The 130,609-nt window shown below is 46.8% G+C and overlaps 37 protein-coding genes across 37 annotated transcripts in view; 15 read left to right on the forward strand and 22 right to left on the reverse strand.

Annotated features, from left to right (window-relative positions):
* Positions 1-112: 112 nt before the first annotated feature.
* GGS22DRAFT_171507 (uncharacterized protein) lies at positions 113-2,676 on the reverse strand. The gene is made up of 7 exons (XM_047962614.1): positions 2,638-2,676; positions 2,515-2,573; positions 1,768-2,448; positions 1,505-1,674; positions 865-1,454; positions 465-798; positions 113-402 (listed from the first exon to the last, which is right to left on the reverse strand). The coding sequence occupies exons 2-7, from the start codon at positions 2,540-2,542 to the stop codon at positions 298-300; spliced, it is 1,908 nt and encodes a 635-aa protein (XP_047815475.1). The 5' UTR covers positions 2,543-2,573; positions 2,638-2,676; the 3' UTR covers positions 113-297.
* Positions 2,677-3,249: 573 nt separating this feature from the next.
* Positions 3,250-6,674, reverse strand: GGS22DRAFT_171512 (plus-3-domain-containing protein). The gene is made up of 4 exons (XM_047962615.1): positions 6,210-6,674; positions 5,026-5,798; positions 4,815-4,954; positions 3,250-4,765 (listed from the first exon to the last, which is right to left on the reverse strand). Exons 1-4 carry the CDS (start codon positions 6,398-6,400, stop codon positions 3,995-3,997), a joined length of 1,875 nt encoding a protein of 624 aa, XP_047815476.1. The 5' UTR covers positions 6,401-6,674; the 3' UTR covers positions 3,250-3,994.
* A 203-nt stretch (positions 6,675-6,877) lies between these two features.
* On the forward strand, positions 6,878-8,457 carry GGS22DRAFT_171515 (COQ7-domain-containing protein). Its single transcript, XM_047962616.1, has 2 exons — positions 6,878-7,203; positions 7,264-8,457. Exons 1-2 carry the CDS (start codon positions 6,967-6,969, stop codon positions 7,795-7,797), a joined length of 771 nt encoding a protein of 256 aa, XP_047815477.1. The 5' UTR covers positions 6,878-6,966; the 3' UTR covers positions 7,798-8,457.
* A 42-nt stretch (positions 8,458-8,499) lies between these two features.
* On the forward strand, positions 8,500-9,855 carry GGS22DRAFT_171516 (acyl-CoA N-acyltransferase). Its single transcript, XM_047962617.1, has 2 exons — positions 8,500-9,177; positions 9,236-9,855. Exons 1-2 carry the CDS (start codon positions 8,721-8,723, stop codon positions 9,490-9,492), a joined length of 714 nt encoding a protein of 237 aa, XP_047815478.1. The 5' UTR covers positions 8,500-8,720; the 3' UTR covers positions 9,493-9,855.
* A 2,498-nt stretch (positions 9,856-12,353) lies between these two features.
* On the forward strand, positions 12,354-13,758 carry GGS22DRAFT_54564 (carbohydrate esterase family 3 protein). Its single transcript, XM_047967378.1, has 2 exons — positions 12,354-12,662; positions 12,712-13,758. The coding sequence occupies exons 1-2, from the start codon at positions 12,602-12,604 to the stop codon at positions 13,464-13,466; spliced, it is 816 nt and encodes a 271-aa protein (XP_047815479.1). The 5' UTR covers positions 12,354-12,601; the 3' UTR covers positions 13,467-13,758.
* Positions 13,758-16,528, reverse strand: GGS22DRAFT_54560 (uncharacterized protein). Its single transcript, XM_047967377.1, has 2 exons — positions 15,844-16,528; positions 13,758-15,755 (listed from the first exon to the last, which is right to left on the reverse strand). The coding sequence occupies exons 1-2, from the start codon at positions 16,289-16,291 to the stop codon at positions 14,050-14,052; spliced, it is 2,154 nt and encodes a 717-aa protein (XP_047815480.1). The 5' UTR covers positions 16,292-16,528; the 3' UTR covers positions 13,758-14,049.
* Positions 16,529-16,913: 385 nt separating this feature from the next.
* On the reverse strand, positions 16,914-17,598 carry GGS22DRAFT_54573 (uncharacterized protein). Its single transcript, XM_047967379.1, has one exon. It carries the CDS (start codon positions 17,368-17,370, stop codon positions 16,957-16,959), a length of 414 nt encoding a protein of 137 aa, XP_047815481.1. The 5' UTR covers positions 17,371-17,598; the 3' UTR covers positions 16,914-16,956.
* Positions 17,599-19,438: 1,840 nt separating this feature from the next.
* GGS22DRAFT_171524 (uncharacterized protein) lies at positions 19,439-20,914 on the reverse strand. Its single transcript, XM_047962618.1, has 3 exons — positions 20,111-20,914; positions 19,866-20,060; positions 19,439-19,805 (listed from the first exon to the last, which is right to left on the reverse strand). Exons 1-3 carry the CDS (start codon positions 20,550-20,552, stop codon positions 19,657-19,659), a joined length of 786 nt encoding a protein of 261 aa, XP_047815482.1. The 5' UTR covers positions 20,553-20,914; the 3' UTR covers positions 19,439-19,656.
* A 1,535-nt stretch (positions 20,915-22,449) lies between these two features.
* GGS22DRAFT_171527 (marvel domain-containing protein) lies at positions 22,450-24,126 on the forward strand. Its single transcript, XM_047962619.1, has 3 exons — positions 22,450-22,816; positions 22,944-23,434; positions 23,514-24,126. The coding sequence occupies exons 2-3, from the start codon at positions 23,132-23,134 to the stop codon at positions 23,706-23,708; spliced, it is 498 nt and encodes a 165-aa protein (XP_047815483.1). The 5' UTR covers positions 22,450-22,816; positions 22,944-23,131; the 3' UTR covers positions 23,709-24,126.
* A 145-nt stretch (positions 24,127-24,271) lies between these two features.
* GGS22DRAFT_54592 (MATE efflux family protein) lies at positions 24,272-26,372 on the reverse strand. Its single transcript, XM_047967380.1, has 2 exons — positions 25,767-26,372; positions 24,272-25,601 (listed from the first exon to the last, which is right to left on the reverse strand). The coding sequence occupies exons 1-2, from the start codon at positions 26,035-26,037 to the stop codon at positions 24,349-24,351; spliced, it is 1,524 nt and encodes a 507-aa protein (XP_047815484.1). The 5' UTR covers positions 26,038-26,372; the 3' UTR covers positions 24,272-24,348.
* A 3,147-nt stretch (positions 26,373-29,519) lies between these two features.
* GGS22DRAFT_54604 (glycoside hydrolase family 43 protein) lies at positions 29,520-31,559 on the forward strand. The gene has a single exon (XM_047967381.1). It carries the CDS (start codon positions 29,704-29,706, stop codon positions 31,471-31,473), a length of 1,770 nt encoding a protein of 589 aa, XP_047815485.1. The 5' UTR covers positions 29,520-29,703; the 3' UTR covers positions 31,474-31,559.
* Positions 31,560-31,696: 137 nt separating this feature from the next.
* GGS22DRAFT_171533 (Nup133 N terminal like-domain-containing protein) lies at positions 31,697-36,690 on the reverse strand. The gene is made up of 4 exons (XM_047962620.1): positions 36,007-36,690; positions 35,845-35,914; positions 32,384-35,773; positions 31,697-32,329 (listed from the first exon to the last, which is right to left on the reverse strand). The coding sequence occupies exons 1-4, from the start codon at positions 36,337-36,339 to the stop codon at positions 31,983-31,985; spliced, it is 4,140 nt and encodes a 1,379-aa protein (XP_047815486.1). The 5' UTR covers positions 36,340-36,690; the 3' UTR covers positions 31,697-31,982.
* A 433-nt stretch (positions 36,691-37,123) lies between these two features.
* GGS22DRAFT_171534 (AFG1-like ATPase-domain-containing protein) lies at positions 37,124-39,681 on the forward strand. Its single transcript, XM_047962621.1, has one exon. It carries the CDS (start codon positions 37,621-37,623, stop codon positions 39,595-39,597), a length of 1,977 nt encoding a protein of 658 aa, XP_047815487.1. The 5' UTR covers positions 37,124-37,620; the 3' UTR covers positions 39,598-39,681.
* On the reverse strand, positions 39,682-40,783 carry GGS22DRAFT_171536 (snare-like protein). Its single transcript, XM_047962622.1, has 2 exons — positions 40,648-40,783; positions 39,682-40,491 (listed from the first exon to the last, which is right to left on the reverse strand). Exons 1-2 carry the CDS (start codon positions 40,696-40,698, stop codon positions 39,868-39,870), a joined length of 675 nt encoding a protein of 224 aa, XP_047815488.1. The 5' UTR covers positions 40,699-40,783; the 3' UTR covers positions 39,682-39,867.
* A 388-nt stretch (positions 40,784-41,171) lies between these two features.
* GGS22DRAFT_191839 (Mu homology domain-containing protein) lies at positions 41,172-44,773 on the reverse strand (the record flags this gene model as incomplete). The annotated part of the gene is made up of 3 exons (XM_047965176.1): positions 41,172-42,262; positions 43,137-44,674; positions 44,730-44,773. 3 exons carry the CDS (start codon positions 44,771-44,773, stop codon positions 41,172-41,174), a joined length of 2,673 nt encoding a protein of 890 aa, XP_047815489.1.
* A 267-nt stretch (positions 44,774-45,040) lies between these two features.
* On the forward strand, positions 45,041-47,392 carry GGS22DRAFT_54637 (Mpp10 protein). Its single transcript, XM_047967382.1, has one exon. It carries the CDS (start codon positions 45,115-45,117, stop codon positions 47,383-47,385), a length of 2,271 nt encoding a protein of 756 aa, XP_047815490.1. The 5' UTR covers positions 45,041-45,114; the 3' UTR covers positions 47,386-47,392.
* Positions 47,393-51,351: 3,959 nt separating this feature from the next.
* GGS22DRAFT_171544 (uncharacterized protein) lies at positions 51,352-56,941 on the forward strand. Its single transcript, XM_047962623.1, has 3 exons — positions 51,352-51,921; positions 52,031-55,097; positions 55,160-56,941. The coding sequence occupies exons 1-3, from the start codon at positions 51,860-51,862 to the stop codon at positions 56,237-56,239; spliced, it is 4,209 nt and encodes a 1,402-aa protein (XP_047815491.1). The 5' UTR covers positions 51,352-51,859; the 3' UTR covers positions 56,240-56,941.
* An 8,879-nt stretch (positions 56,942-65,820) lies between these two features.
* Positions 65,821-68,133, forward strand: GGS22DRAFT_171546 (uncharacterized protein). Its single transcript, XM_047962624.1, has one exon. It carries the CDS (start codon positions 66,485-66,487, stop codon positions 66,731-66,733), a length of 249 nt encoding a protein of 82 aa, XP_047815492.1. The 5' UTR covers positions 65,821-66,484; the 3' UTR covers positions 66,734-68,133.
* Positions 68,134-72,407: 4,274 nt separating this feature from the next.
* Positions 72,408-75,194, forward strand: GGS22DRAFT_54677 (uncharacterized protein). Its single transcript, XM_047967383.1, has 6 exons — positions 72,408-72,721; positions 72,772-73,023; positions 73,079-73,198; positions 73,250-73,365; positions 73,422-73,953; positions 74,005-75,194. Exons 1-6 carry the CDS (start codon positions 72,611-72,613, stop codon positions 74,821-74,823), a joined length of 1,950 nt encoding a protein of 649 aa, XP_047815493.1. The 5' UTR covers positions 72,408-72,610; the 3' UTR covers positions 74,824-75,194.
* A 623-nt stretch (positions 75,195-75,817) lies between these two features.
* GGS22DRAFT_54681 (Afadin and alpha-actinin-binding-domain-containing protein) lies at positions 75,818-78,987 on the reverse strand. Its single transcript, XM_047967384.1, has 2 exons — positions 78,593-78,987; positions 75,818-78,462 (listed from the first exon to the last, which is right to left on the reverse strand). Exons 1-2 carry the CDS (start codon positions 78,773-78,775, stop codon positions 75,910-75,912), a joined length of 2,736 nt encoding a protein of 911 aa, XP_047815494.1. The 5' UTR covers positions 78,776-78,987; the 3' UTR covers positions 75,818-75,909.
* A 576-nt stretch (positions 78,988-79,563) lies between these two features.
* GGS22DRAFT_171552 (phosphatidylserine decarboxylase-domain-containing protein) lies at positions 79,564-84,197 on the reverse strand. Its single transcript, XM_047962625.1, has 6 exons — positions 83,534-84,197; positions 83,423-83,467; positions 81,115-83,341; positions 80,309-81,060; positions 79,709-80,249; positions 79,564-79,650 (listed from the first exon to the last, which is right to left on the reverse strand). Exons 1-5 carry the CDS (start codon positions 83,696-83,698, stop codon positions 80,091-80,093), a joined length of 3,348 nt encoding a protein of 1,115 aa, XP_047815495.1. The 5' UTR covers positions 83,699-84,197; the 3' UTR covers positions 79,564-79,650; positions 79,709-80,090.
* Positions 84,198-85,880: 1,683 nt separating this feature from the next.
* GGS22DRAFT_171556 (HAD-like protein) lies at positions 85,881-87,973 on the reverse strand. The gene is made up of 2 exons (XM_047962626.1): positions 87,221-87,973; positions 85,881-87,155 (listed from the first exon to the last, which is right to left on the reverse strand). The coding sequence occupies exons 1-2, from the start codon at positions 87,315-87,317 to the stop codon at positions 86,278-86,280; spliced, it is 975 nt and encodes a 324-aa protein (XP_047815496.1). The 5' UTR covers positions 87,318-87,973; the 3' UTR covers positions 85,881-86,277.
* Positions 87,974-88,566: 593 nt separating this feature from the next.
* Positions 88,567-90,451, reverse strand: GGS22DRAFT_171558 (coatomer epsilon subunit-domain-containing protein). Its single transcript, XM_047962627.1, has 4 exons — positions 89,811-90,451; positions 89,602-89,744; positions 89,295-89,533; positions 88,567-89,232 (listed from the first exon to the last, which is right to left on the reverse strand). The coding sequence occupies exons 1-4, from the start codon at positions 90,202-90,204 to the stop codon at positions 89,124-89,126; spliced, it is 885 nt and encodes a 294-aa protein (XP_047815497.1). The 5' UTR covers positions 90,205-90,451; the 3' UTR covers positions 88,567-89,123.
* Positions 90,452-90,622: 171 nt separating this feature from the next.
* On the reverse strand, positions 90,623-93,288 carry GGS22DRAFT_54750 (uncharacterized protein). Its single transcript, XM_047967385.1, has one exon. The coding sequence runs from the start codon at positions 93,131-93,133 to the stop codon at positions 90,659-90,661; it is 2,475 nt and encodes an 824-aa protein (XP_047815498.1). The 5' UTR covers positions 93,134-93,288; the 3' UTR covers positions 90,623-90,658.
* A 1,535-nt stretch (positions 93,289-94,823) lies between these two features.
* On the forward strand, positions 94,824-97,475 carry GGS22DRAFT_54773 (uncharacterized protein). Its single transcript, XM_047967387.1, has 6 exons — positions 94,824-95,223; positions 95,307-95,384; positions 95,482-96,057; positions 96,111-96,353; positions 96,414-96,697; positions 96,780-97,475. The coding sequence occupies exons 1-6, from the start codon at positions 95,093-95,095 to the stop codon at positions 97,397-97,399; spliced, it is 1,932 nt and encodes a 643-aa protein (XP_047815499.1). The 5' UTR covers positions 94,824-95,092; the 3' UTR covers positions 97,400-97,475.
* Positions 97,476-98,291: 816 nt separating this feature from the next.
* GGS22DRAFT_54763 (MFS general substrate transporter) lies at positions 98,292-100,869 on the forward strand. The gene is made up of 6 exons (XM_047967386.1): positions 98,292-98,790; positions 98,898-99,087; positions 99,141-99,246; positions 99,307-99,333; positions 99,387-99,606; positions 99,666-100,869. The coding sequence occupies exons 1-6, from the start codon at positions 98,458-98,460 to the stop codon at positions 100,656-100,658; spliced, it is 1,869 nt and encodes a 622-aa protein (XP_047815500.1). The 5' UTR covers positions 98,292-98,457; the 3' UTR covers positions 100,659-100,869.
* Positions 100,870-101,911: 1,042 nt separating this feature from the next.
* On the reverse strand, positions 101,912-102,807 carry GGS22DRAFT_196236 (uncharacterized protein; the record flags this gene model as incomplete). Its single annotated transcript, XM_047965800.1, has 3 exons — positions 101,912-102,115; positions 102,291-102,628; positions 102,693-102,807. The coding sequence occupies 3 exons, from the start codon at positions 102,805-102,807 to the stop codon at positions 101,912-101,914; spliced, it is 657 nt and encodes a 218-aa protein (XP_047815501.1).
* An 821-nt stretch (positions 102,808-103,628) lies between these two features.
* Positions 103,629-105,643, reverse strand: GGS22DRAFT_54808 (uncharacterized protein). The gene is made up of 8 exons (XM_047967388.1): positions 105,268-105,643; positions 105,105-105,213; positions 104,931-105,051; positions 104,807-104,855; positions 104,290-104,754; positions 104,211-104,235; positions 103,991-104,125; positions 103,629-103,877 (listed from the first exon to the last, which is right to left on the reverse strand). Exons 1-8 carry the CDS (start codon positions 105,431-105,433, stop codon positions 103,769-103,771), a joined length of 1,179 nt encoding a protein of 392 aa, XP_047815502.1. The 5' UTR covers positions 105,434-105,643; the 3' UTR covers positions 103,629-103,768.
* A 1,747-nt stretch (positions 105,644-107,390) lies between these two features.
* GGS22DRAFT_54821 (putative iron reductase domain protein) lies at positions 107,391-109,614 on the reverse strand. The gene is made up of 3 exons (XM_047967389.1): positions 108,367-109,614; positions 108,120-108,307; positions 107,391-108,059 (listed from the first exon to the last, which is right to left on the reverse strand). The coding sequence occupies exons 1-3, from the start codon at positions 109,252-109,254 to the stop codon at positions 107,729-107,731; spliced, it is 1,407 nt and encodes a 468-aa protein (XP_047815503.1). The 5' UTR covers positions 109,255-109,614; the 3' UTR covers positions 107,391-107,728.
* A 1,481-nt stretch (positions 109,615-111,095) lies between these two features.
* On the reverse strand, positions 111,096-113,197 carry GGS22DRAFT_54833 (major facilitator superfamily domain-containing protein). Its single transcript, XM_047967390.1, has one exon. The coding sequence runs from the start codon at positions 112,994-112,996 to the stop codon at positions 111,323-111,325; it is 1,674 nt and encodes a 557-aa protein (XP_047815504.1). The 5' UTR covers positions 112,997-113,197; the 3' UTR covers positions 111,096-111,322.
* Positions 113,198-113,434: 237 nt separating this feature from the next.
* On the forward strand, positions 113,435-115,033 carry GGS22DRAFT_171569 (Alpha/Beta hydrolase protein). Its single transcript, XM_047962628.1, has 4 exons — positions 113,435-113,612; positions 113,720-114,127; positions 114,178-114,457; positions 114,526-115,033. Exons 1-4 carry the CDS (start codon positions 113,565-113,567, stop codon positions 114,849-114,851), a joined length of 1,062 nt encoding a protein of 353 aa, XP_047815505.1. The 5' UTR covers positions 113,435-113,564; the 3' UTR covers positions 114,852-115,033.
* Positions 115,034-116,126: 1,093 nt separating this feature from the next.
* Positions 116,127-117,478, reverse strand: GGS22DRAFT_54853 (uncharacterized protein). Its single transcript, XM_047967392.1, has 7 exons — positions 117,273-117,478; positions 117,184-117,211; positions 117,080-117,114; positions 116,881-117,017; positions 116,803-116,818; positions 116,635-116,737; positions 116,127-116,574 (listed from the first exon to the last, which is right to left on the reverse strand). The coding sequence occupies exons 1-7, from the start codon at positions 117,366-117,368 to the stop codon at positions 116,417-116,419; spliced, it is 573 nt and encodes a 190-aa protein (XP_047815506.1). The 5' UTR covers positions 117,369-117,478; the 3' UTR covers positions 116,127-116,416.
* Positions 117,479-117,909: 431 nt separating this feature from the next.
* On the reverse strand, positions 117,910-119,251 carry GGS22DRAFT_54858 (S-adenosyl-L-methionine-dependent methyltransferase). Its single transcript, XM_047967393.1, has one exon. The coding sequence runs from the start codon at positions 118,846-118,848 to the stop codon at positions 117,916-117,918; it is 933 nt and encodes a 310-aa protein (XP_047815507.1). The 5' UTR covers positions 118,849-119,251; the 3' UTR covers positions 117,910-117,915.
* GGS22DRAFT_54861 (uncharacterized protein) lies at positions 119,145-120,476 on the forward strand. The gene is made up of 2 exons (XM_047967394.1): positions 119,145-119,670; positions 119,749-120,476. The coding sequence occupies exons 1-2, from the start codon at positions 119,441-119,443 to the stop codon at positions 120,413-120,415; spliced, it is 897 nt and encodes a 298-aa protein (XP_047815508.1). The 5' UTR covers positions 119,145-119,440; the 3' UTR covers positions 120,416-120,476.
* Positions 120,477-120,967: 491 nt separating this feature from the next.
* On the reverse strand, positions 120,968-122,950 carry GGS22DRAFT_196237 (amp dependent CoA ligase; the record flags this gene model as incomplete). Its single annotated transcript, XM_047965801.1, has 5 exons — positions 120,968-121,356; positions 121,417-121,749; positions 121,804-122,186; positions 122,250-122,538; positions 122,602-122,950. The coding sequence occupies 5 exons, from the start codon at positions 122,948-122,950 to the stop codon at positions 121,010-121,012; spliced, it is 1,701 nt and encodes a 566-aa protein (XP_047815509.1). The 3' UTR covers positions 120,968-121,009.
* Positions 122,951-124,063: 1,113 nt separating this feature from the next.
* Positions 124,064-126,829, reverse strand: GGS22DRAFT_54890 (2-isopropylmalate synthase). Its single transcript, XM_047967395.1, has 4 exons — positions 126,795-126,829; positions 126,302-126,703; positions 126,103-126,241; positions 124,064-126,046 (listed from the first exon to the last, which is right to left on the reverse strand). Coding segments are annotated over exons 2-4 (1,926 nt in total). The 5' UTR covers positions 126,304-126,703; positions 126,795-126,829; the 3' UTR covers positions 124,064-124,261.
* A 485-nt stretch (positions 126,830-127,314) lies between these two features.
* GGS22DRAFT_191861 (non-ribosomal peptide synthetase module) overlaps positions 127,315-130,609 on the forward strand; it is a gene marked incomplete at both ends in the record, with an annotated part of 5,136 nt that continues 1,841 nt past the window's right edge. The window contains 3 exons of the mRNA XM_047965177.1: positions 127,315-127,377; positions 127,438-129,569; positions 129,633-130,609. The exon at positions 129,633-130,609 is cut by the window's right edge and continues 1,625 nt beyond it. Coding sequence (XP_047815511.1) covers positions 127,315-127,377; positions 127,438-129,569; positions 129,633-130,609 — 3,172 coding nt within the window. The remainder of the gene's footprint in view (positions 127,378-127,437; positions 129,570-129,632) is intronic.

A 130,609-nucleotide genomic window follows, 5' to 3' on the forward strand; every position in this document is an offset into this window, starting at 1 on the left:
AATGTATTGCGCTATACCATATATGATTAGGGTCTCACCACAAAAGTGGGGCTGCCGAATACCCCCCCCATACGAATACCCCCTTCTTTGACTTACTGATCTCACAATTGGCCAGCATTCTAATTGGCTACATACATCACGGATGTATCCATATGCATAATGTACACTAGTTATATACCTAATGCATGTTAAAAGATATCATTATCATTCTAGATCTTTCACCTACATGAACCTCTATAGATCTTTGTATGAACGAAGTCGAACGTATTAATAGATACTACTTCTTGATATCATTATTTAAGAGGATCGCATGAATTCGGGCAATGAAGTCCCATCATCAAATTCGAACCCCATACCGAAGTCATCAAGTGTCGATACTTGCGGCCACGTCCACTCCGGAACCTGAATGAGATTAGCAATGACTTTTCATGTTAGTGTCTAAGCATGCGATTGAATTCACTAACTAAGTTGTGGCCTGGATCATCAGGAAGCCCCTCGGATGATGACGAAGGGTACCAAGAGCAATGTGGTTGTGTATTGACAGATGGCACGGATTCATGGGTCTCGGTTTGCATCTTGGCCTGCTCGGCTGCCCGGTCCGCTGCCTGTCCCAAGCCAACGAGAACCATATGCAGCTTCTGAAATGATTCTGATCCCGCGTACGCAAGTAGATTCTCCATACGTCCCATAATGGTTATGGTAAGTCCTCGATCATGATCTACTAGCCCGTGTAAAGGGAAATAGATTATGTTAGCCAGTAAGACGATGAATGCCGAGAAGTATGCACAGCCACTTATCCTACAGATGGTTAGATTCATCAACCACTGAATTTATGGGGGGGGGGGGTTGGCTCAGTGCACTCACCAAAGGTTGCATCCACTGTAAGTTTTATTGTTCAATATTTGCAAACATCCACGACTAGTGCTTACACAGGTATCCCAAAATTGTGGCAATAGCGGTTGTTGATGTCTCATACAAGCATGAGCCTGGAAGTCGAAATGCTCAAGGGCTGCTACGGTAAACCCACTGACTGACTTAATCCACGGCGACGCGAGAGAGTAAAGACCATTCAACGTAGCGGAGCACATTAAATACGTGTGATAGAGGAGGATCATATGTGTCAGTGGCGCCTTGTCTACCGTTTTTGTGATATTCTCGAGTCGGAGTTCTTCAGGTATCTTCCGCAACCACTGATCAAGAAGTCGAAAGAGGTGTGCAGCTCTTGCTTGCCGGGTTTCCGAGGACACCTTCGTAGATCGGTTACTGAGCAGGTCATCATATACCTTCCCTTCCAGATAGGCGAGTTGGACCCTAACCCGGAGATAGTTAAGCTGCGTATGCCCATCAATACTCGAAAGATAGTTTCCATCATCGCCGGACTCCGTTCCTGGGAGGTCCAGGTCTACATCTCCGTCGTCCTGGATGGATGGAATCTTCGAGCGAAGACTAACATCCTTGACCACTGTCAGTTTCGAGGCGCCTACAGTAGCGAGAAAACACTTACCTTATCTAAGCAGTAACAAAGCCAGAATAAGTTACTTCTGTGACGTGCCACTTCTGGAGCATAATCGGATAAAGTAGATTTTATATGAAGCTGCAACCTATGAGCTAACCGAACGGCTGTGCCGATTAATACCGAAGCTGGCTTTTGATCGGTGTTTGTTTGGAAGAGTACTGTGTAGGTAGCTTTGGGTTAGCGGTTGCTTCCCATCGAAGATAGGGGTTGGTCTGAGGTTGGCGGATTTAGTGGACTATCCAGGCACGTACTCACTAAGCCTAAGAGGACCTGAACCCCGAGTGTGTCTTCTTCACGAGTGACAAGCTCGTCCAGTTCCTTCTGGGCATTATCGATACACTTCTTAGCCTTTCCATCGTCAAACCCGACCATTATGTTTTCAGTCTCAATTGAACGAATGCGATATCCAATAGCGAGAACTACATTCACAGCGGCCCAGGCGGCTCTTGAATCCTTAGTCTCTTCCTGCCTGGAATAAAAATCGTATAACATATGCATGAAATGGCTTTGATGAAAAAGTGGAAGGGCGGGATTAAAGTTATTAAAATAGTCTTCGATGATGGGCAATATCTCCGTAAGTGGTGGTATATGATAATCTCCGCGATGGACTGGAGCACATGAACTCGATGGACCTGCTGTTGGTGATGCGGTAGACTCCTCAACTCGACACGATTCACTATCGAGTAGTTGATCTGCCGTTGTAGAAGGGCCAGGGCCACCAAGTCTATCCAGCTTCGCCTCGATTCGCGCAAGACGAGCCTCGAGGCTATCACCACTCACAGCAGGGATTACTGTCTGTATCCCTTTCGGAGGAACCGGGTTTGGTCTCCTTCGAAGTATAGTTGTGCTACAAGGTACTTTATACAGTAAACAGTTTGAGCATGTTGGTTTCAACATGTCGCACTTGATTTTCTTCTTGAAGCAAGTATCACCTTACGTACGAAGAGAAATTAGTAAGCTCAAAATACTATGAGGTTGAGATTAGGATCCTAACATACAGGCTTTACGACGAGAATTTGTCTCCATTCTCGTGGACGTGATCGGAAGCGTTTGAGAACTAGGACCGCCTTTAAGGTAAATTTATTTTCATGAGAAAATGGGGCAAGAAGTCAGATTGTTACCTAGAAAAATCCTCTATTCCTCTCGATATGTTCCATATACTATAATATTCTAATTTCAAGAAATAGGAAACTTGAAATTGGGTTGGAAAATGTGCATAGCAGTAATGGATCTGGAATTGCGGCATGCTGACAAATCGACAAATGGAAATGCTAGCTGCCCTAGGTATATAGTTACAGTACATACCTAAAAGCTAGGGTAAACCTATTAAAGAAAGACTACTAGGTAGGATAGGACCCTTAGGTACCTAGGTAGGTAGACTAACTCTAACATATGAATCAGAACCTTTATAGAAAGATATCCCATTAGCACCGAAAGATCCCGGGTTTGATAATATCAATTGATGTACCTAGCACCACAAGAGTCCAGCGCTTCAAATTTCATAGTTAGGTACTAGTAAGCCTCGCCATGTGGGAACAGGTAGTCATCTCTGGGGCTTTTAGGGTAGGGAAGTCCCGGAGCTACAACTTTTTTTTTAAATGCCGTATCCGACTCTACCTAGTAGGTGGCTAGGTCCTCGGCCATAGACGCCTTGTAAAATCATTCCTCGCCACTCTGGCTAGGAAGCGCGATATCGCAGGAACAGACTCGTAGCGCTTTATAGGCATTCTGATTCTAAATCGGGAAAGTTGAGGATAGAGAAATCTAGATCAACTTGACTTTTGAATGCGAATTTATTGATTATTCCTGCAGCGGGCATGTCTTGATGATGATTCTCCAAAACTTCAGCGAGTAACAACTTCATTAATACATATCACGTACGCCGTCTCCTAAATTTTGTGTTTGTCAAAGAGTTTAAGCCGTTCATTTCGGACTTCACGATTGATAGCCTGTATTACCGATATTTTCAGGACCCATTGCAAAAGTATTGATCATTAAGAGTTAAGTTGTTGAGTATCGGACGGCTTATCTCTCTATAGGTACAGATCTTTGCGAGGGAGGAACCCCTAGTTCCACCGCAGTTCGTCTAGGTAACCTTAGGTTACACTAATGGTACCTAGTGCTTTGTTAGAATGGCTGAGATGGTAAATCGCGTTTCGGGGAGAGAGTAGAAAGAGTAATCCATTCCCCGAATAATCTCACGCAATGACTAAGTTCCTATACACTTGTCTGTATATTCAGGTCATTTACCTACTGCATTGATGTTCCTATTTGCTACTAGCACCGTGTCTAATTAATTTCCACTTAGTTGAGAGTGCGACATCGTTCGAGGCTGCGCGAATAAACCGGTGATAATATAGCCCTCGGAATACAGAGATCAGATACGCTATCTCCCAGCCTGCAAGATAAGAAATAGGCTGGAAGAAGACTTGCACGATCACTACGGTAATCCACGCCCCATAACGTCCCTTTCACCATTTAGTCGATTTCAACCTCGATATCAAGATCCAGAGATGCGATGATATCATCATCCACGATTGGCTTATGGATCTGTGGGATTCCCTTCTTATCCTTTCCTGTTTGATGATTTTGTGCCTGGAGCTTCTGTAGATGAGGTAGCATTGGCAACCTCGTAGTGGCAGTTTGCTTTGGTGTTCCGTTGGCTGGCGTGTCTAACGCGCTGCTGACATTGATAGGCGCCGACTTTTGCTCGGCAGTTTCGTTGATCTCCTGCCCGGACTTGGGTCTGGCTTTAAGACGGCGCGAGGCGTCTCCACCATCTTCCCCTCGCGCAAGGCGGGACTCGATCTGGCGCGCTTTCGCTTTCTCATTCATCTGAGCCTTACGCACTGCTTCCACGTTGCGTCGTCGATTCTCGGCATTCAGGGCAGCTAGGCGCTCCTGCTGTGAGGGAGCCAAGTTTGGAGACTTGGAGGCCTGTGCCAAACTAGTCTTAAATGCCAAGCGCGGAGTCTCGAGAGAGTCCAGCTGGTCTTGCAACTCCGAAACTAGCGCGTCATCTCCGCGTTCTTTGGCTTCCTCGATTGACTTGACCAACCGATTTCGTTCCGCGGGTTGAAATTTGCTGAGAAGAGCTCGCTCTCGCTCAATCTTGGCATTCACCTCGGTGTTGGTCCAGGTATGATCTATGAGGCTATTGATGTCATTAATCTTAGCATCTAGTGTTGGCCTTCTGGGGAAGAGAACGCCCTCGTCCTGGCAAACCTTCTTGTAACGGTTGAACTCGGCCTGTGACATATTAAAATCTAGTTCGTAGAATAGGAGAGCGGTGACATACGTCAGTGAATGAAGAATCAGAGCAAATGATGAACGGCCAATCCCTTTCGGATTTGCCGTGAGCGGCCCTAATGTACTGGTCGGTGACAAAAGTCTGGCCGTTCGGCTTGCTCATAGCATATGCTTTGCCTTGCGTAAAGCCTAAAATTTTATTGTTAGTATAGAAGTGCTGGGTTTAGTTTTTATTTTTTTTTTCCCCGAGGTATATATACCTTTGATTATAGCCATCCGATAAACAGGCACACCATCGGGACCCGGACCAAGAGAAACACGAACGTAACAACCGGTGATAGCTTCATCAAACCCAGGGAAGAAGCAGACTTGGGCAAATCGGGTGCGACCAAGTCGGATGCGCTCGATATCGCGCAAGTCAGCAAATGGGATTTCTTTAATTTCCGGAGTTCGCGACTTGGAAGGCCTGTTCCTAGATGCGCCCGCCCAACCGCCGTCGCTATCACCATCAATGTCACGGTCAACACTATCGCGCGAGGCGGAATATGACTTCTTGTTGCGTTCCCTATCCTCTTCTCTACGGCGCAGTCGATCGCTCTTTTCGGCTCGGGCACGTCGGAGGGACTCTATTCCAGCGCTTGTCTCGCCCACCTTTGATCCACCGACTCTTGTTCTCTGCCGTGAGGTCTTGCGTTGAGGGTCATCCAGGTCAGCAGAACCCGCTTTGCGCTTCTTGTCTGGCTGGCTATCATCCTCTCTCGTCTTCAATAGCAATCGACGTAGTAGTGTGTTTTGCCGCTGGCGGTCGACTTGCTCCTGGCGGTGAGAAAGCAATTGTTCTCGCTCAAGCTCGGGCATGGCTAGAATTTCCTCTTTCTCCAATTCGCTTGCATAGATTCCATCGACAGGGTACTTATTGTCGACATCATCATCTACTTTACCGTTGGCGTTGTTCGTCTGGAACACGTCGTCATCGGAGTCAGATTCATCCATAGGAGCAGAGTCTTGCGAGGCAGGGGAAGCAATCGAAGAGCTGTCAAGAAACATGGTGAAGAGTTAGCAGAGGCAAATTATTGGTGTGGAACCAAGAGTAAAGATGGGAAAGAAGATTGATGGCGACCCCCAGCTTATGAGAGGCAAACAAATAGATTCTCGGGATGACTTGTCCAGGTATTAAAGTCAAGGTGTTAAAAGTTGTAAAGATATTAGGCAACAGGTGGGGGTGGTTTTGCCGTTAAAGAAGTAGATATTTATATGACGGGAGGAATTAGTAGGATAGGTACCGGTAGGCAGGCGCTCCAAGGACTCTAAGGTGTGTAGGACATGTCAAGAGCGATGGTTGAGCAAAAATAGAAAAAGCGTGCTTGGTACGGGGAAGGAGCGAAGGTAGTGTCGGTAACAATAACAATAACAACGATGGTAATAAGGAAGGTGCAAAACTCACGCCTCTCCTTCCTCTTCGTCTGAATCATCATGTTTCCTACTAGTCTTCTGCTTTGTGTCTTTTGCCTGCTTCTTTGCATCGGCATCGGGGGTCCTAGATGTGGAACGGCTAACATCTACATCTTGTTCCTCATCTGATGATTCATCGTCACCGCCAACAAGGGCTAAGATCTCTTCATCAAGATCAGCCATAGTGACACGGTTTTATTTGAGGTCGTATTCTCGTGGGTGATAGTAGGTCGTTAAGTGCAGCTCGATGAATGCGATTAGCTTGCGATGAGGCGCGACGAGATGCGCGATACAGGTAACACGCACTATATATCTGTACAATTACACGGTTCAAAAAGACGATAGCAATCAAGCCAAATGATAATATTCAGAAAATAGAATGAAGCAATTGAGAAATGGTAGGCTTCACTTATTGATGAAGCAAGGTCGGTCGGGATCAGACAAGTTATGGGAGAATTGAAGAAGTTGACTTTACAGCCTCATCAGCTGTAAGTAAAGCATGTAGCCCGGATAAGAGCATTGATTGGATAACTCTAAAGTTCGATTGTCCTCATTGGCACTCTAAATTGCCTTTTACTTAATATGGTTAGTATCTCATTACATAACTTTAAATCTTACCCAGTACCTACCACTAGAGTTGGTACGACGCTATACCTAGGTATAACACGAAGAATAATAGAAAAGCTTAATTCATTCATTCATAAAGTATCATACATATCATATTGAAGCATATCTATTTCGGACCAACCATGTCTTTATCAAGAGCAAGAATACAAATGCACATAGTGCCTAATAACTCATCGTCATCACCCTTACGTGACTTTCTTATACCTCTATGCACGGTTACCCAGCCGACCCGAAGACGATTCCTAAGCACGACTCAAAAATCCAATGCGACAGTCTCAACAGCCTCGTTGTCTTCTCCAGCTGAGAACCCAAGACGCAAACCTCTAACAAAGGAGCAACGCGAATTTCTCTCTTCAGCTGTAAGGCCACTTGTCAATCGTTAGATTATATAACTCGCGCTAAGACGTCGCCTCTCAAAGCTCCGTGTAAACCAAGCAGGCGAATTAGCCGCTACCTTGATCTATACCGCCCAGACGCCGCCTCTTATAAATGCACACCCACACCTTCGACCTTTGATGGCCCACATGTACGCCCAAGAAGAAGGCCACTTCGATACCTTCAACTCCCTCATAGCCAAGCACCGCGTCCGCCCAACTGCCCTCTACCCGGTCTGGTCCATCCTCGCGACGGGATTAGGCTGGTCGACCGCTGTGATGGGGCGCGAGGCCGCAATGGCTTGTACGGAGGCCGTCGAGACCGAAATCGGTGGTCATTACAACAACCAAATACGGACGCTGCTAGAGATGTTCGACCAGTGGGAAGCAGAAGGCTACGAAGTCGGCGAAGAACTCCAAAATCTTGTAAAAACTTTACGGCGTATACGAGACGAAGAGCTAGAACACTTAGATCATGCCGTCGATAACGATGCGAAAAAGGCCGAACCCCACTGGTTATTGACCGGTGTCATACGATTAGGATGTAGGGGTGCGATTTGGGTCAGCGAGAGGGTATGAATATACTTTATTGAAGAGTGAATCTCGACAGCCTCGATATTTGGTGAGTGAGTTCACTATGTGCTCAACGATAGGACAATATCTTATCGCGAGTTCATCTGTTCTCAAAGGACCTACCACGTTATGCTCCGGCGTCCAGATTTACACGAGTCTTATGCAAATTTGGTCTCGTAATCCTAGATGGCATATATATCTATGCTCATCATTGTATAACCAGGCCACACGCATAAATATGTCACTAATACAAGATATAGCTAGGTTTATCTCGTAAAATTTTTGTTTTCGCTAAACGATCGTAGTGAGTAGGAACATGCCTAATCCGGGAGCCTAACGAACGATCCTTCTGAGGAGCAACATCGACATCGTCACCTCCAGGGCTTTGCATGGACCTAAGAAAATCTTTGGGCATAGGATGTAGGTTTTCTTTTGCCCATTTAGTCTTCGCATCTTTCTGTGCAATATGTACAATACGTCCCCTACGCAAGTTCTTATTTCTAAATATTTTAACATGCGCTTTTACATTTTCATGAGTATAAAAGTACCTATTTTCATCTTCACAAGATATCTTACCTATTTGATTCTTACCGAGCGAAGTAAGATACTTGGTAGTTTCACGGAACATCCATCCAAGCTGCATCAGTCATTCATTTCTTGCAGCTTAAGAGTCATCGGCGAGGAACCTATAAGACAATATGCACTAAGCCTGGACCTGCAGCTAGCCAACCGGCGACTCTATCGGAATAAGGACAGTGGATCCAAATGATATCCTCTTAGAGTATAGGTAATAGGTATTTATTCTAATCCACCCGCACCAACTGTAGATGGTTATAATGACTACCTACTATCTACGTGAATAGAACGAGCTCAATTCGTTATTAGTTCTTCAATAGCATTCACAGAACGATAAGCCAAAATTAGGCGCAATGGTGTTACCTTTCCCAATACCCTCGTTCCTCTCCTCGGCTTTCTCTATATCTCGCTGTACTATCGCAGACGTGGATGATTTGGCCGAAATTTATTATTGCGCGTTCCAGGTGGACCGCCGGAACACTTTCTGGTGGTCAGAGGATAAGGAGGCCATGATGACATGGATGAAGCGCCGCATCCGTAAGAAGATGGCTGATCGGAGTACCAGACACTTCAAGGTTACCGACGTACAGAGCGGCGAAATGGTTGCATTTACTAGGTGGGACATCCCTGAAGGACACGAGACAGCTTTCGGGGCATGGGAAGAAGATCTACCTGCGAATAGCGCGACTCCTAGTGCTATTACGCCTCCTATGATAGATATTCCAGAAGGCGCCCAACCGGAATTGTGCTTAGAGTTCTTCAACGCACTCAGCGTTATGTCGGAAAAGCAGAACGCGAAAGAGATGCTAGGTAAGTGAAGGAATTGATACTATGCCATATTCCCTTCGTCAGCTAAGTCATAACGTAGGTTTATCGCTCCTCTGTACGTCGCCAAATTACCACAGGAGGGGTGCTGCGAAGGCAATGATGTTGCCTATGTTAGCTCTGGCCGACACTCGCGGTCTAAAGGCATACCTTGAGGCAACACCCGATGGCAAGCCTATATATGAAAAGTTAGGCTTCCGAGAAATAGATCAGCTCAATTTCGACCTTGAGAAGTTGACGGGCACGTTTGAGGGGATATACAAGATCTCCATTATGGTACGAGAGCCAAAGCCAATATGACAGCATGAGAATCGGGTCCTGCATACCTAGGTAGAGAAAGGATTCCAGTTCTCTCTGGATATAAGCTCGTGGGAATTGTAGGATACCTAGGTAATGTACCAGGTAGGTAAGTCATATCTAGGACCTAGGTACCTACTCATGAACAGCGCAGTCTAACTGCGTCGAAAAGATCGTAATATACCTACCTACATAGATTCTACACCAAGTAAAATACGTTGTACTCAACGTCGCTTATAATACCCCGTCCGGGATACGGTATTCGGTACAGGTCCTAAGAAGTCATGACTCAACGGCTATCGGCGAATTATTTTGTAAAGCTGGGTGTTACCTAGAGAAGGGATGATATTTGACCCCTTGCGGTGGAATATACATAGAAAGCCCAGAGTTGGGTGGTCTAGATTAGATCGTATATCTATCCAATCCATATCCCTTGATAGACATTTTAAACCTCATTTTAACTAGGCTGTCTGCGATTATATTCAAAGGTTAAGCCAATAGATACAATATCTCAATTCAGGTACATTAGCGCTGATGAGTCTAGCAAGACCGATAATTTAGGACGCAATATCAGCTACGCCCGAGACCAATCTAGGCAAAGATAACCATAACCCCACGGTGTAGGGCTGCATATGTGGATGGAAGATGTCGGCACGGTGTATACCCTCAATCGTATCCATGGCACTTGATTTCTTAGGCAGGAGGGCGTCGGCGATTACAAATCCAGGACTCGTGTCCTTGATCCAACAATATTTGACCAGTCGGCGGATCAGATCTCCTTCCAACGATGGCGTGATGAGAAAGTAACGCTAAGAACATACCCGTGACATGTAGACCAAAGACGTCTGTCGCAGGTTTTACTTAATAAACTAACATTTCTATCGTGTAAACGAATATGAGGTAGGTAGCTGAGCTAGTCGCCAACATTTTTATGCTAGCAGGATCGAACACAGGCTCGAATACAGGGACTAATGACTTAATCTAGTCGTACCTATTCGTAAATAGAAGAGCCCTATCGAAATTTGATGCCAAACGTAGCAACTCGTGAGGACCCAATAGTGCTTAATTGATGTGGTTACAAGCGCGAAGATCCTGTGGTTTTGTGTCACGAGTGACTGATAAAACACGAGATTTCTCATTCTAGCTACTAGGTACCTCCCTAGGTAGGTAAACATGTCTCTGTCAAGACACATATATATGATAAGAAGAGAAATTTAACAACTAGTGTAGTCTTTGACAAGAGTGAATTATAATACTTGATCGACGCTTGTGCCTCCGCCTATGCCCAAGAATAGCACGAGATGGATTATACGCATTGAGTGATCCTTGAGTGCCCAGTAGATAGGTCTTTAGTTAAAAGCCGACGCACGACTTTTGAGGTACCTAGTGGTTATCTGCGAGATGCGAAGCTGATGTCAGAGGTTCAACCTCATGTTGAATCAAGCCATCAAACAGGCAAATTTCGTATACTTAGCGACTATAGAAATCTGAAAGGAGATAGAACAGCACATTTAAGTTCTACCATATCATAGAATTACTTGGTGAGAAGTTTCAATTCCTATTTTCTGTGAGAGGTGTTTGCAGTTTGCTCTTCCTTTGATTTTTTGATTTTTTTTTTTGTTTTTGTTATTTTTTTTTTAAAAAAAAGGAAGAAAAGAGAAGATAAAGATAAAGATAAAGATAAAGATAGGTGAGTTGGAGGTCAAGGAATAGATAATTCTACACTCTTGTGATAACTTCAACGTATAACCTACCTAGTAGGTAGACAACTAGTATACAACGTGACTCGGCGATGCAGCTGAAATTTAAGGCTGAGTGAGATGTCGTCCCATATATCGAATTTGTCAATAGCCTCCATATTAATTACCGAAGTAAGTAGGTGGTATTGTGAGTATTATAGGTACCTAAGATGTTGAGGGTGATGAGGATGTTTAGAATAAGTGAGAACGGAAGTGGGCGCCCTTTACTAGGGAACTGCCAGGTGCTATATTTTTAAAAAGCAACCTGCGTCTTTCCTTTCCAAGCTCTAGTTAGCCTAACTATAACGTGGAGAACAGGGATTCAAACCCTAAAAGGGTAAATACTAACTTAATATTACAATAGAGGGTCCCTATGCCCCTGCCAATCCGCCCCAACTTGCCGCATCTCGACATTCCCTCGTTTAATGTTATTATTAGAAGCAAAGTTCGGATGCTTTTGCGGATCTGATTCGTTTGAATTTTCAACTTCTTACAACATCCCTCGCTAAAGATATTCGAAGGATGGAAATCCTACAATTGCTAGTCCTCACTTTCTTTCTCTATCATAAACCATAGGTAGGTACCTAGGTAAATAGGTACCTAGCTAAGCTAGAAACGAGGGGTTTCCAGGCACCGATGACGAATTGGTCAATCGCAAATATCCAAGGTTCTTAAAACGCAAATATTGGTGAGACTGAACAAGGAAGTAAGGATGCGAAGAATGTTCTTGACTAGGACTCGAAGTATGAACCCAAGTCTATCGATATATTCAGAATTTCCATTTCTGCAATGCCAATACCTGCTAATCAGCCCTCCCGTGGCTATGTATGAGATGAACCCTGCGTGGGATCTGCAAGGCACGGAATACCATATGTGAGACAGCCAAGCGAACTAGCTAGACGTTGATGGCTCTTCTACCTTGCTAAAGCCAGAGTCTACTCACGAGGTAAACGCCTTGATGGTCCGCTTGGACTCAGCGCAGCCTCGAAGCTCTCTTAGGGTGACACAGTGCTTACCGCCATCATCCGAGCCAGGGATTGTTAGTCAGGCTCGATGAAGAAACAGAAGACTGGCTGACCCTGGAGTCATCATGGGCTGGGCCCACCGGATCCTAGAGAGACATCAATGGTAGTCTTAGGATGTGAATAAGGAATGTTCCCAAGAATGATAAATACTGCCCCACGACGCCTCCATACCTGGGCATTCAACTACGCGATTAACTATCAATCTTTGGTATCACGCGGCAAGCAAACAACATACGATCAAGTACTAGTTATAGTTGATAAAGATATCCATAGTACGATCTATCCCGAGTTGAAATCATCATACCAAGCCAGACCTCTCGAGCCTTCGCACTTACTTCATTGTTAATAATGTTGACTACTAAGCACCTACTATGGTGCATGTTGACATGCGCCTCTCAAGTGGCGAATGGTTAGCCACTCTTCCTATCTTCGCCGACATAGCATCTGACAAGGTTTAGGACTCTGTTTACCAAGGACTGGCCCTTCTAATGGAGGCGACACGGTATTAGGGGACACACATCACGCCCGAGCGAAGGGATTTGGAAACGGCATGCCTTTGCGAATCATGCCCCTTGGTGCCTCTATCACGTACGGCTATGGGTCCACAGACGGGAACGGATACCGTAAAGACCTTCGGAGCCAACTGGAAGCGAACGGAAACAAGGTCAACATGGTCGGAGACAATCCTAGTGGGGACATGAAAGATAACGACACCGAGGGCTGGAAAGGCTACAGAATCGACCAGGTTCACGCCAAAGCGGACGGCACCGTGCCCAAATACAAACCTAACCTTATCCTCATCAACGTCGGGACGAATGATGCAGTCCAAAACAAGGACATCGCCAACGCTGGGAAGCGAATGACGGACATGCTCAATGACCTGTACAAGGAGTCTCCCAGAGCCACTGTCATTCTATCCACCCTCTTGGTAAATGGCAATAAAGCGGTGCAAGACCGAGTTCAGCAGATCAATGCCCAGTTCAAGACAGTAGCAGCCGAGTTCCAGGCATCTAAGCACCGAATTGTCCTAGTCGATATGCAGAGCAGCGCGGGTCCTAAGGTGACAGACCTGAACAAGGACGGCACTCACCCGACTAACGAGGGATACAAGATGATGGCCAACATTTGGTATGCGGGCATCAAGGAAGCGGATAAACAGCACTACCTACAAATAGCGGAAAAGGTTACCGGGATCCCAGATGATGGCGCCTGATGGGTTAATTCATACTGTCCAAATCTCTCAGGTGCCATATGACATATACATTTGAGGTGCTTGGGTGTGCATACGGGAGGCGTTTGGATTTTGGGAGTGGGCAGCATCTCGCATCTAGGTGGCAGGGTAAATTGGATGGGACTTATCTTCTTGGTATATATATTCATCTGTTTTTACTTTTACACGGGTAGGTACCTAGGGATGTATCTACCTGAAAGATACGGGCAATATGTTGTGGGACGATGGAGAAGAGGACATATGATACCCATTAGAAGGAGTCAGGATAATTTATAAGTATTTTGAGCATTTCATGGAAAATTCGGTATTATAGTTGACCTTGTCTTCGATGTGTTCTGGATTATTGGGTCGTCGACGGGTATTTCGCTAAGTGAAGAAACTGACCTAGGTAGTTTTCGAGGAAACGAATTCTAATTAGTTTAGTTGGGCTTTGACGTACATAAGCTATACAGTTCCTAAGGTTGTTTACGACCTGGCCCCTACCAGAATGATACAGCTCGGACTGAAGACCAGCCAGACTTAGGGAATTTGAACCTTCACTGAGGGTAATTCGTACATCCTATTGTTACCGACATTTCCTCGCGGATGATTTGAATCCACTAGCTATATTAGAAGGATGAGCAAATAATGTTAACGACGTTTCTGGAGGGTTGTTGAGTTGTGGTGTTAGGCTGATACCGTATGTTTCTATACCATTTATCCTCTCAGAATCGGACAATATGGTACCATTAGCTGCTGTTACATTTCGGAAGTAGAGCTCGTCTGCATCTCCCTCGATGTCGAGAGTAGCACTTCTACTAGAACCGCAGAAGCGAAAAACCTGCTTGGTTGTACCATAACCGAAGCTACCCTTACGATCTGCCGTCTGAGAGAAGAATGCCGTGCCGTCACGGTAGGTGTCCAAGTGTGAGGTGGTATACGGAGCCCTTCCAGCAGTAGAGACGTCTTCAAACGCCTCCAAGCCTGTCGGAAAGACGGAGCTTCCTTCAACTTGGAGCTCCAGTCCTTGTATTAATTGTGCACTTATGGTGAGATTACCTTGAGGTGATGTCGAAATTGTTTGGTTGCAGTATAACGGGTATGTGTAAATGCTCTTATACGGGGTGGCAGGCCCTGTCGAAAAATCGACTCCAGTGATAGTGAAATTGTTAATCTCGGTAAGTCCAAAGTTTGATATTACCGCTCGGTTGGAATATGAAAGTATTTGAGACCAAGTGCTTTCTCCAGTGTAGTTTTTTGAATTGATTGTTGATCTGACGGCCAGCGTCCTCTCAACAAATGTTTCAAAAATTAGAGTCTCGTTGAAGCCGGTGGCGTTCTGCGTGACGTAATGAGAGATTGAAATGGCTGGCTCATCGTACTCTACTGCAGCGCTCCCACCGGTGGTAATTGAACCTTCCTCGTCGAACCAAAGGAATATTTTGCCTGTGGCATACCAGCTATCATTGACCGTATCCGTCAGCATAATTCTAGCATTTTCCCGATCATTCAATCCGGCAACTTTGATTGTAAATGTGTGTTCGGCCCCGTCGCATAATAAAGGTAGGAATGGGGTAATATCGATCTGATGCTCTCTGAGGTCGAAAGCTTCAAGACCTACGATAGGCCGATGTAAACTAGGGACTATGCCCCCAGTAAAAACCACCGGAAAGGGCCATTGGACCCCCGCGAGGTTGCCGTCGATAAGTAACTGGACCTCGCGAAAGGGTGACAGGCCGAGCAATTGTCCTGTAGTATGGCTAAATGTGTCGACATCGCTTTGAAGAACATTACTCCACCAGAACTCTTCTGCGGCTTGACCATTAGCAGAGATAGAGACGACAGCCCTATGGACATTTTGAGGGAAGCTTAGCGTGTTGGTTGCATTTTCTGCCGGTAGTGTGAAGTGGCTTGCTCTATTTTCTGCTCCCCTCCTCGCGGATACAGGTATGATCATGTCAGCCGGGGAGGGTTTATCAGTCTCGACACTGGCCAGGAAGAATGTCGCGGTTAAGGTAGCATTGAACGATCCAGTATATTTGTCATCCACCAAGTTTCCTAGATCGAATATCAATTTTTGAGGTGATTTCCAAAAATACAAATATTCCGACATATCTTTTAAGAAAGTCCAATGAATCCCGGGAGGTTGGGTTGGTTCCGCAGTTGAAGTCCGCCATACTTCGGTATCGCCAAAATACATCAATGCTAGACGGTCGAATTGGCGACCCTGTGAAGCTACAGTAAAGTTCATAATGACTCGATTGAAAGGGCAATTCGGTGGTGTGTAAGTTCCTGTTTATGGTCAGAGATCATTGTCTAGTGGATATTGAACCTACTAGGTACATACATACCTGGTAGGCAGGGAACTCATTGAACATACCAACGAAAGGCTTGCCATAACTAAACCCAAAAACATGATCCATCAATAAGGCAGAGCAAGGCTCATCAGGGATATCTTCCCTTGCGACGGCCCGCCCGTTATCTACTGCCGATTTTGAATATGGGCTATTGGGGCTGAACACTGGTTGAGAGACCTGAAAACACTCTAGCACTTTAGGCGAGGGGGGTGCATTAAGTGAACCCCGAAGCAAATCAAGCCCATATCGGCTGACTGGATTTATTGTTGGAGAAGCCGGGAGGGAAATACCCAAGTATATTCTTGCCAGCCATATGAACGATAAGAGGCCAAGCAGAGCCAATAACAGCACAGACTTTGATTGATTATCCTTTTTCATATTGATAATCGGTAGTCTTTTGTGCCATAGTGTTCGATTTTGATGCTGAATCGCGAAATTGGACGTCACCTTTTCAGAGGCTCCGGTAGCCATATTTCAGTGTATGAATAATAAAATGAGTATTACCTACTACATAAGCATGTAGGTCAAATCGTGAGTGAAAGGGTAGAGTTTGGTTCGTAACACAGTACGTATTCATGAATGGGAATAGGTAGGTAATTATTGCTTAGAGTGATGAGCATCTGTAATGTGGAAAAGATCCCATCGGCATCATCAGCTTTTGCTCAGTATTGGCAGAAGTAGGAAGGTTAAGGTTTCAGTTAATACAGGTACGTTGGAGTTAACGTTTAACGTTGGCGGAGGGATGAGATGGGGATAAGACGAGGGCGGGGGAGGGACCTCTAGGAGGGGTAGATTATGGCGTTTAGAACAAGCTACTACATACCTAGTACATACAAAAGTTTAGTACACTTTTTCTCAACTTTAACCTTCAATGCTATTCAATCGTTATATAAACATTTAGAATTGTTTCTTCTATTATTCATCGCAACATTTTTATACATTGTATATAGAATATCAACGCTAGATCCTTTATTGTTAAAGTTAATTAAAAAATGGGTATCACTGGGTAGTGGCTGTCTATCATTTCCACAACCTTCAACAATGAGATAATGTTAGATTCCTGTATCCCTCAAGTGCGATTCCTCTTCCTAACATCATAGACCTGTGTCTTGTAATGCTAATGCCGGAATTGAAAATTACTTTTGTGGCGGACCCCATGAGCTACTCCAATAATTCGCCCTGGCCTTCCTGGCTATCTCGGTGCCCGCCTCATCTAGCCGTAAGTATTGAAAGAAGTTGAATATCGCGAACTCATCCCTCGTCATTACATAACCGCTCGGATGATCCATTATCTTTCCCCATACATCAAGGAAGGCGTCGTTAAGTACTTGCGCGAGTCTCGGGTCGGACATTGTTTCGGGGCCTTCTCTTGCCGCCTCCAGTACTTCTAGAGCTGAAAGGGCGTCACTAGGATGGCATGTAAACGGGGGAGTTTTCTGCGGTTGACCAATGGTTTGTGATAATATGCTCAGTTGTTGATCTTTAATTGTAAGCTCGCCAACAATCACGTGGTTGTGGTTACCCCTGGGGTGGCAGTTGACACGCGTCATTGCGTTGGTGAGATGTTTGGTAATGTGCTTCACGTCGCGCAAAGTAATAGTTGATGACAGTGGGGATGATGTATTGGTGATGGTGATTGGGAGGATATGTGTAAACGTCCGTCGATCGGCTGACTATGCGATGGAAAGAAATGATTGAGAATGGCGGGGGGTACGATCTGCTCTTATATATACCTAGTGGACATAAACTTAGGTATACTTAGGTAGATAGGTAAGTTGGAAAGGTCGTCGTAGGCTTTATACAAAATTTCCAACCGAAGTATAACTTTGTATATATAATTCTCATACTGCTCTAAGCTCGACTCGGGTGGCGATCTGTACAAGTCAGTTACAGTTATGATCGAGACCTTTGCGTAGAACGAGTTAGGAAGGACCACCCCCTTTTTTTAGTCTCAATTCGAATATAAATAAGTATCGCCTGGCCATCCTTGGTTGAACTTTATGTTGCCTTTAGTTCCATCCGCGCTGAATATTCCACATTTCTATCTCCGATCCAATGTTTTCAACTAAGGGTCATTCCGTAGCGAGTTTTGAGAGTTGGTATTGTCTGCACAGTGGGTATAGATATGTACAATGTGCAGAGCAGAATTACATAGGTAGGTGCCTACCTGATAATTAAACAGCAAACATCCCCAGAAAAAGAGCGGATAAGGGGAAGAAATGTCTGGATATTTTATCCATTGAGGAATACACCCCCTACCATCTGTTCCATCCCCTTGGGACATGCTTACTCCACAGGGATGGTCTCTGCAATTCAGTGGCCCTTTCTCAGCAACACAATCCTTGTTATAACGTGTCAGTCCTTGGCGTTGGACCCTGTGGCCAGACTCGTGGTGGCCGGCGTATTCTGGACTAAGCGACTCAGTTCCATACTCCTGTTTGTATGTACAGGGATGCCGACTATAATATATTTAGCCACTTGACCAACCGAACGACTAGAATGCCGTTATTTTTGAATTTATAATTGTCAACTTGAGTTTTGTGTAGTTATTTTGTAGAGTTGGTGGATCAATTCAATAATTCAATAAAAATAATCTTAGTGATATTAGATTTCGACATAATACGTTTTTCAACCATTAGCATGTTAGGGAATAGTAAACTGGCGTATCTCCGGTTTACTTACCTACTAAGTAAGTAGTCAGGGACGGCTGAATGGATAGGTGACGGTATTTATCTGGGATGAACTTGGCTCCGTCCAGGTTAAAGCCATGGTGCTAGTATCCTTCAACCCTAGTGGATAGTAGTGGACAAGTCGAAGATGGGAAGTTTTGTGCCATTTAGGCGAAGTCATATTTAATACTACTAGGTAGGTACTAGGTAGGTAGTGTATCCCGTGGAGACTAGCGAGGAGGAGCGGCGAGAAATTGGACGACAAATGTGGCTTTGCTACGTCCTAAAAGAGATCCGTCAAACTTTATTTTATTTTCCTCGATTGTCATGACCATAATACCCTGCGTACCGGATGAAAGGCATTCCAGATATCGTTAGAGCCCGATGATATTTAGCTACGGGATCTAGGACGTTTCAGCTCACCTACTGATCCCCGAGGGGAAAAAAGGTCCATTACAACTTGCCTAGAGGGTATTCTGACATACCTAAGGTATTGAGAGTATCATATCAATACCCGTTCAATATGCATTACCTACACTGGTGAGGACAGATAACTTCTGGGTAATCTCCAATCCTGGGTGACATCATAAACTTTATCATGACCTACTATCCGGCCGTTGGGCTTGTTATGCTAGATAGTGCGACTCTTTGGGAAGACAAAGTCCCGTGTATGAAAATACGGATAGTAGATGTAGTAGTATCTAGGCAAGTGAGGTGGCTTTATACGCGCCTATATACCTAAGTAGGTAGGTAGATATAATCGGTCCGAAGAAACCATCCTTTTCCTTAGAACGAACTTGAAATAAACGGGAAGTTTAGAAGGCTCATGATAATCATCGCGATGTAGAGAGGAAAGTCCACCTAGCAGACGTCGGCATTCCCCGAAATGCAATTTGACTGCTGTTGTAGCTACGGCTTTCGCTATATCTTAGGGTAAAGATCTTAGTTCTTGCCGAGCAACTCGTCTAGAATATATTCTAAATATTAATCATCGCTGTTGATGGTTATGTTCTATGTGGAGTGAGTCTAATGGTCTCATGTCGATCGTTACATCTTCTTGACCTAGGTATTATACAAACCCTTTGCTTAAGCGCCAACTTATGGGTAGAGGTGGGATCATGAGATCGCGACCGAAATCATCCCACGTGATTTTTAGAAAACTCTTTATCACGGTTTATTTGGCCGCTTCCCAATCTTCCAGCCCCACGATCTAAGGACTTTGACTACCTTCGGCGTTATTGCGGCAGTCAAAGGGACTCGGAGAAAGATGAAGCTTTTATGAATAGCGTAGGCAAGAGCCAGTTGCGTTCCAAGACCTGTCGATTATATGAGACCAAGCGTGTCCTTGAGGATAGCGTTACTTTGTCCAAACTTACTGGCCTCGGCTTTATGTCTTTTCTCAGCTTCCCCTACACCCCAATCAGCCGCGTCGTCATGCTCATCGACTCCTCCGCTATCTTGTCGCTCCTTCTTGGCACTTTTTAGAGCTTCCCTGTACTCATTCCACCAATCCCGGACGGACTGCGGTATTAACTTCGAGATATGCGAGACTATGTAGTGTTCGATCTCACCTGAGCGTGTTAGCGACTTCAATCTATTCAATTTCCCGATCAATACCGACCTATCCTTTCTGTTCCTACCGATCGAACTAGTAAGAAGCAGAAAGGAAAGTCCAGGACAGTTAAACCTAGATAGACGCCCAACGCCGCCCATCCATATTCCCTAGATAATTTCCTTAACCTTGCTGTAATTCCTTGTGGTTCTTGGGCAGCAGGGCTTTTAGGGGGGGACTTCGCATCTCGTAATCGTGAGGTTCTGTGAAATGATCGTCGGGTCGAACGTAACGAAGCGTTATAGAAATTGGATAAAGTATTGCTTATTGTCGGACGCGGTTTCGCATATGTAGTTATCCTCGAAGCTGAGAAGAATCTAGATTGCTGCGGTCTCGAGAAAAGAGTCTGCCTCCATACTGCTCTTTCCATGTTCGGTCCAACTTGTCGCAGCATACCCGGACCTGTCGATCCAAATATGCGGTGGATAATAGAAGAATAAATATGTGGCATGATCTCCTCTTTAATGTATTAATTCAATGCGATGTTGGCATCTATGTAGCTGGGCGGGTAATATTGACGAGTTCAACTCAGTAGAAGCTGCTGACAGACGCGGAGGATTTCGGTCGAGGAGCTTCGGAGAGTCAGGAAAGACCTATATCCGGCTCCGCCGCCAGGAACCTCTACAGGGTGTAAGAAGTAGCCTGAACCTGTCGATTAGATCTTTGGGGTCCTAAGATGAGGGGGAAAAGAACTCTATATCCGATTGTCTTTGATCCTCGATTGCGCCGCGAAACAGAAAGCGTACAATGTTACTGTCCTGAAGAACAGATGGTGATGACACGACGATGAGCTCAGAAACACCGACAGAAAAAAATAAAAAAAGAGCTCCGTGTAGGTACATAGTACATGTACAGTGATGCAACTGTGAGCCGATCTCCGGGTACGTAACGACAAATTGAAGGCCAAGCGTGGGTCTAGATCTCCCCAACACCCAATCACAACCCTTGGCTATTTTCCGATCCGGCACTTCGAAGTACATAGGTACAATATGTACCTAGGAATCTGTATGCTGTCCCTCGGTTGTGGGTTATTGTTTCATTGCAACTGTGTTAAATGATGTTTACCTACATATAGTACTCTTGATAATTGACTACTAGAAGTCCATTAAGTTATAAAATCATGAATTACTACCTGGATAATTTTACTTAATAACTATTACTAAAAAAAACCTTGTATAGAATCCTGGAAGTATAGTACCGAATATATATTACTAACATTGAATTTGTAGACGTATTGTGTAGGTGCTACCTAGATTGATTCGTGAAGTTTTAAACGTATGTACTTCAAACCCTGTATTCTTGAAGTTGGATGTAAATCAGTGGCGAGTAGAACGCCTATTACATTCCACTTAACACTTAATATAAAAACTTTAGAACCAGGTTTGTTCCTGTGTTAGGCAGACACTCCAAGAATTATCTAGTGGATGAGGCCTAACTTTAGATAGGTATGGCTATATTAATATGAATTGCATGTTTTACCATCCATAGGCAGGCATGATATTACCTATGGATAGGTATCTAGAGATAATGTGAGCTAAGAACTTTCGATTTTGCATAGGTAGGTGCTTAGGTAGTTATTTATAATCATATTCGAGTCGCCTCTTTTCGAAAGAATCGACTACTTTCGGCGTATGATAACTAGCACTACAGCCATGACAATGTTTCGTAGTGGTGGTAAAGATAAAACGTACATCTAATGATAAATAATATAATGAACCGCTTGAGAAAGTTAAGCGCCATAATGAAACGATCTTGAGGCTTAGAAAACCTACGAGAGAAAAAGCACCCCTGATAAACCTCGTATGCTAAGCTACCATGGTGCGTAATAAGCGTCTGATAATATACTGAGGCTCAGCTTTGTGTGACAAGCGCGCCGTGTCGCAACGCTTGAAATGCTCATACAGTCGACTGGATGATATGCAATCGTATAATGGGATGCGGAAGACTGCAGGGACTTTGAGTGGTTCCAAGGTTGGCGGTTGCTGGGGCAAGCACCGAAACGTGGGGGAGCTACATGAGCCAATCATTAGGAACCCGCGATCTTATCGTTAATAAAAAGCTTTGCAATCTTGGAAGTTTTTCGGAGGATGCAGATAATGTGGAGTCCGTCGGTATGGCGTGATTGGCTATGGGCAGACTGCCGGGTCAACCACGCCAGATGGTACAACTATTATGCATGAATTTCTTTATTGTAGGCAAGGTACCTGAATTCGGAACTGAAAGAAGGACGGGGGATGTTGTTGATAACAGGAGAAAAGCCGGATTCGAATTATATCACCCAAGTATATAGAATATGAGAAATAAATAATAAATAGACCTACATGTATAGAGTATGTAACAAGTAATAAATCCGAGTAACGCCCACTTGCGCAAACCACAAAAGTGAATTGTTTTAAACTCAAACTTCCTTAGACCAAAGACATTTACGCTTACCGTTAGTATTGTATACGTCACTATTTCTAGAACTAGAGGGAAAGTCCAATGAGGTCATAGTTCGATAAACATATGCAAATATATGGGAAAGTACCATACGCCATACGCATCTATCCCGCAACTGCCGATCAACAGATCATCGACATATCGACTTTTGCTTAATTCATTCTAGCGACAACATCGAAAACATCGATGCGCATCATTTGATCGACACCGATACCCATAACTTACACTTAAAGAGACTACTCTTGACCAATTATACACCCTCTACATCTGATTAAAGTACGGATCTTTCTCCCTTCAAGTTACACACACTCCGCTCTCGAATCCAATCCCATCATTCATCACTTAAAGGATCGACCATCCTATTATTCCTCAAGGAAACAAAGAAAAGCCTAACCCAACCCAGTCATTGTCTAGATCTCCGTTGCTTGTTTTACTCGGCAACTTGACTATCTAGCTACGTATCTATCGCCAATCGTCTGGTCGATCCCGGTCTTTGCGCTGTTGACACCTAACTTCTATAATCATATTGTTACTCGCGATCCCGATATACGAATTAGACAGAGTACTTGATATAAGTCAAACATTATCGCCATGGAGACTATGATCAAGTCGATCCTGCGCATATTGCAGTTCCTCCTTGTCCTACTCACCACCGCGCTCATCGGCAATGTCATCGCAAGCAATATCAGCGGTTCCGAGTCTGCCGTCAACTTCACCATGTTCGTATGCGCTTTGGCGTGGCTCGCCGTTCTCTACGGCCTAACCTCGCACTTCGTCCCCACCATCTCCATCCCTGTTGCCGCGCTCGGTCTCGACAGCGCCGCCACCTTGTTTACCTTCATCGCCGCTGTCGTCCTTTCCGCTAAGCTACAAGCCGTAAACTGCTCTCATCTTGTAGGTCATCCTTCCTAGCTCCTTATCATCTAATTAGCAAGAAGCGACTCCCCTTCTAATACAGTGACCTCTTTCATAGACGAATAAGCCCAGTGACTACATTGCCTTCGGCTCCAATAACGACGAGAAGCGCTGCCGCGAGATCCAGGCCAGTACCGTATTCCTCTGGTTCCTCTTCGCCTCATTCGCTGCGAGCCTATTCTTCGTGCTAAATGAGTTCCGGCGCTCCGGCGGTTCCGTTCGCGGGCCTAACATGTCCCAGATAGGCGTGTAGGCTGCTGATCAGAATGACGACCGCTATGACTCGGTACGGCGCACGAGTGTGGGGGCTACGACCTCATGAAAGAGAAATAGAAAGACAAGGGGCTGGATGGACTAATTATCGATGCATGATCACGAGGGTGAACACGCTTAAGTGTAAAAGCGAAAGATGGGTTGGCGTATATTTCGATAATACGTGTCCCGCGCGAGCCCCGAATTCATTTCCCCTATAGGTATTGGAGAATCATCAACGTGGTCGGCGAGGCGACTTTGTTCATTAGGCTAGGGATACGGAATCATCGATGAGTGTATAAGGAATTATTGTATGGATTACGCTTGGTAAACGAGCATTTGTGTCTGGATTAGTCGAGTTTTAGTTAATTAATTTAACTATCAACTAGGGTTTTGATAGTATAAACTTTTCAAGTTAAGAGTTCACCGTTGACCCCTTATTGTGTAGGTGTGGACGATGAAAAGGCAGTAGAGCTTGAAAGTAATTCTAACATTCGGCATTCTTCAATAATTGCACAGACAAAGATTAAGCACTAGTACGTCGAAGGCCTATTTCAAAGGACTGGCTTCAATTGGGTCTGGATTAGATGTTGTTTGGGTCGATACCGGGAACTTAGCTTTTATCCCTTTCATAGTTCGGCTCATACCTCAGCGTGAACATCAATCTCTTCTATCCCATGGGCATTGTTGTCCGCTATGTCGCCCTCATCAAGTCTATCTAGCGCCCTGCGAACCTCTATGTCCCATTTGCTCAGCCCAACTATCACCCATTCTAAAATCCCCACTAGGTATAAAGCAACACACTGTCCAATCCACAGTCCCTGCAAACCCCATCCATTAAAGGCTAGGTATATACCCGCCGGAAGTGCTCCGCCGTAGTAACTAATCAGATTAACAAGAGCACCAACCCATTGTCGTCCCATCCCTCTCAATACGCCACCACAACTCCCGTTCAGTCCGTCAGCGATCTGGAACAGCGCGACGTACGGCATGACTTCCGATACAAGTTGGACGACGCGGTCATCGTCGTTAAAGATTCTACCGAATACGTCTTTGGTGCTCATCAAGATAGTCAGGATAACAGTTCCGAGAATCATCGATAAGATGGCGGCGCAGTGAGCGGCACGCGCTGCCTCGCGAGGTTTCTGAGCCCCAAGAAGATTTCCAATGCGGGCCGAGGCGGCGACACCCAGGCCGAAGGGAATTGTATTGATGACCTGGTCAGCCGTCATGATGACGGACTGCGCCGCGAGAGTGATAGTGCCTAATCTACCAGCAGCCAGGGCGACGATCTCAAACGCCCACCATTCGGTTCCTACGTGAACAACTCCGAGGACCGCAAGGCGTGCAAATGGCCATAGGTTAGAGATAGCACGTCGAGGAGCAAGACCACCCCAGCATTCGTGTCCACGTATAAAAGTTGCATATGCGACAAGAAGAAGGAAGGAAATCCAATACGAAATGCCCGTCGCGAAAGGAGCGCCGTAGAGGCCCAATTCAAACTTATAAATGAAGAGGTAGTTGAGAAGAGCATTGAGTGGCGAGGTAATCAGGAGGACGTATGTTCCAGGTCGGTAGATTTCTTGTGCTTGCAAATACTTCTTCATAGACTCAAACCACACATATCCCAGTCCGCCCGGGATCAAAATGCGAAGAAACTTGCTGCCTTCTTTGCAAATAAACTCTTCTTGTCCCAACGCCCGGAAAAGGGGCTCGGAAAACCCCCATATTACGGCTACCACGGCGTAAAATAGTGTTAACACCACGATCCCTCGCTGTAAAAGAATCCCGAGATCATGTTTGTCTTGCGAACCGGTGAAGCTTGTTGAGGCGAGGGTATCTAGCGCAGTTGTGCCTCCCATAGCAATCAACCAGCCTGTAGCCATCGCAAACACTATACGAGTATCTCCCGTTAGCAGTCGCTCCCCTTTAGCCTCGAGGGTAATTTAAGATGGCGAAATATATATCGTCGACGCTCGCCCATACAGCGAAATGAGAAATCTTTTGGTTCCGGGCTCGGTATATAACCATTATAAGATGGCTCTTATGTTGTACTCACTATAACAGAAAGCTGCTGTGGCCAAAGCTTCAGGAGAGAGACGACCGACGATTAGGACAGAGATGGTCTGGAGACTGTTCTGGAGTGTATATGCCAGTATCACTGGAATCGAAGCCTTCGTCAAGAGCCAAATTTCTAATAACCATTGCCGATATTGCGGGGATTGATACTGTTCCCCATCTGATGGCGTCTTCGGAAGAAGCGTCGTCGATTCATCGGGTGGGCTTGGAGGAGTATCCATAGTCGACGTCGTGGACGATAAATCCGACATTTTGAAACTGATAGGCCAGAATTCTAAATATTGTATGGCTGTAGATGAGATCGCCTCGCATGTAAAAGTTGTAGGAGAACCAAGATGAAAACGGAGTCAGGACTCCTCTACCTTACATATCTTGATCTACAATATGTATCAAAGGCTCCACTTGGATATGTAGCTACTTAGGTATGGAGATAAGCTTCAACCAAAATCGATGAACATACTTCTGCTGAAGTGGTATATCATATTGATACTTGGTATTGCTTGTCCAACATGCTCATGTAGGTACCTAGTAGTAGACTCTGAGATTGGTACCACGTCTCACTTACATGTTGAAGCCGGAGGGCTATATTAGAGGACTGTACCTATAAAATGCTACAGAAGACGAATATGATGGTTTACGACCCCGCGGCGGTGATGTGCAGATGCCAGTGATACGGACGTTCATCTGTACCTATTTGGATTCATCAGGCGAACCGAATAAGAATGCGTAGTTGGCATGGACAGCGGGTCTGACGCGGAGGAAGGCTGATGATAACGTGGGTTAAGACTCCCGATTTGTCAATTCATTCTGCTAAGAGATGATGAAGACTGGCCATAAGCTGTCGTAGACAGTTGTGCTGCGGAGTCCCGTCGACGGTGTTCTGTCATAGGTTACTGACATGCGGGCACTATCTTAGACCAATTAGTATTGGGTAATGAGTTCGCTTTGCGCTGATACTAGGAGCCTGCAGTATTTACTATTACAAAACGAATTTACCAATATACACCTGGTGGCTTGGATAGGAAAAGAAAGAAATGGCGATGAGTTGAACGCAAACATTTTTCCTTTGTGCAACATCCATGGATGTTAGAGAGGGTCTTTGTGAGCCTCAATCAAGGTTTCACGTGCAGCACAATTGATATTTTTATGCGAGGAGGGATAATATTGGCAAACAGATGACGTCATCTCTATGGGTATATTTGTATAGGTACGGTGGTCACAGGGCAGCCGTACCTCATCGGATCCAAATACAAAAGCAACCGTACTACCTAATAATTACGGGGATACGGGTGAATGTCTATGGAACCGGTATCAGTAACTCATTTTAAGCTTTAATTCCCTAAATATATCCTTTTTTTCTAGATATCTAGTGATAAATGCCATATGGGCGAAGGCCATTTTGCATTCCGCTTCTAATTTTAAAAATAGAATAGGCACTATGTAATACTCCTAATATGCTGGCGACTGAGTACTGTAACCTTCCCTGGTTAAACTTTGCTAGCATACACCGGTAACAATCCACTTATTAGAGTACCTATGATTGGCGTGAAAAGACACCGATCGTGCTTTCTATTGCGTCCATTATGATACCATGGTAAAGTAATCTAAAAAAAAGAAAGCTTTTTAATTTTTCAATAAACATTTGAAGTGTATTAGTACCTCCATAGCATCTAATATTTTTTTTCTAAGAATGGTGAAATTTTAAGACAAGACCTAAACATGGCCTTTGTAACATGGACGGCTCCATTACCATTACCTCGACCTAATAGGGCTGGAGAGGCTAAAAGGTATACCACGGTATCAACAGCCGCGAGGAACACACACATACCTAGACCTAGGTATGAAAGTACAAGCAGCCGCTCGCATCACACCAATGATGAGATAGTGGTCCATTTCCACGAGTATCGTTCGCATTGCTACCTTGATCAAGGTGGTCCAATTTGGTATACGGGGAAAGACATCCATTTCCTTATGCTCTGGCTTCTCGCCATCTTGTGGGGTGGACAAGGTCCCGGCAGTGGTGAAAATGCTTCCCCGTCATGGCGTTCTGTTGTGTTACGAAAATGGGCAAGTGAGGCTGTCACGTTAGCCTCTCTGGTCATTCAGGTGTGCACTAGTGCTCAGGCCTTGATATATGCGGCGGGAACCGTTTTGGAAACGAACGGCGTGCCTCTTTCGCAAGTGGCTGAATTCTCGACAATGAGAGGAGCCAACGATGGGTCGTGGCGATTAGTCTATCTAATATTCAGATCGTCGATCCGCAAGTTCCTTACTTTGCAGCCTCTGTTAATGCCAGTTCTTCTAATCGGGACCATAGCGACGCAGTTCGCATCAACAATACTCATCACGGACTTAGACGTTAGGTACCTCAATAACAGGCTACCCAGACTGCCAAACCAAACACAACTGAACCTGTCAATATCCGACGGAATACGGCAAGGTACGCCTTCCAAGCCCCAGTGTCACCTGAAGTCGACTGATTACTTTGCTTTTGGTGAAATTCCTTTGGGAACCAATGTACGATCGACGACTGGTGGCTTTACCGACACCGGCAACGTTAAGAGGATATTTCTACCCTTAGCGCACGATAATAGAACTAAACTTCACCGCTGCAGCGGCAATGCTTATACATTTAATTCCAGAGTAGCGTGTGTAGCACCTGTTCTGGACGGTGATTTTCAAACGATCGACCCGGGCTCAAAACCGTTGTCATTTGTTCTCACAATGGCTGGAAATATCTCATATGAAGCTACGTTTAACGACTCTGGTCTTGATATGCTGTCTCTCTGCGCCAATGGAAAATGTTTACTCACTCAATTTAACTGTACTATGCCTACATCTGGTATCCCTGGTCGGCTAGGGACATACAATTGCTTTCCAGATATATTGAACGTGATCGACACCGAGAATTTTACTTTTTCAGCAATAGTCGCGATAGTCAAATCACACCCCATTCAATAGTATCTCCAGTAATACGGAATAATGGATATACAGGCGGCCTTCACAGTTATGGCTATGTCGATGCATTACGCCAACCTACCCACGCTAGACATACCTACGAATGTGAGCATAGCTCAGACCGTTTCCGCAGCTGTGCCTGCCCGGTAGATGGGACTGGCCATAGTCACGGGTGTCGTGTGTGCCAACACCATAAGCATTGTCGCCATCACGTTTGTTTTTATATTACGAACCAGATTCTCGAGGCATCGTCATTTTTGGCATACAATATCCCAACTTGTTTCAGAGAGAACGGTTGATGTTTTGCAAGTCAGCCCCAGGTTGCAAGATGATACTATCGTGGAAGAGATGTTGAAGAACGGCCCAATAATGGTTGTCGCAAGACGCAAGAGAACTGGGAGGGTTCAAGTCCTTAGGAAAGACGATGTCGAAAACGGAAGCGTTTAGTGATATCCCAATATTGATATATTTTAATCCTTATCTTATTAAATAGGTAGGTGGCTAACGACTATATACTATATTCAACAATCGTTTCCCTATCATCATGTCGTTGGATTGTGCATCAAATTCTGGATGCTCTTCGATACTCTTCGTTATTTAGTTATAGAAACGGCAAGTTAGTCCTCATTTTAATTATGAGAACATCATTAGGTAAACATACGTGTTTCCTGATCAGAGTCTCACGTCCGTGGTACTAGGTTAGGGAACAAAAGAAGAAAGGATTCCAATATGGTATACCCCCCAACTTACCCCAGGTCAATATTAGGCTAAATGAAGCAACCTCCACAATTTGATGGAGAATCCTAGATCTTTTCGGTGTCACCATCACCGACCAATGTTGAAGTTGGATACACCTTGAAATATAAATATAATGGATACCGTGTGTGCCCCGGTTACATGAGTGGCGAGCCGGCCGAGCCACATCTCGTTTGAGTCAGGGGAATAGCCCGCGATAGACGATGAAGTTCCCCTTACTAGTGAATGCCCAACTGGCGTTCATGGCATCTATAGTTTCGTCTACGGCGGTAACGTCAGGTACTGGCAATTCCACCTACTTCAACCCGGTGTTACCAGGCTGGCACTCTGATCCGTCATGCACGCACGTAGATGGGACCTTCTTCTGCGCGACATCGACTTTCATATCCTTCCCGGGGCTCCCAATCTACGCATCTAAAGACTTGATAGACTGGAAGTTGGTTAGTCATGTCTGGAATCGCGAGAGCCAGCTGCCGGGAGTCAGCTGGAATACGACGGGCCAGCAGCAAGGCATGTACGCACCAACGCTGCGCCATCACGATGGAGAGTTCTACGTTATCTGCGAGTACCTCGGCATGCCTGAGGGAAATATAGGGGTTGTGTTCAGGACGACAAATCCTTTCAGTGATAAGGCGTGGAGTGATCCGGTAATATTCCACCCAGATAAGATCGATCCGGACCTGTTCTGGGACGACGGAAAGCTCTACGTGGCTACCCAGGGTATCATCCTCCAACAGCTCGACCTGGAAACCGGTGAGCTTAGTCAACCACCTGTTAGTCTCTGGAATGGGACAGGAGGCGTCTGGCCAGAGGGCCCTCACCTATATAAAAAGGACGATTGGTACTACCTGATGATTGCCGAAGGCGGCACTGAGACCAACCACTCTATCACCATTGCTCGGTCTCGGCGGCTTGACGGCCCGTACGAGCCATACGAGAATAACCCCATTTTAACGAACCGCAATACAGACGAGTACTTCCAGACCGTTGGTCACGGCGACTTATTCCAAGATGCCCAAGGTAATTGGTGGGGAATGTGTCTAGCAACTCGCTCCGGTCCCGAATTTTCAATCTACCCGATGGGTCGCGAGGCCGTTCTCTTCCCCGTGACATGGGACTCAGGTTTATGGCCCATCCTTCAGCCCGTCCGCGGCAACATGAGCGGCTGGGCACTTCCCCCTCCCAACCGTGACGTCCCCGGAGACGGTCCGTTTAACTCGTACCCCGATTCGTATGACTTCGGCGAAGACACCCCTATCCCACGCAATTTAGTGCACTGGCGTGTGCCCCGTCCGGGCGCCTTCTCGGTGACATCCAAAGGTCTTCAAGTCATACCGAGCCGGAACAACCTCACGGGCACGCCCCTCTCCACAGCCACCCCCGAGCTTAGCGGACAGCAGGGCCTATCCTTCATAGGCCGGCGACAGACAGACACTCTCTTTGCCTTCACCGTCGACGTATCCTTCACCCCACAACAAGTCGGCCAAGAAGCGGGCATCACCGTCTTCCTCACACAAGTCAACCACATCGATCTAGGCATCGTGCTGCTCACAAAAACCACAAGTCTATCTTCATACTCAGGGCGAGAAGGGGCTCAACCAAAGCCGCAACTCTCGTTCCGCTTCCGCGCTGAAGGAACCGGCACCATTCCCACGCCTAACATAGTCGCAGTGCCCGAGGACTGGCTCGACGGGCCTATAAGGTTATACATTGAGACGGCGAATGCAACACATTATGATCTATCGGCCAGCACGGCCGGCGACCCAGACTCTCGCATACACGTCGGCACGGCGTCCGCGGGGCTCGTAAGTGGTGGTGGCGGCTCTTTCGTCGGGAGTCTGGTAGGGGCTTACGCGACTTGTAACGGAGCCGGCAGTGGTGTGGAATGTCCAGAAGGCGGGAACGTGTATTTTACCCGTTGGAGATATTCTGGGTTGGGTCAATATGTTACTGAGACTCAGGTTATAGTATAAGTAAATAAGTCTGTGAAACAGATTAATACAATAAATGCAATATTAAAACACACCGGAACACTTGTCCTTGTCGTACTCGAATTCGTTGATCACTGTAGAGTCGCCTGAAATATAGAGAGCTCGCGGAAATTACAGTGTACCTGTGTATCAGACGCCACTGAGCCACGTGTCAGATATCGCATCGTTCCAAGGTCATCACAATAAATAAGGTAACACAGCCAAGTAAAGGTTACATAATAAAATCGTAGTCTTGAGAAGTAGCAAATCAATCTTGCCTCCGCCCCGTGGAAAAGCCTAGGTATCGTATTCTGTTCTGGTCTCTACGCCGGGAGTTGCTCCGCAGAGATCCCTCCTATTCACACCAACTTTTCCTTTGACCCATTGCCTTACGGCGATTATATAACGCAGGCAAGCAAATGCAGTATCGTACAAGAAATGAACCTCACAACTCCATTGCTCCTCCGGTGCATTATGTCCTTGAGAGGACCCTAAATTTTGATGCCATGTATTCAATGTGTACCATTTTGTCCATTCGTACCCTCAAACTCCTTGCTTTGTTTCTTCGCCGTCCCCAGCCTGGGCGAGTTGAGTGCCGCTCCGGCTGCCGTAGACTCGTCATACTGCTGGTTGACAGCCTCCTCAGCATACTTCCGCGTTTCCTTCGCCCATTGCTCCAACCGATGCTTCTCAACGTGCTTGAGGAGGGTTGAATCTTCCCATCTCATCACTTCAAGTACCTTTTCTCGGTAACTCTTCTCCATTTTCTCGAATCTTCGGTCGAGGGTTTCCGTATATACCCCGGCAACCTCAGCTGGCGATAATCGTCGATAATTACTCTTGTCGATGCCGTTTTGTTCTGTATCTCGTTAGGATGGTTTCTTGATTAAGTATGGTGGCTATCTTCACTTACGATTCGCATAGAGCGTGCAGTAGAATTGGAAAAGGTCTGTCTGACCGAGGACCTCCACGATATCATTGTCGTTCTTGAGGGTTGTGTTGTTAAGTTGCATCCAGTCTTCTCTTAGGAAACATCGTCGCCATATGAGCCGCTCAGCTTGTACGCGATCTGCGCCGTTTAGGCCATTGTGCGCCACGAGGATAGCTTGGAAGAACTGATCAGGCATATGCTCCCTTGTTTCTGGGGATAGAGTAATCAGAGTGAGGAGGTCAATAAGCGTGAGTGGGTCTAGAGCCTCGTGATCTAGGAGTCGTCGTAGAGCATCGTCAAAGATCTGCGACAAGATCTTATACTTCTTAGGTATCTTGAGCGCGAATGTCTCCTGAACCAAGCTCAACTCCTCTCCTTCGAGCGCCACGCTGAATACCGGACGAATTTGGGTATTGTAAAGGTCGTCTTGGACACCAATAATTGTGAGTTCCTTGTCAATGGCGTCTACTCGTGCATCCTCAGTAGTGCCGCTAACGCTGGCTTCTTGGATACTCATAGATGCTTTGCTAGAAGGACGGGATGATTCGGCCATTCTAGCTAGCTTACCAAGACTTAATTCAATCTTTTTGTTCCAGACTTGCTGCTCACGTGCTAGGCCGAGATCGAGAAGGGTGTCAGCAGCATGGTCAATGTCCTCTTCACCGATAATATCGTTGATCCAAGAGACTTTGGCCAATTCTGGCTTCGTCCGTAGATACATCGTCTTGAACTTCTTATCTCCATCATATTCGAGAAGAGCGTCTACCCCATAAGTAGTGAAAAGATACTCGTAAAAGGGAAAGGCGAACTCTTTACCGTAAGTCCTGAAGTACTCTCGAACCTGTTCCTCTTTCGCGGTCATCTTCGACTCTATCTTCTCAACTCGTTCTGGAGAAAGGCCGGTCTCAAGCTGATGACGTAACCCGTCAATTTCTCGAGTTAAAATCTCTGAAAGGGCGGGGAGAGACTCATGGCTCTCGGCAATCCTGATTCCGGCTTCCCAGTTCTCTGTCTGAGCGAGGAGAACAATCTTGTCGTGACGATCTTGCTCATAGATAGCCTCATATTTCTGGCCATCGACGGCTTTCTTGGGGTCGTCGCTGGAAAGATATGATCGGGATAGTTCTTGAACGACGGTAAGGTATATTTCAGTCATTTGTGGCAGAAGCTCACGAGTTCTTTGGATTAATGCGATTTCACCATCGGACTCTGATGTCCAATGTTGTTTAACCCACTCAGTAGAGAGCTCTACCTGCCGCTTCACATTGTTGGCGATGAAGGGATGGCATGTCCAAGGGGTTGGCAGTCCATTGTAGTTGTTGGCGAGAATGCCGTGCTCGAGCTTTTCACTAGCCAGACCGTAAAGCTCAAGGTTCTTTACGCGGAAGGTGAAGGCATCTCGGATTGCGCTATTATAAATCTCAGCTGCCTCATATATTAGGCATGTTAGAGATGCTTGGTCCAGATTTGCCTTGGAGTTGTGTTTTATAACTTCGTAAGCCCAGGCGATGAATATTTCCATGCGGTCGACGTCACGAATGAACCAGTGGCGTAATTCATCGACTTCGCCTTTCGCAATATTCGGTTCCGATTTCTCTTCGGATCGGATATACTCAACAATCTCGGCTACGATACTTTTCTTAGAGGACGTTGGTCGGAGGTGTGTGAAGTCTTCGTGCTTATGCCAAAGGACATTAGCAACGTGTAGCTTCTCGGCATTCCAGAGAAGTTGCCATTTCGTAACACGATCGAGGTTAACTCGCAGGCTCGCTATTTGTGACATAATCTTCTCTAGGTACTGCACGCGTTCTTTAATATTGGTATCGACCCGTGCGGCCAAAGACGAAAAATGCTTGCCAGCGGAAGTGAGGATTTCCTGGCTCAACTCTAGAGCGGCGGCGCCATATTCTGCATCCGTAAAGCGAAGGCCGTGTTGTACATCAAACACGAGGGGATTATCCTCCTTCACTCCAAAGAACACCGCTTGCTCGAGCTTCGTCTTAGCTGTGACCTCCGGGGGCTTATCGCTCGCGAATCGTTCCACATCTGTCAAAGCAATACGCAGAGTACCTGCACCTCGGACCATCAGTACAGCAGCTGGATTCTTAGGCTTAATGCGGGGCGTTCTTCCATCGCCAGCCCCGAAGCCATGAGACCTAGGTTCTTCGATTCCAGAGCCGACAATCTCAAGTGTAGGGTCGGTACGTAAGTCGACAACATCCTCGAAAGACGCAGGTAGAAGATGGTTGTCTTCGAGGATCTGGGATTCAGGTGAGAAGGGAGGTACGGCGATCGAAGCTACGACGGCCGCATGGTCGAATACGAGGAAAGCAATGAGGTTCGGTCGCGGAAGATAGAGTCGGGGTTTCGCAAGAGCATGTGCGTCTGGGGGAGTGGAATAGGCGGATAAGGGTCTAACCATGCCAACGTTGATCGGGTTCTCTGAAGAAAGGCCGGTGGATAACACAACTTCAAGAAGCGTATAGCGCCATGATTGCTTGCTGGATAAAGACACGAGAAGCAGAATATGTTGCTGGTCTTCGGACTCGGGGGATTCAAAGAGCTGGTTCATATCGCTGTACCTTCGATCTAGGCCTCGAGGTACGAAACAGAAATCAAGTATCCTCAGCGACTCGGCGGGGAGCCTAGCATTTATTCTGTCTACTCGCTGAACGGCTTCGAGGATGGTACTGCGAGCATCGACCTCGGCTAGGAGGTCATGGTGGCCACCACGATGGACTCTCCACGAATGAAGCCGACCCTTTGATGTAGCAGCAACGACAGTACATTCGCCCTGTTTAGAAGATCGTTCCGAGTGCACAGCAGCGATATCACCTTGGAGAGCGGAATGTGAAAGCGCATGCCGAATACTGCCAAAGAATCCGCTGCTAGATGGACCAAGATTTGTGCGCAAGAACAGTGTAGAGACTTTCGGGCGGCCATGAGTATCCCGCACACTCAAGTAAGCCATGCGCCCACTGCTAAAGGCCAGAATGAAGCCGGCCGCAGATTCAGCATGAGTTATCTGAATGACTGCTTCTCCGGAGAACATGCCCTGAATAGATCCTTCGATACCATTTCGCTGTTGCTGCATGAAGTCTAAAGTTGTCGCGCTCGATATCGATTCCCAATAGGTAACCTTGCCACTAGTAGGCATAACAACCACCAGACCTGGTTCAGAAGAGGAAGCGGATGGAGGAACTAGCGCGCCCTGGGGTAAGGGGTCGGTGGAGTGTTTCGAGGGATACGGTAACGTAAAAGTGAAAGATTCGGGAGACTGGGTCGGTGTCGCGTAAGGCCATACGATGGCATGCGTGTGAGAGAGGCTTAACGCATAGCCCGTGGAACTATCGGCCGAGCCATGCTGAAGACCTGTAGATTTAGGCGAATGTTAGTGATAGGGAAGATATATACTAACGGTAAACAATAAAACGGCAACGTACTAGTAGCATCTAGCTTTAATCGGTCAGGAAGGGCTGGAAGTTTTCTGACATCGAACGCGATATTTGTCGACTACAATAAACAACCCGCGTTAGCATTTTCGAGACTCGACATACTAAAAAAAATAAAAAAAAAATCATATCCAAGAGCACAGGGACACTTACCAGAAGTGTACTACCATCCCCTTTGGTAAACCGTTCGCTAGGTCGAGCTTTCTTAGATCGAAAACTAAGCTCATGCTTAGATGCAGGTGATTCCTCAATTCCGTCTTGCTTCAGCTCGACTAGGGAAGATCTTGTAGACTTGACTTCGTATGTCTCCGGGGGAGTAGTCGGGTTTACGAAGGTCTGTTCATTCAATGGTACTCTCTGTCGCTTCGCTTTTGGTTGCTGCGGTGAGTTTTCCGAGCTTAAGGGACGTTGACGTCGTCTGCCACGAGTAATCGTTGGGGCGTGAGATGCGTTTTCGACGCCGTCCCTGAGCGAAGCCGAAAACATGATGGGAGGAGATGCGGTAAGAGTTTTTAGGAGTACACGATCGAATCAATGATGCAATCGGGGTTTTCTTTTCTTTTGAAGGAAATGCGAAATCGTTATTATCGATGTGTCGATTGATACGGAAAATATCTGCTCATCGTGAGGAGATTTAAAAATTGATGGATGTTGACGTGGATAAAATGGTAAATAGAAGAAGGTGTAAGATGGTGACAAGGTGAAGAAAATGAAGGATTGAATGGTGAAGGTATTCGCTCGCGAAAGAATGACGAGGCCGTCAATGTTTGGCTGTAATTGATTGGGTCTTGTTGACCTTGACTGGGTACCTGTTAAAGAAAGGAAGAGAAAAAAAAATAACACAGCAACAGACACAATAAGGCCCTAGTTTCCCATTGGAATTGGGTTAAAACCTTGGAACTTCCACTGGAGCTACGTAGTCAGGACCGGGGAATTGTTTACAAGGGTCACCAAGGGCGCCTGTATTTGGAAGGAAGACACCTAAAAATTTACTGTGATAGGTACCTATAGTACCATGTAGCTAGTAGGTACTGTATGGAAAATTAAGGTTCGTCGCAAGCGCGGCTGAGACTATACCGTTTTAGAAACAACAGGACCCTTCCGCGTGGGATCTGCGATGTGTGCTTGCCGCTTGTGGACGGACAAAACGGGCAGAAACGGGTCAAGTGCTTTGCAGCTTGTCACCTGCCCCGTGCGTTGGCTCATCTGCATCCAATCAACTTAAGCTAACAAACCTGGGGCAACCTCTCTGCCTCTTACACACCTTGAGCCTCGACTCGACGATGACTTCAATGTCTAACCTATTTTCCGATTTACTATTTTCAGATTGTGAATAACGTGTCGACGTCTTGTCTTTCGCTTTCCGGTTCCCTATTTTCGCTTTCCAGTATTTTATTTTTGGTTATGTATATTTTGTTTTAGCTGAATCTTTGTTGTATATTTACTATCTACATCAGATTTCTATTCCTTTTTACACTCATCATTTTCCCTACTTAGGAGACTATCTTCGACAACTAACTATATTGAAATGTCTCCCTATAAATACGCACCAAATATCATCGATTCTAATACGCTGTGCCGCGACCTACTTCGTGGCGATCTTGCACTCTGCTAGAAATCTAAGGGTTGCAATTCTTTTGCAAGTTCTTCTATCTCATCATCTATCGGCTAGGTAATCCGGTCAAACTGCCTTATGAACATTCACACACATAAGTCCTTATATCGTACGCACAGCTCGGAGGGCCAATTATTAAGGAAAGGTCTAAAATGAGACGTGGGATGAGCTCGGTCACGATCACTGATCCTCTGGTGAAGTATCAATCATTACTTGCAACCGGAACCTGCTCGCCTGATGCTGCTCAGCATAGGTTAGCAATTCACCTCCGGAAAGTCTATCACCGGCTTAAAGACTATTCACCTTCGTCTGAGTATCGTACAAGACTGAAGGCGATTACTGATGCCTTAGACCGCACCAAGAGGGATGAAGATGAATCACGCACTCTCGCAGTTGCGAGTCATCCAATCTGGCGCAATCCTCTCTTCGCTCGGTTTTCTGGGCGCAACGAACGAAAAGACACACTAGCCTTGATTAAGAGCCTAACAAGCCATGAAGAAGCAATCCAAATCAATTCCCCTCGAGGTCTCTTCCTGTCTGGAGAGGTAGGTACCGGCAAGTCGATGCTTGTCGATCTCCTAGCCGAGGGATTGCCCACAAGTCGAAAGAAGAGGTGGCATTTTAATACCTTCATGCTATACACGCTCTCCCAACTAGAGAGTTATCGAAAGTCACATCAACAGCTAGATAGCGATGATCAGGAGTATTCATTGTTATGGATGGCCAAGGATATGGTCGAGAAATCACCTATTCTCTTTCTTGATGAATTTCAGTTCCCTGACAAGGCAGCAAGCAAAATTCTCAGCAACCTATTCATCTCTTTCTTCCAATTGGGAGGTGTTCTAGTTGCTTCATCGAATCGTATGCCGGAAGAATTGGAAAAGGCCACTGGCATCGACTATGTCCCACCTACGACTAGTGGTCTACTCAGTCGAGCCTTAGGACTCCGAAAAACACGGGATAAAGGAGAACTGTTTGGGTCTACCAGCGACTTCGCGTCATTCCTCGAAGTTTTGAAGGCTAGATGCGAGTTCTGGAATATTGAAGGGGGTAAAGACTGGAGACGTCGCGAAGTCGGCGAATCATTAAACCAGCACACCAAAGCTATTGCTGAAGATGCTGCGTCTGGTGATTTAATGGGCATCACGGTCAGAGGCACTTCTAACTTTGACATAGATGCCCAAGATATTGATGAATCAGATGTTTTGATGACAACACCTAGAAATTATTTCATCGTGGGTGAGGCAGATCAAAACCGATGGATGAAGACATTGAAGAGCCTAGTATCACCTCCTAATGGCGAAGGTATTCCCTGGGGTCCGTCTACATTAACCGTCTATGGCCGAACTATCACAATCCAGCAGCAGTATGACGGTACTGTCTGGTGGGATTTTACCGACCTGGTATCCTCATTTGGGCCAGCTGATTATATCACAATGGCCTCAACATTTCATACATTCATCATTGATGGCATCCCAACCCTGTCAATCCTCAAAAAGAATGAGGCTAGAAGACTCATCACGCTATTGGATGCCCTCTATGAAGCTCGCTGCAAGCTAGTCGTGCGGGCCGAAGCCGGTCCAGACGACCTCTTCTTCCCGGAAACCAAGGTCATCCCGTTACCTGCGAAACCAGGTGTCCAAGGAGACGAGATAGTTGATGACGATGCCATACACTCCGAGACCATTGCTGAAGCCTATCAAGATTCGATGTCACCGTTCAGACCTAACATTTCTTCATATGCGGACTCGAATAACACGGATTATGACCCGGACCAGGACTCTGATTTTGGCGTAGAACAAAAGTCCAAAGTAGACTTTAGCGACACAAGCGCATTCACGGGAGAAGACGAGCGGTTTGCGTACAAGCGAGCAACAAGTCGCCTGTGGGAGCTCTGCGGCACTCGATGGCATGCTCGCGCGGGAGACTGGTGGCAACCACTTCCAGTAGAAGCACGACATTGGGAACGCTCGCCACCCTCAAAGCCTCAGCCATCGCCAAGAATGGAAAGTTTCCGAGGAACTGACGGCTTTATGGGAAAGTCAGTAGAGATCGATGAGCCGGCTGGCTTGCAGCGCCTGCGGATTGAACAGCTGAGAAAGGCCTCCTCAAAAGAAGATCACCATTGAAGGAGTGGCCGATAAGGATGGAAGGCTCTGTACCAAGGTAGCTAAGTAGATCACGTACACTACTACGCAAGTACAAACGCACGAATGTAAATTACACATAACATTTCCGTGGATATAAATACCTAGACTCCGTGCTCTATGCTAGTCCGTGACGCCATCTACGTATGCATAGTAAATCAAGTCCCTCTAGTCTCTCCGATCAGCCTGCCTTCTTCCGAGGCTGCTATGAACCTCTACGCAGTCTTCATGTTATTTCCTCCCGCTCACTCTCTACAGGCTCGCGACCCCAGGCGCCCAGCCTTCTCCAATCCGCCTCATCTCCTCCGCAAACTTACGGCTCGTGATCCTCTTTCCTCCACTACCACCACCACCCGCCGGCACCAGCGGCGCATGCTCATCGGGGTCATAAAACGGGTTCTGTAACAACCGCACATACGCAGTCTGCATCGCACGAAACACAACCCTCAGCTCCTGTTCCCGTAACCCAACACCTCCTCGCACACCCGCGCCGACACCCATACTCATTGTGCGATCACCGCCCGACCCGCCTCCAGCGCCCGATCCGAAACCAGCAGCCGAGCTCGCGGCAAAGCGCCCGCGCATATCCACGACGGCGACGAACTTCACGCCCGTGTTCGTCTCGAAGCCGTACGCGGCGAGGCGCTCGTCGACGGCGTGCAGAAGGCCGAAGTCGCCCGTCACGATGGGAGCCGCGCTCGCGGCGGATCCGGCCCCGGGCTGCGAGGAGGCGGAGTTGCTGGCGCGGCGGCGGGCCTCGAAGACGTCGAGCGTGCTGCTGAGGAGGAGGGAGAATTGTAGGGGCGTGCGCAGCGGGGCGCGTTTGTTCGTCGCGAAGTCGTAGGAGGGGAAGATGGTTATGTGGAGCGGGTTGTTCTGTTTTTTGATGGGACGCGTTAGTTGGGCTTGGTGTTCTGTTCAAGATTTTGGTTGGGAGATGAGAGTGGGAGTGAGAGAGAAACCAAGACTGCGACTCGCGGCTTGCGGACAGAAAGGTGGGAGGAAAAAGGGGAAGGAAGGATAAGATCATACATTTCGTCCTATGACGCCTAGGCAGGCTATGGATGGTATTGCGGCTGCCATTGTTACATGTGCTGCGAGTTTTATGATATTTGCCTGCGAGTTTAGTGGAAATACTTGGTAGACAATAGAAGCTTGAGTGACGAATCGAAAGACGAGGCGAAAGTTGAGGGTTGAAGCTCTATCGATAATACTAATAAGCTTCAAGTTCCAGGCTATCGAGCCCCACTCTTCAGCGCCAGGGTGTCGGGTGAATTAGGGGTCCAGCTAAGCCTTAAAATCTAGATTCTAGGTGTAACAAGAAGTGATTTAGTGATGAATATTCGATACATGTCTAATTATTTTCTATTATTTGAACAATATTCAAAAAATCGCAAAAGACGCCGTGTCTATAAATCCAAAGCCAGAACCATGTACACATATATGATACCAAACGCTTCAGAAGGTTTATTGAACCTCAAGGGCTCTGCAACCCGCTGTATCGGTCCCTGAGTCTGTGTAACCAGCAGGTTTCCGGGAATAGCATCGTGAAGGAGTTATTCCTCATCCTCTTGCAGAAACTCTGTTTTCTCTAACCCTTTCAAAACGTCCTCGATCTCTATTGGATCTGTGATGGCCCAAACGCCGCCGCCTTTAACCGAGTCCGTCCCGCGCATACCAACTTCCTTGCCTACCAGATTCCTTCCCACTTTTCCGGGGCCAATACCTATCCATCTTCTAACCTTCTGCTCTTGATCTAGATATTTAATGCTATCCCACCACCTGACCGTCTCTAGGCATTGTCGTGCCAGGAGCTCTTTGACTTCTGCCGCACTTCCGAACGGTCGAGCAGTCACATTACTAATACACTCTAGTCGGCCCGGGAAGGTGATAATATCTTCGTTTTCGCGGCCCTTCACTCTGCTTTTCCCCGAAACGAGTTTCCGCATTACGTTGACGGCTGGCCTCATGATTGGGCTGTGGAATGGGCTGTCACTATTCAACCGCACCGCTCTCGGGTCGTGGCCAAGAAACTGCCGGACATGAGCTACGAGCTCCTTTATTCGGTGCACGCTCCCGCTTAACACGATCTGGTTCTTGCTGTTCACATTTGCTATGAGCACTTGATCGATCGGCTTCATCGACTCGGCGCTTTCACCCCTTGCACCTGTACTGCGGTACCCCACAAACTCGTCTATGGCCTCGATGAGAGAGTTCAGGTATTCAGATTCGGTGACGATAGCTACCATTCCATATTCGCCCCCGTATTTTTCCTTGGATCGACGAGTGGCTTCCGCCATAGCCTCCGCGCGCAAGTTAACCATATATAAAGCATCCTCGAACTCTAGCACTCCGGCTGCCACTAGAGCTGCGAACTCACCTAGCGAATGTCCAAGGGATACGTCTACTCGTTTGGAAACATCGAACCCGAATTCGCTCTCGAGTATGCGAAGGATAAGGATCGAGGTCGCCATGATCGCAGGCTGAGCGTTAGGTGTCGCGGTTAACACTCGACTTGGTCCATCTTGTATTATGTCAGATAGCTTATATCCCATGTAGCTGTCAATCTCATCCATGATACGCGCGGCTGTGCGCGGAAAGGCTTCCAGCCAAGGCGTAAGCATCCCAACTTTCTGAACTCCTTGGCCTGTAGAAACAAACGACAAGTCAGTTCAAGTGTCGGGGTAGTCCATCAGAATCCGCTGACCTGGAAAGAAGATGGCTGTCCGCGGCCTTCTCCCCTTCGCCGAAGCATAATTACGACGCCCAATTCTAGATATCGGGAGCGATGTGGAGGCTTGAAGGTCTGTAGAAACAATCTGGCGACATACCGCGCAAACAGTGCGGGTAGACCGGCGCATCGGAGTAAAGAGAGAGCTCATCGCTGCAGAATGTGTAGACAAGCTACGTTTGCGCTACGGTGATCAATTCCCACAGTCATCGAATATGTTCTCTACTGAAATGTTGGATAGATAGGACAAGATACGTCGGATGTAAGAAGGATTTCGGATTAAAGGATTAAGGGTCTTTTTTAAAAAGGTGAAAGGTAGAAGCTTCGATCGATGACTGTTGGTAGGTATGGGTAGCTACCTCGGCCCGCCCTCTCCCTTGTCAGCAGATGTTTCCCCCACAACTTTCCCCGGACTAGGACGTAAGGTACCCATATACATATCCGAGCGTAACCGCTAGAAATGACTTCGGTGGGGATATGGAACTTTTTATCTTGATCATTTCTTCACTACTTGTAATTACTACCTAGGTATACTACAGAGTAGGTATACTTGAATTGGATCAAATCGACATCTTAGAAGTGATACGACCTTCCAATTACTAGCGCTCGCCTTGCTGATCTATGCGTGGTGGTATCTGTAGCTCCAGCAGCTCCAGCTAAGTGTGCTATAACGCCAATCATGCGATGCACACATGTACCTGAACAGGTACTCCAACGTCAAATGTAACGTCTGCTGCGCGTAAAACGTAAACGTACAGCGTTTAACACCTAATCTCGACGCCCCCCTTACTGATAGTAAGATACTTCACCCCTTTATACGGCTTTACTCCCTCACCGAGGCCACGACTTTTCCTTGCGTCGATTTGGATGCTCTCAACCTTAATTCCACTTGACAACCACCCCTTAACCGAAAAACTGACGGATGCGGAACTTGGCATCAGAATCTTATTCTGGGCTATTTTCTTCGCATCCTTCTCATCCTCAGAGCTTCCCTCGGTCTTTCTGGCTTTGCTGTTTGTACTACTTTGGTACGGTTCATCGTAGGTGTATTCCCTACCGAAGCCAAACCCATTAGGATCCGCATCCTCTTGGTTATCGGCTAAAGGGCCTTGCACTGTGCATCGAAGACCATAGTATGATGTCCCGGATGAAAGCTCCTTGGTTGGTATAACCCATTCCAATACCTTGTCTCCCGGGTTAAAACTTGCGTCTCCTTTGCTTGGCCGAATATCCAGGAGGTTTCTAACCTCGGAAGGCAACGGTACCGAGACTATAAGATCTTGCAATAATGGTGCGGCGGCTGAGCCAGAATGTGTCCCACCGAAGCCTCTTCCGCCTGGGCCTCCTCCCCTACCGGAAGACCCAGACATCAGGGAATTAGAAGGCCCAAAATTCCTGTTGATGTTGAGCCGCACCTCGAATTCGGAACCCGTTAACCCTAACCCCGTCTTGACCTCTATATTCACTGGGAGCCGTAGGCTATTCGAGTTGAAATTCCCACTCTTCCCATTAGTAAAGGGTAGTAAATCTACCTCGTAGCCCGCAAGAATAAAACGTCCATCAGGAGGTATGAAGCTAAGTTCTCCGGGGTTATCTTTCCATCTGTTTAATCGTACGCATGGATGAAATACTGGAAGTTCCATGACGCTTTTTAGATTGTGTTTTCCCGATGGCCCCGTAAGATTCAAGAGTATGTCTGGTACGCCGGATACTTTAGATGTAAACGCGATAGTGCCATTCGCAAACGCTGCAATAGGCCTGCCGGATGGAGCAAGAGTAACTGTGAGGGTCTCTACAACATCGGCATAGAGTTCGTTCGACGTATGCCGTACGTTCGCTCGTCTCCAAGGTAACGCCGGCGCACTCTGAGCTACGAGGGATGCTGTACTTGGAAGGCTTGGAGATTTGCTAGGTAGGTTGATGCTACCTAATAATTTCCCTAAAAGGCCTTCTACTTCGACCACGTCTCTCAGGGCATTTGGTTCGGTAGTGCTGATGGTGCCGGCGTCGCACATCTCAGTAAGAAGTTGAGCAACGACATCGTAGTTTGCTTCGATTTTGTGTGCTAAGACCGGAGCGCCAAGGAATTCTTCGAGAGCGTCGATGATGCGATGGAGAAATTCAAGAACAAGGAGAGGTTCAATTTCGGAGGAAGAGGTAGCTAGGTAAAGTAGATTCGCATGCGTAAGGCTAAACACAAGTGTCGGTGGATTAGTATTTGATAGGTAGATCAGGTTGGGTCTCGGAGTTGGGTGCTCGAGATAAAGCGGTAGAAGATGATTCGCGGAAAGTGGACGAGAGGCGTAGGTATGAGAGAGGATCGCGCGACTAAAAACTATTATTAGCTTGAAAGTAATCCAATAATATACTCTTGAGGGCTGACCTATGCTCATCGTAGATGTGCAGCGCCTCTATTACACCGTTCATGGCGGACGGGCTACGACGAGCATCGTCGATATATGGCGTATTGGGGTTAATAATATTATGGAGGTACTACCTAACAAGTAGGTAAAGGTAATAAAATCAATGCGATGCCGTCAGAGGGGCAGAGACAAAAAGTATGGGGCTACAATAATTCCATTTGCTCAAAACTCTATCGATAAGACCATGCAGCCTCAAAGTTCGATATTGTGGGGTTCTTGCTCATCCTTGAACCTGGGAAATTTTCTAAAAGTCAATTTTTCTTGATTCAGCCAAACAATTGATCTTCAAATTATTTTCGTCTACCAAACACCAAACCTTCCTTCCTTCTAACCGAGTAATGAGCAATGGCAGGACCCGCTAGCACGACGTCCTCCATGACCTCAACCTCTCATACATTAACACACGCTCCATCAGTAGGGTTTTTATCTGCCTTTGCCGATCCTTCGAAACCATCTAGCGCCGTAGAGATGCTCGAACTCTTCGAAGCCATAAAGTCCGGCAACCGACACAATTTCCTACAGCCTACGCCCTCGATCCCAAATGCCTCGCTTCAACTTGCCAAGGCGACGCTAGATGCATATGCTGGGCAAATATGCGACGAACAGCAGCAGCGCCTAAGAGAAGAGGGTAAAAAACGAAAACGAGCCGAGAACGGTCTAGGCAAAGCCGAAATCCTAAAAATTAGGAAACTTCATATAGATGGGTTTGAAAGTGGCCAAGTTTGGCAGCAGGCTAGAAGAATAATCGCGAGTACATTGCATGATTCAAAGAGTGTGCTTCAAGAATTAGAAGACCAGAACGAGGTCCAACTAAACGGCATCAATGGAGATGCACATACCGACGCTCCTAATTCGGATGGGGACATCTCCGAAGTTGACTCTGCCGATGGTGAGTCAGCCTCGGAGATCGAGGACTCGGAAGAGGCTGAGCATGATGTCAATGATGACGAAGATTTAGACGAGGAAGATATTGAAGATGATGCCGAATTATCTATGAACGGGGCCAAGGAAGATATTGACGACTTTGATGAGGAAGACGATGTCGATGGGGAGGATGTGGACGAGGACGATGCTGAAGAGGCTTCCCAGGAGTTAGTTGAAGACCCGAATGGTCTCAACGACGGGTTTTTCTCTATCGATGATTTCAACAAACAGACTCAGCGGTTCGAGGATGCGGATGCCCGAGGCGACCCAGATGTCGACAACGCAAGTGATGATGATGAATTAGATTGGCATACCGATCCATTTGCCGTCAAGCCACCTATAAATGGGAAGGGTGCCAAGAAGCCTATAAAGAGCACCGAGGGCGAGATGGCTTCTGATGTGGAAGGCGAAGACGAAGATGAGGAAGGTGGTCCTACCTTTGGCGATATGGATCTAGATGCCCCGGAGGGAGACAGCGAGGATGAAGGAGAAGGGATCAACAACATGGATGGGGGCGATGATTTCAATGCTAATGAGATCTATTATAAAGATTTCTTCGCGCCACCGCAACAAAAGGGCGCCAGAAACGGCAAGGCCAGAAAATTCAAGGAGCCTCGTCCGACGGAAGTAAATAGCAATGATGTCGAGCGAGCCATAGCTGACGTTCGACGAGATCTGTTTGAGGACGAATCAGAGCGAGAAGATTCTGAAGATGCTCTTTCTGATGTGTCCGCAGGTGATCCCAAATCGAGAAAGTCTGCACATGAAAGACGACAAGTCAAATTGGCGGAAGAGATAAGAAAACTCGAGGCCGCAAATGTAGCTAAAAGAGAATGGGTATTATCTGGCGAAGCTCAGGCTGCCGACCGGCCAATGAACTCTCTACTAGAGGAGGACCTTGACTTCGAGCACGTGGGCAAACCTGTACCGGTTATCACCGCCGAAGTAAGCGAGAGCATCGAAGACATGATCAAGCGCCGTATCCTAGCGCAAGAGTTTGACGAAGTTATCAAACGACGTCCTGATGCTACCGAGTTCTCTTCCAATACTAGACGAGGGCTTGTCGATCTCGATGATAGCAAAGCTAAGCAGTCACTTGCGGAGATCTATGAAGAGGAACATGTCAAGAACGCAAACCCGGACTCCTACGTGAGCAAGGCCGACGAGAAGCTTCAGAAGGAAGAAAAGGAGATCGAGGAGATGTGGAAAGAAGTTAGCGCAAGCCTCGACGCCCTCACTAGCTGGCACTACAAACCAAAGCCTACCGCACCCTCGCTTACAGTTGTCTCAGACGTGGCGACGATCAGTATGGAAGATGCTCAACCTACAACTGCGCAAGGCGTTAACGGCGGCGACCACACGTTAGCACCTCAAGAAATCTACAAAGCTAGCAAGGACACAGCTGAAAAGGGTGAGGTGGTTGCTAAGAGCGGACTGCCTGTTGCTAAACAGGAGATGAGCCGAGAGGACAAGATTAGACGGCGTAGGAGAGAAAAGGAGAGGCTGCGGAAGGCCGGTGGGGCAGAAAACAAGAAGCCTCAGAGTGCGAAGGCTCAGGCTCAGAAACAGACCCTCGGCGATCTCAAGATGGGTGGTGTCAAGGTCATTAATAAGAAGGGAGAGATTGTGGATATGGAGGGTAACAAAGCGAAGGCTACTAAGGCTGCATCGAGTAGTAGTTTCAAGCTTTGATAATACCATAACTAACAAAACTAATAAAAATTAGTTGCAGTTGAAATCTTGAGTAGATATTTAGCACCTGTTACACGTGTGTGCTTCGATCTTGTAATTACATCATAGCGAACGCCACGTTTAAGATTCTCCGTGTACGTACTTAGGTAGGTAGGTACTAGGTAGGTACTAAAGTAGTAAGTAGGTACATTGAGGATCATCGCATGGAATACAAATAATGAGTGATCATATCGGAGAATGTACCCCCGATCTAGTTGACATGTGAATAGAGTTGATAAGGTATATCGTGAAATCTACTATTACATGACTCGCAACTTGATCTCTTCTAGCGGAGGTACCCAGGTAATTACCTATACATACCTATGTAGTTGTAGACTTACTTAAGTTTAGCCATGACTCAGTTCAACTAAAATCCTAATGATATCGGGTGAATAGTATTTCAAAATTTTAAGCTTATTCCCCTACGGATCCTACCGTTATTGAAAAAAGTTAAGCAACAGCCGATAGGACCCCAGTTTTACGGCCCCGAAGATGGCCGTAGTACCGTACAAATCGGACGAAATACATGTGGGTATGATAGCTAGTAGACGCACGGACCAAATACTTCGACAGCATTAGCAAATTTTGAGGAAAGTCAAAGACCAAAGACCTTGCAACGATTTCGTATTTTCGTATATGCTTGGCTTCTCGCAATTATACCCCAGTTTTCGCCATGAGTAAGAATAACGTTCCGTCAGTCGGCATCCTTGACAAGCCAGAGAATATACATGATGTCCTTAGACAGGATCGTGACGACTGTACCCCATGCAGGATCGTAGGTTAGTCAGCGAGCGCAGCTATAGGCAGAAAACCGGTCACATCTGAATCAAAACAACTAACAAATAAACGTCAACGAATATAGGAGGCGGTGCGTTTCTCGGTTTAGCGGCTTACAGCTATTTTTCTGGCCAAAAGCAACTCGAGAAGAATCATAAGCGGATACTGGCGAGCAAGTCTATGTTCGGTATGCGCAGTCGTAGAATGGGCATCGCAGCCACGTCCTTGGGTCTTGCTTGGTTAGGCGTCTGGAGATTATTTTTATAATAATAGGTTGCTGTATTGGACTAGAGATAAACACCACTCCACTCTTTTACGATGCGACATCACGACGAGAGCCCACCGCCCTGGTTTGCGACAGCTCGATGTCTTACTTGGAAAGACACGTTTCGAAGACAACTGCGTTATGCCTGTGGTCAAACCCGGGGGAACCGAGGTTGCTGGAAGAAATAACGGATCGCTTAACAGGCACTCTGGCAGAATAACCTCAGGCGCGTGGCCTAGAAATACATGATATTCCAGCCGCTCCTACAAAAAGGTAGTTCGTGGGGTTTGGCGCAAACCCTTACAACCAAAGGATTCTAGCCTCGCGCATACTAGGAATCAATGTAGTTCCGATAATACCAAAGCGTCCAGAGCGTCTAACCCGGGGTATTAGAGTATTAACTCCACAAATTGATAGGACATCTCGAAATAAACAATTACGGTATCATCAATGTCAATCTTAACGTGCCTTCCTCATCGGGTCCTTTAATCAGACGGGTTTCCCTAGCATAATTTCAAGAACAAACTGGGCTACTAATAGAGAAAATGTTCGCCGATAGCATTCGAGGCGAACCTAGAGTCTTGACGGAATGCGTGGTGTTATAGTCGAAAAGATGGCGCTAGCTTAGGCCACCTATATCGAATTGAGCGGTCGAGTTTAACTGACTACTGCAGCCAGAAAGGGGTTCATAATATTAGGACCTGATCCGAAAATTCGAAGAATGCGTAATTATCACCTACTAGTATTCCAACCTAAAATACCACAAATGTCTGTTGGGTTGATACGCACGGGTAAAGAAACAAATATAACCCATAATTTTGCAAGCCATGACAAATTTGGTAATATATAACGGACATGGGATCGCTGACTTGCGCAAATATAATGGAAAACATTTACACGCGCTATGGCTGTTTTACGTGACACTTGATGGCACGAGGGGTTTAATAGGAATATACTAATTAATATTAGGAAAATATAGGATAAACATAATAGAGTACCTAAATAATATTCGTAAGGTGTAAAAGGAATCATATATCTAGGGCTGGATGTGTCAGGTTGGTAATGTTCCACTTTGTCACAATTCTGGAACCGCTCAACTCGCTCAAACCCCTTTCTTGATGTTTCTTCGACCAGTCAATTTGATAGGTCGATTCCCCATCGGGTGTGCGGCAGCTCCCATTTTTTTTGTTCCTGATCCAAAATCAGAAAGGGGCATAGGAGCTAGTTACGACGTTCATAGGCTGATAGGGCCGGCCCCACGGACATGTTCATGCAGGCCATGCCGTTGTTGGCCACCCACTTAAAGGCTAGCTGCATCAACAAAAGGCGGCCAAAATCGAAGCCGAATTCGAAAGATGGCCGACGGATGGCATAGCATGTACTAAATCTTACATACCGTTCCGTGTGCGCGTTGGTGATGCGAATCGCTCATGCGTCTTGTACTACGGTGGCACCGACTTACTTAATTCCTACCCAAGTCCTTGTTGACAAACACCAGACCTATTCGGTATTGAGACACGCCAGCATACTATGTATGTAGGTACCTATATAGGTATGTATGGTATGAAGTATGAATGAAACAAGGTGAGAATCGAGGGTAATCAACGCTTTTACTCTGTGGAAATACTAGGTTGCCTTAAGGTAGTATTAATACGCGGATCAAGATAGACTGAGGTGACCCTGGCAGCCTGGTTGTTTACAGAGCACAGTTACCGAAGACAAACACACACAAGACAGCGGTACCGAATTGGATCCAACTCTGTTAGACGGGGACAAATAAAGTAGGATTAACGTCCCTTCATCAATCATGATTCACCCGGCAACCATCTCACCCATCTCACTTCAATGACTTACACCTTAGTACTGCATAGTGCATAGTTATGTACCATCTCTAGGATATGCGTGGAATCAGGGAACATACCCAGTCTAGGGGAATTAGACGAAACTCGTCAGAACCAATGTCAGCCAATCCGCAGGTAACATATCAAGATAATCAAATAATATCGGGAAAGAAAGAAAGAGAGAAAAAATGGTACGCAGAACGCTTATCGAGTCCACCGCAGATCTCTCATCAAATGAGAAAATAAAACCTCCGAATTTGTGATACTACTTAATACTCTTGACGTCCCACGTATCTTCGATATACTTCTCAATGCCTGCTTTTGCCTTTTTTTTTTTTTTTTTTTTTTTCGCTCGATAATATCAAATCTTTAGATTCGTGCGTATGAATATTGAATATTAAATGTCTCAATACATTATATTTATATAAAGAAACTTTCGAAGTTCTATAGATGCTTAAATAAGATAAATGATGACTCCCTGGGACGAGATTAAATTACCTAGTATTTCTCACGGACCACTAGACATACATAAATACTTAATCATTTGTGTAACCTACATACGTCAGGAAGGTACAGAACACTTCCAAGTTCAATGTTGGATGCGCTTGTGTAGAGAAACGTCTAAATGACACGAACGTACATATAGGTATGTATGTGTATGTGTATATGATGCATATACGAATATGCTGTTTGACATACGTGTTGAAGTCGTAATTTTGATTGATAATAATTAGGACAAGGACTTTAGGGGTTGTGTTATGGCGCTATCCCTCGATACGCCATTATCGGATACCTATTGATCCCACATGGGCAGATGGGCACTGTCACTCGCTCTTGCCTGTCATTTGAATTGAAAGTGACCGCCGCAGATGCACCTTCATTTTGCACATGTATGTACGGAGTACTAATAAATAAAGTACCCTTAGGCAGGTAGGTACGTACCAATCAACAGCAATTAATCCCCCTAGTCCCTGACAGCCCAACCTTATTAGGGACACCCAGGGCAGGCTTTGATGAACGGCGGGTGGCCTAAACGTGTCTAATAGTGGGAGGTTTGACTACTTGGAGCTACTAACCTTAGGTAAACTCACTTGACCGGTACGGGAAAACGAAGTGGATCGGCCCCTAGTCGACCTCTTATTTTCTTTCCCTTATTGAAAACAATCCACCAACCCTTTTTCGTGATCCTCCCATTTGACAGCAGCCACTGTCGGTCAACAATAACATTTTGCTCCATCGTCTTTCCTTCCTCTTCTTACGGCCGACTTTGTTGCTTATTTTCCTTAGTCTGCTTTTTCTTCGTTACGTCCCGGAATGCGGTAGCAGAATCGACGCCCTCAGCTCCTTAGCCGGACTGAGAAATTGATCGCGAGCCCTTTAGGTCCAGAGCCAGGCCTAGGTCTAGGTCTAGGGGGATTTCCGCTCTCTTTCGCCTTCGTAATTTGGGGTTCCTTTGGGATATCATCTGTCGCAAACCCTTTTCGAGCTCGTCGATCTTATTCTCCTACCCATTGCCAATTCAAATCACGTCAATCTAGCCGGACAGCTCCTTATGATTAGGGATCATAAGGCTCCTGCTGGCCCGAGACCAGCCGCGCAGTCCCCGACTCGATCGTGCGTTTTTCCGATTGTTTCGCATCATCTCAATCACCGAAAATACAAGACCTGCTTATCTCATCATTGACCTGATCCGTAATAACTAACACTATTTGTCTTGGTTCAGGTCCAAGGAGAATATCAACCCGGTAAATCGAATCCACGACGAGCCAATGCTTCATGCATCATCGTCCAACAACCATTCGCTGTTTTCCTTTGGTCGGAATGGGGCCCCGAGTGACATAGACGACAACACCACCACCTCTTTCGAATTCCTACCCTCTGTTAGCTTCGATGATCTTCAAAGCAGCCTCGAAACAGCCTCTACCGAATTTAAACTGACCCAGTTTCCTTCACCGTCTGGCCAGGGGAGCATTCTTGACGAGAAGCCATTGGACATGATGGGTGGACAGCCTTCGGGTACTGGCAATAGTGGCGCCGCCCGCTCGGGGGCCCAGCCGAATTCCACTTCTAACGCAGGTACCAGGCCGTCAAGATCGGGTTCCATATTGAGAAGACCCAGCACGTCAAGTCGACAGGTTAGCAACGGATCTACTGTGTCTGTGTCTTCTAGTATAATCGATGCGCCGACAGCGCCTGCTGCGATGAGGAATCGACGCCAAAGCCATTACCCCCCGGTTTCTAATACCAACATTGGAAAACCTCCAAGGAAATCGGTCGGCCCGGGACTTATCGATGCTGATTTCGGAACCAGGGTCCAGAAGCGACGGCCAAGTCTGATATCAAACCTTTCTGACAAGGGCGGCACTGAGTCTGCTCGAGCCTCTATGGATGTTTCTACCGGGCAACCCGGTGATGGTAGGCCGTCATTTCAAGGCGCGCGAGCTACGAAGGCTCGTTCAATACAGCCCGCACCTAGGATATCGGCCAATTTCTCTACTCTCAACAGTAGTAACACCAGTCTCGCTCCAGATCAAAACCGTACATCCACCGCGTTCCCAAGGTCACCGAGAGCGGGTGGTAAAGGCTCTACGCCTAATTCTGCGAGAAGAATGTCCGTAATGCCTGGTGCTCATACCTCTCATGCCACCGGGCTTGGTGCTAGGACCATCTCACCCACTGACGCGCAACGGATGAAGCGTATGTCGATACATCCGACCCAGGCCATGCCGCAGATAACAAATGCACCGCTCCCGCCCCTTGATGTTCGCCCCCAATCACGCTCGCCATCGATGATACCTCGAAAAACATCCACTCCCTCATCACTAAGAACAACCCCGGAAGTCACTAATAGGAAATCCTATAGCTCAGGATTATCGGTTGGTTCAACGACGAGCTTCAACACGCAGCGAACCTCGACCGGTTCAATACAGCGTACCCTAACCCAAGGAGGTCCAACATCCAGGCTCCCCGCACCCAAAGCCTTAAATATTCACAACCCTCCCACTGGTGAAGATGAGGAGGATGTTCCACCCGTGCCTGCGATTCCCAAGGTTTATGAATCACCCAAAGATTCGCTAGCAGAACTTTCTTTCCTCGAAAAACGGAAATCAAATTACACGTTTGATTCTAGTAGTATTCACAGTAATTCTACGGGCACACCTTCGGGTACACCATCTCAGGAGCCTACGAAGAAGACACCGCGGAAACCCACCGAAAGAAGGCGTGCTCCGCGAAAAACTTTCGCTGGCCCTACCTCTGACATCGAGCAGAAAATCAACGGATCCCAATCCAAGAAGAATTTACAGCCGCTACGACTTCCGCCGTTGAGTGTTGGTCCGTTAAGCATGCCCACAGAGGCAAAAATCGCGGCTCTACGAGATCAAAGCGAGGACAGTGGTAAATTGAGCCCGCCACTGTCAAGGACCATTGCCAAAACGCCTACAACGCCCATGACTGCATCGAAGAGTACGTTCTTTTTCAGAGGGCGCGGCGATAGGGATCCTGAGAAGACGGTCCTCCGAAGCAGTAGCACCGTTCACCATAGCCGAGTAGAAAGTCCCAGTGGAGAAATTGGGACAAGTTCGTCTGAGTCGCCCATCCGGGTAATAACTCAGAAACAAGCTCACAAAATCTCTGGCTCGCCTTTCCTATCGTCATCTGTTCCTAAGGGCAACAACGCCTTTGGTAGTCAATTGACGAAGTCTAAAACCGTGAGCGATGTTAGCGCAACCGCAGTCGATACAGCTACCGAAGCAAGGCCTCCACAAAAGCCATCTGGTCCTCGTGCGCCGAAGTTAGCCAAGCCAACCAATAAGACCCCACCAGCTGAGCAGAGCCCCGAAGAACCACCAACGCCATCCTCGATGAGCAATTTGAGGAGAAAATTGAGCTTGTCTTGGAAAAGAAGTAACTCGAAAAGTAGCCATCACGCTTCGAACAGCTCTATTGATAAGGTCGCCGAGAAGCAGGCCCGGCAGGAGAGCATGCCACCTCCGCGGATACCAGTCTCGGCGTCAATGAACATTAACTCGGCGAAGTCTTCCAGCCCAAGTCATGCCACGAAGCCTGCCACAGGAACGTATCTGGAAACTAGGCGTAGAAAGAGCTCTGCATCTAGCCTGAATACTATGTTTACACAAAAGGGTCGTAATGAGAGTTGGACAAGCTCGAAGGAAGATGTTGGCAATAACTCGATGATTGAGACTTCAACACAGCCTCGGACTTCGTCTATGCAGAAGATGCTACGCCCAAGGCCATCAGCTGCCTCGATTAAACGCCACGATCCTTATACTGCCGATCTAGATAAGGATGATCTCGTTGCCGAGGATGAGATGAAGAAATTAGCATTGAGGAGAAAGGAGACGGAAATGGCAGCTCGAACGTTAGATGCACTGCGCAGAAGAGCAACTCCTAAGGAGCGTGTAGGACCTCATGAGGCTATCCGAATAGCCATATTGAACATCTACGAGAAAGGCGAGATCGTCGACTATAGCGACGTTTATTTCTGTGGAACTCAACATGCTAGCAAGGTTGTGGGAGATTTGAACTCGAAGTTACCAAACTTCGGTTACGATGATGAGCGCGGCGATTATACGATTGTCACAGGTGATCACCTCGCTTATCGTTACGAGATCGTCGACGTGCTTGGGAAAGGCAGTTTTGGACAAGTGGTGAGGTGTATAGACCACAAGACTGGTGTGCTTGTTGCCGTGAAGATCATCCGAAACAAGAAGAGGTTCCACCAGCAAGCTCTTGTCGAAGTCAACATTCTACAAAAGCTTCGCGAATGGGTAAGTACATTCATAGGTGATTATTTGTCTGGTGGATGGTTTTTGCTAACGGTGGTTTGTAGGACCCTCACAACAAACACAGCATGGTCAATTTTACGCATAGTTTCTATTTCCGTGGGCATCTTTGCATATCAACGGAGCTCCTCGATATGAATCTCTACGAGTTTATCAAATCCAACGCATTCCGCGGATTTTCTCTTAAACTTATTCGAAGATTCACTAAGCAGATGCTTAGTTCGCTCAATTTACTTAAACAGCACAAGGTGATCCATTGTGATCTGAAACCAGAAAATATTTTAGTCCGACATCCGATGCATTCCGAAATCAAAGTCATCGACTTCGGTTCAAGTTGTTTTGAGAACGAAAAGGTTTACACTTATATTCAGTCCCGGTTTTATCGATCACCCGAGGTCATTCTGGGAATGACTTACGGCTTGCCAATCGATATGTGGAGTTTGGGCTGCATCCTGGCCGAACTATACACAGGTGTCCCTATTTTCCCTGGTGAGAATGAGCAGGAACAGCTAGCTTGTATAATGGAAGTGTTTGGTCCTCCTGAGAAACATCTCATCGAGAAGAGCACAAGGAAGAAGCTCTTCTTCGACTCTATGGGCAAGCCGCGCTTGACTGTATCCTCCAAAGGTAGAAGGCGTCGTCCATCTTCAAAGACACTTCAGCAAGCCATCAAATGCGATGACGAGCCATTCCTCGACTTCCTCGCGCGATGCTTGCGGTGGGATCCGGATCGCCGTCTTAAGCCCGAGGAGGCCATTCGTCACGAATTCATTACGGGTCAAAAGACCTCGGTTCCCGTCCCGAGAACACGCGAGTCTTCGCCGGTCAAACGCCACAACACTATCTCAACTCCACGACCTCTGCCAGAACCTCCAGGAGGTGGTAAGAGCGGCCCATCCATACGTCCCCGGGAGAGTAACGGTAGTCCCCTAAAACAAGGAGGAGGTGCAAGACGGACATCCGCATTTACGGGTCACGCAAGTACCGCTGGTACGAAGAGAACTAGCGCAGGGACATCTACAACGACAGGTGGCAGCAACCTTCCTCGCGTGGCCGGCCGAAGTGCTAGTGGTAAACAGGATTTGGCTTCTGCAGGGGCTAATGTTGCTATGAGTCGACGAGCTTAAATGATTAATTTTCACATGGGAGCTTCATCGAGCATCCTAGCATGCCTTATGAGATGATTTTGGGTATTTATTTCCGGTAGCATGCCACGGCGCGAGCAAACCTTCCCCCGGGCTCATCGACCCGTTTTCGGACGATGGCGGGGTGTCGCGGATGCCCCAGGGGGTTCAATTCCAAAGAGCGATCGTGTCAAGCATGATTAGAACGAATGGCTACACTACACTTGCTATTTGACTCCTTTTTTAGTGGCGCTTCTCCGTACACATCACACAAGCCTTTAGGCTTGTATCAGCATCCCGAATGCATCGGCTAAACATACGTACATGTTACTTCAAACTTAAACTTATCCCAGTTATGTTAAAAGGAATCGAGAGGAGCCTTTAGCTGGGGACATGAACATTTTTCTTTCTTCGAATGAATGTACTATATTACTTTATAATGACGGAGGCTCAAGCCGCAAATGCAAATACCAAGATAACTCGGCTTTGAGGAGTCCTCGACGATACTTTTTCTGGCGGATGTTCGGAAACAAACAAAAAGAGCTGTTGCTGTTGGAACAAAGGCACCTCCTCAGGTGCAATCGTTGGTGAATGGGGCGAATTCAAGCAAGAGCAAAATCACGATAGAGCGGAAAGGGGGAGGGAGAGAGGTAGACAGCGAGGTATGCGACGTAGAGAGGCATCGACCTTGCTCAATATCAAAACATATCAAACTCCATCTTCCCTAGTTCTAGGACCATATTTTGGTGATTTTCCTTCGGTGAATCGGGAGGCCTGTTTGCCTGCTTAGGCACATCGCAGTAAAAAAATCCTACCTAGCGACGTTTCATCTAGTCCAGCTGACACGAACCGGTAAGTGAACAGATGAGAGGCAAGTTGAACGTATGAATTGTCCGCAGTAGCGGCGACACAAATCGACGACTCTAGAGTCTCGCTCTCTCGTATGCCGCCGGCTACCGTTTCGTAGCTTACCGCATAAGATACGATAATAGAAAAACTTTGCATGTACGACACGTATGTAGATAATCAGAAAGGAAATCTGACGAGTTAAACCGGTTGCCGTCGTTACACAAGCCCTACGCCCGCACACCGGATAAGCTGGTGAGAGCCATTCGCATTTCTAGGTTCTAGGTAGGTAAGGTAGGTAAGTAGGCTATTTTTCACATGCTCAATACGATATTCCAGACTCCGAACGGGGGAATATGCAGAGACGGACAGGCAAATCGAAAAAAGTACACGATGGCTATGCTGAAAGGATATGGATAGCCATTGGTCTATACGGTGTGTGGTATCTCCGGATATCACGTCTAGCTCGGTAGAGGTTTTTGTCTATTATCGTCCGTGTATACATACACCTAGGTGGACATACCTCGGCGCTCGTGTTCTCGTTCGCTCTCGCTATGACCGACAGATCTGTCAGCCAACTTGGTAGCTGGTATGTATGTATGTATGTATGTATGTATGAACCGCGCTGCTGGGAGTAAGCAGATCTAATCTCGATTGCCACGGAAAGATGCGCCTGGAAGCTTCACGCTTTCAGCTCCATCAGTACTGGTTCTTAAATTATCCATCAACCCTGGTTTAGTTTGCCTCCCCGACTATATATCTTACCGAAGTTGTTCATATTCTCCTATCATAGTAGACATTGCCGTCGTGACATTGCACTCGGCTTTTTGCCGGGTTCTCTGTGAAGCCGTCGCCATCTTTTTTCTTATTCTTACTCAGTTAGGTAACATCGACAACTGTACACTTGACAAGCTGTCCCTCCCCCCACTCACACCAAGACCCGGATGCCCGGTATTCGAGGCTCGGGTTCTTTAGTGTGGTGAAAAAGGAGGCGGGCGTCTTCCTAATAGTTATCTCCAATTTTGCCTCTCGTTATATGAACACGACCACCTTAGCCGGATAAATGGACAGGCAGATAAGCTGAAGACGTAGACAGATGTATCTTATTGTATAGATAGGTACTATTCGGAAGGAGGTACTATACGGAGTGGCGAACTCTCGGTATGTCGTTCTAGTGAATATGAAGTAGCTTCAAGTACCATCTATATGCGTTCGTATATGTCAAAATTAATACTGACTAGGCAGCTTTGACCTACGTTACGCGTGTAAGCGGCATATACTGCAACATATCCCAATTTATATTTCGTGATAGAGGCGCTCGTGACGGCGCCGCGGGTCCTTAATAGGCGACCGTGGGCTGTACCGGGCTCGCGAGCTGTGACTCCTACGGGGCAATCTGCGAAGCATCACGGATACAGGCTGTGTAAGAGAGAGGCATGTAGGTATGCAGGTAGGTATGTAGGTATGGGCAGTAAGTAAGTAGGTAGGCAAAGGAAAAAAAGTGTTCGGCCGTCCTTGTTTTACTTCGGCAGAGGTGGTCTTCTACTTTGCCGCGGTCGGGCATAGAAAGGCGCTTTCGGAATCGGTCTTCGTCGTTTTATCCCCGCCGATACCCCCTTTGTCTGCTAGTTACGCCGTTAAATCCGCCACTCGGCGTGGCTGGTCACTTTTTTTTATTGGTTTTTTTTGTTGCAGATTCCTCGGCATAGGTCATTGCATATGCTATGCTACCTGCTAATGGATACCGATCAGACCAAGCCTACTGCATGCAACTTTAGATTGGGATTTAGGTTGCACCAGCACGTCAAATCTGCCGCATACGTCGGGCAAGAGACAGTGGGCTTGTGTCACAGGGTTTAGGGCTGAGAGATGGGGGAACACGGGTTAATATAGATACCTATGTAAGTACCAGCGTGGAGGTTTAGAGGTAGGCATCTATGCGGCACACCGAGACGTTCAGATCCGTGACCTGTGCCGGATGCGCTCGCCCGAGAGGCACAAAACCTCAAAGGTTCCAATGGCATACGATGCGTATAGACGCGAGAGCCGCGCCTGGTTACCGTCGAGGCTGACTTCTCGGTCTGTTGTTACCTAACTAGCTTTCGGTGTCGTGAAACAAATCAAGATCACCTTCACCTTCCCAGGTAATGAGTGTCATGAGCGTACGCGTCGTGCTTTCTATTCGTTACCCTTTGACTTTCGGGCTATTGTAGGACGCATAAAATAGGTTAACTGTGCCTCCTTGGGTGAGTTGACCAGGTAGGTAGGTATGTATGTGTAGGACTGCTACCTATAATGGAAATGGCAAAAGATAATTTGAGGTCCGGTGAGCTGAGTTAGTAACACGGCAGCAGTATGTAGAGGGTGTAATGGTTCGATATAGGGTTAGTGTTAAGTCATAACATGTTAACCCACCTAGTAGGGAGAATAGATATGTACTAGGTAGGTGAGTGAGGTTGTCTCTATACTTAGAATAAATAATCAGGTCGATATTGCTTGTGGCCGGTTAACGGGTCCCGTTGTCTAGGTAATAATTATCAATTGGTACCTAATATGACATCGTGGACTGCCAGTGGACTGTAAGTGCTTACCTGTTCGTTAGCAAGATCTATGGCGCTAGTGACTTCATTGCTCCATTGACCATTCCCGTTGAAAGGTGACTCTTCTGACATTGGCCGAAAATCGATTTATCCCACTTTGCGGCTACTATCTCTAAGGCCGCCCATGATTGAATAGCCGTAGGAATAGGACTACATGATATAGCAGGTTAAATTATGATGATCGAGACCAGTCGATTGCAAACCTTGGTATGTAAGACCCAGGAATTTCGATCAGATACGGTGGAGTCCGTAAATCACAATGCCCTGGCCCAGCTGATGAACCCCTGAAGAAAAAAAGAACAACGGTGAGGCTCATGGAACATCTATCTCGGGACAGCGCCGACCAGTCGTTGCCTAGGTAAGTATGGGTAGGTATACTAGGTAAGTAAGTAAGATTACGGTGAGAAAAACATGGAAGAGTCGTGGCATTGGCGAATCTACCCCGGACGTCGACACTCGACATTCGATATTCAACATCGCTAACTTCCGAAACATGATATTATCGATATAACTCCCTTGGCATATATAATCTGACATGACGATATGAGCAGTGGATAAATGATCGATTTAGTATAGCATCGCATTGCATTGAACTGCGCTGTGATGATGAACTGGGCTACTGGGTTAAAGCCGCTGAGGCTGACACGATTTGGAATCCCATAATGGCCAAGCAGAGCCCCGCGATGGAGCCGGTAGGAATTGACAATCTAACCAGATGTAGGAACATTCCTCGAAGATACGGTTAAAGCTGGTTGAATCAACTCTTAGACATGCTCAGATAGTTATGGCGCTGATAGCCTCGCAGCGAAAAGTCCATCATCTAAGGATTGAATCCGTTGTTCATTCTCGGCCGCGATACCTACCTCATACCGCAATGACTAATGAGAGCGGGATATATCATAACCCGGTCAAAAACTCCCTTGCAGTCGGAGATGGGATATAAGATTCCCGTCATAATACATACGATACACACGATACACGTGTAATGTTGAAAGAGGTGTACGTAATGTAGCCCGACAGGGTAAGTTACCTGCAGTATGATGCAGATGTTAGATGATTACCGACCTGACATCTATTGCTGCCTGAATATTGGGGGTTTTAGTTGTCTTTGGAACGTTAGAAAAGCTCCCGAGCATGCCGTGCCGTGTCGATAGATAGGGTAATCTGATATTTGTTAATGACTCCGCCGGCGATGCCGTCGAACCGGTGGAGCGATGATGGAGGATTTGCTGGGTTTATCTTGGTCTGAAGTAGCATATTGTTGTAATGGGGAATTATCCCGGTTAGCCATTCATCACTTGATTCCTCAGGTAGTTGAGAGAGATCCGCTAATTGTAATCGGGCGGCGTTTTTGGCCTATCAGACAACCACTTCTGGGGGCGCAGCCACGAACGTTAGAGTCAGGCGATGCCACACTTGCAGAGACGAGAGAAGGAGAAAGACTCACCGCGATACTAACCCTAGTACATACATACCTAGTATATGTAAGTAGGTATTGTATTGTACGGTACCATACGTATGCGTTCTCTGTGCGAACATGGACAGGGGTAAGAAAACCTGAGAAGACCTGGAAGACGAAAGAAGGAAGAGAAGAAAAAAAAGAAGAAAAAAGTAAATAATCTACTGAGCATGTACGCATAGAAGCAGAGTAGGTAGCTGGGTAGGTAGGTAGGTACCTACTAAATTGGCAGACTGGTAAATAAGACACGGAGAAGAGGCGATTGGGTGACATGCGAAACGGCTTGCGATAATCCCCCACAAATCACCACAAAAATCGTGGGACCTGCCGTCTCGCCTCATTTTCTACCCATTACCCATTTATGACTCCGACACCTAAGTCTTGCACTACTGCTGCAGACTTATGGGAAGACCCATCGGCAAGGCTGAATGATCAGGAACAGGCTGACTGCTATAATCGGCCTTGACCTCGAAGGATTGAGATAGGCGATTGATCGTTGACATTCTACGGATTATTCGATGACGATCTGAGACAAATCGGTTGACAAGCCCTCGGAAGCCCCCGATTGAGATCTCATTAGGTTAGCCGTCGGCGGTTAGTGGTTAGTTGCACATGAGCGGATGTGTTGTGCGCCGTTTCGCTGATCCTCCTGCGGACACGGAGATCAACTAATGATAAATAATGAATAATATATACCTACCTACCTAATGAATGAACGATGAATAGGTAATTAGCAGTAATCAAAGTGATACCAGTGATACCAGTAATACCAGCAAGAGTCACATCACATACCTAGTCATGCCAACGTCTCGTAACACTCACTTTAACAAATGCCTTGCGCAGCTTGGGAATGGCTTGGGAATGGCCTCGAGGATGATTTACTGCCAAGCTCGAAACTAATGCTTTAGGTACATCCAGTAATACCAAGTAGCGTTCAAAGGTTCACCCAAACTCGGTGAGGAGAGAGCTATGACTTTTTAGTGTCCTCCCACACCTAGGTAGACCCAAATAGGTACAATGCTTAACACCAAATAGGCCTAGAATCCATCTTAGTCCTAACGGTCCTAGGAGCGTATCTAGGGGGTGTCAGGTAGCCCCAGGCCTGAGGGCTAGTGGAAAAGGTCCTGGCAGGCAGGCAGGCAGGCAGGTACCTAGGCAGGTAGGTTCCCTGTTGACCCAGTGCGCTGGAAAGGTTGCAGCCACGTCGATCAGGACCTCGGGAAGTATCGAGATTCGGGACTCGCTGACATCCAACCTTGAATGTTCCCTCGGTTTCACTTTCAGGGGACGGGCGATATAAGGCAGGTAAGGCTAGATAGTTACATGTGAGGAGATCTGCAGCATGCATTTTCGATGCAGCATTCTTTTAGTAGCTAGTAGTCTGCAGGAGAATAAGAAGAATGAAACAATACTCATAATGATTTTTTTACTTACCTAGTAGTTGACGTGGTCCTATTGGCCAATGTTACGAATTTCCTTCGAGTTATGTGCAGTTTAACCGCTGCGCCTCTCTTAACAGCGTATTGATGCAACTGCTATCCAACAGATTCACCGGACGAAATAATTCATCGCTATAGAATTACTCACTCCTCGAATGTTTCGGTAACTATTAAGATGAATGACTCGCAAAATTCCTTTCGTTTCCATTGTAACCATCTGTACAGACCTGTACCTTTTGGAATACATGGTACTGGGTATCTGAAGCTGTGTACCTACCTAGTTGTGCTGTACTGTGTTGCGCCTAGTTCTGACGTACATAGTACTTCCAAGGTTAGCACGACCTTGGCAATTATAACTCAAATTCATTCTTACCGGTAGGTTATCGACGGGATACCATTGTGTGCTTCAATCTGACCAGGCTGCATGGGTGTGTCGAGCCGGGTATCTGCCAATCTGTCAATCTGTCAGTACCAGCGCGCCGTCTCCAAGGCTCCGGGTTGGGTAATTCCGTCATCATCCTGGCGACCTCACCCACGATAGATACCTACTATGGAAAGTTAGTGATGGTTCTGATTCCTCAATGTATATATGCAGGTAGATGTACAAGTTCGTACCTTACAAGCCGTGCATGAGCTAGCAAAAAGCGCAAATCCGTACGATAACCAATCGTCACACATACCACATACATACCACATACATACTACACACATACCACACATACTTTGGGGTACTTAAAGTGAGATGAGACTGTCGCGTGCAGCCCCGGACTATCCACTCGGTTACGCTGCATACGGTGCCAGAGACGAATAGAATACAAGCCACTGCTTGTAATAGGGAATTGGCCCATGCAAGGTACGAATGCCCCTATTGTCCTACAATAGCGCTCGATAGCTTTGATAGGTACAGGCCGTCCAGCGGGAAGTTACGCGGTGTCGTCTAATATCATACGTTCGGCCATCCTTCTTGTCCAGCGAACTGGGGCTAAGTGTGTCTTTAATGAACTCCTTCTAAGCACTTTACTCTAGATTCTATGTGTGAGTAAAATAGCAATAACTACCTAGGTAGTAATAATAATGATAGTGATAGTGATAATAATGATATGAATATGAATAAGGATGACGGTGACGGTGACGATGATAAAATACTACATCGTAGCGTTCCGATATCTTGCTGACCACCCAAGGGTTGGATTAATCGGCAATAGAGAGACGATGGCGGAATGGCGACCCGGACCGGTTGTTAAGACCATGCGGCGATGATTAAATCCGTTTACCTGTCCAGGCAGTCCCATGTAACCATGTAAGTGCGATCCTAAAAGCCGTTCCAAGCCACCCGACAGGTCGATGGCGTCGTCGACAATGCTACGGTAGGTGAGGTCATGCCTTGGTTTTTAATCATGACACTGACTAAACTATAAACTCGCGCTTCCATCGAAGCCGGACCACACTTATCATTATTTGCGCCGATGCTCCCGGGGAAGGTCGGCGTGGCGATTTGTCGCAATTTCGAGTTGATGTCCGGGCTTATATTGGAATCTTTTATTTGTGTATTTTTAATTCTTCGATACGAAACAATTTGACATTATGATTATGACATCAGTGGGTAGGTACCTATTAGCTAATAAAATATTTAACCTTTACCACCTATTGAAACGTGACTCTAGGTTCGCTAGGTTCGGTCCGCGAATGTTCAAACCTTACTTCGTACAATACATCACATCGATAGACATCCCCTAAAATAGAAGCTTAAACTCAATTCCTAACCTTAAGGACTTTAAAACAACGTAGGAAGTAAATAGCAACTGCGCTCCTTAGAATATATTAATACTACTTAACACATCATTTTATAAGAATGAAAACTTGGAAATGACATACTAAAAGAAGATGTCTATTCTAAACGCTGGACGGTCGTAAGCACATGGGATAAGAACATCATTGTTTCCAACCCTACTAACATACAATACCCATGTAAGCACTGGCCATTGACTGCTAACAACGCACACAGAAAGCCTAGGAAGCCCCGGGATCGACCCCCAAATTTTTTGAAACATCTTGAAGTACTCGTTGAAGTACTCGTCATTGCCTACATAATAGGTATGTATGAGCAATACAGGTCCCGTCTTCGAATCCGTGATTGCCGGCTGCTGTGAAAAGGCGCAGTGCTATGAGTGCCGGATGGTTAGCCAGACGGTAGGGGGTTTATCACTTCCTTCGCCAAGCTTCTTTCTAACAGGTTGCAATATGGAAATACATACCTGAGCAAAATTAAGGGTTCACATGCCGTAAGTTATAAAAAAAAAAAACACCTAAAAAAACAAAAAAGACTACATCGCACCAAGATCTTCGGAGTGTCAGGTTCTAATATAATTAGAGCACTAGGTAGTATACTACGGTTTTCAACCTCTGTGTAGCAACACTGCCTTTTTCTGAAGGTATGTATAGAAACATGAGTTCTGTCAGGTACTCTCGGATACATGGCCTGTCAGCTTCACTGCTACTGTACGAGGTCTTGGGGGTACCCATCCATCCTTGCCTATTATGTAGGGAGTAGCAATCTGCAGCTAGGGTATGGATTGTACAGGCCTGGTACGTACTTGGAGTGGGATCAGCCCTGCAGGGAACCTACGAAGTCTGGTAGGTCCATGGCCAAATTCCCATTTCCAATCGACCCGAATCCGAATGACGAAGGGGAAAAAAAATCAATTCGATCTACTTTTCTGTTTTTATCGTAGCACAGAAACACAAACAAACCACCACAGCCAAAACCATAACCACAACTACAACGACAACCACGACTACAACCACGACTACGACTACGACTACAACCGGAACCTCGACTGCAACTACAATTATGGCCACAACCATCCATGACTGCAGAATTTACCAACTTACGTTCGTGTACCTAGTATACTAACCATTGCTACCATAATTACTTCTTCTGCCACCAATCCGATGTCCACCCCGGCTTAGACACTAGCAGAATGCAGTCAAACTAACTCCACTTTCAGTCACTTCTTCACCTGACTGCCTGAAAAACGAAGCAGAGGTAGAGAACGCAGACCAGGTACTCTCCATCGCCCGCCTACGCTAGTGTGGCCGGCGGGTCTTTTCCGCCATGCCTATACCTATTTCTACCTATTCTTATTTCTTATTTCCTATTCCAATATGGATACCTTCACCTTTTCCTAACCCTCGCCCTCGCCCTCGCCCTCTCATAAACTACCTACATACCTACATCCCGTAAACCTAAACATGCTGGCTGCGCATTTACTCATCATGGCAAGGCAGCTGCCGCCCCCCCCTTCACCCCTCCCCTGCGCCGCCTTTTCCTAGGTGATGTACCCATCATGGATCTCTCTTTCTTTTCAGACTACCTCCCGTTGACCTGCATGTAAGTTACATGCAAGATACGGACTTAGTCAAGCCGGTATTCGAGTAAGCTTCTGTCGTCACTTGGTGCCTTTCCTTGTACCTTCCCTGTCCCTCAATAAGAGGCACGCGCAACCTGGCCAGGCTGCAAAACCCTATAAGGCTACGATGCCTCTTCTCGCCCTAAGTCGCAGCAGGACTCCTGTCGACTCATCAGTCACCTGAACACATTCACTTTCCAGTCCTTTCCTTTCGTGTTCTCTAGGTCGACCTTTTATTTTATAAGATTTCCTTTTGCCACTGCTTCCCGATCCGTCTTGACTTCCATTGCTTCACATCTTCACATCTTCACATCTTGAACACTCATATCATTCACACTGGATCACTCCCTTATCACGACCATCACACACGAGACCGCCTACCCACACGATTCCACGCTTACCTCGCCAACCTATATATACAATTGCTTCCCCCTGCCTTCGTTCTGAAGCCATTGACTCACACTCTTGCCATCTCGAGATCCTAAACATTGACCATGTGTTACCAATTAATCGAGCGATACTCTGCCTGCCACTGTCTCTACTACCAGCATGCCGTCGACCGTTGCCCGGCGTACGGTCAGTCAGGACACTCCGTCACAACCCGTACGATATTAGTGGGATATGCTTGCCAAAAGCACGCGCAAACAAGCAGCTACGGCTCATATGCCGGAAGTCAGTCATATTCGGATTCGGGATACTACAGCAACCAATCTCGAGATAGCTCTTACCGCCACCGTCGATGAAGAGTGTTGTCTTCGGTAATGGGTTGCTGTGCGTGGCATTCTCCGCCGCTATTAAAGTTCGAATTCGAGGACTGGGTCTCATACCTATACTCTTTCAGACCTAAACCGAAAAGGTGGTCGCCGTCCCGTCGGCCCTCTCAGCTATCGTTGCTGTTCATAGGTCATGACCGCATAATGTCAACGTCGGCTCCTCCCGCACTATAACGAAGCCATTGGGTCTTTTTTTTTAAGCGCCCTGTCGTACGATTCGGCACTGAACGGATCGCTATGGATGCCACTACGTCACACGTCAAGTTATCGAAGACTCGGACACGGAATAAAATATGACATGTCATCTTAATACCGTCAATTGGCGACGGGGCCCCGTTTTTCGGCTATTTCCATCTTCGGCAGTTAGATTTATCTGATATTTGCTAGCATACCGTCGACAAAACCGCGGCTTTTCGAACTTCACGGGCTGGACGCCATCACTCTCCTTCAACACATCTCAACTTTTCAGTTTTTTTTCTCTCCTGTTCATTGATTTAGCATAGCGTCGGCGAGGGAACAAATCTTGCATTGGGATTAGGAGGATATACAAAAACAGACGAGGTTAATGTGGTTTCCGACTCATGCTATCTTAACGTCACGACAAGGATCGAACCAACATCTCACGAGAAACGTTAAGTGACGCGGAGGTAACTGGATCAAAAGGCCGGCTCGAAAGCATTTCCATTTTTCTTTCCCATTTTCTGGTTTTGGGTTACGCATTCACGGGCGATTGGGAATATACCAGGCGTTTTTCTTTTTGGGGGAATTATCTAATTTTGGAGAGAGGGAGGGGGGTTTGGGTGCTGATTTCCTTTTCGAAGGGATTATGTGATCTCGGCACTCAAACCCCCAGCTCTTATTTCCTTGCTTTCTTGAGTTGCGTGTTGTTTCCTTCTGGTTTGTTTTCTTTGGGGCTGCACTCTTCTCCTATCGCACTGTTCTTGGTTTCACGCATTCCTGCAGGTCAGGTGTAACAACAACCACAAACTAATGACGCTCAGGCAGCAACCGGGTCATGTATTTCTAACATATTTCCTTTCCCAAAAGCTGTAACTAGCTGAGCTAGGTTTTGGAATGTTGGAGGGACGGGTAAACTGGATTTACCCTAGTTGGTAGGATTTGGTCAGACCTCGTGGTCTGCCTGGCACAGCCCGATGGTCGACTTAGATCCTCATCGTTCACTCCTACAATACCAACAGGAAACAGCTTTTCGCGCTTCGTCTGGTCACGGAGACGCGCCGTAAAAGACTATCTAGATTAGAACTCTCAGCGAGCATAGAGCGGAGGACGACTTGCAAGTCTGGGGAGGATACACATTGATTACGCAATGGAAACTCGATAGAAAGCGGCTCAATTGACGTTGATTAGCTGAGAATTAACTATCTTCTAGAATCTGGTTCGCGTTAAGGTCGAATGTCAAATGTGCATATTATGGCGGCTACATGTAGATGAATAATCAACTTCTGATTTCTAAGCGTTTACTCACTATTAGTGGCGATCCAGGGATTTTCGGATTACTACTACATATTTGACATGTGTTAATCATCTCGGAGTAGATTTATAAGATAGCTAACTTCCATCGCGACATATGACTCGACACTTGCGCAAGTATAAGATCAATGCGATCACTCATCCGATAAGCTCAGCACATCTAGACAGTTCTAAAGATACCTGAATATGCCTAGATTGAATTATACGGACGACCGATCTGACTAGTTGGATAATACATGAAACTAGCTTGCGATAGAAACATTTATTAATATTATATGCTGAAACGTAGTCGCAAAATCGCCCCCAAAACGCCACAGCGTATTGTAGCCTCGCCAGCCTCGCAGGTAGTGAGGCCACCCATCCATTATCGTGGGTATGGGTACCCCGTACCCAACCTCCCCTATGGAGCACATAGGCAATTACCCTATGGAATTTAGGGGGACCGTGAACGTGCATGTACGATGCAGGACGAATCAGCTTCTTTTCCGATGATAGGTTGAGAAGAGCCCCCCCCATCAGTATACCACTAGTAAGACAAGTTAAACGTGCCTGCGTGAGCACTACCACACTGCCGAACCAGTCACCTCGCGTACTTTGGTCGAACGACAGGTCCGAGTTAGACCCAGGGAACAGGAACAAGCAGCGTGCTTGCAACCCAATCGACATGCCGGCCGAAGATGCGAGCCTAGTGGTTGTCCCTTGATAGGATCATGTGGGTGCGTGACGCATCACAGACTCCAAACTGACACCTTGTTACTGTATACAGCAAGTACACATTACGAGTTGTAACCCTTAAACCCCTACCAACCCTATAGATAGGCAGATAGGCAGATAGGTTGGACCTTGGTTAAAATTGGAAAATTGGATAATATCCCGTACATCAATCCCATCTAGATATTTTGAGTATGTACCTAGGTAAGTAAGATAACATGAGAATTATTTTTGAAAAAGGTGAAAGGGTCCACTCACCCAGCCTTCGGGAGAAAAGAAAAGGAAGAAAAAGGAAAAGAGAGCCCCGCTCTCAGCTTTGGTGGGGCTCCCGGACCGATAGAATGGTGATGCCGGACTGGCGAAGAATTGCCTATTCTGATTGGTTACCTATTATACCTTTTACAGTTTTTAGGTACATGAACAGTACATGCTGAACTAAAAATAACATGTCAGGTACCTAGCAACCTTAGGAGGTAAGGTTTACGGGTACCTTAGTTTAGTAACCCTCGTTCTTTTCTAGAATACAGAAAACACATGTGTCAGTCAATCCCCCCCCTCCCTTTTAACTCTTTCCATGCCTTTTCCATATTTGGTCGAATTGGGGTCTATCCCTTTGGAAAAGTCAATCAAGTCAACCTTGCGAATCCACGACATCCAAGACATCCGACTCCAACAGACTTAACTCCTCCTATCTACTACTTACTACTAGGTATGTAGATATTGGATGCGGGCATGTATACCTACCTAGTAGGTATGAATGACTGCATACGTAACCCGCACACGCACCACGGGTAGGACCTTACATAAATTGGATTAAGTACGATGCAAGATGTACGATGTAGCAGCAATGCACCACAAGTGCTACAGATGCCATTGATGGATGGATGCCGACCAGTCCGAGTGCCGAGCCATACACCACCACGAATCATTTCCAACGCTAGTAACACCAGCATCGCCCAATCACCCGACCGTGTTCACCGTCGTGCGACTTATTTCCTGCAACGGCAAGACTTACTGTAGGTAAGTAGTTGGTGTGGGCATCTGACAGTGTCCGGTTCTACCACAGCTGTTCCACGTGGCTTTTGGGGGCTACCTTAGACGCCTCAGACGCTCAGACGCTGTAGACGCGAGCTGGGAGCACCATATGTGGGTGGCCCCGATCGCTTAGCATGCAAGGCGAAGCTCGGGTCTCTGCTGAAATGTTATCTAACATGAACAACGCCGAGGATAGAAACCGTCGACTCATATCTACCTACACACAAACAGATAAGCTGACTTACTAAGTAGTAAGGATCTAGATATATTCAGCTGCCTGATTACATCCATCACCCAACTGCCATTATCTGCATTATCTACCTGCCCGTTACCCCTCTAGTTTACGATTGACCCATGGCCGTCCAACGCCAATTCGGCCAGATCACGTAAGGAAGTCTTACCGGATCGTCGCTTTTAGATCCAAGATACCCAGATTAGCCGTAAAGGATCTCCGTACCGAATGTGGGTACATACTCAGAGGCTTAACGATCCTGCAAGGGGCAGCGCTCTCGCCATTACGATTGCTGATGGGGGTAAAGGGGGGGTGGAATCAGAGTAAGCTATAACCCCTCACGACAGAAGGACAACGCGGAGCGAGGATGTTGGAAATAAACACATGTTCGGCCCGCGGTGACCTAAAGTCACATCATCGTCGCTCCTCCCACTGCCCTTACTGTACGCCTCATTACGTTGCCTGGTCCGGCCGGTGCTGGGCTGGACAGAGTAGGGCTCGCAATCGCAATCGCAGCGCAACCCGATAAGATTACCTAGTAGGGACGGGACGGGGTGGGACGGGATGGGATGGTATATAAAAATAAGAAGGGGGGGGGGGGGACGTTGACGTCGTACGAAGGAGATAAAAATTATCTACGGCATAAGAATCAAAAAGGGTTTAAAAAGGTGGGGGATAGAGGAAGGGAGGACCAAGTTTGGGATAGATTGATATCTACTATTTCTCCGCCTACGCTACCCACCCGTGCCACCCCGGGCCTGGTGCCGGGGTGAGATGATCAAGAATACGGGGTTCTGCGCCTCTCTGTTGGGCGGAATCGATGGAGATAACTCAATGAGGATAGGTGCAAGGAAGACACCAGGAGAGATTGGAGCGGGGGAGACAGAGAGAGATTGAGAAAAGAGATGTAAGGATGACCATCCTGAGCCCCGTGCAGCTCGCGGTGACAGTTTGCTCTACGGCTCCTTCGGTATAACAGCGCCTCCTCCTGTTATACGCTGCTAGATACCTAATAGTATCAGGCACTAGGTATCTAATCTACAGTCGCGGCGAAGAAAAAAGAAGGGAGTTCCCGTCCGGGGCCGTAGAATATGTAAGTCATTATCTTGTGCCGTGTAGTACCAATGGATCACTTCAACGTTCTAAAATACCTGAAATAATACTAAAATAATTACCCGTCCTACAGTAATAAAAAAAAAGACTAGGTAATGTAGGGAGATCTTAATTGGAGGACTTGGCGTTGTCGTGCCACAAGCCTGGGACCTTAAAACCTTGGAAATTTACAGGCTCCAGGGCTGCTTAGGTGCTAACTACACAGTACCTAGGTACCTAGTAGGCATTACCTAGTAGGCACGATCGTGACCTTTCCATTTTCCGCCCCCGCATTGCTCGTGTCACAACGGATCTTTTCGGCGGGATGTTTCGTTCCCGTATATAGACATGACATCGTCTCAGCTCAGGCATAGTCCATCTTTGCTTTAAAAGAAATCCCTATTAAATGGATGCCTAAAAGATTCATGATATTCTAATGATAGCTGCTAGGTAAGACATGAGTCTATCTCATAGTATAATGGATATAGCCATCTGATCATGTTGAACTACTACCTTCGTACCTTGGGTAGGTACTTAGTAAATGTCAAGAATAGAACTAAAGAATGTATATCTCGAGGCGTGGGAAGAGAGTACTTTTCTTTAACAGTTGTCACCTACTGGACTATATAAGACACTTTTATAAGTAAGGAGGTACTTATGTGATTCTTATAAAATAATTCAATATTTGTTAACGTACCTAGCAAAAACTACCTATTTATGTAATGTCCTGAAGTTATCTTTTGTAAATATATATAACTATACATTTATTAAAATATGTAGCTTAAGTTTCGAAGACTTAAGAGTATTATTCGTTTTTATAGTTACTAGTAGGTACTAAGTATAAATAAACATCATAGCTTGTAACTACCAATGTACTGTAGCTGCCTGCTTAGGTGCTTGCTTGCCTGCCTGCCTGCAACTAAATACTGGTATTTAGTGCGTTGGGTACACGCACCTAAAAATGCAGGCAGTACCCCACTACCCCGCCAAACCTTAAGACTTAGGTACCTACCGACTGTTGCACTTTACGCGTCAATTAATTTGTCATCGCGTCAATTCAATGTTGATTCTGTAACTCATCAACTTCCATCTAACACCAAAATTGGCGAAGGATTTCATCGTTTTTTCATCTTGTAAAACTTCGGCGGTTAAGAAACAGACTAACTTATTCATTATTCGACATATGATCATCCCCGACTTACCATTTTTCGTCTATTGTCGTCTCTTATTCACCATCTCACGTACTTTGTATAAACGACGATAGTTCTCGTGATTAGCCTGGGAATATGGCTACTGTTACGAATCGCAGTACAGATAAGACTATTGTCTTGTATCAAAAAGGCCAAAGGTGGTACAAGGCGACCCAATATGATCATGCCGAGAAGGCTTTCCTAAGGGTAAAATACTCATCAACTACCTTCTACTTAACACGCGCTTACATTTATAGGTCATGGGTCTGTGCAGTTGTGGCGTCAATATCCAGAAGCAGCCACGCATTGACCATGATATCTTAAGTGGAATTAAGAAGAAGGATTTGAAAGGGGTTTTGGCAAAATTACCAGCCTCAGAACGATGCGGTAGCCGGCTCCATCTCGATGCACTTGATTCACTTATTGCTGTTTATGAGATGCAAAATAGACTTGACGATGCCCTCGAATTCGCTTTGAAAATGGTTAACCTCTCTCCAAGAGATCCCAAGGTTTGATCGGCTTTTCTTCTAGATGGTGCACCGGGATACTAATGTCTATCTCTAGAGCTATCTGCGCTTGGGAAAGGTTCTTAGACTAAAGAACCAACCAACAACGGCGTATCACAATTACAAGCAAGGCATAGAGCTGACCAAGCGAAAGAACCCAAACCATGCTCTATTACCTGTAGGCCCATGTATCAAATATCACTAGATCTTAGCTAACTATGGGCCACAGAAGCTGCAAGCCCAGAAGGATAATGTGTTTCCCTTGGCCACGTTTGATCCGATAGTCGAACTTCCCATCGAGCTTGTGGAGATGATATTCAGGTTTTTCAACATTAGGGCAAAAGTGTAAGTTCTTTTCGTAAAACAAATTAGCTTATATTATTTATTAATTCGTGAATTAGTTGCTGTTTAGGTGTGTCCAAGACCTGGAAAACCGTTTTGACATCAGATTCTCTTCGCTCCCTATGGAAGACCCAAGACTACACATTCACTCGACTCAAACAATTACGTGCGCCAAGCCTCTTCACAAGCTTCGTAAATAACTGGAGATATGGGGGTGAAAGCATTACAGAGCTGTCCGTTGATGGTTGTGCTCAATTTTTAATGACTGGTAAACTTGAGCGCCTCTTCCGTTTCTTCCACGACCTTAAGGTTCTCAAGCTGAGAGAGCCTCAAGCGGTCCTCTGTTTGGAAGAATTACGAACGCAACCAAAAATGCCTAAACTTAAACACCTCTTTTTAGGTCGTGGGGTACAACCCTCGGTTGGGCTTTTACGGCAATTGCTCGTGTCCTCTTCTACATCGCTAGAAGAGCTCTCTATCTTCACACTCCCGCCTCCTTTCACGCATTGGCCCAGCAACTGGCCACGGCTAGAGAAATTGAAAGTTGTTCGTCTTGCACAATCGTATGGTATTGTGGCCGATACTCGTTTGGTAAGTTTGTATAATTATTGTCTGGTATTATAATTCTAACTATATATACAGAGTAGAATTGTTGAATCAGCTCCTAATGTAGAAGAAGCTTGGCTCGACTTTCAAACTCACGAACTCGTAAGATTGATGTATGACTGGCCACGACTGCAGAGCATATTCATAGGGCAACATGTGATCTCCAACGCCGATTCCCTACCCCCCGGCGGACCTATCCCATTCGTAACCGTCCATGAACGATTGCGTGAGTTACATTTGGAAATAGGCTCTACGCCTGCCAATCTCCAACTTATTATGCTCAAAGCTCACTCATGTCTCCCATTTTTTCAAAAGATGGAGAAGCTATCAGTACTAGTTGCCTCAAATGCGTATACCGGATTTACGTCTAACCTATATGACCTGTTCAACTTATTGGTTAGGCCTGGCCTAGAATCCGGTACTCTACGGGAAGTGCACTTCGACCCGTTGCCTGTCGGGAGCTTCTTCGGAGACCCACAAGTTCCCACGATTCCTGACTGGTTTAAAAGTGACAGTGTCACCTATTTGAACTTGACGGGATTCACACGAGATGGTCTCCACGGAGACAGATTACTGGAGGATGTTGTGCTTGGAATAGCTAGCCGTTTTCCTAATTTGTCTGCTGTGGATGTCTCCAACGAGCCGTTCCCTGACACTGTACTCGCGAAGCTCATCCAGAGGGGCGTTAAGACGATCTACTGTCGACCGGCACAACCGAAGGTGGACCTTAGGAACTGGGCTTCTCGCAAATTCAAGGCGCAGATTATCTTGGGTCAATCGCCTCATGTACCTGCATATCATCCGGACCGGTGCCAAAACTCCGCCTCTCTCCCGCGCATCGGGATCCATATGTAATATCGGTGTAGGAGAATATGTCTCTCTTTTTAGGGTAAGAGAAACAGTGGGTATGGGATATGATTTTCTTTTTTATGATGTCTTGCGTTTCTACCTACTAAGAGACAGCATGGGTGGCATTGTAGAGATTTATTGTGCTTTTTTGTCATCGTTCTAGGGTTCGGTTGGCACATTTCTCCATTTTGAGATACCCCTTTCCCTTGGCTCTATTCGCGAGCTTATGTACCTACATCGGTTGAAGGTTCACGGCCCACGGGCGGACTACCGCCTCTACCTAGAATTCATATAGCAAGTTTGTCCCTGTGTCTACTCTCGATACAGGAAACCGGGAACACACATCTCGCAAAGTGTGGTCACAGTAATTAGTTAGTACTTGCCATAATGCATAATGTTTATGATTTCGTAACTCTATCCTACTTTTTTTCTTAAATGTGAACGAGAGATCTTCATTGCGTAAATGGTATAGAACAAAGTAAATAAACTAAACCGGCTTGCATCGCTGCTCGCTTAGGTGTATGTGGTGTGTCTGACGTGCCGTGGTGCCGTAGTTCGCCTAATGCTAATCCCGTCCTCTCTGGAGGAATAACGGAACCAAACAGAACTAAACTGAGCTATACAAAAAGGCGTAAAAAGTGTAGGTAGGTAAGGTAAGGTAATTCTGTCATGTCATAACGTATCGTAACTTAGTAATCCACTACTCCATCCCTTGCGTAGATGGACAAAATAAAATAAAACAAAAAAAAAAAGTACCCCGGTTTCCTCATTAAACTCCCGGCGCCGTCGCCGTCGCCTTGCAGCTTTTCGAGCTTCTCTTAAGGGGGTGTTCTGCCCTTTGTTTCTTTTTAGGTATATTGCCCCCCCGGGGAGAAGGGCGTTCGTTCGTGTGTCATTTCCATTCGTCATTTCTCCCAACGTTAAATATCCCGCCCTCCTTTCCACGTTTCCCTTCCCCCGTCATTCATTCCCTTTCCCGGCCGAAGATAGTAGGTTGTGAGATAGGAGTAGTAAAGGTAGTGAGTGAGTGAATGTAGTGAGTATAATCTCCGGTAATAGTCTAGGTAGGTAGGTAGCTTCCGTGCTGTGGGTTCAGTTCGTCGTCCCTTGGATCAGCGTCTCGAGCTCCCAGGGACTTAGCGTGCTTCTTCTGCGCGACGCGACTTTACTCGTGCGGCGCTCGCCACGGTCGCGTCTTCGCTTCGTCACCTTCATGCCTAGTTCGACGTCCTGTTGTTGCTCTGCCGCGCCAAGCGACCCTGCTAGCTCGTCGACGGCGTTATCGTCTTCGACCTTCTGTTGTCTAACCCGCTCCCTGGTAGCGGACTTCGGGGTAGGAGGTTCCCTGTCCCGTTTTACCGGGTCCATAGACTCCTTTTCCCTATCTTCTTCCTTAACCCTAGGTTTTGGGCTTGACCTATCCAATCTCTCGGCTCGCCTTTCCGAAGGTGAGCCATTCGCATTGCTGTTGGAAGTTATAGTCGCAGGTGGCAAAAGACCGCCGTTGCGTCTCGTCCCACCGCTACGGACAGCTCTAAGCTTGGCTCTTACACGAGCGGCGTCCGCTTCACGCTCCGAGGCGGCGAGTTTTGCGGCGATGGTGGCCATAGTTAGGGGACTTTGCGGCGGGGGGTTGGCATTGCTGTTAGGACGCGGTAGGCGGGAATTGACAGGCTGATTACTCCGGAGAGGCGAGCGCGGCCGGGGTATCGATGGTGATTGTGGCTCCTTTATGCTATTGGCCATAGATTTTAAGGAAGATGAAGAGGTAGGTCGTGGAGATAGGGTAATAGCACTAGGAGCAGCCTTGCGGATGGACGAAGACGAGGGTTCCTGTCGCGGTGCTGGGCTAACCGGGTCCGAGTTTGTTCTCTTAATCTCGGCTCCTAATGGATCCGGCGAGTCCCTTGACGAATTAGGTCTCCTTAACGACTTAAAGGGACCCTGCCCATTCGTGCTTCCAGGTTCCGGCTGAGACTTCGATTGCATTTGCTGTACTAAGTTCACGGTAGGCTTGGAGAATAGCTTGCGAGAGGGATCCGTCTGTGAGGGTCTCTCGCCTGATTTCCCGAATAGCGGGCTATCATACGAGGAAGTTGAGCCGGGGCGAGTGTCCTGCCATTGCGGAGAACCTTTGCTTGCTGATGTCCCCTTCTTCTGTAGAGGAGACTGGGGCTTGATCACATGAGGAGGCGGAACAGGTGCTTTCTCCTCTTCTTCCGCCATTAGGTCCCATGTGTTTTCTTCAATAATAGTGGTAAAGTCACCGGGTCGTTTGCGGTACGCGGGCTCTCGCATGGTAGGACCCTTATTTCCCGACGAGTACGAGTCCTTGAGCGGGCTTAGCTGCGGCGGAATCGGGAGCGGAGGTGAGTCTAGAGATGCGCCATATGTGGATTCCTGGAGAACTTGAACGTTCGGCTCCTCTTGCTCCAGTTCGTTTATATCGATATCGTCATCGTCTTGGAAGATGCTACTTGAGTCCAAATCCAAATCATCGTTCTCTTCTTCATATCCCGGCGCTGGGACTAGATGTAGTGACTCAGCCGGGCTCGGAGACCTATGTCGTCGAGGCGATTGTTCGTCCTCCTCTTTAACCATACTTAGGCCTCTCGGGCTATTTTGCTGCTCTTCATTTTCATATTGGTCGTAGTCGTATTCGCCCTCCTCTTCTTCCTCCTGAACACAAGAGAGCCTCATGGACAGCGGTACAACATCGGCCGTCTCCGCCACGTCCCTGACCTTAACAGGGCTAAGCCTAAGGCCCATGCGGAGATCATCAATGTCGACCGTCTTGCCACTGGAAACCATGCGCTTGCGCCAGCTGTCGATCATGTGCACGGCGTCCTTCCACCTAGACTCCATAGTCTCGAGCCCGGCGCGCAGGCGGGTGATAGCCTCCTCGCGGATCTCAACCTCCTCGATGGGCACGAAGGAGGGGTTCGTAAGTATCGTCCTAAGATGCTCCAAGATCCCCTCCAACTCGCCTGCCAGCTCCTCTGCGCTCTTCTGCGGCGCCAAAATCAGCACATCCGCGCCGCCGGCATCAGACTGGTGTTCGGAGTTTGCCTCGACACCATTCGTCGTATGCTCAAGGCCACTCATATCCCTCAGCCCATCAACCGTCCTCTTGACCAGCGCCAGTAGGCCCTCGTTCTCCTCGCTCAAACCCCGTGCTAGTTCGGTAAGAAACGAATTCGTCTCTAACCTCAGACTATACCCCTCCGCTTCCGTCGCACCAGCTGGTAGGCCTCCCCGTTCATCACCTCCAATTTCACCTGTGACGGTAATGCTCAACACATCCCTACTCCTACCACCCCCACGTACACGACTCGCATCTGAAACCGCCTTCTTCAAGCCATCGATCTGGCGGTCTCTTTTCCTCACCTCGGTCGCGCACGACGCGCGCGCCTGTACCAAGAGCGTCTTGCTCTTGGCTGCGTCATCTTTGAGCTTATGCGCGGTGTGCTCGGCGGCTTTGAGTTGGGAACGGAGTGCGCGTTCGGTGGCGTCGGCGCCGTCGAGCTTGCGTTGTAGGTCGGAGATACGGTCGGCTTGTCGAGTGAGTTCCGTGGTCTGGCGTTGGGAGTCTGCGCGTAGCGTGCGTAGGGTCGTGGAGAGGGACTCGCGGTTTTCTGCGTCGCGCTGTTTTCGTGGAAATGAATGTTAGCTAATTGTTTCTTGGTTCCTTATCTCATATATATAATAGGGATATACGCAATCCGGGCCGTGGTGATTGATAAGGGGTTGTGATAATACGAGGACAAACACATACGTCGCGTCTGAGAATCAGGTCATTGATGACGCTCATGACCTTTCCCATCGTGGCTTGTAATCCTCCATCGCCAGATTCCGGGTGCGCGAAGTTGATATTGTGGCCATCACGTAGCAATCCGCGTGACATCAATTGGTTATTGATGTACAGCGATGCTGTACGAAGATTGTCGGGGTCGGCCATTTTTTGTTGTGTCGTTTCGTGTTTTCTTCGTGCCGATATTATTATGATTATTTTCCCCCTTTCTCGACTCGGCCGTTTTCAATATCGAAACCCCTCGTTCACAGTCGACCAAGAAGGCAGTAAGCAATGAGGAATTCACCAATTGCTATCTGTACTGTCCGCATTGGAGGTGCGGGTTGCTGCAGATATGTGTGTATATGTTTATGTATACACTGTATCTGTATGTATGTATGCGTGCGTGTGTATGCGTGGATATTCGTGTATATTCGTGTATGTATAATTTCGTCACTCCGTTGAATCCGGTGATGGCCTCTCCGCAGCTGTAGCTATATCTTCAAATTGCAATTGAATCCTAGCTACGCGCGGTGAGAGCCTATGAAAGCAATAGGATGATGCTTCTCGAAATCAATTCCCTGTAGATTTATTAGTATTACGGCGACGTTCCAGTTTTTGCTGGAATGTTTTTCTTTGAAATGTCAACGTTTGGACCGTTGCTACGCGGGGTTGCAAAGTAAACAAAAACTTTAAGGTTAACTTACCCGGGTCGACAGGGATCTAGGGTAGTATCAGTCAAATTGGCGACCAATAAGAAAACGTTCCAATTCAATCCCTACCCCACAATCTGCGTTCTTTCTGCACCTTACTGCGCCTACCTGCGTCTCCCCCCGTTTCCAACTCACGTGGAAGCTTCTTATTGAACACCACTTCTTGACCGCATATATATAATTGGAAGTTGTCGTGTCGGTGTGACTTGCCTTTCTGTTGGTTCTGTCACTAATGTAGTTACGAGCGTCCTTCATATCCACACCGATATTGTCGTCCTAGAGACACCCGTAAGACATCGTACGGTGTCCGGTCGAAGATTAGATCCTTACGTACGTTAGCACTGATCTGTAATTGATCTGTACGTCACTGTTGGTCTCATTGTCGCAGAGCCAGACTATGAATGTACCTACGTTCGAGAAGAAAATTACGCAGGAGACGGGGAAGGAGTCCGATGTAGGATCACCGTGACAATCTATCTCGAAAGCCTATTTAACCCCTCTCTCTCGCATGTCAGGGCAAGTTAAGGAAGTCAGGTAACGAGAAACACTAATGCCGCCCGCTCACCTAGATCCATATTCTAGTTATTCTATATCCATCGTATTGATAGAAATGCAATCGACTTCCTGGTCTTATGCTTAAACCTCATTTAACTAGGTACCTTATCCACAATCCTATTTCTCTTTTTTTAAAAGAGTCATCGCTTCAATGGCACAACGCCGTCAGAATGCAATTCGTGAATGTATCTCTTAACCCCGCCACCAGTTTCGCATTAATGCAAGTTCCCCTCATCTGCAGCCTCAACGCCACCACGGATGCGACGGTGAGCTTCCGCCTTTTCCGCCTCTGTGACATCTTTCTCATCCTTGCGCATATCTGGCGCAAATTGCGGCACCTGCGGGGAATGGCCGACTGACATGCCTGCTCGGATCTATAGATATGTGAGTATCTAGACTTGAGACATTGAATTAGTTGGGGGAAAGGCCATACCAGTGTTTCCAGGGCACTAGCCGAGTTGTCGACCAAGTCGGCGTCATATACCATCTTTCCAGGTTCAAACAGTGTCACAATGGTGCTGCCGCCAAACTTGAAGTATCCAAGCTCCTCAGCTCGTTTCACTTGCTCTCCCTCCTTTCGGGTAATCACTGTGCTACCAACCATCATGGCGCCAACACAGATCACCATTACCCTACCGAACAGTTCGGTGTCAATAGGGCAAAGAACACGAACATTTTCGCCGTACACATCTAACGCCGATCGGATAGCCATAGGATTGACGGTATAGTACTCGCCAGCAATGAGCTTCGGCTCACGCAGTATGCCGTCAACGGGGATATGGAACCGATGATAATCCTGAGGAGCCAATCGGAAGATACCTAGTCCGCCATTATCGTAGCGTTTGGCATCTTCGGGATATGCGTCGCCAAGTAACCGTTTCACGGAAAATTCGCGACCCTTTATCCAGATGCTGGTTGCTGAATCGATGGTATTGAAGACAACAGATCGACAGTCCGCCGGTGATACAATAATGTGAGGGTTATCTGGGGCCGAGCAGGGCCGAGCATTCGGCTTGAGAGCACGATAGAAGAATTCGTTGAAGTTCTTGAACTCCTCCACTGGCTGAAGAACCTCGGACATGTCCAGTCGATGAAACTCGATAAAAGGTAAGATCTGAGATTTCGATGCGGGGTCATCGTATTTCTTGCCTTGCTTGATACTTAAGCTCTTCAATAGCTTGCGGACTATAACATTGTTAGTTCATGCCGCCATAGTTGTACGCCAGACCTGATACTTACTTCGCTTGTTCTCCATATCTTTCGACTTCAAGCCCTTGTATAGCAATCGAATTCCCAGACGTACATAAACACTCATTTTCTCCTCGTTGATCTGTCCCGTCAGACGGTCCTGGACGAGAATGTTGGCCGAATTGGCGCCAAGTTTATAGCCACCGTATGAAATCTTCGTCATGACTTTTGAGTACCACTTTCTTTGCGCTTGGCTTGCTGTGACGAACCCGCCCATCATCAGTGAATTAACCTGGCGCCAGTCCTGACTGGCACACGTAGCAATATGAGTGATGATATCCGCATCTTTACGCTTATTGAGCCGAGGCTGGTGGCAGATTGGACATTCTCGAATTTCAACGACATGTTCCTCACCACGTTCGGTGTTGAGGTCATCTCTATCCAACGCATCACCTTCCTCTCCAGGCGTGCTGAGATCAGGAACAGCGATAGTTGAAGTTCCCGACGGCGTCCCTTGAATGCTCGAATCTTCTGAGCTAAGAATGAAGGATCCTTCCTCCGAAGGTGTGACGCTGCTGCTTTGACTTGACGGGGCGAGGAAGTTCTTCACCTTTTCTGTGTCGGGTACCAGATTCTTCAGCTTCTCAGTTACTGGAGGCGACCTATTCTTGGCGTCTAACTGATCCTCTAAGCAGATGACGGCTTCGTCCATAGTAATTTCCTGCTCGCCGCTTGACGCCTCATGCGGGAATCTTTTGAAAAAGCTGTCGATGGTAGATTCGTGCAGAGTAGAACCGAGTGTATCGAGCATAGTGCTTAACTCAACCTTGCTGATCTCGCCACTCTCATCTGCATCATATTGTCGCAACATCGCGCGCCAGAATTGTTGCCTCAAGGCGGTATATGGCACATACTTGGCACGGAAGGTCAACATCGGGCTATGCTTGGCTTCCCACTTTTCCAAGTTCTTCATCTTCAATGGAATTGTGAAGACATTAAAATCAGGATCGTCAGCATAGTCGTTGCCCTCACCATTACCGTTCCCGTTCCCATTGTTTAGACTAGGCGCTTGATCCGGCGTCAATAGCGTAGGGTTCGGGGCGGAAGTGGGAGCAACCTTCGCATCAGCCTGTCCATCAACCTGAGATAGTGCCGAAGCCGCACTAGAGTTCTTTGGCAATACCGGTCGGCCTTTGGATAAACTCTGGGTAGAAGATGACCTCGACATGCCTAACCTCGCGAGCCGTGATTTCTTTTCCCGAACATACTCGGCTGGCTCTCTTAACTCGTATAGACCAGTTTCCGGATTGGCTTTAGGGCTCTTCTCGATTAGTTCCTGTAAGGGAAACGAAGTCGAAGCAATGAAGTCGTTCCCAGAGATCTTGTCGCGATCTATGACGGTGAAAGCAAAAGAATAAGACCGCTCGTGACCCAAGACATGGAACAACATCTTCTCATTGAAAACAGGGTTTAGGTTATGGCGAACAACCCGTGTACGATACGTCTTCTTTCCTAGAGATGCAACAACGAAAGGGTCCATGTCGAAACTGGTTTTCGTAAAGTTAGATTCGGGAGGAAGATCATTGATGTTGCAGATTTCGAGGAAGATGAGGCCAACCACATCACTACCTCCATTGATGAATTCGTAGGGATTTTGTCTCTTTTTACGCTTCAAACCCTTGATCCTAAGCCTTCTCTTCCTCTTCTCGATATTCTCGGGTTTATTCGGATCTCCCTCTTCATCTTCATCCAGTATCTCGTCGTCGTCTTCGTCATCCTGAGACCCTTCCGGTGAGGTCCTGCTCGACTGGGTCGATGGGTTTGATTCTAATTTGGGTGTAGAGGTCGGGCCAAGTGTCGGAGTTCTATTGGGGGTGGGATTGCGGGATGCGGTTTCTGGTAGAGCGGTGGCAAGCGAACGAAGCTTTTCTAAGATCTGAGGATCCGTCGCATCCTTGTTTGTCGAATCAAATATCGTGCATTGAAGTAAAACCTCCCCGGACACATAGTTCGACTTCCTTCCTCGTTTCTTGCTCTTGAGAGGATACCATTTCGGCTCTTGCTCGGTCTTCTCGTTGGAGAAGATCTCCTCGAGGGCTAAATCGAACTCGCCGAGGTAGTCCTTACCAAACCTATCCTTATCCCAACAGATACAATCTATGAGTAAATTGTCGGTACCAGTAACAGGGACGGTGCAGACAACGTTCCAATCGGGGTTTAGCGATTTCGGAACATGATGAGTGACGAATTTAGTTTCACCGCATGTTAGTTGGAGATACTAAAAAAGCAAAATATGTCAGATTTTTTTTCGTGTATACTTTTGGCTCGAAGTATAATCAAGAATGAGGAATCAACCAACCGGATCAGATGTGCCTCCGCGATCCTTTGCTGCTAAGTTTCTCGCCTGTGTCAAGTAGGTTAGAATTCACGGCCGTATCCAGAGCTAGTATAAGCAATTGGTTGCCCTTACTCGAAGCACAACTATCTTTAGGACCAAACCCGTATCTCTTCTACCCTCCGAGACATTTGCATCGAGTTTCGGCGGCATGGGACTACTGCTGCGACTATTGGTGGTGGAATTGGCGGTAGAGTTCGTAGTTTTGGTTTTTAGTCTTTGAGGTATAATACGGACCATGGTGGAAGAGAAGGAAGAATTTCGGAGTAAGTAGACTAGGGAGGATTAAGTTATAATTAGGGAGGGCGAGTTCAAGGACAAGAGCGGGAAAGTCCAAACGTGGGTGACGTTTTGCTTGGTCCCGTCTTGGAAGTTGCTTGTTATTTTGGTGCCTAGGTGTACAAGTAACTCCCCCTCTTCAGCTGTAGGTGCCTATTTGGTGCTTGTTTGGTGCTTGTGATACTCGACCTGATTAAACGCGCTAGGAGTTTGGTATGATGTCAAAGGAGGATAGTATATGCTCGGCGTGGAATAGGTATCATGCAGGTAGGTTACTAATAAGACTAGGAAAAGGAAGAGAGCATAAAAGAATTCAATAACCACATTCAAGCTAAGTCAAGCTTTGAAAGTGTTTAATTAATTGATAAAAAATGATATTAAAGTACGTTTCGACAGCAAGGTAAGATATATAGATATCAATAAAAATTGAAATGAAAGGAGATGTAAGTTAAGGAAAAGATGCTGTCATGGACCTCAGACCCGTTTTGAAGCTGGAACATTGAACTAAATTATCTTTGGAGGGGCAGTTCGGGTTGATAATGACAACCAATCCAATTGAATTTGTGCATGCATTGCCTGGTACATAGCACCATAATTATTTAATAGCTGCTAGAAATACCGGATACATTGTTATTTGGGGGTACATACCTACGATCATCAGTTGATTCCGGGGCTCCTGCTGACGCCAATAACCACCCCGCCCCTGCCCGCCACAGCGACTGCCACAGGGCTCCAATCGGGTTTCACTAATAAGATGGCCATATCCATGGATGTACATATGTAGGTATATGTAAATTCAATGTTCTTGTCATTCTTAGAACTGACAAATAGACAAGATAGCATGGCAGTGTTTGCATATTGACATGTATGTATGTAGAGACTGACACTGTTGCGTCGAACATCAGTTTGGATATTAATAGATTCTTTACACGGGCAGTTACGGATGAATGAAGTCAAAAATTTAAAGTTAAACTCTGGTTTAGGAAGTTACTGAAACGTCTCTCGGTCTAGAATGGATCTGATGCACGGTACATAAGCGTCGGGAAAGCTTCTATTGGAGCCAGGGGAGTATGGGGGGATATTGGAGGAACACACATTAATTTACTTGATAGTTCTTTCTATATCGACTATCAGGACTATCTAACATTAGGTAGATGCTATAAAGATCATGTGAGAGAACTTATTATTAGATAATTAAACAACAAACCGACTAAGAGGCCAAGAAACTAAGAGGTTTGAAGCAGAGCATCGGTTTGGCATCCGGGCTGTAGATAGGGCTGTGTCTTGTTAGCTGTTAGTTGCAAGACAACGATGATCGATGATCGCTTGGTAAATGTAACGAAGCTGCGAAGTCCTGGAACCGACAAGGGATATCTTCCCATCCTTCCCATCTTTCATGCAGCAACCCGAAGGAAGTGCTGGAATACTGCATGAGGAGCCAAGGGTAAACCCAAAAGGCCGGTTACTCGGAGAGCAACTTAATTGCGAAATACACTATCGCTATGTCATTCTAGTTCGTTAAAAATGCCGTCTCTGCCGCGATGGATGCTGGATGGCCTCTTCTAGGTCGCTAGTTCCCGAGACCTCCGTCTTAGTCTTATGTTCATACGAACACTACCTTCCAAGTTCTTTCCATGGAGGTAATATTTGTTAGTAAAGAAAGGTAATGAATGGATAACTATCTAGGAAATGGCAGCCGAATATCCACATGGGCAAAGATACTACCTACGTAACTGCCATAATAGCCCATGAAACGCATCTCACCAAACGTTTCAGCTCTTTCTTTCATCCATCCTGCCTGCCTGCCTCGATGTGGGATTCTCGTCCCTCTTCTCAGCCCAACTAGCTGCTAGGGTAGTAGCTGGGTGGCTTGGTGTGGAGGGATCGGACTTAGAAGACGTCAAATGAGCTGATCCTTAATTGTTTAGACAATGCTGCGGGCAGAGTGGATATTCCTTTGCCTCCCATTGGTTCGATCTTGCAATTAGGGCAATGCTCTCTGTGCATTACATGTAATACATCGAGATAGGTACTTGTATGACCTGGCGGTGCTCTAGTGGTAAAATAAAATATCGATGTAAGAACCGAATCCGAACGGAGGCCGGCCATAAGACGATAATCAAAAGGACAGATGACATAAACAACGCGAGTGTACCTGAATACTTCATATGAACCTCCAATTATTATTTTAGAAGGATGAAGGATGAAGCCCAGCTAGTTCAGCTATGGCGCACTATCCATCACAATCATGTGCTAAACAGCTGAACAACTGTCTTTAAAATCCTCATAAAATTTTGGATAGTTTCTATTCTAGAAATAACACATCTTCCACGAATGTAGTCTTGGCGTATGTATATCTCATGAGATCTTCGTATTATCAAACCACTCTATCGTGTATATTCCAACCTAAACGCCCTAGGGATTCTTCCTTGTGCTATCCCGTATGATATCGTGTAATTCCATATCGCTACCCAATGCTAGTTGAAACAAGGTAAACGCCGGTATATGCAATAGGGCCCTCAGTGTAGGAAAGCCCACCCCTAAACCGCCGAAGTCGCCGCTTCCGTAACTTCCACTGTCGGCGTCTTCAACTCGGAAAAGGCCTCGGGCCACAAAAACATCTTCTCCTCCTTCGTCGGCGACATGACCACGTATCTCGGCACTGCGGTCTTACTAGAAACGCGTCTCCACATGTTCGCCCTCGGGTTAAAGCGTGCCGGGACTCCCTTTCCGCCCGTCTTCTTGTCGTCGTCTTCCCTGATGCGCTCGATCTCGCGCTGGATATCTGCAAACGTATCGAATGGGATATATGGGATCTTATGCTCGAGACAGTATTCCTCAAGTCGCAACCCGCGGCGCGCAAATAGTACGTCGGCTTCGCGGGCGGCGGGAAGGTCGGACACTCCGTCTCCGATGAATACGATGAGGGGAATAGATCCGTCGTCGCATGCGAGTTGTGCCTGCTCCCGGGCTTCTGTGATTGAGAGCGCTTTATCGTGTCCTAGCTCTGTGTCGTGGCGCCAGATAGGCTTCCATGAGGAGCCATCGGGTGAGATGTGTGCTTCGTTAGCTACGATATCGATATGAGAAGCCTCCTCCTCTCCTAAAAAGGTATCGAGGACTCTTCTGAGGATTGGCTTAAGGCCGGCGGAGATTACGTTAAATGGAATGTTGTTGGCAATGCAGAATTTGTGGAAGCTCTGGAAGTCAGGGTCGATCTCGAGGGTGTTCTCCATTACTTCGAAGCCATCTTCAAAAGGTACGTTGAGAGATCCCCACATCTCTTCCGATACGTCTCTGAATGATCGCTCGCCGGTCTTGATCTGTTCGTCTAGCATTTCTCTCCGCTTGGACCCGCAACCGTGGTTGTCGAAGAGGACGTGTCCGGTGTCTTGCATAAAAATCGTTCCGTCAAAGTCTGATGTTGTGTTAGGAGATGAGTCGCTCAGGTAAGTGGTCTCTATGTGAATAGATGTATCATACCTGAGAAACATATGATCTTTCTCTTTGCAGGCAGGGCTGTGACATGACCGAGAGTCTTGACCTCAGGAATCGGAGGTGGTGTAAGAGCAATAGGCATCTTGGATGATTTCGTGAGTGTATATGATTTTAAGTCTAAGTTGTATAAGTATTTCAGTAAGATGAAGACCCGTAGTCTATATTATCGATGATGATATTTATGATTTCGGTCGCTTGACGAAGATAATTGTTTTAGAATAAAAAAACATCGTGAAGGTGGCGAGGTAGCAAACTTATATAAAATATTTTCTTTGTAAAAAATTAGAACAGGCTACACAGCCCGGAAGACCTTCACGATGACGAGACTAGACATTAGCATATTCAAACGAAGCCATCGTCATCCATATCACAAGCAACAGCCCAATCCTGGTTGTGTGATTGGTACAGGGATCTCATGCAAGCCCCCAATTTGGAGTGCGGGTTCAGTTCGGCAGAAAACGAAGCTATCGTCCTATCTGCATGCACACTGACATCCATGATGGCCTGGAATCAACCAATCCCAATCCCACCACATTTTAGCGCCATTCGGTCCACTCGGGCAGTTTTCGAAATTTCTGGCCAAGTCGTAGGCTAGGAGATCGAGAATTCGCTTCAGATCGAAGACGGCCTGGACAAACGCCGGATACGGCCTATCCACTTTTATTCATCGGGTCTAAGGTCGTGTTCCCAACCTTTGTGATTCCGGATCGACCCTGAGGCCTATTTCTTAGATCTAGATTTCCCTCAAAATAGCTGTGAGCTTATTAAATAGTATAAGATCTTCAGTTTTAAAACTGAGGCCTCATCAAATCATTTCCTATAGATTCTACCTATTTCATGATAGCTCTTGAATCTTCCAGATAGGCTGACGAATAATTGTTGGGTCTTTTCTCCGATAAATCGTATAGCTCTCGACGCTAGTGTAAGTGCGTGCGGAGTTTGCAGCCTTTTTGGAATGAGTTCAATTTGACGAGTCACGATGTTTGGTTGTGGTTCGGAACATGTGTAAGAACGGTAGGTTTTGAAAACGCGCCTGAAAAAAGACCGAGGGGTGAAGTGATGTCATAGACGGGATACAAGTTTGAATCCCACGACAATTTCTTCTATCTACTAGTCGGTTTGACTGGCTGACGATGATGTGTGTGTAAGACTAGCGCCGCAGACGCAACGGAAGCCTATAGAAACTATCACATCTTAAAATGGCTAGTTTGAGGCACGATGAGATCGTCAGAGGCTCTTAGACCAACGTAACATGCCTACGGAAATCCTCATAATACGACCTGCACGACCTTGTAAGCGGTCAAAACATAAGTGTAGGAGGTCATGCTCCGTTTTCTGCTGTCGATAGGTCTCCACTCATCCCCTTTTACCCTTATCAATTGCATCAATATTGATAGTTTGAAGGATCCCGTGTGACGATGATGCTTCATTATAATTATCCGATAGATCTGTTCACCTGCTTACCTTATCGTTGTCGCACCTGCATACTGAAATCTAGGCATCATTATGCATTCCGACAGATTCTCGAATTCTCAACATAACGACTCTTCAAAGTCCAATGATGTCAATTGGGTTGAATTGGCCTGTAGTAATTCTTGATGATAGATGGGTACCGATTGTGATAATCGATACCGGAATACCTAATTTGGCAAATGTGGTTGCGGTTTGTGGATCATAAATCGTGGCTTTATCCGAAGGCCGCTTCGTCACCGTCACCCCGCGGAATGCGGACGTATAACCAATATCAAAGCGTTGCAATGCAGGACGTTCGTTGTATTCATGAACTATCATAACCAAAGGTATTCGCCTTTTCTTTACACCTCTTTCCAAGGTGTACGAGTATATCAGCACCTATCATCAAAGCCCCTATTTATTGTTCTTCTCCCGTCTAAGCCGACACCTTGGCACTGTATTTTGCAGCAGCCTTGTCGAACAACGCGCTCTTTTCTTCGATATCGACCAGGTAAGGATGTTGGGGCGCAGCCTTCTTCAGGGAACTATTAAGCAAAGTAGAATATTAGTACTTAGGAAGTTGTCAAATAGCTCGGAGACGATATACCTTATTAGCTCTTTAGGGTCCTTGCCGTTTATGATTGTCAGAACCATCAGGTTGGCGATAGCATCGGCATAATCAGGGTGCTTCTGTACGGCTTGTTCGAGGGCGCTTTGCGCCTCTTCGACGCGACCTAGATGGAGCTCGCATACCGCCTGAGAGACGAGGGAGACGATGGAGGATGTCGAGGGGGCTTGCGCGAGTTCTTCGAATACGTAGAATGCTTGTTGGTATTTATCTCCTCCCTAAATTGAAAATTGTCTATTAGCCACGTCATCGGATTGGCTGGTCCGTCGTATAGGATAGAACGTACTAGTCGTAGGCCAACCCATGATTCCGCCAAGTTAACAAGTAGACTATCTTGTGCCCATCTTCGTGCTGCCGTGACTTCTTTTAGAGCTAGATCGGTCCGGTTTTGTTGGAGGTGGATTTGGGTGATTAGAGCGACAGCATCGACTAGCTCCCCATTAGTATACGACCACACAAACTATAGAACCATTGCTTGTTGAGTGTTAGACATACGACTACCGGAATGTTGCGACAAAAGTGCGAGCGCCTCTTCGGACTTGCCAGCAGCCTGCAAGACTGTGCCACCAATGACTTGGACCGTCTGGTTATCGCCAGCCGACGAAGCCAACTCTTCTATCGTCTTTACCGCCTCATCTTTCTCGCCCGTAATGTATTGCGCTAGAGCACCTATCGCAGCCAGCTCGGGTTCCGACTCTCCTTCTACGTCTGCGATCACCTCTTCGGCCTGCCCTAAGGCGATTTGCGCTCGAAGTGAGAGCACTCGGGCGGGAAGCTCATTTTCGGGCGAGAGAGCGGAGGTATCAAAGTCGATTACTTCTTGGTATTGACCTTGGTGGAAGTGGTTGTGGATGTTGAGAAGCTCGCCTTCGGCAGAGTAGGGATCCATATTAGCTGATTTCCTAAGAGTTGCACTCTAACACGTTTGTTTGTTTCTATGTAGAGGCTCTAAAGTTATAGGTTATGTAATAACGGTTTAATGGTTTATGTGGTTCAAAGTTAAAGATAATCTTGGTGGGTGGAAGCTGCCAACTGGCAATGGCCAATCACAGAAGACATGCACATGCGCAACTGGTCTGTGCGTTAGTGCTAAACCTTAGCTTATTGAATCTACCTAGGGCGAGCTTTCTAGGTACTTCAAGTGCTCGAATTCCTTAATCCTCCCATTCATTCTACCTGACCAGTTGACTTTATTATATGTCGTCTTAATAGAGACGTGTATAAGAATGTCAAAGGACTTCGAGGGAGGAAAAGCCATCATTACATCATAATCTCGCAAGCCAGAGTAGCATATTCAGCGTCGTTTACTTCTCTTCGTCTTTCTCTTCCCCCTCCCCCTCCTCCTACTCATCCTCCTCTTCCTGCGCATGCTCTTCAGCATTTTGTTCCTTATGGTACCATGCAGTATCCACGCCAACTATATCGGCTATTAATAGTCGAACGCGGTTGAGCGAGTTAGTCAACACTTCCACTCTCTCTTCCAGTCTATCCATGCGCTCTAGCGTCACCAACATAATGTGTCCCATTTCTTCGATAATCTCTCCTTTCCGACCAAGTGAGACCTCATCGCTGTCGCCACGGAAGCGTTCACCCCATGTACTCGCGCCGGTTGTGTTGAGCTGAAGCGGCTGAGGCAGCTGAAGCGGTGGAGGTTGTTCGGGTAGTTTAGGTTGCTGAGGTTGCGAGTGTCGAGAAGCAACCGGGAGCGGACGTGGTCCTTGAAGGGGTTTTGATCCTCGTGGCCCCTTGTAAGCAGGAGTGGGCGAGTGAGCATTTCCCTGAGGCTTCTTGGGGTCTTTGATAATGTGAAGCGGGGAAGGGTACATTCCCAACAGAGTGATGGGACTGAGGCCGACTGTGATATCGCTGGGGGCGTCATAGACGTTATACTCGCACTTGCCATTGTAGGCATCCTCGATATGCTTCTTGATATATTCAACCTCGCTTGCAATGTTGCGCTTTCCTTGAATTATCTGAGCATTGGGGGTAATCGGCGGCGAGGAGCTCTCTCCAGGCTGTGAAGAGTCCTGTACCTGATCTCGAGGGTCTCTATCAAACGGCGAGCTGGGCGGCTCGACCGTGCCACGCTGAGGGCTACCAGATGCTTCAGATTCCTTTCGAAGGAAAGAAAGTCCCTCATAGATCGATGGCGTAATACGAACTACTCGGGTAGGAGACGGATGGTAAAGATTAGGGAAATGAGGTTTAAAATCGGTTTCCGACTCGTCCTCCTCGATAGTAGACATAACATCAACTCTCTTGGATCCGTCAGTCGAGTTGGAAGAATCTGAAAGACCGAAAAAGTTGCGCACGCGCTGACTCTCACGACTTATTGGCTTCTCACCCATGTACGAAGCCAATGTTTTCCTCTTGCTATCCTTAGGTGCTGGCTTAACACCGTATTGTCGTGGCTCATCTGGGCTCTCGGGACGGGGATCTAATCGAGGGGCATCCAGCCAGTTTTTGACCCCCACCTGTTTGTCCTTGTGAAGTTGCTCTGGTCCCTGGCCTTGCTCGGCTTCCTTGCGCTTTAGCTCCTTGAAAGATGGGACGCTGGGTATTGCTCCACCGGAACTATAATCCTGGCTACCCTCTGAATTGCCTTCCCCCTTCGCCTTGGCCTCTGCAAGCCGTCTGGCTTTTGCTTCTTGTTGCGCTTTCACCAACTGAATAGCCTTTTGATAGTCTCTCGCTGCTTGCTTGGGTTTGGCCAAGAATTGTTGGATCGACGGCGTGTAATGGGCTATAGCAAGGGAGTTAATAACATTTTCGTCCGAGCATGTACGTTTAGGGTGCTGAGTTGAACGCTCTCCAACCTCATCCTCATTCTCATCCTCATCACCCAAAACACCCACACCGTGTCGGGGTACAGCAGGAGGTTTGGTAAAGTGACAATCCTCGCTTTCGGAATCCCCGCACAGGAAACCTTGGTCGTCATACAGAGGTTTCTTAACTGGGACCTTGGCCTCATGCTTGGCTTGTCTGTGAGGATGGACGGGATCGCGATGTGGTGGGACACTGGGGCATCGGTCTTCTTGTCCAGTCTCATGCTGGACGACTTTGTTATCTCTGACGGAGTCTTTTGGTCCACCCGATGTGTCTGAGGCGGCCACCCCCTTTCGGTTGGTATCCTCAGTAGAGTCGTACGCCGCCGCCGTGTTCTTTTTAAATCTGGGCCTGCCTCTCTCAATTGCGTTGTTATCGGATTCATCTACATAGTCGTTGTTGCCACTATCCTCACTATTGCCATGATATATCATAAACCGTGGGGCATTATTGCGCGATAGATCAGCATTGCTCACGTTCTGCACTATCTTGGTTAACTCAGGAAGCTTGGAAATATTAAAGGGAAGAGCGTTCGGGCTCTTCAACATAGCCAGTACCTTCTCAGCGCTGGTCGTAATCGAATGAGTCGTGTTATTGTCATCTTTGCCGAAAAACTTCTTTATCTTAGTCATCTTGGATGAGAGTTTGCGATTGGGCTTCTCAGGATCATCAAGCTCGGTCGATTCCGCATAACCAAGCCCGGCCTTGTCTTTACCAGTTGCGGCGGTGGTGACGTTGAAGATATTCTTCATCTTCGATAGCGAATTGTCGTTAAATCGACCTTGTCGCTTCTGGGGATCACCGTTTTCCCGCTGTCCAAGCGAATCATTGACGTTGGGGTCATCTACGATCTCATGGGAACCAGCTTGGGTACTGACTGATTCCAAGAATTGCGTCATTTCTTGGTCTTTGCCTGTCTTACGCGCATTCTCATATTTTTCGAGGTAGAACTTCGCCTCGATGGAATTGGGTGACACGCGACGCGCCATCATAGGCAAACGTAGCTTGCTGGGAAGATATTTATAAGATGAAATAGAACGAAACGAAACGAGTGATGATTAAGTGGTTGGGTTATAGAAGGTGGATGAAGAAAGGGTGGTGTACAAATATTGGGATCATAGAAATGATGATGTAGAAATGTGGGATGAAGAAGAGAGGGACATGTTTGATGGTTAGGAAATTGGAGAGGAAACAATAAATCAAAAAGTCACAGGCAGAAACCCTATGTCCTTTTTGAGCAATGAAAAGAATTTTCCCACCAGGTACACGCATTGCGTTTATCAGGCGTGCAGCCATTGTTGACTAGGACGGGGCCTTGACGCTCGGCGAGGGGCGCCGACAGTGTTTACGATATCGCCCAGCGGCGTGGCCGGTGGGCCTACCCATGCTGGGTGGGACTACAGAGTATGAAAGAACAGCAGAGGTAGAGATGTTGACAGAAGAGATGATCAAAGGGACCTCCTTTTCCAAACAGAAGGTCATCATAGCCGCTATTGAGTCTTCTGCATGGTACAAACTAGACATCTAGTAACAAGTCTTACTGGTATATGATGGAGGTTCGGAAGTAAGTATTTTGAGTCTGCTGAGTTCACTACGAAGTTTATGGAGTCTATTGAGAGTCACTTATAAGGGGCATCTTGAAATGGTGAATGATCATTTATAATTGATCAATGGTATTGGTATACGAAAAGGGGTCAAGCGATAATAAAAATGTTTGATGTTCACTATGGACTACCAATTGTTCTTGGGCTCGGTTACTGACTTCTTCTAGTTACGGGCGACGTTGGTCCGTTCACTACAGCATTGCAAATATTATCGACTATTATATCTATCTTTTATTCCACGTGCATTCCTACATTATATTCGACCTCAAACCAAGTTCCAGAATTCCTACTTGTCATATTGACATATAGACCCCTGTGTTTGAGGGCGCGATGCAACCAGAGAACAGCTCTACGACAATTGTTTACCTATATTATACCTGGATTTAAGATAGGTATAAGATAATATTTTCTGATCCAGTCCCTCGAAGTTTCTTAAGTTGTGACTTGGCATTCCTGGAGACATTTGATTTAAGGCTTAGGCAGAGCCCATAACTTAGAATATGGAGTCTCGAATTGGAAAATTGCTTTGAGATATCCTGGCGGTAAAGGAGGACTAGGCCCCTGCTCTTATAGACAATTCGACCTGCACTTCATTTAGAGCGATGTTGCGAAAGGGGTACCATGTTGTGGCCTCAATTGAATGGTTGGGCGCACGATTTTAACATTCGCTATCTTTAATATGTCATACTTAGCACTGAACATAAATACCTGCTCTGTCCGCAAAAGAAAGATGATATCTTATACTACAGATATATTATCGGATGTATCAATCTCATTATGGAACCAATCCCCTGATCATGTTTTTAGGGATCAGTCGAGGCGGTCGGTTTATTAACCCGGTATGATGAATCCTACGGAACAGTGTATCGAACAGAGCGGTGTTCAGCGGTGTTGAGCGGTCTTAAGCGGGTTTAGGTGGTTTTTGTCGGGTTAAGACGGGATAGTGTTAAGCATATTTTGGCGTATTTGTTGGTGACATATCTAGTATTTTAAACCCGAAGTATTACCGCTAAGCCGGCTTACGGACTGATTTAACGCGGTGGGCGTAAAGCGCCGAATAATCTCAACTACCTCGAATGTCAATTAGGCATCAGTCTCCTAATTACTTACTACACTTTTATACACATAGGACTAAATCTCTTAATTAACAAGCGAGGTTTTAGTTCTAGCCTCCTTTTAGCCTCACTTTCAGCTGCGAGGACAGTGCGTGGAAGCTGGCATGACGATCCTGAGGAGCTACGGGTTAATATATACTAGGAGAACAAGCTCACGGCATTTCGTTCTCATCGTCTGAACCCCGGATTTGGGTACTACTTCGGGACGATCTTTGATGCCGAAATCCTAAATATGCAGAATTCTCCGAGGACTAATGAACGCCCAACGAGTCCTATCAGGCGCCAGCGCGCTTGTGCGCCTTGCACCAAAGCTAAGGCTCGCTGTCACTTTGAAGACAACAAAGCCGAGGACGGCTGTGATAGGTTAGAAAAATATTCCTGATTTATTATACGACTACACAACTATACGATGAGTTGGATCATAGTCTAACTGCATGATAAATCAGATGTCGGCGAATGAACATCACTTGTGCTGCCCAAACAACTCAAAGTCTTAGGAGACCGCGACAAGTTAAACCTGCAAGGTACCGCTCCCTATTGGAATCCATCTTATCCATATTTATGAGTTGGCCTAGACGTCAAAATCCGTACCTCCCACTAACTATGATATGATATATGCAGTACCGTGCCTTCGAAACGCGGTCATGGTAATCCTCCTATGCGAGGTCCCAACTATGGGCATGTCTTATTAGGAGCCGGTCCATATGGACTACAAGAAACAGATGCTGGTTCGAATGAGAGCACCACATCTCCGTCTATTTCTTCAGAGTCGCAGACAAGTCCTTCGCAAAATGCAACATCTACAAGCACCATTGGAGACAGCTATCATGCTCCGCTGGCGCAACACAATTCCTCCTTCCGGCCGCAACAACTACGACCAAGTTTTCCTGCCCCAAGACCACTGCAGCCTGGGTTTGGGTTAACATGGGGACAGGCCGAGCAGGCGGTATCCCACTTCAAGCTGAAGTTCATGCCTATCTTTCCATTCGTCGTCATTGAGCCTGAGGTCTCTGTACATGAGATCCTGTCTAAGAAGCCTTTCCTATTTAGAGTTATTATGCTTATTGCGGCTCAACTCACTCTGGCGAAGCAGAAGGAGATTAGGAGAAGTGTGCTCGCTTACATAGGACAGCACATGCTAGTGATGGAGGAGCGAGATATGGGTTTGCTCCAAGGGCTATTGGTTTATATAGCCTGGTAGGTGCCTCACGACGACCTTTTCCTAACTTACCTATTGACTTCGGGCGCAGGGGAGAACGTGATTTCTACTTCGACCAGAAGATAACCTATTTATCGTACTTGGCAATGGGGTATGCTCATAACCTTGCTATTACGAGACCACCTCCAACGCTGCAGCAGAAGATGATGGTAACCATCAATCCAAAGGACGCAAAAGAAGCCATGATGGGAGTTCACCTGACTACTATGCTTGACGAGTCACATACACCCGAAGAACAGCGGGCTTTCTTGGGCTGCCAGTACCTCCTTTCATTGTGAGTAAAGCGCAATCAAACCCCAAGGCCCCTCTAGGAGATAAGCTCACGATGAATTAGAAACTCTTCCCAATTTGGGAGAGACACAGTATTAAAGGGAGATTACGTAAATCACTGCCTCAACTCACTGGTTCGGCCAACGGATCTGGGTGCGGACTTCATCTTGTATAAAATGATTAGGTTCCAGCAGATCGTTGAGCAGATATCGGAGGTACTTCCTATCCCTACCTCTTATAGCGATGGTCTTGCGGTATTCACTCTTTCCATGAGCAATAACATGCAGGCGATTCGTAATCAACTGGACCAGTTATTTGCGAATGTAGGTCGAGAGCATCGACAGTTTGGTAAGATCTACTCGTCTCGATTAGCCTAGCCACAACATTTTCTATTTCACCTCTATTAAACATTGGCTCACTATTGCTTTAGTAAGGTTTTGGTCTATGCATCATTATATTCTAGTCCGTTTATACTTGCCGGCTTCGAACCTATCTCAGCCACCAGATGCGGTAGCGGCACAGCATCAACGGCAGTGTATGCTCTTTGCTCTTCAAGCAGCCCGGCAATTCTTCGCGACGATTCTTTCGTTAGGCCCGGAAGCTTTCTTATACCGAACATTTGTCACATATTCTGAGATTCTGTTTGTGCTTGTCGGAGCTTCGAGACTCTTGCTGATTGAGATCGATGGCTGGGATCTCAACAAGGCACGGCAGATGGTTGATCTGCCATCCACCTTAGAGAACCTCATAGAGATCTTTAAAGACGTTGCTAAACTGAGGAATCAGAGGGCCGCAGAGGCCGCGGCCACGTTTGGAGTAAGCATGACGCCAAATACAGAGGAAGATGAATTAGACGACCGTTTCCACCACTACAATACGAAGCTTACTTGGATAAAGAACTGGTTTCAGGCCCAGCTACTGAAAGGGATCCAGGCCCCGGGCGAGCCGCAAACGAGCGATCCTAGTAGTACTTGGACTCCCGAGAATCAGGTTTGGACCCCGTTCATATTTGGATTTCTGGGGGACCCGAACTGGAACATCGAATTTTAGCATATTTTCAAAATCTCTTTTTTTAGGGAACGCATCACTATCGATCTTACGAAGAGCCAAGATCCATTTAACAACATCCCATACACTCTCACATTCTCACAGTGGTAACTAGGGCAATCGATGATTGTGAGGGACGTGTATCTAGCTTCTTGCTAAGTATGCCTTACGAATTTCGTGGTTATCCATTCAATATATTTAGTCGGACTCCATACTTTTTTTAGGTTTAGTACAGTTACTGGGGGATGACAGGACATCGTAACGATACCCCAGCGGATCTTAGATCGGAGGAAATGGCTATTGGATAGCAACTTAATGGCGAACACTAGTGGATGACATGGGATTCCCTTTTCCGGGGTGAACGGCCAGTTTAGGGTTTGGAACATATGTTGCGGCTCCCAAAGTTTCACAGGCCAAGAAGAGTCGTCAATTCGTGGAGATAATGAGGGTGGACGAGATGGTGGGAAAAGTTGATGTTTTATCCCTACATCCCCGGACCGTGCACCTGGCTTAAGGCAATCATGGTTTGCTATATCTGTTATTTAATTGGTTAAGACGATTTCAAGATCCACCCCGTTGGAATTTAGGTCTCGGAATAAGCGAATCAACATTCAACGTCGTAAACAAGAAGGTGGCACCAAACCGGCTGTCAACGCCAGTGACGGTCATTGATTGGTCTATCATGACTTCTAACTCGTCCGAAGGAACTTTCGGGGCTTTATCGCCCATCTCTAACCAGTCAGAGTAGAGTGCCCGGTAAGATCGGTCCTAGAACATCGGCCTGTTGCGGCGCACATGACAACGATATTTTTCTTTGTTGGTGGCTTTACAGATAGGACTGTTTAGTATATTCTAAACTATTTCCCGATGAAAGTCTGCTTGATTCTGTGATCCCAAGTCTCGAATTGCCTCATCTATACTAACCAGGTCTTGAATTTAGAACCCGGAGATCCCCAACTCTGAATACTACATATCTATCTATACTAACGAAGCCTTATCTCCACAACAAACGCAACTCCGAATCTCGGACTAAACTTTCCATTGAAGCTGTGAAACGGTCAATGAACGACTGTAATCACGATGAATTCGATGAAGAAGACCGTGGCCCTTTGAGCGATCTAGATTTCGATTCCGATGAGGAATCTACGGCGCTCGAACCCGGGCTTGGCGTCCGAGATGAGAGCGGCCAAGACACCACGCCGTTGGTGGCATCTCGTGCCGGTGCCTTGAATATCGATACTAACTCCGGTATTTCCGATTTCCAAAAACGTAGCCGGAGGCCAAGCGATGCTTCCAAGAAAGTGGTGGCTTGGGGTGACTTGCCTAAGAAAAAGCAACTCGTCGTCATCACGCTAGCCCGGCTCAGCGAGCCATTGGTTCAGACCTCTCTGCAGGTATGTATGCCGAGCAATTGTCTCGTTCGATCCCCTACGGCGTGATTGAGTCCATCCAATGGACATCATGCTGCCAAGACTCATGGTTCCTGATGCGGTGTACCTAGTCGTATATGTTTTACCAGTTGCAATGGTTTGATCCGAGTCTACCGGACTCGGTCATTTCGAGCCAGGCGGGTATTCTGCATGCTAGCTTCACCGCAGCTCAGTTCTTCACGGCGATGGTGTGGGGCCGTGTCGCCGATTCTACGTGGGCAGGCCGTAAGACGGTTGTCTTGATAGGATTACTAGGAACTCGTATGTTATCACCCTGGCTACCTTTTTGATGGAGAGTTGTTGACATGAATAAGTCATATCATGTATTGGATATTCATTCTCGACGTCCTTTTACCAAGCCTTGTTCTTCAGATGTTTAGGTGGTGCGACTAATGGCAATGTTGGGGTGATGAGGACGATGTAAGTTCTAAGGTCTTCAACATAATCCCTTAAAAACTGGCACTGATATGAGAACTATAGGATTAGCGAGATTGTCCGTGAGAAGAAGTGTGTTTCCTGACCAAAATGAATTGAGATGGCTCGAATCTAACCATTCACAGATATCAGTCACGAGCATTTTTGATTTTACCCATGACCTTTAATATTGGCGTCATCGTTGGGCCAGTTCTTGGAGGCCTATTATCCGACCCAGCGGGTTCATACCCTGATACGTTTGGCAAAGTAGAGTTTCTCCTGAAATTCCCCTATGCTACGCCGAATCTCGTCAGCGCAGGATTTTTGGCTATCGCCTTGATCATGTGCTGGCTATTCTTGGAAGAGGTATGCTATTCATCCTACCCCCAATGTGCTTCTATCTTAATCATTAACCTATCCCGAAGACACATGATTCTCTCCAAGATAGACGAGATATCGGACTTGTCCTAGGGAATAAGCTAACCGGGTTATTCACGAGACGCAAAACATCCATTGCGTATACCCCATTACACTCACGAAATACTAGTATAAGCATAGATCTTGAAATGTCACCCGTCTCACCCCGTGGTTCTGATGAAGACGAACGTGGGACCTCTAAGAGACCAACTGCCAAACGTCGGTACACAGCCCGACTCCCCTTCCGCCGCATCTTCACCACAAACGTAATATTTACACTTACAGCACACTTCTTCTTAGCCTTCCACGTCGGTACCTTCAACTCCCTCTGGTTCGTCTTCCTCTCAACTCCCGTATTCAACCCCTCAAACCCCGATCCCCCGGGCTTCTCCCCCAAACCCCCCTTCCGATTCACAGGCGGCCTCGGGCTACCCCCTCGCTCCGTAGGCATGGCCATGGCAATCCTCGGCGTCATCGGCATATCCATGCAGCTATTCCTCTACCCGCGTCTTTCCTCACGCTTCGGTACATTGCGCTCTTACCGCGCTTGCCTCTACCTATTCCCCATCTCATACACCCTCATCCCATTCCTATCCGTCGTCCCCTCGACCACCGCGCCCCCCAGCCAGAAAACCGGGGCCGCGATCTGGCTCGCTATCGCGGGGGTCCTGTTCATCCAAGTCACGGGCCGCACGTTCGCGCTTCCTGGCCAGACGATCCTTGTTAATAACTGTACTCCCCATCCGAGTGTGCTGGGCACCGTGCATGGGTTGGGGCAGAGCGCGAGTAGCTTCGCGCGGACGATTGGCCCGATACTATGTGGCTGGTTATACGGAGTTGGGCTGAGCAAGGGGATGATAGGGGGGGTGTATTGGGGGCTTGCGGGGATTGCGGTTGGGGGGTTGGCGGTTAGTGTTTTTTTGAGGGAGGGAGATGGGCATGAGATTTGGCTTGAGGGGGATGATGAGGATGGGGATGGCGGTGGGGGTGGGGGGAGATGATGAGGTGGCGTTTGTGGCGGTTTTGGATATATGCGTGGACAGGGTTTAGAGGAAGATGAGGCATGATACATGATACACAGCAGGACGGGATTGCATAGACTTGATAGCATACAGGGGTGTGAATCGGATTGAATAATGTATTTTGTTCTAGACATTTTGGTGATAGCTGAGAATTATCCTGCATGCTGGCCTGCCGCTCTGCGGATACCCCCTTTTTTATCCACCAACTCAATTCCTAAGCAGATTCCGTTCGTCAAGTGAGAATCTACTCGTCGGCGTGGTTTCTTGAATCGTCGCACCGACGAGGCAAGATCAAAATCGACGGATCAGTATCGCAGCCAGCGCGAGGATGATCGCATTGCTCGTCTAACTTGCAGGGTCCTACAGCGCGGCAGCCGCAGGTGAAAGCCGGGATCGTGTATTTGCACATACCTAGTAGATGTGGATATATTGTGTGGTGTTTTCCCCCTTGGGGTTTTTGGTATGCTGTGGAAGTTGAATGTCTATCGCAATGGTTAGAAAATGAGAAGGTCGGTACAGTTGGGTGGGAATATCTGGTTCTTGAAAAGGGCCAGGGCTTTATTGGTGACTCACAATGAGCTTTGTGAGTTCGATGGTATTGTACTAGACAGTGCATACAAAGGCATGTCGCGTCTAGCGTCACGCGTCACCGTGATTATTGTCATGTACCTCCCAATCAGACGGTCCGTCCGCCAGACAGCAACCGAAGTGAAGGTTAAATAACATAATACAGTGACTGACTTCCATCGGCGGCATTCGATCACTGACCTGAAATGGTCAAGTGGTAATGTGCCTCAGACACCTCATCAAACCTGTTCTAACGACCACTCTGAAATGGGCGGCCCAGGGTTCGATTCACCAAGAGATCAAAATCTTAAGACCTTGAAAAAGGGAGGCAAAGAAATACCCAATAGCGGGGGCGCAGTAGCCAGGAGACGATCAACAATACCTCGGGCTGGGCCTTGAAGAGTTCAAAAAAGAAAGAATCTCTAAAGAATTCTTTCTTTATTTCTTATTGTTGCATTGTATGATGGATGATCCTACTCCGCTTCACTGAAACCCAATTGATGCACCCTTTCCCACCTCAATGAGGTGTAGTAAGATCATCCATCTAATTACTTTATTTTATCCGACAGAATAATAGTCACGACTGAACAATGAAGAAGCTGTTGGGATTGGACTCTGATTTCCCATTAGTTCATATTTCTTACGAAAAACACGCGACGACACCTTTATTCCGGCATTCCCATGAATGGCCGCGCAAAGCCTGCCAACGATGCTTTCACGAGGTGGAAAGACCGCGGGTCAGGCCCTCGGGGAAGGTTTAATCCACGACGCTCTAAAGTGTCCATGTTATAGATACTGTCTGGTAACGATTTGCCCATGTGGCAGAAGTCGCATTGGCAAGGGTCTGGTCCTGTGCCATGGTGGTCGCACTATTATATCGCGACGAGAGTTAGCAGAGTGGTACCGCTTTGAGATAGGAAAAACGGGAGTTGAAGAATAATCTAGAAGCCATCGTCCGCGTAAAGGCTAGTGAAGTAACCCGAATCCGATATTCGGAATATAGCGAAAAGGAGTGTTATGCAGTCCTCGAAGTTCTACACTCACCCCGTCGTTCTGGCCTGCCGCCATGCCACAGCATGTCCAGCGAAAGCCATGAGACCAGTACCCATACATAGCAATATCGTCGGACCCGAACTCCTCTTCGTACTTGCGCTTCAGCTGCAGCGCCTCATCCACAAAGCAGTTTCCCCACCCCAATCTGTGGTCATTCTCATCCCTGGGACACGTATCCCCCCAGGTCATAAGCTCTAGGTCACCGAAATGCGAAGTGCCGTCCCTACACTTTCGGAACGGGTCATACCATTTTTTACCCTCCGCCACGGCGCCCCTCGCGCGGCAGACGTTCTTGTGAAAGTACCAGTTATCCTTCTGACAAGTCGTACCTAGGGGGTTGAGTCTACGTTAGTGAAGTGGATCGCATTGGGCGTCAAGATGTAGATAACGTACTACAGTACATAGCAGACTTGCATCGACCACAACGTAAGATCTTGATACCATCTTCTCCTTGAGACTTTTTACACCCATCGCACTTATTCTTCGATTTCCCCTGCGTTTCCGACATTGTGGCACTTTGTTATAAGAGGAAGTGTGTTGCGTAGGTACTTAGGCATCCATATCAGAAAAACTGAACAGACACATGTAATGGTGTTTATACTACGAGACACGATTAATCACTCGTGAGATCATGCCAATCAACTGAAACTGGCGGTGTAATTGTCGGTGGAAGTCAATCTATAATTATATCCATGTACTTGTGGTCCTTGCGTAGTGGCCGGGATAACTTACAAAGTAGAGAATAGGGGGTTGAAGGGGGAAGCTATAAGTCTAGTACAACTAGAAACCACTATCTATGATTTAGATTACATCTTTATTTTAAGCGATTGGGGTTAATTAATTTGATAAGAACTTCTCTACTTTTTTTACGAAATTTATAGGTGCGTAGTCTTTCTTCCCACACAGTACCTAATACTGAGGTTGACAGAAATCAATTGAGCTGGGAAGCATTTGCTCCCTACCCACTGATGTCACTCAAGATAATGGAAATATGTCTTGACATGGACATGATATATCATTAAATCGGTATCCATCTAGGTTTTAATAATACTCCTGTTGTTACCTACTTCATAGCATCAATTTTCAGTGATGTTGTTCCCTAGCCCTTGAGTGGCCCCACTTTAACCCCTTTTCACTGAGAATCATATTCTTCCAATCATCTACAACATGGGGGAAAAAAGGGCAATAGGGCCTTGTAAGTTAAGTAAAACACATGAATTTCAGTAGATAGAAGAAAAAAATGTCAAAAAGATCAAAAACATACAACACCGGGGATTCGCTGGTCGTCACCGACCCAACTACTGATCCGGCGGTAGCCAGCTTATCTATGGGAGAGCGGACGGGATCCCGAGTTCTCTAGCTCCTATGGTCGTATGTGATGGATTGATGGTTTAATTTAGTATATAAGTCATGCGCAACCCAGCACACTTCTTCATGTGGACTCCGACTAACAATTGAATCTCAATGCTTCACGATGCAGTTGCCGTGGGTTTGGACTCATCGGCACCGTACCAACCCCCGTGCTCCATGCATGAAGTCGCGACGTCAGCGTCTGTCGAAGTTTTATACTTCGTTACCCTGCGCGTTTTATTAGCGATGCCATATTCTGGAATGAGGGGGCATTGGATGGAATGCAAAGAAGTGCATGTTGATGACTAATCAGATATGTAGATAATAGGCTGGGTACGTACCCAACCCAAACTGTCGCTTTTATGTGTGTAGTATCGTAAGCGACGTCTGTTTGCGTGACGACGCCGACTGGCTTGGTGACAGTTGCTGTAACCGGTGGTCGCTGGCCATCGCATACTGTAGTAGGTGGTGGCGTTCTATAGGTATTGTTAGTAATCCTCCTTTTTCTAGGTATAACCGTGTCAAATCCCTTTTGAAGGCAAGCAACAAGATTCTACTTACATGGTAGCCGTAATTGTTTGGTAAACTGTAACCACTGTAAGCTTTAAGCCTTTCCGAGTTTATCGCTTGATTCACTTACCATCCTCTGTAGTAGTCGAGGCCGGAATAGTGGTAATGCTGGTACTAGTTACTGTGATCGTAGTCTCTGTAACCGTGATAGTACTCGTTGGTAGAGAACGTGCTGCAATTTTATCTGGTTTGCCTGTTTCTAAAACCGTGTCGCTTATGGGTGATCCAGGATTACCTATGAGGCCAGGCGGGAGAATAGGTGGAATACAAGCAAGTCCGATACAGATGGTGGGTAAAGGGTCCGGAACCAAGGTCGGAATTGGGAGGTAATGGCAGGATGCAGTCTTCGTGAGAGTTGTCGTCGTTTGCTTCGTGGTTTTCTTATCTGTGACCGTTCGAGTGATTGTGTAGAAGGTGGTTACGGTTGGTGCTACTGGCGTGATAGTGACTGTCTGTGTAATTCCATCGCAAGGCGCCTTAATTGTTCCAGGTTTTAAAGTCGTAGTCTTAGTCTGCGAAATGGTTTTATATACGGCTGCATTTATGTTAGACCTTCTTTACTAAATGATTGAGAGTGGTGGACATACTTGTTGCGTCGGGGGTACTAGTGATACCAACTATCACAGTAGGAGTGGCCTGCAACACAGTTAATGTAAGTAATGTGGTTTGTATATGGGTACTAGGTAGATATCTGGTTTATTGTAGTCTTACAGTGAAGGTAATCGTAGTCGGAATACCGGCTGTCAGGGCGATTGTTCTTTGGACACCAATATTCTGCCCTTGCATAATGATCTTATACAGACCCGAAGCCATGGCAGAGAACGTGATACCACTAGAAGGTGATGAGATGATAATGTCCTCTAGATGAAGCTAGTGGGGTCTGACCATGTAGATGTGACCTGCTCACCGGCGGGTGTTGTATTTACAGCAGAGCAAGGGTACTGAGCTCCATTGGGGCCTATGAGGAGTGGCGTTACAGATTCTTGATCGCATCCTAGTGGTAGTCAGCATATGTATATCACTGAAACGCGTGGGACTATCAATGTACCTTGAAATATAGTCATGAAAGTGAAGTTACTATTCGATGTTGAATCGATGTCATATGATCCACCATTGACATAGTCAACTCCAAAGCTGCTACATTGAGCGAGCACTCTTAGGGCGAATAGACCTATCATAAACCAGAGGGTGTGTATATGGAATGCCATTTTCATGTCTGGTAATGCACTGCGAGCTTGGAAATGTCTGGACTTCAAGAAACCCACCCTCAGCTAAATTCCGGGGACCGATCCTTTTGTATATGTTATCAGATATGACAACTCTCTCACCAAGTAACCCAGATATTGTCAAGATACAATAATGAACGATCTCGTGGTTTCTAATAATAGGGAGACTGGCTTCTGGAAAGCTGCAAGCTGTTGTGGAACAGATGTTCATAAACCAGAAAGAAAACCAAATACCAGGTGTCGATAGACGTATTCGGTAAAGACTCCTTCAGAAGTATCGTAAAGCGATATAGCCTTAATTCAGCCGGTAATACAGGCGCTTCTAGACCACGGAGAACCGTCCAGGCCCGGTGAGGCTTGCTGGAGTCGTAAGCTAGAGGATCGATTCAAAGGCAAGATCACACAACGTCACCTAGAAAGTGAATGGTGAAGTCTGGATCTGTTTAAGTCTGGTAGTTGGCGAGGTGAGCCCATTTCTATGTTGGACGATAATGGCACATATGCTTTGGCTGATACCCTGGGCAGCTCGTCCGGTATATCTACGTCTGTTTATATTGATCCCGCATATGGGACCGGCTGGTTCATTGGCTCTATGCCGGGACAATGAATTTTCTTACATTTATAATTATTATACTTATAACAGGTTTTGTGCCCTTCTTCAAAGCTAAGGTGGCCGCTGACTGGCCCCCATTCGCTTCATGTATTTTGCCAAAACCCTGGCTGCCGTTTGCCCATGATAGACCATGGCTAATATGGAATACCGCGCCCGACACAGTTAGCACATGTCAATTGTCAATTGACTCGAGCTTCGAAATTATGTCACGTTGCATTCTGGGTTACTATGAAGTCCATGATAGATTTGAAGTGTTATCTCAAGAAATTCGAGTGCTGTCGCATTGCACGATTGCTGTCAGTCTCTGTAAGCTACCTACCAAATAGGTACCTTTTCGCCTTTAGAAGACTTCAAAATCTCACCAAACTTGCGCGATATACTATTATAGAAATAAGTACCTTTAAATGGTTCTCTAGAAACTTTCGTTTCAATATATTGCTAAACCCCTTTTGTAGGAATGAAGGAATTAGAATGGCGGGTATTCGTATTAAGGGCTAAACATCCATGACAGTGCGGACTCGTTTAAACAGTACGCTACCGCACTGTGGTCTCACGATGAATCCTATGATCTACATTCTTCATTTATAAATACCAGTAGAGCATGACGTATGACCCGGCCATTTGGGGATATCTGCAAGCCCATGTTGGATACGAGATATTGACACGAACGATGGAAAGTTTGTTTGTTAGCACCTGGGCACTCATGCGATCAAAGCTAGGTGAAGTAGACGCACGGGTGGATTGAACGAACTGGTTCGATGTTTTTAGCAACGTTGCAGGTCACAATAGTCTCCCTCAAGTGAAATTTAATTCGACGTATCTCATTAATTGTTTAACCCTTCTCTATTAGATAGGGAGTTTTGTCAATGTATGTACGTCTTCTATTTATTGTAGGGAGAATCTACGCATAACGCACGGTAATGAGTACTATATATCCCCTGTGTTATGCAGCCTCCATCCTCTACCTAGGTATTGTTACACGTGTAAGTTACCTATAGAGGCGAAGGGGGGGACACATAAGCGCGTAATGTATTGCTACTTCCTGCCTACAGCGCCCCTTTTTGCTTTTCTCGAAAAGCTATGGACCTTAGCTACGTACCCCTGAAAATCACCAAACTATTTTCAAACTATTTATGTATTAATGGTTACATATGTACTGATTGGCAGATAACAAGTACCGTTTTCAATGCTGAATGGGCATATCGCAGGCGTACTATCAGCTGAGATACATCGGACTTTATTTGAAGGGGCTAGGAGACTTGTGCTAATGAAGGACGTGAATACGTTTATTACCAACGTTACTCATACCGGCCATAGCTACGTTTCATACATCTTGCCTTGCGAGGGTAGATTCAATGATAGGTTCATATTGTGTATGTATTGACCAAGCTTATCTCCCCTGAAGTGCTCGACAATACCTAGTAGCCTTCAAGCGTAGTAAGATAAGGATACCACGCAATAAGCCTGTAAGCGATCTTCAAAGATGGAATTCTCTAGTGTCTATTCTAGATTGGATGTCTTACTCCCTTCTCCCTCCCTTCTCCTATCCCCAAATGATTTAGTACGGCTGATATATCACACATGACACCTCTAGTACTATTTTACACTACCAACAGTCATAACGCCAAGAACACTATATTCGTCAATCGTACACAACATTTATTTCTTTTTTAAACATATTCCCGGACGTATTGTTGCGGCCCAAGGTCATTCTTCCTCGTGCTCTGTGCTTGATGTGGCATGTATGAGCTCATGCCAGGTATACTTGCATTCTGTCCTGGTGGCATTGGTGGTCGCGTGGTTACGGGGACAACATAGGTCTGCTGAACATCCGGCCGTCGCCATGGCTCCATATCATAGCCAGTCTCTTGCTTCTGCTTTGCCCACCGCCTTTCAAGGCACTTCTTCACAACAAGGATAATAACTAGTGTAGGTAATATGGCGAGTGTCAGAGCTGTGAGAACGAGGATGTATTGTTCCGATTCAGCGAGTTTAAAGCCACTAAGGTTGAATATTAGCGAATTTGATGGGGCATAGAATGAGATCGAAGGGAAAACTTACAGGACTCCATTAAGGCCCCCTAGGGAGAGGATAAGACGACCTAGCCATCTGTGAATTGGGGCCAACTTAGTTGGCTCCTTCGTCTTCTTGAATTGACGGTGGTGCATGAAGCCTAACGCGAATTGGGCAAAGAGAAAAAAGAAAACGAAGAAACCGATGACCTGATGTGCTGTGTTGAAGTTCTTGGACTACGAACGAGTTAGTGAACTCTCCTATCCCGTGTCAAATCACACATTGGCTGACATACCCTATTATAAGTTTTGCTGATGACAAACCCAAGGATCGAAGCAATGAAAGTAAGGAGGAAGGCGAATCCCTGGGTGGCACCATGCCAACGGACCCAATTTCCGAAGCGTAGAACGAAAGTACCGAAGGGGAACAACCCGACGAACACTAGTATCATGATAACCCCATGTGCCATAGCGACCATGTCCTTCTTGCCTTCCGTAGAAAGACGTTGCGACGTTCCAACGAGTGTGCTGTTCATCGAGCTGTCGATTATCGGAATACCTGCCGGCCCGGTAGCATGTACCATGTCCATTGTGAAAGTACCGTAGTTGTAATGCATTTTCAAGGGGCCATCGCGCGCATCGGTAGCGAGATAACTAAGGTCCTCACCGGTGGCATACATCATGCTCTGGATATTGCTCGTGACGTCGACCTTTCCAGATCCGCCAGACCATGATCGACAGTTGGTGCATCGTCCATTAAAAATGAAAGTGTTTGTGCTGTTGTCATGTCCCGTTCCTCCCATCACCTCTATCTCGATCTCGGGCGAGTAGACGGGCTCCGTGTGGCCGGTTGCTATTCGCGGCGATATGGTCAGGCTATTCCTTGATTGTGATGGATATACCACGAGCATCAGTGAACCAGCCATGTGAGAACCGAGGCCTATGGCCCCCCAGCTAGTTGACGTAGTCATCATGAGGGAGAAGTATAAATCTGTGGTGGAATCGTCCGGAACGTTAAGAGCGAATGCCAAATTCTGTTCTGGTGTGACGAAGACCGAACCCGCGGTCTTGTTTGACGGAGTGTTACTCGCATCTTGTGCTTGTGGCTTTGTCTGTGCCTGAGATGAGGCGAAGAAGAAAGATAAAGCCAGGCCCAGCTGGCGGATCATATTAGAAGACCTCATATTTGCGTAGGTATGAAATGAATGTATTAGGTATCTGAATAGCCTCTAGCGTCAAGCTGAGAGTAAGTGGGTAAATGTGATATTAATGATGTTATATATCAAGAGGAGAGAAAAATACAACCCAAGGTTCCTTTTTCGAACCCAAGAATGAGAATGTGGGATGAAAAGGAATGTAACGCTGGAGGTAGGAGAAGGGATAGTCGAAGGGAGAAAGCAAAAGGGAAAAGGGAAAAGGGGAAGTACGCGCGTCAATGTGTAGTATCAGATATATTCACGAATTCTTTGACCGTTTGACGATGGAGGTCTAGGTATTTGAATACATTCTTACCCACGGCCGACCTCCGTCTACTGCGCCCCCAGATTTGAAGGCGTTGTGACATGTCTGGTCATTGGGTGTAGATATGTGTACCTACATATCGATACAGAATGTCGGCGCCAAAGGATGAGTCCTACCGTGTCCCTTTTCGTACAGCTTGGTGAAAGCTGATTGGCCAATTCGGGAAGTTCCTTGTAATGCTGATGTCTTGATTGGACGTGGTGGCTTTGGTCTAAAGCTTGTCAACCGCTGTGACCCCTGTGCGACCCCACCTGAACTGCCGGACTGCCGCCCGCGGATGTTGATGAAGACCGATCTTTTTTAGTTAACCCTCTTTTCAATTGGTTGTCTTGTACTACTTACACGCTGCCGATTCCCGAATGCGAGCTTTCCGAAGATATTCGGGAGCTGAGATATTGATTGATTTGGACATTGAAGAGAATGCGAAGATCTTTAGCGCAGATCAACGATACCTTGATGTGGCGCAGATGCTATTCGAACCTGCATCAGCGCCTTCACCAATTTAGCTACCAGTAAGGTAGATAGGTAGTTGACCTTTGTAACATGGCTTGACTCGAATTGGGAAGTTCCGGTTCTTTTAAGAATTGACCGACTTGATTTGTTTGTTCTCCAAGTTGATAGGCGTATCAAATATATTGAGGCTTAAAGATTGTTTTATGTCTCTTACCTTGAAACAAAGTGTAGAGCCTTAGGGCTATCCAAGCGTCAGGTGCTGTAGCGTACTCCCTTCACCGCGCCCGGTACCAGACAGGCAAATAGCAGATAGGTATTGTACAATACAATACCTAGGTAGCTAGGTACCTACGATAGTACACTAGAACACTAGAACGCTTGGACTTGTTAGCACTAAACTTCAAGGGATCCAGGGGTCAAGGGACCTATTCGAAACTTTTACCATCAGCCCAATCTGCAGCTATTGTTGAACAGTTACAAAAATGCAAGAGACTCGTTCATGCGGATATAAGTCAATTGGGTGACAATAGTTGATTTGACTGAAGCTGACGAAGGCATTAAGCTCTTCTTCATGCAAAACATGTCGTAGATTTAATCGTGTTACCAGGGAAGCATATTGCTATTTAGAGAGCAATGATAGGTACCTATTGGACCATTAATCATTTTAGGATGTGTTGTAGGAAACAAAATATTGAGGGAATATTGACTTCGGTCCCGAAGTAGACCTCATCTATTGACCTGTTGACGTAATCTGTTGGCTTATATAACCTGGTCGTATTGAGATCTTCAACTTGGAAACTTAGGAAAGCGCCGCACAACGCCATTTACCTAACCGGACGGTAATACTATGTAGGTAACTACCTGTCTATGAAGGCTTCGAACATCTGCCAAAAAAAACCATGCCACTATTTTGGTATCATATCACCACCACCTATTAGTTATCCAAAAGCCATCAGCCCATTCGTATTTATACTATCTTTCCTTCATATCATGCCTCTATGATGATATGCAATATCGTAAGTCCATTTTATTATGAGCTCGATCTCAACGCTCAACTGAAATAACACTGAGGAGATTCAAAGTTCTGGGTGCGCTTTACGCGTTTCGTCGCTGGTATACGAACAACTCGAAAATGAGGGGTAAATTTGTGTAACATAAATTTGGGGGCCGAGTTGGGAGGGTGGGGTAGCTGCGGCGAGATAAGGGTCTCATTAAACTCTCAGCAGTCTGCAGCCCGTATCTTGAACACAATTTCTCTCCTCTCAAGCGTTATAAAACTTAGGCAGCACCGACAGCAACAGGAGCGAATAACCTCTCCCTCTTCATGGCAAGACTGAGAATCGCGACTAGTGATCCACCCGCGATAACGAGGATATACGTCTTGCTGATAGCCGTCGTGATGACATTTAAGATCGCCGCCCTCGTGTCGGCCGGAAGGTCGTTGAAGGCATCGCCCGCTGCACCTTGCATGGCAAGCTCTATTTGATCTTGCGTTAGGAAAGGCGCGATCTTCGAGATTTGAGTCTCGCTCTCATTGAGGTAAATGGCATTGGCGATGGCTAGAGCGATAGTAATACCAGCGAATTGAGCCAATGTGAGGAAACCGACCGCGGGTGGAATGTTTTCCGGATCGACTACAGCTTGCACGACGGAGAAGGATGCCTGGAGGAACATGCCGACTCCGAGGCCTAGAATTACTGTGTACCCATAGATCCGCGATTCCGATGTCTCCGAATCCACGGTATACATAAGGGCGCCACCAGCCATCGCAAACAAGCCACCAGCGGTGTACCAGGGCATATAATAACCCAACTTTGAAAGAAGGGCCCCATTGGCGAATACCACGACCACCATGACTGCGATGAAAGGAAGAAGTCGAACACCGGCATCTAATGGCCCATCACCACGACTGAACTGGAAGAAAATGGGAACGAAATAGATAGGGACGAAGGCGCATGCTCCCGAGGCAGCTGTACAGCTGAAGAGGATAAGTACGGAGCGCGACCGGAAAAATTGAACAGGAATGATTCGACGAATCGCCGTCGTGGTTATCGCATAAGCCTGTTGAATCCCTAAAAGGATGAAGAGCACACCCGAAGCAACGAAGAGACCGATTATGTGACCCGATTTCCAGGGGTAGGTAACACCCCCCCAGTTTATCGCTAAGACGAAGGTCACCATGGCGCCCATCTGGAGAACAGTACCAGTGTAGTCCATTTCCTGAGCGCGTTCCTTAAAAGACACGCCGGGCCGTGGGTCTATACTAGGTATCAGAAACAGATAGGCGGGGGCGCATACCGCGCCAATAAAGAGGTTTATGTAAAAAGCCCAACGCCACCCAACTGCGGACTGGCTGAAAGCCCCTCCTATTACAGGGCCAAGCACGATGCCAGCCCCCCAGGTGAAGCCTGTCATAGATATGTAAAGGGGACGTTCAGCCATGGTCGTTGTCATCGCGATGAGCGACATGCAACCGACATAGAGACCAGCACCGCCAATGCCGCAAAGGGCGCGGCCGACGATTAAGGCGTTGATGTTGGGGGCAGCACCACAAATGGCCGAGCCCACCTCGAAAAGGAAGACATTGAAAATGTAGAACCATTTGGCGTTGAACTGGCCGTAGAGCCTACCCCAAACTAGGTTGGTGGCTGTAGCCGTCAAGAGGAAGGCGACGCTCAGCCAGGAAAGTTTGTCGACTTCTCCGAGATCTTTGATGATGATGGACTGGATGTCGGCCACGACTGTGTTGTCTAGCGCGTAAAGGAAGATGGAGAAGAGGATGGCTGTTATTGCCATGTACCACTTCCAGCCGGTGACGTCGCGAGGAGGTGTCTCCTTGACCTGTTGCTCATCCTCTCCCGAAGACGGTAAGATATCTCCGTATTTCTCATTGTCATTTGGAGCCTTGGCATCGCCGTTGTTGCGGGCGAGGCCTTCGCTTTCAACAGCCATTTTTGAGATGGTCGTTCCAGGAGACTCAGTCAAATCTTACGACTAGAACACCTTGAAGCTCAAAAATATGTTTATTGAAAGGGCGTTGAATGTGTTGAAGGTGTTCTCAAAGATAGTAAGGAAGACCAGGATAGTCGTCGTTTAAGACTTCCTATAACCTTTCAACGTCGTCCATCTGATTTTTGACTCAACTAGACCTCGATACAAATTTTGAATTTGTAATCTACTGATTACAAATGCAAAATTCAATTAAATTACACATATTGGATGAAAATTTCATTCTGTTGATGTATTCAAGGTTTAAATTACGTCTTGCCATCTGATTGGCTGATCTGGCACTTACTGTCCGGATTAGGAAGTAATATTCCGGTTACACAGCATATGCCCAAACAGCGGGAGCGTTGGCGGCAACGAATCCGCGGCAGGCTACGAAATAAGCTTGAATTCCGGGCTATATCACAAGATTGGGTTCACAGCCATTCGAAGATGGGAGGGTAGACGTACACATATACTTGGAGATCCTCGTCGTAAGATCGTCCCGATTTTCACCCTAAGCGAAGTTGCGGTCATGGCTGAGTATGCGAAATATTCAGAAATAAGCCCCCAGTGGGAAAAGGTACGCTTATATCATTACAAATACACGGATGCGCATCGATCGATCTATTTCACATTACACAACCACGTTATAGGCCAGAGATACTTGGCTGATGAAGTTACTCTCAGTTCGTCTCCGAAAACCCTCTGCTCGGCGACTTGGATCGAGTCGATATTGTAGAACGCCGTAGAATATTCGAACAAGTCGAAGCTGCCATACCACTTCGCCAAATACCAGAAGACGTGAAACGTGCCCCTGTTGCAGTGCAAACATTCACTATCGAAGCCCGTGATGGATACGATATTCCCGTGCGAACTTACGTCCCCACTTCGGGTTCAGGTACATTAATATCAAGGCCGCTACTTGTCTATCTGCATGCCGGAGGGTTTCTCTTCGGCGACCTCGACAGTGGCCATTTGAACTGCCAGATTCTTGCATCGAGGCTGAATATTAGCGTACTTAACGTGGGTTACCGCTTAGCACCCAAATGGCCGTTTCCCTACGGACTCAATGATAGCTACGACGCAACGAAATGGGTATGTTGTTTTTGATCCGGACTAGGAATATAAAACATTGACCTTCGTAGGCTGCCGCTAACGCGGAAAGCCACCTACGCGCCTCTGCCACCGCGGGCTTTTTTGTCGGTGGGATATCCTCCGGCGCTAACTTCGCCGGTGTCATTGCGTATACGGCTCGCGATGCAGGTCTTTCGCCACCAATCACCGGCCTATTCTTATCAGTCCCCGTCTGTATCATGCCCGATGCATATCCTCAGGTACGGCCTGAGATAAGGGACCAGCTTCTCAGCTTGGAGCAGAATGCGATTAATCCTATGTTGACAGCGAAGTCACTCGGTGACATCCAAGGTTCGTCCGCGTCATTTTCCTCTATAATCTAAATATCGAAATAGCGCTAACATAGATGGAATGTGTAGGCGTTTATGGCGCACCACCTAATGACCCTCGAGTGTCATTCTTGTTAAACGAGAATCATTCCAATTTACCACAACGAGTGTATTTCCAGGTATGTGGCGGGGATCCCCTTCGCGACGAGGCTTTCGTGTGGCAGAAATTGCTTGAAAAGCACTCGGGAACTAAAAGCAAGATTCATATGTATTCGGGATTACCTCATGGCTTCTGGAGATTCTTGAGCATGAAGGCTAGTCAAGAGTGGTTGGACGATCTCGTAGAGGGTATACGGTATCTGTGTTTGTCTAGTGAGAAAGTGGGGGACTCCGAGGTCATCGTCAAAGGCTTATGATGCTTGACAATTCTCTTAGCGAAGAATTTTGACATTATTGAACTTAGGAGACGCTGGAGGTATTGTAAAAATTTACATAATTACGATGTTAGAATAGACTAGGTAGGTACCTACCTAGGCAACTAGGCAGAAAATGTGAAACTAATAGAAGCGACTTGTGTGTGTTGTAGCGACCTGTCCATTTAGCTAGCACTAGTAATCGTTATATTTCAGGTTTGCTCAAGGAGTTTGGCCGCTGGAAGAAGAAAAAAACGCCGCTCTCAGAGCCCTGGAGGTCACGAAAGCGGGGTAAAACGTTCCCCCCCAGTGCTGAAAAGTGAACCCCTCCACTGTAAACAGACAGTACCTATCTACAGAATATCCATTGTAGATTTGTACCTACAGCTACAGTTCAGCGCCTACAGTAGCATCATGGTGCTAAATGACAGTATTATGAGGCACCGTATAGCTTCATTAAGATCTCTGCATTCAACATCGCTAACCACTAGCGAGACAGCAACGAAAGGCAGCCCTGGAGCCTTTGCTTTCCAACCCCAACCGTTTAACCAAACGTACTATGATGACAAGAACGAAAGGATTTGCACAGATTGTGCTAGCATATACCAAGTTAGAGTAAGAATCTGAAGTTGAAGAAGAAAAAAGGAAACTAGGCGCAGTTAGGTTAAATCCCAGTAATAAACTACCCTATAGCCCTATAGCACCGTCTACCCCCACTGGACATTCAAACTTTACCAGTACCGTAGCATGTCGTGCACTCCCTTGGTTTGTCCAAGCTCTGTACCTGCCAGCCCGGGCTCGTTGATGGACATTTCGGACAGTTTGTTTCCACTTCTGTAGTGGTGCCATTCGGATTGCAGTCGCATTTGACAAATTTCCAGGTCAATTCCCCGCTCCCAGCACACGACGTACACGGCAGCTTCGTGTCGGGTTTGGTGGAATCCATGTGTAGGGAAGCCTCGATTTCTCCTTTAACTAGAAACCATTAGCGCGAAGTATACTTCTTCTGAGTGTTAGACTTACTCGTAGACTCTAAATGTCCTTGTGTAGGTACCTATCTAGGAAGCGCAAGTTTTTCAACTCTTCTTTGAAATTGAAGAATGGTTAAGAATGGTCAGGTTCTCCGCATCTATAGAATGTGCGATTGACCTAAATAATACAAGAAAATCCTAGGTGGTAGTGAGGGTAGTCGCGGCAAGTATCTGATCAGGATGCGCAGCCTCATATTGATTATTGGTCAATAACCCCGGTGATGCAGCTTTTTAAAGAAGGCAATGGTTATCGTCGGTAAATAGTGTATTGGTATGTTAGTATCGAAAGTAACTACGATGAAATTCGTAATTGAAGTTATAATATCTAGCGATGCCCAACGGAAATACTTCTATACCTGTAACGGACAACCTTCGGGGTTGAATGACAACAGTTAGGGCCAATTTGGTACCTAGACTAGAGAAGGACCAGGGGAAACACAGAAGATAGCCTCTGGAGAGTGAGAATATATACAGTGGCTGCGTTAGGTACTAAGATTGTGCGACCTAGACAACGCATCTCCAAAAGTTGCCACGATCTTATTCTAAGTCGTTACTCGCTATCACCTCCGAAATACGAGACTCGACCGTGATCGAGCGTGGGTTCTCGTTGATGACGAAGCGTCCATTCCCCACGAAAGTCTTCGTCTCTAAGAACTTGTACTTAGAGTGACCGGCTGAAAAAGTGTGCGTCGTCGCTGAGGAACCACTACTATTAGTCGGGTTTCATGTAGGAGGGGGGATGGGAAGTGGCGTACTGGAGATGCCAAATGGGAATGTCTTAATGCTCGGGTCGCCCGCCCACATCTTCGTGATGGGTTCGCTGAATACGGCGACGCCGGTGTATTCTGAACTTAGAATCTTTGTTGCGCGACATTAGTCTTGGTCTCTAAGACTATGAGTTGGCGCTCTATTTGGCTTCATACCAAACCATCCTCCGTCCTATGTCGCATTCGTTAGTCGGTTTTTGAAGTAATAATAGAAACTCGCTCTGGGTGGTTTACTTGATTAGAATCTTTATATTCGGGCGGGCGTGTAGCTCATCGGGATCGTTGAACATCCAGTCGGCGCCGTAGATGACTTCGCCCGTGACCTGGTGCTCATAACCCTCGGCCGTCGTGAGGGTACCCGTGCTCGTATCCTATAAATGTCTTATATTAGTACTAATTGCGTGCGGGAGGAACGACTCTAGAATTGACATACAACGTGGAGCAGTTTCGTGCCTGAGGCGATATTTCCTGAACCGTTTACGTATCAGTTACCTCATTGTCTCGCTGTCGAGTTTTGGCGCTCTGGTTTTTACTTACCGACCGTCAGAATATTGCCAAGATTGATCTAAGCAGTGTTAGCGAATGAATACGAAGTGTTAAATTCAAATGGTTTGTTTTATAATCACCTTCAGGATGTAAGCAGGTTTCAACCTAGGAAACCCCGAAAGGTGCTTGATGTCATCGGCCTTCGATAGGGGGTTGAGTAGCCTAAGACCCTCCATGGTTAGAGAAGTTATAGGGTGCTAAGGCTGTAAAAATGAAGTAACAGGCCTATCGTCTAGGTACGACATTCAATATTCTTACCATTATGCTAGATAATCGCAAGATAAACCTTCTAACTTCATTCAATTTATATAATATGCGGTATATTATATTTGCTACCTTAATAGAATGATCAGATCGGGTCAAGTGATAGAAGTTAGTAGCTGTGCTTCGGTGATTTGTTACCGTATTAGTTCACCTTGATGCCCCGCAACTCACCTGGCGGATTGCCTAATACGACATTATTATAGCATACTACACTCGCGGAAAGTTACTCGTATGAGTGTAACATCACCCTTGGAACATCTTCCCTCAAAATCCTCCTCGGCTCTAGCAATTAATATTTATGAATCATCATGAGATATGAGGAACAAGTCCTCAACCAGCATCTTGGAGTTAAGCCTAGGACTATCTCATGGTTATCAAAGTTTGTTCAGTATTTTTGCTTGGCACATAATATCATAGGTGGCCAACGTTATATTGAAGGTCTTATATCTAATTGAATCTCTATGCTCTCTTTGTAGCGAAAACCATCGCGATGGGTGTTTCTAAACGGACCTTTTCGCCGCCCAAAATGCATTCTAACTCATCCCAGAGCCCCCGAATCTCATTCTCTGGTAAGACAGGAACCCATGTAGCAAAATACTTCTTGAGCCAATCGATGTCTTGGTTATCAGACCAGTCCGGATCACCGTTCACCCAGACACGTTCCTCATTCTTCCCTACCCTGTTTTCTCCCACACGGTCATTAATCTTAAAGCTCGCAATGCCTTGGCTAGCGTTGATATACACCCGCTTAACGGTCTTCCAGCTGGCCTCGGGTAGGGCAATGGCGTCGAATCCGTTATTTAAGATTCTGAAGGCTCGATCAAGTAAGTCTCCTGTTGCGTTCTTCGAGTACGCCTCGAAAATTGCCTTCCAGATGTCCTGAGCACGCTCGTTTCCCACAATCAAAGGCCTAGTGTAGTAGGTCATCACGAGTGTTCCCCCGGGTCTGAGCTGCCTTGCGAACTCCCCGACAGCTGCCTCAGTGTCCGTCCACTGCATGCATTCGCATGCAGTGATAAGATCGATTGACGCTGATTCCACCGAGCTCTTTTCGGCGCCTTGTTGGAGGAATGTAAACTTGGACTCGGAAATCCCACTTTGCTCAACGAGGAGATTTCGAGCGATTTGCGTATAGCCGTCGTTGGGGTCGGAAACTACTACGTGGTCGAATCGAGAGGCAATAGTTGACGAGGCTATCCCGTGGCCAGCTCCGATATCGTGGGCTATAGACCAAGATACCCCTGGTTTTTGGGAATGATAATCGAATATGTGTGTGAAAAAAGAATTCTGGTAGATAGGCCGATATAGAACGTAATTGGACCAGTCGACACCTTGACGCACAGAGAATCCTAGCTCTTTCGCCTCGTTTTCTGTTTGGGTCGTGGCAGACATATTGAGAAATAACACTCATGCAACAATTGGATGATGTTAGATCTTTCCGCATATTCTCCAAACCAACTTGCAGTGCCAGGAGACATGCTTTAAGAGGTTTTACTATTTCTCAAGTGAAGTTTCCATATTTCCAGTCTAGCGTCAGCAACGTAAGGAAAGTAGCCAGAAAAAGCGGCGGGTAATTATTTCCAAATTCGGTCATGTTGTTGCGAGGGGTGATCAACGCCACCCATAACGAAACCTTATCAGAGGAGTAAGCGACACCGTTCGATATGCTCAAAATGTAAGAATGGGGTCATCACCGCGTGGGATACTCATGTGGTAGGCACCGGAACCGGCGACGGTAGATATTCCAACACCGGAAATAGCTGAGGACGAAACCAACGGAGTGTGTCAGACGGGGCAATATATTCAGCATCCTCAAGACCTCAGGAACATGGCCGCACCGCTTCAGAATTGGCTGTACTCCCCTAAGTTCATCCACACTGGTTTTCTCCAAGAAAATTGCGTCAAATAGAACACACTGACCACAATTCGTACTCGATCGTTGTAAAGCTGTCTTATCGCGATTCTATCCGTTCCCATCACCACCATGGCTGCCGTTAACGAAATCCCGACATCGGTTGACTCGTCGGAAAAGGTCGCCGAGACTTTGAACTTCACCAATGGCAAGAATAAGGCTTCACGAGATGTTGCGTGGTACCAGCCGGAGCTAAAACAGATCCCGGAGACAGCCAAGCAGATCTTTCAGAATTACTCCAAGATCAGCGACGACGAGATCTTCAAACACATCTATCGGGTACGAGATGAAGCCTGGGAAATGTAAGCGAGCCACTCTACCCACTCACATCAAGAGACAATACCTAGTTGCGCCCATTCCTGTCTGACTTGCTACTTTAGTCTGCCATACGTATGTGTTGGCTGCTTCAGGTTTCTCGACTTTCCAGCATCCCTTTCGCCCGCGTACCCCGAAGTCCTCGAGCGCGTCCGTGCTGGCGAGACATTGCTCGATATGGGCTGCGGTCTTGGCCAAGACATACGCAAGTACGTCTATGACGGGGCTCCTGCCGATAACCTCATAGGTGTCGACGTTGAGTCGAGGTTCCACGATCTGGGCTACGAGCTCTTCAAGGACCGCGATACACTCAAGGCCCGCCTGGTCACTGGCGACGTTTTCGAGGACGACTTCCTGTCCGAGTTCCGAGGCAAGATCGATATTATCTTCGTAGGATCCTTCCTACACCTCTTCACCTATGAGCAGCAGATTAAGATCATGGCTCACGTGACGAAGCTGTTGAAAAACCGCAAAGGCTCCATGATCTTTGGGCGTCATATGGCCACTGCTCAAGCGGGAGGCGCCTTCAACACTAGTGCCACGGGGTGGTCGCTGTATTATCACAGCCCCGAAACGATCAACCAGCTGTTGGAGTCTTCGTCGGAAGGAAAGTGGGATGTCGAAACCAAGCTCATCCCTTACTCGACCGCTAGCACGGTTGTCGAAAAGGGAATGACTTGGCAAGGAGGTAATGATATTAAACAGATGTATTTCTCAGCTAAGAAGCTATGAGAAATCGAGGTAGAAAGTGGATGAGACCGTGTTGTTGCCAGGCCTCCTCAGTACGGTGTTTAATGGGCGATGTATCTGGATGAGAGAGACAAACGCATCATGGTCTTTAGAACGCAGGACCACTAGTCTAGAGATCTCTTTGCAGGGAAGAGAAAAGAGTTAACCATTTCTTCCACCCAAGATACTTGTAAGAATTGCCAAGTTCCCATCAGGATCTTTGATTTATAATTCACGGGTTTGAGCGAAATCGCAGAATTCCCGGGACAACCGGAGCTCGATTGACATCGGAAGGGCGATTTGTATGCAAATAGTAGATATTTATTTTATTCATTAAACAGTAGTATATATTATGTCATCAAAAGGGATATAATTGAAATAATACATATACCAGGTGTGAAACTACGTCTTGATAAATATTTCCTAACAAAGAGTTTCATTTATTCATCTAATGGTTGTGCTACATATGACGTCAGAAAAAGAAATGGGAAACGAAATAAACCCCTGAGGGCCGACCGTGTCTAATTTCCGCAAAACAACTCCAATCATTTACTTCTAACTTTCAATTCGAACATCCGGAAATCGCACAAATACCACTCAGCTGCTTGTCTTCACTTGAAGTAAATCGCACGCAATAGTTCGCAGTTTCTCCTTCATGATTTTCCCGCTGAAGTTGAATGGCAGTTCATCGGGGATGCCCTCGCCGTCCCCTAACCAGAAGAAGTGCTCGGGAAATTTATGAGGGGCTATCCGGTTCCTCAGCCACGGCTTGAGGTTCCTTCGACCGGTCAATGGTTTTGTCTCATACCCGCTAGCAGGTTGAATGAAGGCGCCGATAATCTCACCCCAGTACGCGTCCGGAATGCCTACGACGGCCGCCGCGACTATACCAGGATGCTGCTCTAGCACTTCTTCGATATCTCGCGGGAATATGTTTTCTCCCCCTGATGATAGGTTTAGTCATCTCTCCATTATTCAGGTGTGAAGGATTGATACCGACTTGCCTCTTTTTATCATGTCTTTCACGCGTCCCATGATAGTGCAGCGGCCGCTGACGTCAATGGCGGCTGTATCACCAGTTCTCACCCATAGCCGTCCTTTGGCGTCTTTTACCATTGTCTCATTTGTTTTCTCTGGATTCTTATAGTATCCCTGGAAAGTAAGGTATCCGGATACCAGCAGTTCTCCTTTAAATCCTGGCGGGAGGCTTTTTAGGTCGCTGCCGACTATTTTCGCCGCGCCATGAGGAACAACTGTGCCAACACTAATTTGATTATCTAAGAGAGATACTTCAGAGGGGTTGGTCGAGAAAACTATACAAGACAGCTCTGTCATGCCTGAAGCTAAATTAGCTATGGTTCGTACCTAATACACAAGCTTGGGGTACATACCATAGGCGTAAGCAAGACCTCTAAGCCCAAGCTCCGCTTCGAGTCGCGGGACCAATAGGTTCGGTAAGCTAGAGCCAGCCACGATGCCGGTTCTAAGACACGCCTTTAGAGCATGCTTTTTCAAATCCGGATGATCAAGTATGCCTTGAAACATGGTGGGCACGGCATTGATCACGGTACACCGATCCTCCGAAATTGCCTCGAGGCTAGCACTTGCGAGAAAGATATCCGACGGGAGCACAACTGTTCCCCCAAAGGCAATAGTCGACATAACGCCACATACCAAAGCGAAGCAGTGGAATAAGGGAGCGCAACAACATACGACATCACGGTTCGTGTAGCCAAGCCGATGTCCCACACCCAGAGCGTTATTAATGAGGTTGCTTTCGACGCAGACGAATTAGTAAGAGACTCGGTTAAGTGGTGCGACCAGCGGATATACATACCGGTGTGATAACATTGCCGCTTTTCGGGGCCCTGTCGTCCCACTCGTAAATTGTATACAGAACGTATCGTTCTGATCTGCTTTTGCCCAATACCGGTATAGGAGATTGGCGTCAGCCTCCGCGTCGCTCTGGAGAAACTCTCTCCACGCCGATCTCTTCCCGCTAATTTCCCCTTCTCTGGAGAGCTCCACGATGAATGATGTGCATGTCTGGAGCTGACTCAGCATAGATAGGAGGGGTTTATTCTTGCGATAACCGATTCTATCTGCGATGAAAATCGCTTTCGGTTCTGTGATTAACTGAAATTAGAAATCTCGCTCTATATTCGCGTAGAGCATAGAAATCTACTTACCTAGGAACTCGACGGCGCGAACAACCTCTTCAACTGTGAAGGTAGGATTGATGATACTGAATATGGCACCTATAGCGCCGGTCGCAAGAAACAGCTGCACATACTCGATAGAATTTCCAGCTAGGACTACGATGTGGTCTTTTGGGCGCACACCCATGTCAAGTAAGCGACGAGCTATCACCCGACAGGAGTCATTAAGCTCCTGGTACGTTAACCGATCTCCCTGCCATCGGGACACCAACGCAACTTTCTCGGGGTTCTCTCTGCACGACTCATCGAGCAACTGACCAATGTTGATAACTCGTAAAGGTGATGAAGTTGGGCCCTCAAAGACAAAGTCGTTGGACATCACCTCTCGAACTTCGTTATCAAGAGTAACAGAAGGCATGGTTTCTAAGGGGTAGCTGTTGACAGTCTAGGTAGGTATTGAACATAGGAAAATTCTAACGACATAGAATCCCTTCATAGAGACGAGCGCGTCCAAATTACTTGGTTTAATGCGTTATAGCCCCTATCCTTTTCCTCCTAGGAATGCGGTCACGCTAACTTACACCATGATTATGTCGGCATATTACTACCATTTCCAGCAAGCGCGAGCGTCAACCACCTGCTTTTCTCCATGACAACTTATACTTCTCACGTATGAACGGCCCGTCGTAGGATGAAGGATTAAGCACTAAGATTTAACGTCTGAACTCACGGTGAGCAATGTCGTGGATGAAGTCATCATTATGCTATGATCTTTAACTGGTCTAGAGCTCACCTGAAAGCACTCAGCTAATAACAGCCTAGCTTTTATGGTTATGGGTGTCGATGAGTTATTACATAAGACGAAGTGCATTCAGACTGCATCTAGACTCGAGCGTCTTCGGCGGACGAGGAGATATGCTCTTGTCCTCGGGGATCGACGCATTTTCGGAGACCGTTTCACTTCCCACGAAAGGGCGATATCACTCACGCCATGAGCTTTATTATGACGTTTCCTGAACTTTCGACCGGATTCATGATACCAGAAGAAGTCCGAAGACGGCTCATCGGCATTACCACGTGAAGACGTGAAAGATGTCGCAGCTGAGAATGGTCAGACTTACGACGTGCATCCCGGGTGCTTCATCCGTCGGCGTATTGTGGATGTCACCGTAATACAATGTGGTTAAAAGCTGTGAGGATCTATCTCTTGGTATCTGACAAGAAACCTGCGGTTGTTTACTTAGACGCCTACCTACATAGCCAAGAGATAAGGAGCGTCACATTGTGAAATTGCTCAAACGCCGCTGCATGAATTCAAAGCACGATAATTATGGATAATTATGGACCATAACAGGTTTCTGGAATTACCGCATCGATAGGCTACCTAAGTCCTACATAGCTGCCTAGTAGATACGAAGGTTCGCGTCGAAGATTTGAAACATCAGCCCTATCCCTTGCCCAGTGCGGTTTTATATAGACGATAAATTTACACTGTATTATACTTTGGTCAAAACAGAGACTTTATTGAGATCTACTCGCTAAATTCTAGGGGATAGCCTCTATAGCTCAAGTCTATCTAGAGAACTCAACCACTAAACAAAAAAAGCCACACGGTGCGCAGATATTTCAATCTAGACAGTCTTGCGCCACGAGCAAATTTCTAGTCGGATTTACCCCCTTAGCCCCCCTCTTAAGCTTCCTGCATCTGTAACTTCTGCCAGCCATCCACTCCAAGCTGCTGAGCCGCACTCAAAACCTGGGTTTCTGTCAGTAAGACGTAGATCTTATAGGCGATAGATAAGGTACTAGGTAGTATGCATGCAAGAGTTAAAAATCTTAAACTCACCGCTTGTAAAGTAGACCACTCGGGCCTCTCGTGAATTCCAACGCCCCAGGCCGTGGTTCTGTCTGAGGTACCCAGCTTGACCATGATCGCGGTCTTGGAAGTGAAGATATCTTCAGATGCATTATCAGTGTTCTGCGACTCGTGGACGAGAAGTTCGAATGTGCTTCCAGCCTTCCGCATAGAGTCTAGTACACTAGCCAAGACGTCGCTACCCGTGCCGCAGAGATCGTATGTGCCGCCTTCCGCGGCGATAGTAGCCCGGAGATATGCAGATCCGGACTTTCCGTGGCCATTTGAATATCCATTCTTAAGGGCTTGGCCGTCAAAATGGGTACCATTTGTGTCATTTGCGCCATTGGTATTGTGCTTACCAATCTCGCACTCCTGAACCTTGACCCGTGTAGCGCCGCCATGGCCTTCGGCCTGCATATACCTAGAACGGAAAAGATTCTCAATAATACCATGAGTGAGCTCAATGCCCATATCGTCGGCGTGCGCTTTACAAATTTTCGTAAAAGCGATCTCTAATTCTCGAGGCGGCTTGATGCCGAAAAGCTCCTCGACTAACCAGCCGATACCGCCCTTCCCACATTGCGAGTTGATGCGGATGATCGCTTCGTGCTCACGTCCTAGATCTGCAGGGTCCATGGCGAGATACGGCATCACCCATTTAGGTTCTTTGCCAAGCTTCCTTTCCATCTTGGCACGCGCCTTGTACCCCTTCCTGATGGCGTCTTGATGACTGCCGCTGAATGTGCAAAATGTGTACGCGCCCGCATACGGCGCCCGAACGTGGACAGGAACTTTAGTGAGTTCCTCAACCATAGCAACGACCGACTTCACGTCCGAAAAGTCAATCCCTGAGTAGATACCCTGGGTGTGGAGATTCATTGCAAGCGTAACCAAGTCCACATTGCCAGTCCTTTCTCCGTTGCCGAATAGACAGCCCTCGATCCGATCAGCGCCGGCTAGCAGGCCTAGTTCAGCAGCTGCTACGGCACTGCCACGATCGTTATGGTTATGCAGCGACACACAGACTTTCTCCCTCTCTGTGATATGAGTACAAAAGTACTCTATCTGGTCTGCGAAAACATTAGGCATTGCAACCTCGACCGTGGCGGTTAGGTTGAAAATAATCGGGTTATCCTGCGTAGGCTGCCAAGTAGCCTTAACAGCCTCGCATATCTCGAGAGCATATTCAATGGATGTATCCTGAAAGTTTTCTGGGCAGAATTGTAGAGTCCATTCCGTACTCCTGATTTCTGGATCAGTTGACTCCTTAGTCAACTCTCGGATCAGCCGAGTGCAGCGGACTGCCAGATCTTTCATCTCGTTCTCAGTCATATTAAACACGACCTCGCGGAAGCAGCGGGACGTGGATAAGTGTATGTGAACGATAGCACTCCTCGCGCCTCGAGCTGCCTCTATAGTCCGACGAATTAGATCTTCGCGGCAAGGGGCCATGACTTGAATCCTAACATCGTCCGGAATGGCTCCCGGTGTGGTTATAAGTTCTCTTGTGAAATCCCACTCAGTTTGTGATGCTGCTGGATACGAAATTTCGATTTCTTTATATCCAAGTTTCACGAGAGCTTGGAAGTAGCGGCGTTTAGCTTCGCTGTCCATGGGCTATTTCAAGTATTAGTTCAGCTACAAGAAGCGAATTATAAAGGGAGGCAACATACTTGAACCAGAGCTTGATTTCCATCTCTCAAATCCGTTGATAGCCATCGAGGTGGTTTCGTAATAGAGTTATCGGGCCACTTTCGGCTCGATAGACTCAGTGCTGGAAAGGGGTCATATTTCTGGAAAGTCTTCGCAGGCCTGTCGAAGCATGTTTAATTAGTTGAAGCACTTGATAAGTTCACATTGTACAGAACTCACATTTTTATCTTTACTTTGATCTTTAGTTTGTGCAACTGATGGAACTGATGAAACTGATGAAACTGATGAAACTGATGGAACTAAGGTAACTGAGTGTGAAGGTGTGTAACGGTGTTGAACCTCTGAATTTATACTCGTCGCACGAGGATTGGCAACAAGCCTATGCTGGTATCAACCAAAGACTGCTGGATGAAGGTATGCCCTACCATTGGAAGACTGCTTATCAGAAGGAGATATCAACCTTGAATATATGCAGGACATATGCAAAGGAAGCCAACGCAATCTTCTCGGGCGCTTAGAATATAACGCAACCTTAACACCGAAGGGATAGATTGTCGTCAAAGGTAGGTTTCCAGGATCCTCTTCGGCAGAAGGGAGATAAAGGGGACGGATCTTTGGACCCTAGAAATTATTAGCTAAATTAAATTCGTATTCCGAGCCCTTATAACCCTTGTCACAGTATCACGTAGAGATGATGTGCTTGTATACGTACCGTTCAAAACCCCAGTTGGTTACTGATAACATGTTCTTAGAGGTGTTGTAGTTACTCATGAATCCATCCATATTGACGATGAGTAGCCTGCAACCACCACCACATCTCTACCTACAACCTTTTAGGTTAGCGGGGACATACTAGGTAAGCAAGACATCATTTCTTACCTACTACCCACACATTGCCAAATATGGATTGTCAGCCTTACCGGGAGCGGAAGGATTCGGTTCCAACCAATTCGAACCCAGACATATTATCACCGTATCCAACCGCCGGGATTTTCATACCTCTTCTGAACCCAGCCGAATTTGCCCTAGGTAGGTTATGCCATCATCGTAGTATGAACTCTTCGAATCTGTAACTGCAATTGCCAAAATGACTTAGGGCCTCTTACTTAAAGAGACTATATCAATTCCAACAGGCACATTATGCCACCTGTATATTAAGTCTTCAAGGACGTAAAGAGAAAAGAAAGTCGAAGTAGTTTGAGTCGCGTAAGTCCGAGTCTCTATGCTCCAGAATGTCAATTGTACTTCGCTCTCCGGAAGGAGACCATTTGGACCCATTGAATAGAATCGAAACTGTGAGTATCCTTGTCAAATATTAGCAAGACCATATGTATCGGTAGCTGATAATAAACAAGATCGAGGCAGGAGACCATGATTCGCCCGCATTATCCACCAAAGAACAGCTTCGGGAAATATGGGCCGAGATACTCCAGGACGAGCCCTCAAGCTTCGCAGACGAGGATGTCTTCTTCGAAGTCGGAGGGGACTCTATATCGGCTCAAAAGCTGATAACCGCAGCGAAAGGGCTTGGCATCATCCTTACTATGGAGCAGCTCTTCGTCCATGCCTCTATAGAGGAGATGGCGGAGGTAGCCAGCCTAATACCATTCAAAGAAATAGAAACAAATGCCGCACCATTCTCTTCCTTGAGCCACCTAACACCCTTACAAGATATTAAGGCATCAATTGCCGAGATATGCAATGTATCTGAAGATAAGATTGAAAATGCCTACCCTTGCAGTCCGATGCAAAAGTCCCTCGCGGGAAGCGACCAGAACTCGTATGTCAGACAATTCGTTTTCAAAATGACCGATGATACCCCCTTGGATGCTTTTTGGCGTGCTTGGGAAGAAACAGTGCAGGAGAATCCGATATTGCGTACGCGCATCTGTCATCTGGGGAATAGACTCGGATATGTGCAGGCAATTCTCGACGAGGAGCCAAGACTAAACATCAACAACACCGGCCTACATGAGTTTCTACAGCAAGACGCGAGTAGTGTCATGGCCCCAGGCGATCCATATAGCCGATACGCAATTGTCGTAGATCGGCATGGCGAAAAAGTAGGGCGATATTTCGTGTGGACTATCCATCACGCTGTGTGCGACGGAGCCTCGCTTCCCCTATTACTCGACGAAGTGTCTATGCGATTCCGAGCCGAGCCGACCCCGGAACGTCCATCTTTCGATTCATTCATACAGGCCATCAACGCATTACCATATGAGCAAGAAGAGAAATATTGGAAGGCGGCTTTGGCCGATAGTCATCCTGCTCCGTATCCGCATCCACCTCAGTCGACCGATGTGAAGGCTAGTCAAAGGTCTACACTAGAGCGTCCACTTGACTTAGGAGACCCTTCAGCCTTCGGTGTAACAAAAGCCCTCTTTATGCGGGCTGCATGGGCCATTCTGCTTTCTCATTATACCGGTACTGAAGACGTTGGATTTGGCGTCATCAACAATGGAAGAACATCATCAATACCCGGAGTACCCCACATGACTGGGCCAACTATCAATCTTGTTCCCATAAACCTCCGCATCGACCCCGAAGAGACCATCGCTTCATTCCTTGCCCGAGTTCGAGTGCAAGCAGGTGAGATGACGCCGTTCGAGCATTCGGGTATTGCCAAGATTCGAACCTATCTGGCCCGAGGAGACTCTGCTGCATTCGACTTCCAAACTCTGCTCGTTGTCCATCCTCAAAGTTTCTCGGATGCTATTTCTTCTTCGACTCAGACCCTGGGGCTCCAGTACATTGAAGAGGTTGGGAAGAAGGAGGAACATCCTTACCCACTCGTCCTGAGCTTCACATTGTCGCCTGGAAACACGACAACACTCCGTGTCGAGCACGATGAAGGAATTGTCACGAAGCAGCAGGCCCAAAACCTGGTTTTCCATTTGCAGGCAATTCTCGCGCATCTGAACCACGCAACCCGCGATACAGCGCTAAGTTCCATTTCACCATTTAGCCAGCAAGACATGGCTCAGATCCGCGAATGGAATCCCTTCACTCATCCGACCGAAGAGACTTACATCCACCACCTTTTTCAAAAACAAGTTTTCAAGCAACCAAATGCTGTTGCTGTGTACTCTCAGAAGCGGTCTCTGACGTATCTCGATGTTGATAATTACTCGTCATCGCTGGCCGCACAACTTTTAGAACGTGGTGTCCGATCTGGCGCCTTCGTAGGTGTATGTTTTGAAAAGTCCATCTGGACCGTTGTCGCTATTTTGGCCGTTTTCAAGGCAGGTGGGGTTTATGTACCCATTGATCCCGATCATCCTCGAGCTCGGATTGAAGAGGTGGTTAGAATGGCCGGAATAGAGATCTCGGTAGCATCTAATCTCGGCGCTGACGTATTGAATGAATTAAGCCCAGAGGTCGTGAAACTCTCAGACGAGCACTGTCCTAGTACTCAGTTCCCAGTTACCCCGCCATCAAAAGCTTTGCCATCCAGCATTGCATATCTTCAATTCACATCTGGGAGGTAAGTAAATCCGCCACCATCCTTGTCGTCCGTTAGATCCGCAGACTAATCCTCATATTGTAGCACTGGCAAGCCAAAAGGAATTCTCATACCCCACTCCGCAATCTGTACGTCAATCAAGCACCACGGCGAGGCATTCGGGGCCAATCCTGAATGGAGGACGCTTCAATTCTGTTCCCACACCTTCGACATATCCGTTGCCGAGTTCTTCACAACACTTGCTTTCGGAGGCTGTATATGCATACCGACGGACCACGACAGATTAAACAACTTAGCCGGAGCTATTAGGGAGTTAAAAGCCAACACGCTTCTGTGCGTACCTACGATCGCCAACCTTCTCTACCCGCAAGATGTGCCAGGTCTCAAGACAATAGTCCTGGGTGGGGAGCCTATCACGAAGAAGACCATAACTAGATGGGCCGATTATGTCGACTTAACAGCGGGATATGGTCCCTCGGAGACAGCTGTGTATAGCTCGGGCAATCTTTGTATCTCAACGGAGGCCCATCCAGCCAACATCGGCCGTAGTATCGGAGCCAATATGTGGGTTGTTGGTCGCGACAATCCCAACGAGTTATGTGCAATCGGATGCGTGGGAGAGATTGCCATCTCCGGTCCTTTGATAGGAGGCGGTTACTTCAACGACAGAGCCGCCACCGAAGCAGCCTTCGTCCCCGCACCTGACTGGCTCAAGGCAGATAAAACATTTCCCCACACACAGTTATATAGGACTGGCGACCTAGCCAGGAACAACCCAGATGGTACCTTTCACATAATCGGCCGAAAAGACACCCAAGTTAAGCTGCGGGGATTCCGAATTGAGCTTGGCGAAATCGAAAACCAAATTATGGCAACTGGCGCAGTATCGGCATCGGTCGCTGTGCTCCCAGCAGCTGGCCCTTGCGCTCGACAGCTCGTCGCGATCGTGAGCTGCAAGTCGTCTGAGGTGTCATACCATAGCAGTTCCAGCATAACGATATCGAAAAATAATTCTCAACTAGAAAAGATCAAGCAGCATTTATTCCTCGTTCTTCCCAGCT

This window comes from Annulohypoxylon maeteangense, assembly GCF_022496945.1.
Source record: "Annulohypoxylon maeteangense strain CBS 123835 unplaced genomic scaffold GGS22scaffold_18, whole genome shotgun sequence".
Taxonomy (NCBI): domain Eukaryota; kingdom Fungi; phylum Ascomycota; class Sordariomycetes; order Xylariales; family Hypoxylaceae; genus Annulohypoxylon; species Annulohypoxylon maeteangense.

Bases quoted from the DNA above. Each gene is read 5' to 3' on its own strand.
- GGS22DRAFT_171507 (XM_047962614.1), bottom strand. From the start codon at position 2,542: ATGGAGACAAATTCTCGTCGTAAAGCCT. The intron at 2,449-2,514 runs GTATGTTAGGAT...TTCGTACGTAAG, and splicing joins AAATTCTCGTCGTAAAGCCT to GTGATACTTGCTTCAAGAAG. The intron at 403-464 runs GTTAGTGAATTC...AATCTCATTCAG, and splicing joins ATGATCCAGGCCACAACTTA to GTTCCGGAGTGGACGTGGCC.
- GGS22DRAFT_171512 (XM_047962615.1), bottom strand. From the start codon at position 6,400: ATGGCTGATCTTGATGAAGAGATCTTAGCCCTTGTTGGCGGTGACGAT. The intron at 5,799-6,209 runs GTGAGTTTTGCA...GTTTCTTGACAG, and splicing joins GACGAAGAGGAAGGAGAGGC to CTCTTCGATTGCTTCCCCTG. The intron at 4,955-5,025 runs GTATATATACCT...ATAAAATTTTAG, and splicing joins TCGGATGGCTATAATCAAAG to GCTTTACGCAAGGCAAAGCA.
- GGS22DRAFT_171515 (XM_047962616.1), top strand. From the start codon at position 6,967: ATGTCTTTATCAAGAGCAAGAATACAAATGCACATAGTGCCTAATAAC. The intron at 7,204-7,263 runs GTAAGGCCACTT...CGCCTCTCAAAG, and splicing joins GCGAATTTCTCTCTTCAGCT to CTCCGTGTAAACCAAGCAGG.
- GGS22DRAFT_171516 (XM_047962617.1), top strand. From the start codon at position 8,721: ATGGTGTTACCTTTCCCAATACCCTCGTTCCTCTCCTCGGCTTTCTCT. The intron at 9,178-9,235 runs GTAAGTGAAGGA...GTCATAACGTAG, and splicing joins GAACGCGAAAGAGATGCTAG to GTTTATCGCTCCTCTGTACG.
- GGS22DRAFT_54564 (XM_047967378.1), top strand. From the start codon at position 12,602: ATGTTGACTACTAAGCACCTACTATGGTGCATGTTGACATGCGCCTCT. The intron at 12,663-12,711 runs GTTAGCCACTCT...GACAAGGTTTAG, and splicing joins CGCCTCTCAAGTGGCGAATG to GACTCTGTTTACCAAGGACT.
- GGS22DRAFT_54560 (XM_047967377.1), bottom strand. From the start codon at position 16,291: ATGGCTACCGGAGCCTCTGAAAAGGTGACGTCCAATTTCGCGATTCAG. The intron at 15,756-15,843 runs GTATGTTCAATG...GACCATAAACAG, and splicing joins TTATGGCAAGCCTTTCGTTG to GAACTTACACACCACCGAAT.
- GGS22DRAFT_54573 (XM_047967379.1), bottom strand. From the start codon at position 17,370: ATGACGCGTGTCAACTGCCACCCCAGGGGTAACCACAACCACGTGATT.
- GGS22DRAFT_171524 (XM_047962618.1), bottom strand. From the start codon at position 20,552: ATGCCACATATTTATTCTTCTATTATCCACCGCATATTTGGATCGACA. The intron at 20,061-20,110 runs GTCGGTATTGAT...TAACACGCTCAG, and splicing joins GGTAGGAACAGAAAGGATAG to GTGAGATCGAACACTACATA. The intron at 19,806-19,865 runs GTAAGTTTGGAC...TATAATCGACAG, and splicing joins AAGACATAAAGCCGAGGCCA to GTCTTGGAACGCAACTGGCT.
- GGS22DRAFT_171527 (XM_047962619.1), top strand. From the start codon at position 23,132: ATGGAGACTATGATCAAGTCGATCCTGCGCATATTGCAGTTCCTCCTT. The intron at 23,435-23,513 runs GTAGGTCATCCT...CCTCTTTCATAG, and splicing joins CCGTAAACTGCTCTCATCTT to ACGAATAAGCCCAGTGACTA.
- GGS22DRAFT_54592 (XM_047967380.1), bottom strand. From the start codon at position 26,037: ATGTCGGATTTATCGTCCACGACGTCGACTATGGATACTCCTCCAAGC. The intron at 25,602-25,766 runs GTGAGTACAACA...ATACTCGTATAG, and splicing joins CACAGCAGCTTTCTGTTATA to TGTTTGCGATGGCTACAGGC.
- GGS22DRAFT_54604 (XM_047967381.1), top strand. From the start codon at position 29,704: ATGAAGTTCCCCTTACTAGTGAATGCCCAACTGGCGTTCATGGCATCT.
- GGS22DRAFT_171533 (XM_047962620.1), bottom strand. From the start codon at position 36,339: ATGTTTTCGGCTTCGCTCAGGGACGGCGTCGAAAACGCATCTCACGCC. The intron at 35,915-36,006 runs GTAAGTGTCCCT...TGTTTATTGTAG, and splicing joins GGGATGGTAGTACACTTCTG to TCGACAAATATCGCGTTCGA. The intron at 35,774-35,844 runs GTACGTTGCCGT...CTAAATCTACAG, and splicing joins ATTAAAGCTAGATGCTACTA to GTCTTCAGCATGGCTCGGCC.
- GGS22DRAFT_171534 (XM_047962621.1), top strand. From the start codon at position 37,621: ATGAGACGTGGGATGAGCTCGGTCACGATCACTGATCCTCTGGTGAAG.
- GGS22DRAFT_171536 (XM_047962622.1), bottom strand. From the start codon at position 40,698: ATGGCAGCCGCAATACCATCCATAGCCTGCCTAGGCGTCATAGGACGA. The intron at 40,492-40,647 runs GTATGATCTTAT...ATCAAAAAACAG, and splicing joins TAGGCGTCATAGGACGAAAT to AACAACCCGCTCCACATAAC.
- GGS22DRAFT_54637 (XM_047967382.1), top strand. From the start codon at position 45,115: ATGGCAGGACCCGCTAGCACGACGTCCTCCATGACCTCAACCTCTCAT.
- GGS22DRAFT_171544 (XM_047962623.1), top strand. From the start codon at position 51,860: ATGATTAGGGATCATAAGGCTCCTGCTGGCCCGAGACCAGCCGCGCAG. The intron at 51,922-52,030 runs GTGCGTTTTTCC...GTCTTGGTTCAG, and splicing joins GCGCAGTCCCCGACTCGATC to GTCCAAGGAGAATATCAACC. The intron at 55,098-55,159 runs GTAAGTACATTC...GGTGGTTTGTAG, and splicing joins TACAAAAGCTTCGCGAATGG to GACCCTCACAACAAACACAG.
- GGS22DRAFT_171546 (XM_047962624.1), top strand. From the start codon at position 66,485: ATGTGTTACCAATTAATCGAGCGATACTCTGCCTGCCACTGTCTCTAC.
- GGS22DRAFT_54677 (XM_047967383.1), top strand. From the start codon at position 72,611: ATGGCTACTGTTACGAATCGCAGTACAGATAAGACTATTGTCTTGTAT. The intron at 73,366-73,421 runs GTAAGTTCTTTT...TTCGTGAATTAG, and splicing joins TTCAACATTAGGGCAAAAGT to TTGCTGTTTAGGTGTGTCCA. The intron at 73,954-74,004 runs GTAAGTTTGTAT...CTATATATACAG, and splicing joins TTGTGGCCGATACTCGTTTG to AGTAGAATTGTTGAATCAGC.
- GGS22DRAFT_54681 (XM_047967384.1), bottom strand. From the start codon at position 78,775: ATGGCCGACCCCGACAATCTTCGTACAGCATCGCTGTACATCAATAAC. The intron at 78,463-78,592 runs GTATGTGTTTGT...CCACGAAAACAG, and splicing joins ACCTGATTCTCAGACGCGAC to CGCGACGCAGAAAACCGCGA.
- GGS22DRAFT_171552 (XM_047962625.1), bottom strand. From the start codon at position 83,698: ATGGTCCGTATTATACCTCAAAGACTAAAAACCAAAACTACGAACTCT. The intron at 83,342-83,422 runs GTTGGTTGATTC...TTGCTTTTTTAG, and splicing joins GCGGAGGCACATCTGATCCG to TATCTCCAACTAACATGCGG. The intron at 80,250-80,308 runs GTATGGCCTTTC...ACATATCTATAG, and splicing joins CTAGTGCCCTGGAAACACTG to ATCCGAGCAGGCATGTCAGT.
- GGS22DRAFT_171556 (XM_047962626.1), bottom strand. From the start codon at position 87,317: ATGCCTATTGCTCTTACACCACCTCCGATTCCTGAGGTCAAGACTCTC. The intron at 87,156-87,220 runs GTATGATACATC...ACACAACATCAG, and splicing joins AAAGATCATATGTTTCTCAG to ACTTTGACGGAACGATTTTT.
- GGS22DRAFT_171558 (XM_047962627.1), bottom strand. From the start codon at position 90,204: ATGGATCCCTACTCTGCCGAAGGCGAGCTTCTCAACATCCACAACCAC. The intron at 89,745-89,810 runs GTATGTCTAACA...ATGGGGAGCTAG, and splicing joins GTCGCAACATTCCGGTAGTC to TCGATGCTGTCGCTCTAATC. The intron at 89,233-89,294 runs GTATATCGTCTC...TTTGCTTAATAG, and splicing joins GACCCTAAAGAGCTAATAAG to TTCCCTGAAGAAGGCTGCGC.
- GGS22DRAFT_54750 (XM_047967385.1), bottom strand. From the start codon at position 93,133: ATGATGGCGCGTCGCGTGTCACCCAATTCCATCGAGGCGAAGTTCTAC.
- GGS22DRAFT_54773 (XM_047967387.1), top strand. From the start codon at position 95,093: ATGCAGAATTCTCCGAGGACTAATGAACGCCCAACGAGTCCTATCAGG. The intron at 95,224-95,306 runs GTTAGAAAAATA...ATGATAAATCAG, and splicing joins GCCGAGGACGGCTGTGATAG to ATGTCGGCGAATGAACATCA. The intron at 96,058-96,110 runs GTAGGTGCCTCA...CTTCGGGCGCAG, and splicing joins CTATTGGTTTATATAGCCTG to GGGAGAACGTGATTTCTACT.
- GGS22DRAFT_54763 (XM_047967386.1), top strand. From the start codon at position 98,458: ATGAACGACTGTAATCACGATGAATTCGATGAAGAAGACCGTGGCCCT. The intron at 99,247-99,306 runs GTAAGTTCTAAG...TGAGAACTATAG, and splicing joins GTTGGGGTGATGAGGACGAT to GATTAGCGAGATTGTCCGTG. The intron at 99,334-99,386 runs GTGTGTTTCCTG...AACCATTCACAG, and splicing joins GAGATTGTCCGTGAGAAGAA to ATATCAGTCACGAGCATTTT.
- GGS22DRAFT_54808 (XM_047967388.1), bottom strand. From the start codon at position 105,433: ATGAAAATGGCATTCCATATACACACCCTCTGGTTTATGATAGGTCTA. The intron at 105,052-105,104 runs GTCAGACCCCAC...ATCACCTTCTAG, and splicing joins GAGCAGGTCACATCTACATG to TGGTATCACGTTCTCTGCCA. The intron at 104,126-104,210 runs GTAAGTAGAATC...CAATACCTATAG, and splicing joins CAAACAATTACGGCTACCAT to AACGCCACCACCTACTACAG.
- GGS22DRAFT_54821 (XM_047967389.1), bottom strand. From the start codon at position 109,254: ATGAGGTCTTCTAATATGATCCGCCAGCTGGGCCTGGCTTTATCTTTC. The intron at 108,308-108,366 runs GTATGTCAGCCA...ACTCGTTCGTAG, and splicing joins TCAGCAAAACTTATAATAGG to TCCAAGAACTTCAACACAGC. The intron at 108,060-108,119 runs GTAAGTTTTCCC...ATTCAACCTTAG, and splicing joins GGGGGCCTTAATGGAGTCCT to TGGCTTTAAACTCGCTGAAT.
- GGS22DRAFT_54833 (XM_047967390.1), bottom strand. From the start codon at position 112,996: ATGGCTGTTGAAAGCGAAGGCCTCGCCCGCAACAACGGCGATGCCAAG.
- GGS22DRAFT_171569 (XM_047962628.1), top strand. From the start codon at position 113,565: ATGGCTGAGTATGCGAAATATTCAGAAATAAGCCCCCAGTGGGAAAAG. The intron at 113,613-113,719 runs GTACGCTTATAT...AGTTACTCTCAG, and splicing joins TAAGCCCCCAGTGGGAAAAG to TTCGTCTCCGAAAACCCTCT. The intron at 114,128-114,177 runs GTATGTTGTTTT...TGACCTTCGTAG, and splicing joins GCTACGACGCAACGAAATGG to GCTGCCGCTAACGCGGAAAG.
- GGS22DRAFT_54853 (XM_047967392.1), bottom strand. From the start codon at position 117,368: ATGGAGGGTCTTAGGCTACTCAACCCCCTATCGAAGGCCGATGACATC. The intron at 117,212-117,272 runs GTGATTATAAAA...AACACTGCTTAG, and splicing joins AACCTGCTTACATCCTGAAG to ATCAATCTTGGCAATATTCT. The intron at 117,018-117,079 runs GTATGTCAATTC...AGACATTTATAG, and splicing joins GCACGAAACTGCTCCACGTT to GATACGAGCACGGGTACCCT.
- GGS22DRAFT_54858 (XM_047967393.1), bottom strand. From the start codon at position 118,848: ATGTCTGCCACGACCCAAACAGAAAACGAGGCGAAAGAGCTAGGATTC.
- GGS22DRAFT_54861 (XM_047967394.1), top strand. From the start codon at position 119,441: ATGGCTGCCGTTAACGAAATCCCGACATCGGTTGACTCGTCGGAAAAG. The intron at 119,671-119,748 runs GTAAGCGAGCCA...TTGCTACTTTAG, and splicing joins CGAGATGAAGCCTGGGAAAT to TCTGCCATACGTATGTGTTG.
- GGS22DRAFT_54890 (XM_047967395.1), bottom strand. The intron at 126,047-126,102 runs GTATGTTGCCTC...TACTTGAAATAG, and splicing joins GAAATCAAGCTCTGGTTCAA to CCCATGGACAGCGAAGCTAA.